Here is a 120,735-nt window from a genome sequence, read left to right as displayed (position 1 = left end):
CAAGGCAAGATTGGTGGTCAAAGGGTACAATCAAGATGCTGGGGTAGACTATTTTGAAAGCTTTTCTCCAGTAGCCAAGTTGGTTACTATCAGAATTTATATAGCTGTGGCAACTGCATTTTCTTGGCCAATTCACCAGCCGGATATAAATAACGCTTTCTTGCATGGATTTCTCACAGAAGAAGTTTATATGTGGCCTCTAGAAGGGTATAAAATGGCTAAAGAATGAGAAATTTGCAAGTTAAGGAGATCTCTTTATGGCCTTAAACAGGCTTCTAGAGAATGGAATTTAGAATTTTGCAAGAAATTGCAAACTTATGGTTTTCTGCAATCACAGCATGATCATTGCCTTTTTACTTTGAAATCTTCACCTATTTTCTAGCTCTACTTGTGTACGTGAATGATGTTTTAATTACAGGAACTTGTGAAGAGAAGATCTTAGTTGTGAAGAAGTTTTTGGATACTGAATTCACCATCAAAGATCTTGGTTTTGCAAGATACTTCTTGGGAATTGAGATTGCACGCAGTGATACTAGCACTTATATTAATTAGAGAAAGTATGCCTTAGATATTGTTACAGATGTTGGATTATTGGGTGCCAAGCCTACTACAAGTCCTCTACCTAAAGGCCATAAATTATCTTCTCAAGCAGGAGATCTTTTACTTGATCCTGACAAATATCGCAGATTGGTGGGAAGATTATTGTATTTGAATCTTACTCGACCAGATTTGACTTATGCATTTCAACAATTAAGTCAATTCATTAATTTACCCTGCAAAAGCCACCGGTAAGCAGCTCTACATGTTGTTAAATACTTAAAGGGCACACTCAGTAAGGGGCTTTATTTTTCTATACAGGATTCTTTCAAGTTACAAGCATTCAGTGATGCTGACTGGGCTTCCTGCATTGACACTCATCGTTCACTCACTGGATTCTGTATTTATCTTGGTCACTCTCTTATCTCATGGAAAACAAAAAAAATAAACCACAGTGTCACGTTCTTCAACAGAGGCTGAATACCGCAGCATGGCTTCCACAGTCTGTGAATTGCAATGAATAACTTATATTCTAAAAGATTTGCAAATTCCACTGCACTTTCCCATTCCTTTGTGGTGTGACAATCAGGTCACCCTTCATATCATTGCCAATCACGTTTTCCATGAGAGAACCAAACATTTGGAGATTGACTGCCACTTGGTTCGCAATCAATTCAAACAGGGATTTGTTCGTCCTCAGCACCTCTAGTAAACAGCAAGTGGCAGACATGTTTACCAAAGCTTTAGCTCCTCCTCAATTTCATTTGATGTTGTCCAAGTTGGGCATGATGGATTTCCATCACAATCCAACTTGAGGGGGGATGTACAATACCTGCATATTCAATGTCTCATTACAACTCATCCTTGACCATGACTATTTATAAAATTTTTTTTGGTAAAATCACGCATCCTTGACCATGACTATTATGGGTGGCTGTTTTTTCTTTTTGTGGCGTGTGTGGGTAGGCGCCAACCGATGACTCGGTCTCAGCACCACCCTCAATGCCTATCCACCCAAAAGAAAGACCATAAACTAAGGCTTTGTTTGGCATATTTTTTTATATAAGTTATTGGCTGCTTAGTAGCTCGATTTTTTATCTTTTCCCGTTTCATTACGAAAAGACGTGCATATTTTTTTATCTTTTATCTCTAAATGAAGTTTGACGTGTCTTAATCAAACTATTTTGCTAAAATCTTAAAACAAAAGTTCACACATTCTTATAATTATATTTTATTCTTATACATAAAGAAAATGAATTCAAATCTGGGGCGCCCCACAACATCTCACAGTATATCCTCATCATGTATTGGGAATATCTCCCGATATCATTTCCCAATAGAGGGGGCAGTGATGTTGTGGCAGCGCTGCAGCGAATATTAATCTTTACATCTAATATGTACGTCAATTGGATAATATGCAGCCGGCAGGAATCTGGATCTATCACGTCAATTGAAACACGTTCAAATCTGTACAATTAATCACGCGTGCGTGACTAAAATCATCGTAGAAGGAGGCTTCGCTGATCTCTGCGTCAGTTGAATGCTTCATATTTCCTATTCTTTGAATGAATGAAGCATCAGTTGAATGAATGAAGCATCTTTGAATGCTTCAAGGGACACAAGATGCTCTTATATCATCCACAATAATATTCTTATAATAACTGGGTGGGTTTGGAATAGATATCATATTTTTCATTAAGTTACGATTCTGATTTTTATTCATCATTCCAACTTTTAAATAAATTCTAGTTTTCAATCCGGTTTATTCCATCCCTATCAAGGTAATTTTTATCCCCAACCCAATGGGATCAAACAAGTAGAGTACCCAATAGGAATTGGGAAAATTGTTATTTTTTATTTTTAATTCAGATTCTTTAACTCAAACAAATGTTTTGACTATTTCAATTTGGCTCGTCAAAATAACTTATGGCTTCAGTTTGAGTTTGAATTCGATTCGAGCTAAAAATTTGAGCTCAAATTCAGCTCGACTCAAAAGTTCATATGTTTGAGTTTGTCTCAGTTCAAGCTCAACTACCAATCAAGCTTCCCATATAAAAAATAATATATATAAAAATAAAAATATTATATATATATATATATATAAATCTAATTAGACTCATGAGCCCCACAAGACAAGTTTAATTAGATTCAAATTTAGCTTGATTAATAAACGGGCCTATATATTAGATTTGAAATCAGTTTGAAGCTTGATTTAAACCAAGTCAAGCTCAAATAATTTATGAAAAGTTCAATTGGAATCCACCCCTTAAAACAGTAGCATATATAAAAAAATTAGGGGTTCTTTTGAGTCAACAATGTGATCAATTCTATTAAATGCTTTGAAAATAATTTAGTAACCCCTTGCGTTTTTTCGGTAGACAACAAAGACACTAACAACATCTAGGGGTAGTGCAGTTCCACGGATCATTGCATCTGTTTCTCTCGATCAAACTTCTGTTCGGGAAAATTGCATTTTCCACGCCGTTATTATGACCCAATTTAGCCAAGAGATCTGCTACCATATTGGTTTCCTTGAAAATATAGGGTCAATGCACCTGACTGTTACTAATGAGTCACCTTCGATTATTGCTTTCAGTAATTTATATTGCTAACTCAAATCTACTGTACATTGAAAGAAAATGTGTTAAAAGGTTATTGTGTGCAGTTTAAACGAAAATAATTACTTTTTGGTTGAGGAACTGTTAAAAGTTTAAGTTGTTACCTGAAATCCTTGAATTTGAATAGAGTTTTATTCTCTAAAGTTTAATCACAAGTTCTCTCATATCTTGCGCTGAAATTAATTATTATAAAATTAATAAGGATCAAACACTACACCATTTAATTAAAGAGGCTTCGATATCATTTTGAAGAATCATTCAACCTAAAACATTAAGCTGTTAGTAAGGTCATTCAATAGAAAAGCCCTTGCTTCTTGAAAGGAGGAAGCCATCCTTTTCACCATGGATAACAAGGCCACAACTCATTGTTTTAGATTTTTTTTTTTTTGAAATTTTGGATAAGATGGCTTTTAACCAATGTTTTAAAAATCAATCCGAAGGCCAAACCATTTTTTCCTCTGGGCTGCATTATGTCACCGGATTGAATGGGTCAAACCGTCTCATATGTATATATTGTGTGTGTGTGTGTAAATATATATTTTATCAATAAATAATTTATAATTATGTTTTAAATATGTGATGTGTATTTTTATATTTAATTTATGTTTTTTAATTCAGTTTAAAATTTTTTATTTATAAAAATATTAAAAATTGTAATTTAAGGCCAAAAAAGGGGTTTTTGTGAAAATAGCGGGGCAAGGTGCCTACAGCTCCTTGGGACACCTAGGTCTCGAGAAGTTACCCACAATAAAAAATTAAAAAAAAAAAAAAAGATCACTCCAATCGGACATCGAAGTACAAAGTTATGACCTCTGAAAATTTGTATGCATTGAATGTGCAACTCGCAACCCGATAACCTAGTTCCTTCAAAAATCTAATACTAGTAAAGTAAACCACATAGTTAGGCAACAACGAGTTATTGAACTTCTATCAAAAAAATCAAAGAGTCAGCTAGCGCCAATGTTATCTTCTGATCCTCACCTAGTGGCAAGAGTCCCACCCTTAAAAAGTCCCTTTTTTTCCTGCTTACTTTTTTGTTAGGCAGAAGAATCCTTCAGAATTTGTTCTTGTCCCACCACCTCATGTCTTTTTCTTTTCCCACCATTTCATTAGATTTTCCAACCCAGCCAACCTCTGTAATCTATGGTTACTGTATCATACTGCAATGCAGCAATTAATTTGTTTTGATATTTTGTTTTCAAATATCCAATTCTGAAAATGAGAGTAGTGGAAACACAAATGTTGAGATGGATAAATGAGAAAATTAGAAAGAATAGGAGAAAAAATGAAAACACAGGAGTGACTCTAACAAGTGATCAACGAGGAAAGTAGATTAAAATGGTTTGGGCACATGCAGAAAAGACTATCTATAAAACCACTAAGAGGTGATTTATTACAAGAGAGTTAGAAGAGCCAGGAATATGCCAGAAAGGACAGTGGTTGAAGTAATGAAAAAAGATTTAAGGGTCACCGATTTATGTACTGAACAAGGAGGGAATGGCAGAACAGAATTTATGTAGCTAACCTCGTATAGTTGGCACAAGGCTTAGATAACGATGATCTAAATACAACCTCTGAAGTCCAAGCACATAAAGTTCAAGCAAGCTAGCTGCCTCCATAGTCCATACTATGTAATGTAGCATGTAAAATATTATTGTCCTTTTGTACTTGTGATCAAATCTTCGACAGGCTCAGACAAGATAAATTCCTACTGAAGAAGTTACCAAAAATGCACTTGTTAGCCTTTCAAGGAAAAACGTTTTAAGTATTGCATGGATGGATCATTTTTTGTTGTGGTCCCACTTGGTAACATGACAGGGCGCTTGAAACAATAGTAATTCCAAACTTTAATTATGTAAGTTAATAGAAGACAAACTTGTAATGCACTTCACTTGGTAACATGAGAGGGCACTTGAAACAATAATAATTCCAAAACTGTAGTTACACAAGTTAATGGAAGACAAACGTGTAAGGTCAAAATCCGTATCTTTACACTACACAATACACAGACAGTAAAGGTCAAAATGCTAATCGAACATCCTTTTTCTGTTGTTTTAAATACTGTATTGCAATTAAAAATTCATATAACACAAACTTGTAATGTATTTCTCATTGTTAAAAGATATACAAAAGGAAGTATTAAAAAACACTCCATCGTTTTACACTGCAGAAACAAGTAAGTTAGGTGTCAGAGGCACCATCCCTTTTTACTCCAGCAGTAGGAACATAAATATGAGAAATATTAACCAATCACTGTGTGTGAGTTTGTTGAGGTAAGAATGTTCATTTCTATCAGAATAAATGCATGTAGAATCACGATCATGGTAATCTGGGAGCATTAACAACACATAGTGGAGAAATTTCAGAAAGCAATGTAAGGTAACAGACCATGTGACTATTTGCTAAAACGTTGGCAAGAAAGATGAACTTCAATTGAAGCATGTAAACCTCCACCCAGAAAAGACGTTCCTGTAATTGGAGCCATAAGACTTGCTTTAACAGGAGAATATTAAAAATTAAAATAAAAGAAAGAGAAGAAAATGCTACAAAATGACATATATCAAGTACCTTTTAGGTAGCTTATCTATAATACACATATATAACCAGATATATGCATAGGTCTACATATGCATGCATATGTAGATTTATATGTGTGAATGTAAGATACAGTAAGACAACATCAGAACATAAAATTTGGTTTAATGGACGAATTAAGGGTTAATGATTAGTAAAAATCAACTTGGGCAATTCAGATAGTTTCCTCAATTATTTTTACACTCAAATAAATGAAAACTATGTAAGAATTACAACAAAATGAGAACAAGGAGACACATTTCTTGGGAGATTATTTTACTCAAATAACAACTGATGAATCCCCACCAAAAGACAAAGTACAAAATTTATTAGATGAAGGTAGTGAGTGAACAAAAAAGCTCTTTGCCAAGTAGGGGATTCTAATCTTCTGTTGTCAACTACCAAATCAAGGTTGAAATAGAGTTTATTATCTCTCTTATTCAACATTTACTTATCCATTTTGGTTTTACAATCCAGAAAGGAGAGTTGCCTAACTGTTGCTAACACAATGTTGCCAATATGAACATAAATTTTTTTTTAACCTTATGTTCCTCTTGGTTCTTCTTCCAAGACTAAAACTAATCCCACAAGTCAGGCTTATGTCGCATAGGATACGCTGCATAAACTGTGGATGTGGATAGATGTCTTGTAGATCAAGCCTAGGGCCTCTTTTCCACATCTTATTTGCAATAAACAATTTGCTGCACAAGGTGGAAGCAATGTGATGATTAAACAAACAATTTTCAAAAGCACTATTTTCCCATTAACTTTTACAGGAAACTACTTCAAATGGTGTACTAGTGTGCTCAACTGAATGGTAGGAACATGGAGCTTAATAACAGGATAAAGGCATCAATTATGTGTATCACTCATTCATACAAGAAAGCCTTTTGTGATAATAGCATTTATCACAAACATGCCTAATTTTCAGTTAGAGACTTTCCAATTTAATCTGATTCCTATAGGGGTTTCAGGGATGCATTGCACGACAGCAAGAAGAGCATACCAGTTAGATTCACAAGGGTGGTTTGGGAATGTTTTAATATGTTGAATGGAGTGGTGACATAGGTCATAGTGTAGCCTGTTTCTCTTGTATCCAGTGGGAGAGTGCCAAGAAGGGGATTAGATCGCCTTGAGCCATGAATAGAAACATAACCACACTTTCCCTTTGATCCAGGGTTGATTGGAGAGAGAGAGAGAGATTTCTCCTCCTGTTGACTACAACTCCAGGCCTATAAAGATGTTCCCATTATCTCTGTAAGGGCAAAATGTTTTATAAAAGTGAAAAACAGAAGTAGGGGAAGGTCTGTTGGATCTTCCTTTGATAACCGCATGACACCAGCCAGAGTGCAACATTGCACCTGGTTAACAGCTTGAATTTTCTCAGGATATATACTCTGAGGTATCTACTGATGTATGTTACAGGTCAGTAAAGTAATATGTTTGAATCATATTTGGAACTTGTAAATCCTTACTAAGAACAACTAAAAGTGACTTCATGACCGTTCAGCCTTCTAGTTAAACATATTATGCTTGAGGCAACTTTAAATGCACATGAGATATTCTATAGAGATTGCATGAAATATGTGAAACATTACCTCTAAAAAAGCAAACTTTCTAGAGGTTTTAAGAAAATCAATATACTTACAAAAGTGAACATCCTTGTTGTGGTTTTCTTTTCTTCTCCTTCTGTTTTTGCGGTGGCTTAATAACTACCTTGATTGCAGCATCGAAAACTGCTTTTACATTCTGCACATCAGAATATTGTATAGAAATATTAGCCTACAGATGCAGATAGAATATCTCTCTGCAACTTTATCCATTGAAGAAGCTTAAAACGCATTTCTGATGAAACCACACACACACACACACACACACACACACACACACACACATATATATATATATATATATATCAAAATGCCAACAAAATGCCCACCTATTAAACAAAAAAACTACCAAATTGGACATTCTTAACCATCCTAAATAACTATTCTTTTTGACTTACATGAGAAGTATGGTAAACATTCCAAGGAGAAAAAGTCCAAATAATGGGGGCATCATCTCAAACTCAAGAGCCCTTTTCAAGATTATTCATAAGAATCAAAATTGGACATCTTAGGAAAAAGCATATGGGTATTGAGCCTTAACTCTGATGGATCTACTTGTAATCATGATCTGCAACCAAAGTAGTCAATTTTGGTTTGGATATAGGTTTTGGCCTCCTTCAAAATGATTTTTTTAAGAAAAAGAAACTGTAGGAATTTCAAAATTTCAGACAAGATGCAAGGAAAAAAAATCTGTTATATAAGAAAAGATTTTATATTCTTTCCTATTTTATCTATTTTTGTCCACATTTTTTCTCTCAATCAATTACTTCCTATTTCTTCCTTTCTAATCTAAATTTCTAAAACCTTTCCCATTTCTCTTAGATCTCTGTATATATTGAGTTGTATATCTCATTTCAATGGCAGTCAAAACCAGAATGAAATGTCAAAAGTTTGAAAGATTTCTATGAAACTGAAAACCTCTTTGTGCAACCAAAAATTGAATATGCCCCCTTTTATATCTCATCTCCTGAAAAGCTCCAATTTAGCTTCTGGAACTTAGGAGGATAAAAAAGATCCAAGGATTTTCTAGACCACAGTGTGGAGTGTAATATCATTGAATTTGACTTGTGATGCATAACTAAAGTTTTTTGAGCTCTCAGATTCCCTGTACTGAGACACCAAAAATCTCCAGGAAAACTACAAAGAAAAAGAAATGGGGATTCTCATTTCAGGGATCTTAGATAACAAAAAGCTGTTATATACTTTGGAATACCTTAGCCTTCCATTATGCTACAAATAATAAATATTTACCTTCATGTTTTGATTCATTTTTTAATGCACTACTTTTCCAGTAAATTCCATCTCGTCCAGACAAAAGAATAATGTTAAAGATTAGACAGTTACAAATATCTGATGTGGCTACATAGGGGTTCTCTCATGCTAGATCTGTCTATTGGTCCCCCCCATGGGAATTAATACTATGTTGCAATTCCATGATGTAGCTTGTCTTTATAATAACAGCAATATAAAATTAAGGAACAGATTAGGCTGCAAAAGTAAGAACTTGTTTTATCAGTACCTGCTGAGTTTTTGAGCTGCACTCAATGTAATAAGCAGCACCTATCTGTTTCCGGAGTTCCTCTCCCTGAGAATAACAACAATAAACTACAATTACCAAGAAAACATATTTCAATCTTCCAGAGCAAAGGACTAATATATAACAAGATGGCCATACTCTACATGGAAAGAAATTATACCTGTGCAGTGGTTATAGGCACCAATCCAGGATGATCAGCCAAATAGTGCCTGTCTTCACGAAGATCTGAGAATCCATTGTATACTGTAAGTCCATAGAAGACATAGGACAACAACATAAGTTTATCCTACACAGCACAGTGAGAAACAAGGGAAACATATCCAACACAGTACTTAACATATAAACATCATATAAGCTTCAGGATCTTATGTTCTACTACTATTATTTTCTTATACCATCCACCCAAAGATGCTATACACTGGATCAATCAGTTGCCTTGTTCAGTTACACAAAAGAACGGCATACTGCATACATTGGACAACCTCTATATTGCTCCTGCAGATATAGCCTAAAAGGAATTTACAATGCCAAAACTGTTTTTTGATGTTGACTGGTGTTGCAAATTTGTTCAGATCAGGCTAAATGAGTCTGAGAGTCAATTTTCAGACAACAACGATCTAGAGAATTTTAATTTGTATCAAATTCCAAACTGTGGGTATGATGATTATTGGAAGTTCTTATATTCTTGATCAAGGACTTACACAAGCATGTATGTATAGCAACAGAGATACAAGGGTGCATTATTGTTTTATTGGATGCAACCTTTATTACTCTTTAGTATCATCATCTAATCCTTGTCCTAACTAGGAGAGCAAGTCAGGCGGGCTGGGCCGGATTTGAGCTCAACCCAAGCCCAACCCTAAGAATTGAACGTAAGGCCCAAGACCGAGCTCACACCCAAACTGTCCAACCCAAGCCCAGCCTGTACTAAAATTTCATGCACTCAGGTTGAGCTCGGGCCTGGGTTGGGATTGGGTTGGTCAATCAGCCCACACTAAAAATTAACATAAATCTATGTGTATATGCATGCATGTATGCATATATGTTTGGTTTACCAAAAAAAGCATGTAAATATGCATGTATGAAGTCAGGTCAAGCCGGGCTCAGGACGGGTTTGGGTTGCCTAAAGGTTAGGCCCGAGCCTAGCACAAAAAATATAAGAGCCCGAACTTTTGGGGCCAGGCCCAGCCCAAGGACCGAAAATCCAAGCCCAACCCATGTAAAATTATGGGTTGGGTCGGTCCTGTCCAAGTTGCACACCCCTGGTCCTAACTATATGGGGTTGGCTACATGAATTCTATTTCGCCAATTCATTCGTCTTGGCAGCATGGATGTATTATTGTTTTATTGGATGCAACCTTTGTTGCTCTTTATATAGTTGCAAATGGTCATCATAAATAAGTTAGACAAGATGCAACCTAGTAGATAGTATCATGGCATATATAAATGTAATTTCAGAAACAGTTATAGAAAACCAAGGGAGATAATGCACCCAATGTCATCCTATGCATAAAGGAAATTGAAGATGCCTGAGTGGCCCATCCTGCCCCCTTTGTGGTGGGCATAGGTAAGTCGTTAGCTTTTGGGATGACTCTAATCCTCCACCTTACCGAAGGCTATGCTAGTTAATATGAGGTAGACTTTTGATAACATGGCAACCCAGCTGTAAGCAATAAGATGGCAGTGAAAAGGGTATACTGCCATTAGCTTCAGATGTATGGCTGCAATGATTAGTAGATCTTGAGTCTAATACAGATGGTTGTAGAATACAAAAATCTGAAAAAAAAAATATGGGTAAGTATTCTCTTCAATAGTGATGCTTTCCATTAATCCCTAGATCAAAGAAAAGAGGTTTAATCCAACAAAGCCTCTAGAACCTGGGTATTTTTTTCAAGAGACTGAACTAAAATTGGAACAATTATATCTATTAGAAAGGAAAAGGGAAAAAAGAACTGATGCATCACTAAATTGCTCTAATGATCAATGTACCAAAAATACTTCTATACTAAGGTTCCCTGATTATAAACATTCTGGCATGGAATCATTTTTTCTTTGAATCCTAATATTGATCATATTTGAATTCCTACAAAGCTGGAATGTTCTAATATGTATAAAAATGAAAAGAAGAATAATGCCCATTTCTATGCCCTAGCCATTCTGATTCCTAATGGAAAATTTCTATTCAATCTCATTTTTGCAAAGTTTATTAGGTGGTCATTGCATTTATTTAACAGTAAAGAATGATATGGATCATGGTGTTAATAATAATGAATAATAATAGCTGAGATCTAGCCAATTTGTGAAGATTTCAAATGACAACTCAACAATGTTAAGTTCCAGTTCATTATAGCAAACTCAATCCTTGCCAATGCTGATCAAGAAATAACAAGAAACTGCAGAAGGCACAAAGAGCAATCAAGTATAGCAGATAACCATGAAGTTAATCAGAAACCAGAGATGAAAAATATATAGACTTGTATAAGAGGGTGGTAAGAAACATTTGTAGTCCGCATATTTAAGTCCTATCTTACCCAATTTAGTGCCGGCAAGAACAACTGGAACTCCAGGAGCAAAATGTTGCAGTTCTGGGATCCACTGGCCAAGGAATCATCTCTCAGAAGAAGCTATATATATGAGAAAAGCTCATCTAATGATCTAAGTATCAAGGGATAGAAACATAGTTCTCGGGAATGTGCACCTTTTTGAGTACATTCTCATAGCTTGCACGGCTAACCAGAGAGAATGCTAAGACAAACACATCCGCTCCTCTGTAGCTCAAGGGCCTTAATCTATTATAATCCTCTTGCCCTGACAACAGAAGTGATATTTTCTTCATGAGCGCAAACCAAAAGCATTAAAATACATATGCATAACAATATAGAGATTAGATATACCCAATTAAGCAAGGCTTCAGGAAGTAAATCAAATTTGAAGCTTAAGAATAAATTGAAAATAAAAAACTTTGAAGCCAAAATTGTTCAAAATGTTGCCAGAATTTACCAGCAGTATCCCAGAGGCCCAAATTGACAGTAGTTCCTTCGATGACCACATTGGCGCTGAAATTATCGAAAACCGTTGGTATATAGTCCTATAGAAACCATCATTGTCAGAGAAATAGAACAAAACTGAGAAAAACACCTAGAAGAATTAATCACTTGGGAGAAAAGGAAAAAAAAAATGTACAAACATGATATACACAGCATAAAACAACAAAATACATAAATAATTGCAGTATGTGTCAGCCTAAATTAGTTAAAAGAATACATAACGGATCCAGAAAAACAAAAGCCTGTATAACCCAGATGGATTCTTGAGATAAAGAAGAGACTTACGGTAGGGAATTTGTTACTTGTGTAGCAGATAAGCATGCAGGTTTTCCCAACAGCCCCATCTCCAACTGTAACACATTTGATGAATCTTGATGCGCTTGATGCCATTGAAGAAAGGGAATTGCATGAAGAAAAGGAAAATATAGACGACAAAAGCAAACGGTGGGTGGGTTAGTTGGTTTCTTGCTTTTCAAGAAGGGAGGAAACAGAGGTAGATCACGTCACATGATACACACCCTCAATCTATGTCTGTAGTAGTACAATACATCTTCTTTTCTTTACAGTATGGGACATACATATTTAAGGTTTTACTTGTTTGAATTGAAGGGTGGACCTGCATTTAATAAAACCTGCTGAGAGTATCAGAGAGAGTGATGGGAGTTTTCTTTGGAGCAGTGGATATCAAAGCCCAATTGAGACTTGAAGAGTAGATAAATTAAATATAATTTTTTCTTTTTTCTTTTGGGTATTAGAGAGATGGGGGAGAGAGAGAGAGCAGATAAAATGTATCTAGACAACTATAATTGACCAGAACACTACTACAAATTTACAAATTACAATCCATTCGACGACTTTTTTATCTGCGAGTAAACGTTGCTGGCGATTACCAAAAAAAAAACGTTGCTGGTTACCCAATATGGACATGACACCTGTACCTAGTTCGTGTAACGATATTCACACGTGTAAGAGAAGACCGATTGGGAAGTTAGGAATAGGATTCTGTCCCATGTTGCTTACCCATTTCTTTGTGCGTTGTGCATCATCATCCTCCTTCATTGTAGCTCTGCAACTTCACCACCGAAGGGTTCCCTCCTTTGGAATGGCGATACCGTGGCCTAATATAAATAGAGAAATACAGGAAGGTTGGAGAAGAGGGATTCATCTTGCACCGCAACATGTCTTTTGTTAAGGCTCCTGGATGAAACCTGATCGATCTGTAAGAGAAAATGGCCCAAAACCAATACCAAATTTCAAGCAATCCACTGAATGAAATGCACAAACTTATTGAAGATCAAACGAATTAAATGGAGAAAATGTCAAGAACCAAATGCTGTTCAAGCAAAACACCCTGAGATTTATTATAGTTTCTCCGAAAAACAGTTTAATTCCACACGAATCTACTGTCTACAGCAAAGAAGAATCCTCCTCCCAGCCAGTGTCCAAATCCACTGAAAAGCAAATACTGTGAATCTTGAAGACTCGCATCGTTCCTAACGTATTCACCGGAAAGAAACCCCACATACTCTAGTCAATCGAGTTGTGAGTGGCGAAGATAATGAAAGAGAGGCAGACAAAGAAAGACGGTTTTTTCTTGCAAGAAAGGAAGAAGGGATGAAAGGGCAGTTGTGTCCTGAGACGAAAGAGGAATACATGAATACGGTACAGATGGCATGTCCGTATTGGGTATCCAGCAATGGACACACGCACACCCTAAGTCCCTAATGCCATTAGCAGATCCAGACTTAAGAAAAATAAAATAATACAAATCATATCATATTTGAACCCAAATCAATAATCCACTGAAACAATCAAATGGTTCAAACAGTTCAATCATGTGGGAGACAGGTTGTTGATATGGGGCCGTTTAGAGAGTCTTTTTGGGATGATGTTATGGTAGCTCTGACAGTTAAAAGATTCATTGAATGGTCTGAACCTAGTTGGGCTATCGCTCATCTTTCCATTCATCTTTCTGTACCTGAGAATAAACATGGAGTTTGGCGTGGGTGTTTTTTGGGGTCGATTTTTAAGAAAAAATGTATATGCTTTTAAGTTCCGTTTAAAAATATATATATATATATATATATATATATATATTTTTGTTATATAGGCAGTAAATAATATTATACTATTTGGTAATGAGATTTTTATCACCGTTTTGTATGTCTGTACTGATAGATAAGCACCACATAAGATATATATCAGTCAACCATTGAAAGAAACGGTTTACCGGTGCATGAAATTCATGTATTTGATACATTTAATTTTTTAATAATAAGCTGAACCAAACAGTGAGATACATTAAAAGCTTATATAGATCTAACATGGCACCGTTTTTTTAAAAAACAATCACAGTTCCAAAAACCCCCAAAATGAGAAAGACGTGAAAAGTTTTAATTGGAGCCATCGGAAATCAGTCTAAAATGGGTATATCGTATTTTTTCGGTGCACCAACTTTTGACAACTAGTATTAAAAGACCACAGTTTAGTTTGCCGACTTGTAAATAATTAAATGACTGCACGAAAAAACGTGCCAAACATGACCCAAATCAATGGTTTTGTATAACACAACATAGTGGGTTAAGTTGAGGTGGCCGACAAACCGGCCGAGTCAAGAATGGATTAAGGACACCGTCTTGTATACCATGATACCATGTACCTGGAACATTCTGCGTGGGAGGGATTTATTTTAGGTGCACGGAGCCCCGTTTTTTAACCCATTTTGAATGATACGTTGATTTTAGATGTTTGGTGTATGATGTATTTATACGACACGATATAAAAATGATATTATTATAGTAGTAGTAGTATTCACATGCACATACCTCACGAGTCACGAGTAGTAATCATGAGTACAATCTGTGTGAAATTATTAGATGGCTTTAGTGGGCCAACTATTACGGGAAGTAATATAATGAAAGTGAGAGAGAGAGAAACAAAGAGAGACATTAAGGATATATTTGGTTTGAAAGGAAAAGGTAGGGAAAAGGATGGAAAAGTGAGGAAATTTATACAAGATTTAAAGGGTTTTTTATTTTTCCCTTCGTTTTCTTACGTTTTCTTTCAAACCAAACACAGTAATGGATACTTCTATGGATGATCATATAACCAATTAATTATGGTATCCTCAGCCTATCAAGTTATTCATTTAAAATTGATTTTTTTATTCTTCTTTTCTTTATTTTCTTGTTTTTTATGTTGGTAGAAACACATTTGAATTGTTTGGTGAAATTCATAACTTGCATCTAATTTTTGGTTTTTAATATACTTTGTTTGTATTTGGTATTATTGCCATTTGTTCATGTCAGAGTCATACAGGCGTTTTATCCTTTAATCTATTTTTTTTTATTTGATTTAATGATTTTTAAGTATTTCCATACCATTTCAAGCAACACTCATACTTTGGGTTATGTAAAGGGTATATAGTCACAAAATAGTATAAATAAATTAGACTAAAAGGACCAAAAGGAACTCCAGAAGAAAATGTTTTGCAATGGACAAAATGTTTCCACTTTCCACCTTTTCGCTCGTGTGGCGCCTAATGAAACTTAACTGGTATTAAATAATATTAAAAAAAAAGTATGCATAGAATCCAAAGTACTTTATTGAATTCTAAGGTGCGGCAAACAAGACCTTTGTTGTAGCACAAAAGGCCCATGCATTTCCGTGTGATGAGTAATAAGCTATATATATATATATATATATATATATATATATATATATATATATATATATATCGAATTACTGTATGGATTGGAGGCACTAACACTCTAACAGGGATATGGCAGTAGTAGACCTCAACGCTCAATAGTTTCATTGCCCCAGAGTATCCAATGTCTTTGGGCAATTAAAACATGCATTAATTCGGGGTCGAGACTTGAGATTAATAATGGGAGAATAATTCCCTATAGACCGATGAGACTAATCTGTAATCTTTATTCTATGATCACCCTCTAACCAACCTACTTTTAGATAATTAAGACGACCCATAAGGATAGATGAGCAAAGTAGGAGGAGGAGTTGTGTTTGTGTTGATCCAAGTGTAAACTGGTTAGGATTAAGGGCTCTGCTCTTACATGCAGAAATACAGTCCTTGTTCATATATAAGAATGATGATGATGGTCTTAACCATTTTTATTTGGAAATGACAATAACATGATAAATCCATAATCCCCAAAAACCTAGGTGCAGGAAAATTTGATCCCAAGTCTCGACTATAACCAATAAGAGACCTTGCCAACCAACTGCTAATTTTAATTATATGGGATCGGCTAAAAACTATGCATGGATGGTCAAGTTAGAACCGGTTAAGGATGGATCGACCCAAACTGAGTTGATAGCTAGTAAATAATTGGGAGCCATTAGTCAACCTGAATGTTGTGAGTCACTGTGTCGACCACTTCGTTTAGTTCAACTTGCTTGGGGAAGAGGAGAAAACATAGTTAATTGTACACCCACCAAGCATTGTATTAGCTGCTGCAGCTTGTTATAAACTAAATGAAATGATGCTCATGCTTTTAAGGGAAAGAGTTTTCATAAAGGCTAGGTTGGCTCCTCACTTTATGTTGTAGGACTTGAGCAAAAGGTAGCTATAAAGCAAGCAATGGTGAGGAAAGTGAAATGATTGGAGACTGTGAGATGGTCCAAAGGCACAAGTAAAGACCAAGCAACATGAGAGCAACGTTACAGTTTCAGGCGAAAAAATAGCGAGGTCTGTGTGCTGGATTTCTAGAAAAAACTTGGAGAATTTCCGTTTATGCTACAGATTCAACAAATTAAACTTAGTTTTCATATTTTTAGAGATCGGAAAGGGCTCACTTGGCTAGATTCTTTAGGCAACGTCTGGTTTGATATAAAATAGATAAATAGAAAATAGTAAAGAGGTTAGAATTTAATAATGAATATAACACTAAATAAAATGAAATGGTAAAAAATTTTCATTATGTATGATAGAAATAGTAAGAGGTTAGAATTTAATAATGAATATAACACTAAATAAAATGAAATGATAAAGAATTTATGTAACTGACCCCATATAATTGAGACAAAGCTTGGATGATCGATGATATATAATTTTGGATAGCCGTAACAATGGCAAAATAACTGCAGTAGTTAGTGCTATGGTAGTAGCTATTGGGACTGGGGCCGTGGGGCGGGGCTAAACTTGGATTGGACCTGGATTGTGGGTCTTGGATTAGGTTGGGCTAGACCCATTGGGCGGAATGTGCAAGTGAAGCCCAAATATATCCTCCCAAATCCCTATTAATTTCTAGGGGGTTAGTTACTTAAAAGTATCCCTCAACTAATTGACAGTTAATTAGAGTACCCTAAAGTTTGAAACCCTACTTAAATACCCATTAACATCTGAAAATCCATTACGTGCCATATTAAATTAGGCAAAATACTATTTTGTCTCTTCAAAATTTCAAAATATCACTTACCACCCAACGGAAGCTCCTCCCAAGCCAAAACCATGAACTCTCAATTTTGAGGTGGTGGGTTTAAGCTTTAGGAGAAAAGACAAGAAGATGGTGGTTTTAGAGGAATCCACCTCATTGCCCAATGAGATACCAGTAGGTTCATATGCTTTTGTAGATAGAAGTTGTTTTCGTTTTTTATACCGGGCGGTTACTTTATGGAGAAATTTCAGAGTTCAGACCAAGAAATCTCATTTTCCTGCAACAAATTCATCATCCTATTTATCTGATATTTGCATGGAACCATTTCATTGTGACTTTTGAAATGGGTCTCTTGGGAAATTTTAGGGATAAACCTCTGGTATGGGTAAAATCTGTGGTAAGGGCAAAATTGGGTTTTCAAACAAATTAAAAATGTCATGTAATATCACATGTAAATGGAATGTGACGGACAGTTAACAGAATATTGGTAAAAGTAGTATATGCCATATTTTGAAAAGTGTAAGGGTAATTTAAATAGGATTTCAAATTTTAGAGATATCTTAAAGGAAAATTTATGATGCAGAGAGGATAAGGTATGGAAAGAGTTTTGATCAATCAAAACCCACCCATGAATTTTGATAAATAACACCTCATTTGTTATCACATTTATGATTCCAGTTGATTGGTTAAATGTTTTTGGATATCATTTCAGCAAAACCTCCCTTCAAGTTTGTGACCATTGTTGAAATCCCCCCTAATGTTTAGTAATTGTAATCACCTCCCCTGAACTTTTTAATATAGTTGCAAGTAGACCTCATGTGATAGAGTATTCAAAAAGAACAGGCGAGAAAATGTCTAAAATACCCATACATTTACTATTGAGACTAGTTTCTATTAAAAAAGCAATATAAACTTTATGAACAATAGAAAACAAGTTGCAGCTTTACCTTTGAGTGATTGATATGAAAGGCAACTTTGAAAAATAAATCAATAAAAGAGAGTGGAAGGGTTGAGGTAGTGATTCATATGAAGAGAAAAATTGGAAAATGAACATTCTTTGTCAAAAGTAATTGCATGGGTATTTTGGACATTTTATGCCTTTTAAAAAAATTCTACCAAAAGGGGTCTACTTGAAACTATGATAGAAAGTTCAGGAGAAGTGATTTCAGTTTAATTCAATGTTTTTAAAACCAACCTGGAATCGAATCCGTTTTGGCCACCGGTTTTCAAATCAGCAGTTCAATTGTTCGGTTCGAACGGATGGTCTGTTCGAGCAGATGATTCAATGGTTTTGACTAGGGACTTGATTTGGGGTAAAACAAAATCGGTTGCATGGACAATTCCCAAGACAAAACGGTCCAACCATTTGAGTAAATGGCAGTTCGAAAACATTAATTTAACTTCATAAGAAGTTTCAACAACAACTAAATACTGCAGGAGAGAATTCAACAATTCACCCTTAAGGCTTAGTTTGGAAGGAGTACAAATACAAATATGTAGAGTGCAAAATTATGTATTTTGTATATATTTGTATAATTGTCAAACAATTTAACAATACAAATAAAATAAAGAGATAATGATGGTTCAATCTAGGGCCAGAAATTTTAGACCCAAAGTACAGTTGAGGTAAGTGCCAGCTTGGAATTGATATCAATTCACGCCGGCATTAATGTACAGAGTAGGGGTTTTTGACATTTTAAATGTTTATAGGTCTGCAATGGAATTCAATAACATAGGCTATTGAGACAGTTTCTAGGCTGGGCACGTTCTGGGTAGTTCACCTATTCACACCCATGCTTTGGTTTTTAGTCAAAATAAATTAAGATGTAATTACTAATTTACCCATTCTCATGGTAACATGAAAATTCCAGAAATTTTCTCAACATCATAGGCTATTGGCCCCCAACAATTATAGTTTTTCAAAAGATAGATCTTCTGATCTTGCCCCCAAAGGAATACTATCGTAGACCTTGGTTCTCCCTTCTAGATCTAATTATCAGCGGCTTCTATTAACCCAATTGCCATGGTAGTGTAATTTGACAACTGTGGATGGAAGATTATCGAATTTTATGATGTTATGAAACATGTGGTTAGCATAATTTGGCTGTTGGCCGTAAGAAGTTTTGAGAGCATTTTTATGGTATATGTTTATGTTTTGCAAAAATGTTCTCAATAATAGAAACTGTTGGCCCCCAACGTCAAAGTTTTTCTACAGTATATGTATATGGTAATGTGATATTTCCAAAAATGTTCTCAATAATAGAGATTGTTCGTTTTTGCCTCTGTTCATTCTCACTGTTATTCTGTCGCCTTTTTCATTTTTATCATTCCTTTGTTATTTTTTCGCCTTTCACTGTTCTTTATCACCATTCGTTTGTTTTCTCATTGTTCTTTTTCTTTTTCTATGTTTTTATTTGTTCTCTCTTCTCTCTGTTCTATTTTGCCTCTTTTTTGTGCTTTCTTTTCTTTCTACAGGCATTTTGACATGGGGTTATTTCTCTTAGATCTTTTATTGAGTAATCGCCCCCAGTGGATGTTGCCATTCATGATTGAGTCAGTTCACGATTCTCCGGCGGATCCAGTTCGTGGCCAGTTCTGTTTGCAGTTCTCTGGCGAAGGCATTTATAGTCTTTGGTAGCGGTCGTAATGTGTGGGGCTTTGTTGTCTTTTGCGGATTTGAGATCTCACCTGTCAGTTACAATCTCTTTTGGAAACCTTTTTTGTTAGTTTCACTCACCATTTGTGGTGTATTGGAGATGTGCTTGTCTACTTCTGTTGGTGCTTTTAATTCACATTTGTTTGGTCATAGAAATTCTTTTAGTTCACCTTTATCCATTTCTATATTTTGTTCTTCATGAAAAATTGAATATGGATTTTTTGATTGGCTTTGTTGGCAATTCTATGTATCAATTTCTTGAATGAATGAAATATGCTTGAAGCCTTCAAAAAATGTTTTTCTACGGTATAGACTATTGAGAGCGTTTTTAGGTTAAACACGGTTAACCAAACCGAACTGAACCGAGAAAATCAAACCGCAAAATGCGATTAACCAAATTTGTAATTTTTGAAAAACCGAAGGATCAGTTCAGCTTTCGGTTAACCTACAAAAAAACCAGCGATTAACCAAAGCAGTCGGTATATATATTTATATGTATATTTTATATATATTTTTAATATATGTCACATATTTTCTATATATTATAATAAATATATATTCATTATATATAAATATATACTTATATTATATTTATAATAATCTATTTATAAATATATTATATATTTTTAAAATATTATATATCATTTATTATTTATAATATAATATTATACATATATTTATATAATATATATTATAAGTATAAAAAACTAAAAAACCGAAGAACCGAGCCGTAATAGCAGTTTGATTTCAGTTTGGAAAAATAGAAAAACTGATACCACAAAAACACGTCTACGTTCACCTATTGAGGGATTCACATCTACCCCCACAGAATGCGCCCCAAAAACACCCCCCATACACATCTCAATTTATTTGTTTTGGGAGAGAATGGAGATTATCAAGCTTTCTTCTTTTTAATGTCGATGATACATTTTGTCGTAATGATTGAACCAGTTGAAACTCCAAAATGACACATCTCGTCTCAAGAAGGTGTTCCCAATTCAAGATTGAAATGTGCTGTGGGAGTGGAACGTTTTTGGGGCGCATTCTATTCTGGTTGTCCGTCCTCCTCAGTCGTTGTTCCATCAAATTCAAGATTCACCATGATAACTTGGAATTCACATATGCGCCTCACAGCGCGCCCCACATCCACATCTCTCATATTTGTCAGTAAATGCTCCCATTGCACGGTATGGATGTATGTGGGTCGCGCTCAGTGAGGCGCAGATGCGAATTCAGAACTTGACAACTGAGTACGGATGATGTGACGAAAAAGTGCACCATTCGCGGCGTTGCCGCTGGATTAAATGGACACGTGGCAAATCAAGTGAGTCCCCCGACTTTGAATCCTCACCGAGTGGCGGAGGTCCTGATCGATCTTAGGCTATACGATTTTTCCACGTGGCAAATCGAGTGGATCCCCTGCCTTTTGCACCAACGCACGAGACATCAAACAGACATGTATATTCGATCTGTCCCGCCATGAGGGCGGGGCGTCGTGACCCCTCCCCCTCCCCCCTCCCCCTTGCTCTGTCTATTCTCTCCCTCCTTTCTATTGTCTCGTCAAAACCACAGAAAAGAATCGAGAGAAAATTGTAAGCTTCGTATGTTCGAGCGATCTTTTTAATAAATGAACTCGACTCGCTTTTAAATTGTAGTATGTTGATCAGACATCAGTTCCCATTTAGAGTTGGTTTTATGATCATTTCTTATTTAATTTCTTCTATTTGCCGCCTTCATTTTTCAATAATCTAACGCATCTCAATACATCTCCCCCAATCTCTCTCTCTACAAAACGTCCTCTCTGGCTTTCTTCATTTGAGTTTCACTTTTTCTGTTATAGAAAAAAACGTCGAAAGGGAAAAAGAGAAGAGAGACCCTGAGAGTTCTCTGTTGCAGAAGAACCAAAAAAAAAGCCCTAATATCAGATGGGAGACCAGAAGAGGAGACGGGGTCGAAAACCCAAGAACCCAGTGGCCGATACTATGGATTTCCAAATGAACAATACCGAGACCACTTCCTCGGCTGCCATTGACGACGTTTTCTCCGTCGGCAATGTTGAAATTGCTGAGGACGATTCCCCCGTTGCCTCTACGGGGCGTGGTCGACCTTGCAAGGTTGCAAAGCATGCCGATACCAGTGCCGTCGCTTCTCCGGTGCGAAACATTTCTCGGGTAGTCGAAAACAATGGAGAGTGCGTGCTTGCTGTATCCGTCGCCGGCGATATTGCGAGGCATAGTTCGGTTGTTGAGCCACCTCCAAGGTGGGAAAATGTAGTGAAGGTTGTGCCTTCCATGGATGCGGTTGTTAAGGTGTTTTGTGTTCACACGGAGCCCAATTTCTCATTGCCGTGGCAGCGGAAGAGACAGTATAGTTCGAGTAGTAGTGGGTTCATAATTGGTGGACGGAGGGTATTGACAAATGCACACTCTGTAGAGCATCATACCCAGGTGAAGCTTAAGAAACGTGGTTCTGATACCAAGTATTTGGCGACAGTGCTTGCTATCGGGACTGAGTGTGATATCGGTAATCATTATCGCTCATTCACGGTTTTACATGTTTTCCCTACTTAGGTTTTTTACAACTTCGTAAACATTATTTCTGGATTGAAGTCGAATAAAAATGAAAATATTCTGGGAACAGTGGTTTTTTTGATCAATGACAGAGAAATTTTATTAAATAAGAAATCGTTACGAGTTCGTTTCAGATTTAGGAAGGTAATTCCTAACTACTCTTTTAGTTACAGATTTATGCCAATTACAATTCAGCCCAAAACGTTTGTTGCCTATGATCCCCTTGCTTAGCCAAATAATCTGCCATCCCATTTGTAGTCTTCTTAATCCATTTAAAGGTAGCTTCCAATTGCTTATTTAAATAATCAATTTCCCTTAGAGCTCGCCCATATGCCCATATCAATTGAATTCTTACTTTTTGTCCAGGAAATGACTAACTTTGACACTCCCCCTCCCCCTCCACCTGTTGTAACCCTCGCTGCTTAGATATCCTTAGACCTTGTAGCAGTGCTCGTATTTCATCTTTGAAAGAAACACCAACACCAATTGGGCCTGAATACATTGTCACGGCCTTACCATCTGCATTCCTGAGGACATCCTCAATTCCTGCCGGGCCTCAATTACCTAGAGAGTTCCCAACAAATTTCAGCTTCACGCTATTGTTAACTGGAGGCTTCCACTCCTTCATTATACTTTCTACTATTTCCCATACTCTTAAGAACAGTATTTTTCATATCATATAATTACTAAATGTCCAAGCTCTTATCAAGTCATCCACCAAAAACACTTGAAAGGCTTCTATTGTTTTTACCCAATGTGCAATTTCAACTCCCATGCTTTCCACTATTTCCTACACTCTAAGAACAATATTATTATCATATAATTACTAATTGTCCAGTTGGCATTACTGATGCAAAGAGGAATGCCTTTTGATTTGATTTGATTTGATTTTTTTTATGATGAACTTCCTTAAGCTTGTTACAGCTATCAAAAAATAAGAAATGTTCTGTAGAACTTTTTGAGTAACCGATTTTACTTCTTTTGAATAAAGTGTTTTAATTAAGTGTTTGCTTTTCCATGAAGATCTCCTTCATTACTTTATTGTTCTGCAATGCTGCAGCGATGCTAACTGTTAATGATGATGAGTTCTGGGAGGGAGTTTCACCGGTAGAATTTGGTTCCTTGCCTGCACTCCAAGATGCTGTAACTGTTGTGGGCTACCCAATTGGCGGAGACACAATTTCTGTGACAAGTGGCGTGGTGTCACGCATGGAAATCCTGTCATATGTCCATGGGTCCACTGAGCTTCTGGGTTTACAGGTTATGAGTTGACCTTCTTCCTTTTCATTGTTAAAACCTAATTCCGCCTATTGGTACTTGGCTAGATGTCCTGATGCATCTCATCTCTGACTTTTGCAGATAGATGCAGCTATTAACTCGGGAAATTCTGGTGGTCCTGCTTTTAATGATAAAGGGAATTGTGTAGGAATTGCATTTCAGTCCCTTAAGCATGAAGATGTGGAGAATATAGGTTATGTCATACCTACACCTGTCATTATGCATTTCATTATAGACTATGAGAGGAACAAAGAATACACAGGTATTTTTTTTTTCAACATCCATATTATTTATCTGTCTGATTTATGTAAAGATTCTTATATACCTCAAGATTGTCTTGTTCTATTTCTACTCATTTGTTACAATCTTAAGGTGATAATGGACAAACACATTCTTTTGTTCCCTCTTCTTAAAACATTAGATTGTGTTCTACTTTCCAGGGTTCCCTACTCTTGGTGTTGAGTGGCAAAAGATGGAAAATCCAGATTTGCGCATGGCGATGGGCATGACATCTGATCAGAAGGGTGTTCGTATTAGAAGAGTTGAGCCCACTGCTCCAGAATCTCAAGTTCTGAAGCCATCTGACATTCTTCTCAGCTTTGATGGAATTGATATTGCTAATGATGGAACAGGTGACTATTCCTATGACTGTGTAAGGTTCATTTGTATTATTTATCTTCCAGTTTATTATCATTTTGCCATATACTGTTTCTTGTGTGTTGATTTGTGGTTTCATTACAGGTCCTCCCCCCACCCCACCCCACCCGCATTTCTCTTTCTTGCATAATGTGTACCAGCTTAGGTCGTTATAATATTATCTATTTAATGTTTTAGTTGTCAATAGTAGAAGTTTAGAACTAAGCTTTTTTTGATAGCCATATGCCTTAGTTATATAGTTGTTCCTTTTTGTCAATTGAATTTCATAAATCTGATTCTGGAAAGTGTGCCTTGAAAATTATAGGGTCTTGTGAGCATATTGAAGTTCTGTCATGCTTCTTTGTTGAGCTATATTTTCTTATGCATTATGCAGTGTTACCTTGGTACTTGGGAGTATATAGTTGTTCTTTTTTGTCAATTGAATGGCATAAATCTGATTCTGGAAAGTGTGCCTTGAAAATTATAGGGTCTTGTGAACATATTGAAGAACATATTGAAGTTCTGTCATGCTTCTTTGTTGAGCTATATTTTCTTGTGCATTATGCAGTGTTACCTTGGTACTTGGGAGTTGGAATTGGTGTGAAGTGTTCAGGTTTTCACAGGTTTCTAGCATGTCAACATTCAAAAATATGGCATGCAGACATGGTGGTAAACAATCATAAAAGTAAATAAATAATTAAAAACATAACAAAAATAAGAAAATCGTAGTGTGGAGTGAATGAATAATTTAAAAGCATAGTAAAAATAAGAAAAATCATAGTATGGAGTCCTTGTTTCTTGTTCTCTTTCTCATGGCATCTGGTTTTGAGTACTAAGTGCCATGGTTTTTTGCTGACTGCAGCTTGGAGTGTTATTCAGATGCTGCAAGATCTAGAAACTGGGAATTACAAGATTTTAGTTGATCTTTATTGTTTTTTAATCAGATTTCATAGTCTTGCAGTCTTATTGGTTGAAAATTGCACTCCATATATAGTTGCACAAAAATTCAGTTCTAACTTTATTGCTTGTGTAGAATTTCTTTTCTTAATTTTTGTGCATAAAATTTGTGAAATCCACCCTCTATCTTAAGGACTATTAGTTGGATTTATTGGCTTTGAGTTGAAAAGGACAATTCCTTTGGCTTTCTTTCATAACATTCTTGAAGGGTGACATGTCTTGAGGATTCAAGGTTGTTCTGTACCATCTATTGGGAGATACGAAATACATATGATATGAAGGAACTCAGTTAATGTGCTGTGTTGAAAGCTTATTGGCCACTGTGGACATTGACTCATTGCAAGGGATGTTGTTGAGATTTGTTTGCATTGAAGGGAGAGATGAAGCATTTATCATAAAAAGGAGGGTTGAAGCTTTCAAAGAGGACAATTTGTATCAGATTAAGAGGAACAACCAGTGGGAAGGCATGGATGATTCAGAGGAAAGGAGAGTTGAAGACAGGAAGTGACAAATCAAAATTAGATTATGGTTCAGCGAGTATAATCAGCAAGAATGGAATGGATAGCACTCAATCTTCTGCCCCTTTCACCCCGTCTCCCGTTTCATTTTTATGCACCTTTTCTTTTTTGCATTTCTAAAGACTCTAAAGTCAAAAGAACCATCCTGAGTGACATATTGACATACTAGGTTGCAATAGCCTGGTTTTCTCACTTTCGCAAAGTATGAAGCTTAGTTCCCCCAAGAAGAGGAAAAGATGTAATTAACGTTTACTTAGTTTTCTCTTCGCGAGCATTGACTCCCCATTTTCATTTTATACACATTTTATGAATTTCTTTTTCCCCTGGAGAACTATGGTTTATAAATGTAGTTTTCCTTTTATTGTTGCACTTAAACAAAAACAGATGGCACCCATGAGATTGCTTTTAGTAAACAACTGACTTTCTTTCATGGTGATTTTCAGTTCCATTCAGGCATGGAGAGCGTATTGGATTTAGTTACCTGGTTTCTCAAAAATATACCGGAGAGAATTCTGTAGTTAAAGTACTCCGCAATTCGGAGATTTTTGAATTCAACATAAAGCTAGCAACTTACAAACGGCTCATTCCGGCACATATCAAGGGCAGACCTCCATCATATTACATAATTGCTGGATTTGTCTTTACAACTGTATCTGTTCCATATCTTCGCTCTGAGGTGTGATTCTAGACTTTTTTTAATTGTGTTATTTTGAGTTCTATATTGCAATAATAGGTTGCTTCAGTACATGAAATGAGCTTTTCCCCATTTTATAAGCTGTTATATTTTATATCCAAAAACTTTCTGCTGGGGTTGAACTACTAAAATCAGCAGAAGTATGATATAGTGCCTTTTATTAGCAGAACTTATTTTTTATCCAATTTTGTCTTTTTTTTTGTAAAAGTGTCTCAATCTGACAGGTGTAACAATGTGGGTTAAAGTCTGAGTGGCCACTTTGTGCAATGTAGAAAAGAGAGAAAAGTTTGTTTTTGTACTGTTTGTGGGATGTTTATTCTTTTCCCTCATTGTTTATTATTTAGTTATGGGATTTCCTTTAATTGCCTTAATGGGCTGGCCTGTTTTTTATTTGTTTTTTCGTTATTATAACTACTGCCGCTTTATGAGGGGCAAATATAATCTTGTCTTTATATCTTAATGTATAAAAGAAGTTAGTGAATCTATTAAGCGCTACGATCTGTTCTTCCAATTCTTTTCTCTTCTCCCTTCTTTCTACTCTTCCCTCTTTTTTTTATGCTGAAATGTCTCCCTTTATTCAAAATGATTAAAAACACCTAGTTTGAACGTTCCTGTGATTTTTAACTTGCAAAAAGGAGGCCAAAGGTTAGGTCTTTTCCAGTCCACCCCTCTCAAGGCCCTAGATAGTTGGAACCAACATTGGGTAATGGCCCTTGTTGTCCCTTGTCCTTTTTTGTAAAAGTAATAGAGGAGGCCGAGGTGGGACCCTCGAGGGGTTTTCTGATGAGGAAGAATCATTTTTTCAAGATCTTGAAGATGTTTGACCCTTTTCAATAGAAGACATAAAAATTGGCAATGGGTGATTTCTTCCTCATTAGAAAACTCAAAAGATTCATAGACACTAGGGGTGGATTCGAGTCGAGCTGAGCCGAATAGTACGAGGCTCGAGCTTGGCTTGCCAATGTTGTACAAGGCTCGAGCTAGAACATTAAATGTTTATAAAAATAAAAAAATTATACCTAAAAATTATTTTTTATTTGATATTTAAAAAATTAAGAATTATAATATTATATATATTCGAGCTCGAGCAACTCATGACTAGCTCGGCTCGTGGCCACCCCTAATAGACACTTAGATATGTGATTTAAAAGGCACGCCCTAGGCATACAGGCAAGGCGCATTGCCCAGGTCCTAGGCGAAGAACTTTCAAAAGGTGCATGCTTAGTGCGCCTAGGCATGCGCTTGATGCACCTTGCACCTTGTGTCTTGGCCCGAGCATGCACCTTTTGAAAATTGTATGCTTTTTTGCTTTTTTTGAACCTAGCAATTAGGTTAGGTCAAGAATCCCCTGTTTGCTAATGTTGTTTATTCATTCATCTTAATAAAATATCTTCTTAAAAGGCAATTAAAATTATAAAATCATTATTTTTTGTGTGAGAGTTGAGAATTTAAGACCCTAGCATGGACTTGTTTGGGATTGCCTCGAGGGGCATGGCACAAAGGCGATTCATAGAATCAGGAATGTAATATGTTTTACATCACATTAGCTACTTGAAGTAATGTAATTGAGGAAAAAAAGAGATTATGGGCTTTACATGCTTGAAAATGTTTTATATGTTTGGTTTTATTTTTAAATTTTCATTTAAATATGCTTTACATGTTATGTTTATGTATTTTAATTTTAGATTATAGGTTTTTAAACCATTAATTTAAAAATTTAAGTTTATATTTCTTATTAATAATATGTTTAATATTTTTAATATTTTTACTTTTTTTTGATATTTTGTATTTTGCGCCTTGCTTCAGAAAGGCACGCACCTCGCCTTGTGCCTTGTGCATCGGGTGCAAATTGGCCCTTGCGCCTTTTTTGTGCCTTGCTCTTTTAAAACACTGACTTAGTCAGAGGAAGCTCCATAAGGGCAGAACTGATGGCAGTAGTTCAGGGATTGTGTTTGGCAAGGACTCTTAGTTTAAGGGGATTCAGGAATTATAGTGGGTTGGCTCAAAGAGAATGACAGGGGTTGGTGGCTTTAGTTGAACACATTTAAGGAGATAAGGGCTCTAAGGGGATGAGAATTGAATATACTTGGACATACAGATCAGCAAACTCGATGGGTGCACTATCCAAATAAAGAGTAAATAGGGGTGAGTGATTTTGGGAAGGGGTTGGGGTTTGGACTTTAGTGTTTGGTTTGGTGGTGGTAACTACCCACTTATGGGACTGCTTGGAAGCTTGTAAATAATTCATTATTTTTCACAATCAATAAAGTTACTGGTTAATTATTAAAAAATAAAAAATTAAAGCTCTTTTAGGATGACATATAGGAAACCCTTGACTTGCTTAGGATATGACATATAGGAAACCCTTGACTTGCTTAGGATATGGCATGACTGCCCCCTTTAGAGCTTTGGGAAATATTATGGCAGCCTCATGGCCCTCTACTTGTTGCTATTTTATGGGAATCTTGGGAGGAAAGAAATGGCTAGATATTCCTAATAAAAGTCACTACGAAGACTACTAGAGCTGATTAGTGTTAGGCATAATGCTAGATGCAATGGTTAGATGGTGGATTTTCATGATAAGATCTGCTTATTTTGGAGTTGAGATAGATAAGAAGTGAATATTTTCCACTCTTATTACCGTGATACTTAATTTGATGAGTGTTCAATGGGGAACCTTGTTCCCATTAGGAACTGGGCTGCATTTAGAAATGGTGATGGATGATTATCCTTATGTATTTTAGACCTGTAAGGTTGAAGGATTCATTGAGACTCATTGGTGAGGGACTCCAACTGTCAGTAAGTCCTCTTACAAAAAAAATGTCAATAAGTCCAGGATTTGACGTGCTCATTGGTGAAGGAGACTTCGATTGCCATCGATAGAATGGGGGCAAGATTCAAAGGACCCTGGAGATTTGGCTATCAGGTTAGACATCTGTCAAGATTTCTTAGTTGAATAGACAGTCACTGACAGCATAGGGTCAAATGATTAGAAATGTGTTTTTTTGAGGCCTAAAATGCCCAGCTTCTCTGTCTGTCTTCTTAGATGATTTACAGGGCTGCCCTCTGGTACATGTTTGATACTTTGAGGGCTTGTTCCAAGTATCTTTTTACCTGTAAATTTTTGTTGTCATCAAAAAATAAGAAATAAAGAAAAGAAATAGACATGATTTGATGACAGATCTCTTTTTGACAACCATGGGGCCCACCACAAACTTTCAAACTTGTCCTTGATATGGTTGCTTGAAATCTAGTCATTTTTTATTAATTTTCTGGTATAAATCTAGTCATTGGTTATAAAGGGCTAATATGGTGCCTATTCTGTAGGCTGCAAAAATGGGCTGGGCAAACCTATTACTGGCTGTGTTTGATGGGATTAAGCCACCTGAAGAGCAGCTGGTTGAAGGCCATTCACTCTACTTTTTTGATCCTTGCATAGTTACCAAGGATTAAAATATTGATATAATACTCCCAGTATCAGGCGTTATCATATCCATTTCGGTGCATCCAGATATGCATAGATACACTGATACATGCACATTTTAAAAGGTTTAAAACTTTGGGATGATAGATCCCATCCCCATAAATCTTATAAAATGAAAAAGTAAAAAAAAGCAAAAAGAAAAAACATGCAGTATCAGTCATATTGATACACACCAATACCCCCACCTTTGCTTATCAGGCATGTTGATATTTTAATACTTGATAGTATATTTGAGTTGCAACTGGGATATTGTAGTTTATTTGAGTTGTAATTCTGTACCTAGGCCCCTGATCTGGGTCTGTTGCTCCTGAAAAAGGCACATTGTAATCTGTCTCTTAATAAAATTACATTACCTTTTTCAAAACAAAAAATATTTTAGTACTTGATAGTTACTTCATGCCTCATAACATTTTCTTAACGGTTAAACAGCAATCATTTTTTTAACGTGTACGCATGATGAATTACTGAAGATTATTTTGTATCCTAGCTCATATTTCATATGGGCAAATGTTGCTGCACTATTATTGGTTTTTCCTGAATCTATTTAAAGTCCCAACTCTTTTTTGTTTTTTCTTTGAATACTCCTATCACCAGTATGGAAAGGATTATGAATATGATGCACCAGTCAAACTATTGGACAAGCATTTGCATGCAATGGCACAATCAGAAGATGAACAGCTTGTGGTGGTTTCTCAGGTTTGTCTGTTTTTGTGTATTATTTATTGATTTATTTATTTATCTGTTTTTTTGCAGTTGTTAATTGTTTTTTGTCCGTGACATGTAGTTGTGGAAGTAATTTGCTGATCCTGGATTACATAAAATGATTTTCCTTGACAAATATGTCGCAGGTGCTTGTAGCTGATATCAATATTGGTTACGAGGACATTGTCAATACTCAGGTCAGAATAGACATGTAGAAAATAGAGGTAATTTTGTGTAGCTTGTTACGTTTAATCCATCAGTTACCGAAGTCCCTGTTTTTTCTGCTCTCTAGGTTCTTGCTTTTAATGGCAAACCTGTCAAGAATCTGAAGAGCTTAGCAAGCATGGTTGAAAACTGTGATGATGAGTTTTTGAAGTTTGAACTGGAGTACCAACAGGTTGCTTCCTAGCCCCTACACATGTTTTTCATAATTAAGAGTTGTTGATGTCTGAATGCAGTTTACTTAAAATCTGTCGTGTCTGGCTGTAGCTAGTGGTTCTACAGACAAAGATTGCCAAGGCAGCAACACTAGATATTGTGACGACCCACTGCATACCTTCAGCAATGTCTGAAGATCTTAAGTGAGGAGGCAGAAACAAGGTGGAAATACATGGAATTACCATCTTGCTTACGGAGTATTGACAGTCGAAGTACCTATTATCCTTTTTGGTCAGAATCCCCAATGAGTGTAATGGTCTGCAGTTTTTTGTTGGTTAAATTGATCCCAAAAACAAACAAAAGGCAAGAGCCGCATATGGTATTTCTTTGTAGCTGTTATAGCAAGAAACCAATCTATACAGAGGGTGCTGTGGTATAGAATTTTTCTCCGCATCTGTTGGATGCAGGAGCGGAGTAAAGCATGAGGGGTGTGAAAGTGAAATTGGTAGTGATGCATGACATAGATGATAGATATATGCTTTTTGAGAAGTTAAAATTCTGCTGCATTGATGCTTCTGATATAAAGAAGATTGAAATGAAAAAAGAGTTGGGGTTTTTCTTTTGTATTTTGTGTTCGCTTACTGTTCGGATGTATATTCAATGCTAGAAGGAAAAGAAAATGATATGAAATTGTTCATGGATGGTCGATGGTGAGAAATCATGGGAAGAGGAGAAAGGCCGTAATATGAGGTTGGGTCGTCAGGTGGCAGGAAGGAGGAAGCTCTGCCTCTGTTGTATTTTTCTCCAGGTATTTTCCTGTTTTTAAAATGAAGTCCAGTCCAGGCTCCAGGGTTACGCTATTGCCGCCATTTTTCCTGAATACTTGACTTTTTGGTCGGTACTCGGTACTCGGTACTCGGTACTCGGTAGTAGCATTCTTCTATCAATTCAATTTTATTTAAAAGCCGTAGAACGGGCCCTTGTTATGTAGTTGTTACGGGGTTTACTCCATTTCGACACAGGCTCTCAACTCTCTCCACATGCAGCCATGCCTTTCAGGCTTCAGCACTATAATGATTGATGAAGTTTATATGGACTGACGTGGACAGCGCAGGACAAAGTAGAATAATAAATTGAATGGAGTCACAAAATACAAAAAGGTTAGTGGTTGGAGTTGGAGACGATCATCTCTGGGTTGTGACTTGTGAATTGCGTAGGGTGTAGGGTGGGGGAGAATTTGATGATGGTTGGTTGTTACCCGTTTCCCTTTGGTGTGTGCCTACTGCCTAGTGGTGGACTGGTGGGTTGAGAGGTGAATGGCATTGAAATGTATTATCTATTATGTGATCCTTTTCCAAAATTCCAATTCATACATGAGATGAGATGAGCTGTACTTGACAAGTCGCCGCTGTTTCTCCGCCACAGGCTCAACCAAGAACCAACTTCGTGGTGACTCTGTGTCACCGCCTACCGCCTCTATTCGTTTGTTCATCCAGTGTAGGTTATGTATTTCTGATCATTTTTATTTAGCATCCATTTTTTATTATTTAATTATGTTTTATTTCTATAGAGATGAATAACAATTATTTATTTATTTTTTATTTAACTATTCACACTTTTGAAAGAGTGGTTTGACACGTGGTTAAGCTTGAAGACTTTTAATCGGAAATAGAGTTAATCATTTTCAACATTTTTAGAGTGATTTGAATTGTATTTAAAAATGAGAACAAACCACTTTTGAAACTAAAAAATTAAACAGGAAGCCACTTTGTCACTTTTTTACTCATGATTGCTGATCATTTTTGTTTAACACCATTTTTATTATTTAATTTAAGAGATTAAATTGAGTTTTATTGTTATAGAAATGAGAAACAATTATTTAATTGTTTTTTATTTAACTACCCTCACTTTTGAAAGAGTGGTTTGACACGAGTCCACGTTGTGTGCATTGGACGAGTGCACCCACCAATCACGTTCCATGGCTTCTCAGAAACATTTCTCCCTTCTCCTTCTAGTAAGCCTGTTCTTTGTTTCTCATCTACCCATCCTTTCTCCATCTCTTTCTACTATATCAATCTCTGAAAACTGTAACTTCACCTTAATTTGTGTATTAGTGCCATGACAAAACAAAACAGCATTACCATTCCTTAATTGTACTAGTTTTCCTAGTGGAATTCTGATTACCCCAGCAAATCCCAGTTTTCCGATTTCTGATACCGCCACTGGAATTGTCTCTCGCTGCCAATGGCTTCATCGTTCACAGGGGGCGCCGGTGAGCTGCAACTGTTGGAGGTTCTAGGGTTCAAAATGAATATAGGGAGGGGGAGTTTGAACTCTTGTGAAATGAAAATAAAAATTTTTGTCATTTTGGCTCAATTTGAAAACAATACCACCAATACAAATATGTAGAATACAAATACATAAAAAGTAATACAAAATACAAGATTTTATATTCTACATATTTACATTTGTATTCCTTCCAAACTGAGCCTTTATCGTTTTGGGCCGCCCATCGGGCTACCTGGCCATGAATAGGTCTAAACATACCTAATACAAAGATGAATACATGATATAAGAAAAGCTTGGTTGTGTGTAACAAACAGTCTGCGCTGTTTTTGAAGCTTCTCTTACATGACACGTTAGCCCAATTAGTTTATTATTAATCTTTTTTAATTAAAAAAATATTGATTATAATTTACTCAATTACCCCACACCCATACTAACGTGTCATGCAGATAATGCTTCAAAACAGCCCACTCCAAATAGTTAAGCCTTTCCCTACGTGATATTATTACTTAAATAAAACAAAAAACAACCATCCAACCAAAATAACAACAAATGAGAAGAAAAAGAAGAAAGGAGGTGATACAAAGATGGGTGTTGTGGGGTGATCTGTTTATAATATTAATGTATGATTGAATTGAGATCCGAATCAACCAATATTACTATACACCATAAAGTCTGTTTATAATAACATATGCTTATTATCGAAAGTTCGGTTTAACTACTGAATTTGTACAATAAGTTTGAAGCTTTGAATATATATGATAAAATTATTTTATTAATAAAGTATAATATTCAGGTATTTTAATTTAATTTATTAGTGGCGAATGGCGATTAATGGGATCAAACTCGGATGGGATGCCACTATGCTGTAAAATGGTTTAGTAGGTCCCCTCTCACAAGGCACGGAGAAACTCTTATTCCACGTGGAAAGTTTATTATTATTATTATTATTATTATTAGGGGTTTAGATACAAAAATGAAGGCACGGACGCTGAGTCAATTAATCTTTTATAGTTTTATATAGTAGGACAAGACAAGCGACCGAAAGATGTTTCTTCGATACGACAATTCACTCCTCGTCATCTCCCATGCGGCGAGGTTTCCTCTCAGTGCCCCCACTTGCCACATGTCAAAAACTCAAACCAAGATTCTGTGGATCCCTCGTCCTTTCCAGTCTAGCATTAGCATAGTAGGAGTCAGGAGAGGAATTGGAAAATGACTCAAAACCCGAAATTGCAGTGACCGGGCCCAACCAGCAACCAGGGTATGGCCTAAGGGTCCAGCGGTCTAGTCAACCCAGTCCCATTCGGGCCCCATCTGGCGTCGAAGGTGGAACTGTAACCTTATCATTGGTTCCACTTCCACACCCCCGCTGAACGAACAGTAAAGCATTCAGCTAAACCTTGCTCTTGTGATTGTGTTTCGCCTTCGGCCTGCCATCGACATCAGCAACAGCAAGCATTTCTCACTCACTCATTTTCTCCCTTCCGTCAAGTTTCAGACCCTTTTTTTCCACCCGCTGACGTTAGAAAAGGTATTTGGAGGGAGGTGCGATCGGCGTAGAAAATTGTGGAGGTTTTGTCCATTTCCGAGTTCCAGGAAGCACCCTCCCCTGGTTCAATTGAAGCAGTAGTTTCCCCAGTAAAAAAAAAAAATTGTCTTTTTTCTTTTTCCTTTTTTCTCTGGTTATATATATATACATTTGCTGGTTCTTATGGACCAGACGGAGAGATGCGAGAGGAAACAGGGTCGAACACCATTAATACCATGGACTCCCAAGCTACCGAACCTGCAACAACCTTCTCGGCCACCGTGAACGACTATTCCAATATCAAGATGATCAACGCCGATTTGCTTGCTGAAGAAGCATGCGTCGGGACGCACCCCGATAAGGCCGATAAGGCTGTTGTCGCCTCTCCGGTGGGAAAGACTTCTCGGATGGTCCAAAACAACGGAGAGTATGCTGTTGTCGCGTCTCTCGCCGTTGATGCTGCTGCCAGGAATACTTTGGCAGCTGAGTCAACGCCCAGAGGCAGAGGAGAGGTGGATGGGGTTAAGGCCGTTTTGTCGATGGATGCCGTTGTAAGGGTGTTTTGCGTTCATACGAAACCCAATTTCTCTCTCCCTTGGCAGAGGAAGCGACAATTTAGTTCCAGTAGCTCTGGGTTCGTTATTGCCGGGCGGAGAATATTGACAAATGCCCATTCCGTGGATTACCATACCCAGGTTAAGCTCAAGAAGCGTGGTTCTGATACCAAGTACTTGGCCACTGTCTTAGCAATTGGCACGGAATGCGATATCGGTATGTCGGATATCTTTTTATTTAGTTTTTTATTAGAATTGCATTGTACTAGTGAAAAGCCTTATCAACAGTTGATTTTTTACTAAAATTCTGCTCATGAACTTCTTTTGTTGTTCTCTTATCGCCACGGCAGCGATGCTAACAGTTAAAGATGACGAGTTCTGGGAAGGCATTTCGCCAGTGGAGTTTGGGTCCTTGCCTGCACTCCAGGACGCAGTCACGGTAGTAGGATACCCAATTGGGGGAGACACAATATCAGTGACAAGTGGTATCGTCTCTCGCATAGAGATGTTGTCATATGTTCATGGGGCATCTGAGCTTCTGGGTTTGCAGGTTATGAAATTGGGTTCTCACTATTCTCCAATATTTCATCTTACCTGCCAATTTTAATGGCATATTACCTGGCAGGTTTCATTTTTGAACTGAATTTACAGACGGATGCAGCTATTAACTCGGGAAATTCTGGTGGACCTGCTTTCAACGATAAGGGACATTGCGTGGGTATTGCATTTCAATCTCTTAAACATGAAATTGCGGACAATATAGGTTATGTTATACCAACTCCGGTTGTTATGCACTTCATTCAAGATTATGAGAGGAATGGAGAATATACAGGTATGATGCTCGAATATGGCTCCAGATGCTATTTTTCTTAATTCAGTATCTGTACTTAAGGTTCAGTTTGGAAAGAGTACAAATACAAATATAGACAATACAAATAGATACAAAATACAAGGTTTTGCACTCTACATATTTGTATTTGTATTCCTTCCAAACTGAGCCTTAGTAGTCTCTTCTGGTTCTGATATTAGATCTCCTTCAATCTCAATGGTACATATATTAGGAGTTAAAGTAACTATTGTTTTTGGTTGAATGCTTGAAACTGGCGTTTCCTTTTTCTATCTGAAGTATTGGGACCATTCTCTACATGCCAGGGTTTCCAACTCTTGGAGTTGATTTACAGAAGATGGAAAATCCTGATTTGCGCATGGCAATGGGTATGGCATCAGACCAGAAGGGTGTTCGTGTTAGAAGGATTGAGCCTACATCTCCATTATCTCAGGTTCTGAAGCCATCTGATGTTATACTCAGCTTTGATGGAATTGATGTTGCTAATGATGAGACAGGTAGGGTATCTGTGCGGTTTATTTCCTTCATTAACTTCCTGCGCTTTACTTGATGTTAAATTGTGGTTCATGCTGGTCTTCTTTTGTTTCTTGTATTATGCTCATTCTTGGGTAGCTCTGCTATCCAATTAAACATTGAACCACCTACAGTATTGGTTTAGTGAGCATAGGACCATCAATTCCCAGATTGCTATATCATGGCCCTACTTTGTTGAACTACACTTTTCAATTCATTTTATTGTGAAAAACTATAAATTTAATCCTGTTACTTGTGAACTTCCATAAGAAATCCAATTAGCTGTAAATTATGTTACCTTGTAAGAAGAGAAAAGCATGCTACTTCTTTTAGTGTTTCTTTTATTTAGAGCACTGGATAAGCTATGCAAGACTTCTGGGGGAAGTTTGTGGGATTTTAGATTTAGTTTAGATTTAGGTTTGGAATGCAGGTAAAATAGGATGTACAATTACAATTAGGCACTGAAACTAGGGTTATTTGCATCTGAGAATTATGGGTTTCATGGCTGAGTGAAGTATTGCAAGTCTTACCCTTCTGTTAACTTGAGTATTTCAAATGCTGATTTTGTGTTGTTAAAGCAGGAAACTGACTTTCTTCATTGGTGATTTTCTAGTTCCATTCAGGCATGGAGAACGTATTGGGTTTAGTTACCTGGTGTCTCAAAAATATACCGGAGAGAATGCTGTGGTTAAAGTTCTTCGCGATTCAGAGATTCTTGAATTCAACATAAAACTTGCAACTTACAAACGGCTTATTCCAGCACATATCAAGGGCAGACCTCCATCATATTACATTATTGCTGGATTTGTCTTTACAATGGTATCTGTTCCATATCTCCGCTCTGAGGTGTGTAATAACTTCATAGCTTAAATACATTTTATTGTAAATAAATCTCATTTCCCGTGGTTTTGTGAATTCTATGTTACAATAATAGGGTATGTGAATACAGTGTTGTTAGCTGCTCTGCATTTTAAAACCATTTGTTTCTTAGTTCCAAAAAGCTTCAGCTTTATGGCTTTATGGCTTTATGGCTTTATGGAATTGGACTACTTATATAATCAAGAGTTTAATTTGACAATTATTTGGTACTTTTTCTATCACATTGTTAAAGTCATTTTTTTTATTCAAATAATTTGTAATAAGTGGGCTAGCTAGTCTACTAGCCAAATCATTAAAATTATAAAAAAGTATCCCGTATGGGAGTTCCCCCTCTTAAGTGGGGAGTTCTCTCTCTTTAAGTGGGGGATTCCCTCTCTTTAAGTGGGAGGGACAGGTGTCCTTCACCTAGGAGGAGGGGGTAGTTACATAACCACCCCACTCCCTATTTAAGCTCCTTAAGAGGAAGCTAGAGACACACAGAGAGATTCTTTGGAGAAAATTTTCACAAGAGATTCTTATGAAAAGCAAAGATAAGGAGAGAAGAAAAGAGAAGTGCTCAAGGGAAGGCAAAGAAGGAAAAGTATTACTAATACAGGTAGAGAAAAGGAAAGTCCTCTCTGCGAATACTTCCTATTTATGTCTTCTGCTATGTATCCTTCTTTCTCTCCCTTTTGTTATCACTTTTGATAAAGGAAAAAGAGGGAAATAAACCATCTACAACTAGGTGCCTTTACTTGGTTGATTATGGTCCCTCTTTCAAGACAAAGTTAGGGATTAAACCATCTAGAGTCTAATTCTCTTAGACTGATTATGGTTCCCTTCAAGTGAAAATGAAGAGTAAGGGGGAATAAACCATCTACAACCAGGTGCCTTTACTTGGTTGATTATGGTCCCTCTTTCAAGACAAAGTTAGGGATTAAACCATCTACAGTCTATCTCTAAGGCTGATTATGGTTCCCTTCAAATGAAAATGAAGAGTAGGGGGGAATAAACCATCTACAACCTGGTGCCTCTACTTGGTTGATTATGGTCCCTCTTTCAAGACAAAGTTAGGGAGTAAACTGTCTACAGTCTAAATCTCAAAGGCTGATTATGGCTCCCTTCAAATGAAAATGAAGAGCAAAAGGATGAAAATCGTCTACAATCAAATATTCAATTTGATTGACTACGGTTCCCTTTTTGTGTGCAAAATTCCAAGGAGTAAGGCTATCTACAATCAGAATTTCATCTGATTGACTACAACTTATTATGAAGAAAGGAGTGAGAAGGAAATTTTCTTTTGTATTAAAGAAAAGAGAAATGTATTGCTGTATAGTTTCTCAATTGTATTTTCTTTTTCTTTCCTCTCATTCTTGTACACCTGATGTAAAAAAAAAAGCAAATGAAAAGTTCTTTTTAAGTATCCTATTGTTCTTTTCTTTTGTTCTATGTGCTCATTTCTCCAAGTCAGAATCAAAAGGTGTTCTCTACTTTCTTGTGGGGATGTAATTAAGGGGAACAATCCGTATGATTCCCTGAATGGGCCTTACCCAAAATAATAAAAACTCAATCACTTGATTGAGTGAATTATGTTGCATGAGAGTTTATTAAAATTTTCACACCAACACACGTGGGAATTAATTTCCCTTTTTTGCCATTCTTTTTGTTTTTATTTATTTTTCTCATGAAAGTAATTGTGTCTAAACACGGATTGATATAAACTTCCATTATTTACGATTGTTGAAACATTTTTCATTGTATATCAGGGAAATTGATTCTTCAAATAGCACTGTTATTAACAACTTTTCATATGAATGGGGATAGAAAACTAGCAGTTGCTTGGTTATTAAATGTGATGTTTGTTTATTGCAATTTTTGTTGACCTAATGTCGAGATTTATACTCATGAAAAATATTTATATTTATGTTGATATTTTATTTTCTTCTTGCTCTAAAATTCAATTAATAGTTTTCTTTGTGAATTGATAAATAGTCGGCAAATAATCAACATAAAATTATGATTAATGATCATTTTAATACTACTCCTAACATAAATGAATTAGGAGTGTGTGGAGGAAATGAAAAGGTCTAGTAAGAGAGGATTCATTTGTAAATTGGATCTTGAAAAGGCCTATGATTTGGTGGACTGGAAGTTTCTATTGGAGGTTATGCAAAACTGTGGACTTGGGGACAAGTGGTGTAGTTGGATCTTTGGGTGTATCAGTACTTGTCACTACTCTATTCTAGTAAATGGTACGGTGAGAGACTTTTTTCCAGCTTGCAGGGGTGTCAGGCAAGGGGATCCACTTTCACCCTTCCTTTTTACCTTAGTAGCTGATGTGATTAGTAGGATCATTACTAAGGCTGACAGCGAAGATGCCATTAGGGGTTGGAGAATAGGGAGACACTAAGTCCCCGTCACCCACCTTCAGTTTGCAGATGACCTAATGATTTTTTGTGAAGGAGGTATTAGTGAAAAGGTAGCAAACCTAAAGGAGATAATAAAAGGATTTGAATGTGTCTCTAATTTGAGAATAAATCTGGAAAAGAGCTACATAGCGGGTATAAATTTGGAGGTAGGGGAGGTCGAGGCTATTGTGGAGTGTCTTGAGTGTTCCACCTCTGCTTGGCCTATGTCATATTTAGGGCTTCCTTTAGGGGCAAATCCTAGGGAGAGTAGATTTTGGACCCTAGTGATAGAAAAGTTTGAGAAGAGATTAGCCTCATGGAAGAGGAACTATATCTCTTTAGGAGGGAGAATCCTAATAAGAGCTACCTTGGCTAACTTACCTACCTATTATTTGTCTGTCTTTAGGATACCAGTTAGGGAAGCCAGGAAACTGGAGAAGTTGATGAGATACTTCTTATGGGAGCCGGGACAAGAAAAAAAGGATCACTTGGTTAATTGAAAAATTGTGTGCAGAAGTAAAGAAGGGGGGGGGGGGGGGGGCTTGGGAATTGGGAGGGTAATTAGAAAGAATCAAGCTCTGTTAGGGAAATGGTTGTGGAGATGGCCTTTGGAAAGAGAGAGATTGTGGCATGAGGTGGTGGGAAGCATTCATGGGAGGTAAGAGAATGGATGGGATGCTGGTGTATCGAGGCAAGCTAACCTAGCAGCACCGTGGAAGGCTATTCACAACACCCTTCCTCAATTCCTCAATTTTATCAGGTATGAAGTTTGTTCTGGCAACTCTGTTCTTTTTTGGGAGGATATTTGGGTAGGAGACTCACCGTTAAAGGACTTGTTCCCTTCGCTTTTTTCTATTTCTTTGTACAAAAAAGAGGTGGTCTCAAAATTTGTTTCACCTTTGGGAACACCCTTAGATCCTACTTGGGATTTTGGGTTTCGTAGAGGACTTAGGGATGCTGAAATTGAGTGTCTTTCTATTTTGCTTGGTTGTCTTAATCAGGTTTGTTTGGATCCCTCCAAGCCAGATAAGAGAGTTTGGACTCCTAGACCCATTGGAACCTTCTCTTGTGCTTCTTTCTTCAAGTCCATCTCTCAACTTTCTTCTCACCAACCCTTTCCGTCTAAAGAAATTTGGTGCAGGCCAGTCCCCCCAAAAATTATGGCTTTTTGTTGGGAAGTATTCCATGGGAAAGTAAACACTTTAAACAACCTACAAAAGAGAAGACCTTTTCTCTGTATTTCTCCTAATTGGTGTATCCTCTGTAGAGCTCACGGTGAGGATTGTTACCATCTACTAGTATCTTGTCCCTTTTCTGCAGACCTTTGGGCTTGGCTACTTTTGTTGTTTGGAGGTAGTTGGAGTCTACCAGCAGAAGTTCACATGCTCTTCAACCATTCTACCTTTTATTGGCCTACAAAAATAGGGAGAATTATGTGGAGATGTGCTCGTGCTGCTTTGACTTGGACTTTTTGGGAAGAAAGGAATCTCAGAATTTTTCAAGACAAGGAAAGGAACAGCCAAGATTTGAAAGACTATGTGTTAAACAGGGCAATACATTGGCTGAAGACCTTGGAAATCTTCCATCAATTCTCCTTTAATGACTTTTGGAGAAATTGGTCAGCAGTAGTAAGGTGCTCATCTTTAAAGGACAAATAAATTACAAGCTGGTCTCCTCCATCCGAAGGCTCAATAAAGTTGAACTTTGATGGAAGCAGCATGGGTAATCCAGGATTATTCGGAGTGGGGGGTGCTTTGAGAAATGAGAAGGGAGAGATTTTGTTGCTCTACTCAGGTCCCTTGGGAATTGGGAACTCCATCAGGGCAGAACTCTTAGCTGTTGTACAAGGGGTGCAATTTGCAAACCAGTTGGGGGTACAACACCTAATAATCGAGGGGGATTCCAAAGTGGTGGTGGGTTGGTTAAAAAATTCTGAAGAGGCTATGTGGCGATACAAGAATGAAATGAAGAAATTTAGTTGGCTGACAAGGAATATGTTGGTCACTGTACAGTGGGTGGGGAGATCAGCAAATACTTTGTCAGATGTGTTAGCTAAGCAAGGGGTAAATAGGGAAGAATTATTTTGGGATCAGTTGTGATCATTGTTTTTCTTTCCTAGTTTACTTGTAAGACTCAAGGAGGGGCTGCAGCTCGTGCCTCTCGTTGGGATGATGTATGAACTCACTCTAAAGTTGCTTCTGAATCAATAAACTTGTTATTATTCATAAAAAAAAACATAAATGAATTAGACAGATTTTTTTTTTTCAGTTTATTTTTTAAAAGATGAATGTTGAAAAATGGTAAAGGAAAGAAAAAGAATACATGCACAAAGTCCATGTAGGAATTACCTAGTTTGATGTTAAGATCCACAAATTTGTTCGTAGAAAAATTCTAACGTTATCCTATATTATCCTTGAGTCAAATTCTGTTTTGTGCACTTTCTTGATTTGTGCGTGTCATCCTTGCGCAGGGGCCATGCTAATCTTCTCTGTATCGTTCCAATTTTATCAGATGTCTCCGAAGAGATTCTGTTTTGTGCACTTTCAAATTAGTAAACATGCTACATTTTGAGTTTTTCTGAACTAGTGTCCAGCATCTTTTGTAAACTTCTTGATGCATCCATTTGTATTGCAGTATCATGTTAAATACAGGAAAGTTAGTATACTCCAATCCAATTCAGGGTCTGTTTGGCTTGCAGGAATAGGGATCCAGAATTAGAATCGGAATTGTCCATTACGATTCCAACTGTTTGGTTGGGCGAAATTGGAATCCTATTCCCATTCCTGGTGGATTGGCATTCCTTCATTTGAGGGAAGGGCCATTCCCTCCCCCTCCCTGGGAATGAGAATCCATTCCATCCAATTCTGATTTCAATTCTGTTTCCAGCCTGAACCAAACAGGTGAGGGGAATAGACCATTCTGATTCTTATTCCAAAGGATTCCGATTCCGACTGTGAACCAAATGGACCCTCAGTCTTCTCAACCCTTTGTCTAGCCAAATTACCTTCTCTATTTTCAGATGAAAAAGGGATTGAAGGATGTAGCACCATATGTAGATACAGGAATGACTGCCTCCTTCAACATTGCTATTTCTACTTGACTTTGCAAAATGAGACTTATAATCTGAAGTAGAACTCACTTTGTTCGTGGTCCCAAGTCAAAGTAACATCTGCAATTATAACTCTAAACAAGGGAAACAATGGTGTCTTAATGATACAATTAGTAGATGTTCAAGACTGCTATCAGTCTTGAACCCTAATAGATTTCAGGTTTGAAAAAAGTATAGAGGAGAGAGGAGAAAGAGTAGAGAGAGAGCAGTAGAACACAAGAATTGAAAGGAAGGACAGAATCAGAATGTTCTGCCGCCGCCGCCACTTTTATTTATTATTTATAGGTTATGCTAGTTACATGAAAGGACAAATCTGCCCTTGGTATTTACATAACACATAGAACAATATAAAACTGAAATATAAATAACAACTGGAATAACAGATATGACTAGGGCACATTCTACCCTACGGACAGAGTGGGACCACAGCTGTGGGGCCCACATCAGTGTTCTCTACACTCCCCCTCAAGTTGGGAATAAATGTTTATCATTTCCAACTTGGATAGATCCGCCTCTAGCTTCTTCCTTGATACAGCTTTAGTGAGGATATCTGCTAGTTGCATACTGGATGTGATGTAAGGGAGGCATACTTCTTGAGATGAGACCCTCTCTCGTACAAAATGTCGGTCAACTTCAATGTGTTTGGTTCTGTCATACTGCATTGGATTATGTGCTATATTAATAGCTGCTTGATTATCACAATACAACATCAGGGGCTTTTCATACTCAATACCCAACTTCTCAAGTAGAGATCTCAGTCATAGGATTTCAACCACTCCGTTAGCCATTGACCTGTATTCTGCTTCAGCACTAGATCGGGAGGCAACACTTTGTTTCTTACTTCTCCAAGAGACCAAATTACCTCCCACAAGAGCACAATATCCTAAGGTAGACCTTCTGTCATCAACACTCCCAGCCTAATCGGCATCCGTATAGACCTCCACCTTCATGTGGTTATTGTTCTTGAACAGTATACCTCTACCCGGGCATCTCTTCAAGTATGCTAATATCCTTTCTGCCGCAAGAAGATGTGTAGTTCTAGGAGAATGCATGTACTGGCTGACAACACTAACAGCATAAGTAATATATGGCCGAGTGAGGTAGAGATATAGGATCTTTCCTACCAATCATTGGAACATAACCTTGTCTTCAAGAGGATCCCCACTCTCTGCACTAATCCTGTGGTTCTGTTCAATGGGTGTATCCGCAGGCTTGACACCTAACTTTCCAGTTTCTGCCAGCAGATCTAGGACATATTTCCTCTGAGAGATAAAGATCCCCTGTTTGGATCTAGCAATCTCAATACCCAAAAAATACCGAAGTACACCAAGGTCTTTCACCTCAAATTCTTGATGAAGGAGTTGTTTAAGGGACTCAACCTCATGGCTATCATTCCCTGTCACCACAATATCATCAACATATACTGCAAGTAGTGTCAAGGAGGACTCTACCCTCTTGATGAATAGAGTATGATCTGATTGGGCCTGTACATAACCGAACTTCACAAGGGCTAGTTTGAACCTATCGAACCAAGCCCTAGGTGACTGCTTCAAACCACACAAAGCTTTGTTGAGCCAGCATACCTTCTTACCTGTTTCTGCATCATAGAATCCAGGAGACAAACGCATGTAAAACTCTTCCTGCAGATCTCCATTCAGAAATGCATTTTTCACGTCCATTTGGTATAAAGGCCAAGTGTGACTTGCTGCAAGGGATAATAGGACTCGAATGGTGGTCATCTTGGCTACCGGGGCAAAGGTCTCCCAAGTAATCTATACCATAAGTCTGGGTGAACCCTTTTGCAACTAACCGAGCTTTATACCTCTCAATGGATCCATTTGCATTGTGCTTCACGGTAAATACCTATCTGCTGCCAACTGGTTTCTTTCCTTTGGGCAGATCAACTAGCTCCCAGGTGTTATTTTTCAACAGGGCATCCATCTCAACCTACATTGCATCTTTCCATTCCGGGATGGATTGGGCTTCTTGCACTGTTCTTGGAATAGGGACATTGGCAACGGAACTAAGGTAGGACCTGTAGGTAGGAGATAGGCGATCATAGGATAAAAACTGGGAAATACAGTGGGTTGTAGATGTGGTACAACCCTCTGGCGATCTCCAAGAATCAGTCCACGAACTCCACTTTCTCAGCTTCCAGCCCTAGGGGATTCTCATGTGGTCGGCTGGACTAGACTCACATGAGAAACCCTAACCTTGCTCTGATACCAAGTAGATGTTCAAGACTGCTATCAGTCTTGAACCCTAATAGATTTCAGGTTCGAAAAAGGAGAAAAAAGTATAGAGGAGAGAGGAGAAAGAGTAGAGAGAGAGCAGTAGAACACAAGAATTGAAAGGAAGGACAGAATCAGAATGTTCTGCCGCCGCCACTTCTATTTATTATTTATAGGTTATGCTAGTTACATGAAAGGACAAATCTGCCCTTGGTATTTACATAACACATAGAATAATATAAAACTGAAATATAAATAACAACTGGAATAACAGATATGACCTTACGGACAGAGTGGGACCACAGCTGTGGGGCCCACATCAGTGTTCTCTACACAATTAATCCATAGAGATGAGAAAGGGAGGGATCACTGACAGAGTCTGCCAAGCAGTGGACTGATTAATTTTTTAGTGGTTTATTTCAAAGAATTTTAAGGTATAAGAACATCAAATGTATTTTCTCAGAAGTGATGGTCCTCATTTTCATTTGACCTTGAAGGAGTTTCTCTGATTAAAGAAAAGCTTTTTTATGGTTGAATTTGCATAGGTTGCTTGGTATTATTTTATGCTAACTCTTATAATTTTTCCTGTTTACTAGTATGGAAAGGATTATGAATGTGATGCACCAGTCAAACTGTTGGACAAACACTTGCATGCAATGGCACAATCAGACGATGAGGAACTTGTGGTTGTTTCTCAGGTCTCTCTCTCTCTCTCTCTCTAGCTGAAACCACCCACACATATGTACCTATATTTTTGTATGTCTCAGCGCCTCTATTTATTTTTGCTGTTCTTGTCATTAACTCCTGAGGTATAATTGGAAGTAACTCTGTGATTCTGGATTCCATGACAAGAGCTGTGGAAACTGTGGCAGGTTCTTGTGGCTGATATCAATATTGGGTATGAGAACATTGTCAATACTCAGGTCAGAACAAGCTCTTACAAATCAGATATGATTTTAATGGCTTACTCTTTAGTCTGTCATTTTCAATGATGTTCTCTTGTACATATTTTCTTCTAGGTTCTTGCCTTCAATGGGAAGCCTGTCAAGAATTTGAAGAGCTTGTGCAACATGGTTGAGAACTGTGATGATGAATTTTTGAAGTTTGAACTGGAGTATCAACAGGTCCTGCCCCATTCTCCCTTTCTTTCTCTCTCGTTTACATCTTTCCTACAAAACCTATTCTATTTTAGCCATGTGAGAAATTATGTGGCCAATCCTGACTGTTCATCAGTTAGAGGAAACTCTGGATTGAGTATTTGTTGAATCCTGCTGTCCAAATCAGTGCTATTCCAACCTTGGGTTGGAGCTTATTTGATTAATAACAGCCCTCTAATATTTTGATTTTAAAAAGTTGTCCACAAAGAGAGTTTATTTAGAATGTGGCAAGGTATTTTTCTAAAATTTTCCATGATTCTAGGATGTGGAGAGGCATTCAGGTAGTGAGCTTCCTTACATCATCATCGTCATCATCCAAGCCTTGTCCAAACTATATGGGGTTGGCTACATGAATCCTATTTTGCCATTATGTTTTATTTAACACCATATCCATTGTTAAATTATTGGCACATAAATCATTTCTTACTACTACCCATGTCCTTATTGGTCTGCCGCTAGCTCTTCTAGCCCCTTCAATTTGCAAGAAACCACTTTTTAACGGGATCTTGCGAGCTTCCTTACATAAACCAATCTATTTCTACCATGTGGAAGGATCTCGTGGCCAACCCAGACTGTCCATCAGATATGGGACCTACTGGATTGGCCACATGTTCAATCCCATACTCCATATCATCCACATGCCCCACATTGTATTAGTGTTTTTTTACAACTAATGCTAGTCGTTAAATAAATCAAAAGCTTTAACATTTTGGTATGAAACCTACCTATAAAGAATGACTTATTTTGAACATGTGCCAAACTGTTTGAATCTATTTTTTTCTCGTAAAGAGAAGGTGGGGAGAGGAATTTGGAGACTCCTTTTGAGCTCCAAACTATTCTGCCACATGAAAGATTCCCAGGTTGTTTAGGAAGTTCACTCAACGCCTGACTAGCAAACCAGCTCCTATATATACATGCTTACTGTTTATTTTCTCTCCAAATGCAGTTGGTGGTCCTTCAGACAAAGACTGCAAAGGCAGCAACTCCAGATATTCTCACAACGCACTGCATACCTTCGGCAATGTCTGGTGATCTCAAGACATGAGGTAAAATGGAGGTATATGGAAACTTTCTCATCCTCGCAATCACTTACAGAAGCTTCTCTACTTGCAGAACTCCCATCTACTGTGTGCAGATTTGGCAGTTCTAGTTGGTTGAATATACAAATCATTTAGAAAAGGAGAAAAAAGGGAGATGGAGTAGGATATGGTGCCACCCAACCTGTGTATGATTTATTCAGTTAGGCTATCTCCATTCAAAATAAAAAAGTTTTGTACGATAGTTGGAAGCATCTCAACGGGATTGGGATGGGATTTCTATTAAGGAGCCGTAGGCTTGGGGGATGTAAAAATTGGTTCTATATTATTTTTTAGGGAAGTGTGTTTGCTTTTGGTTCTATAATTGAAAAAGCAAAAGTTGTGAGAAAATCCACACCCTGGTTACTCGTGTTATTTTATTTCTCAGGTAAGCAAGATAATGACCATTTTAGCCATATTAATCCATTATTAAAAGGGGCCATTTTATCCCATTAAATTGTTGACAACTTTTCCCCCAAGTGGAAAGTTACTTGTCCACCTAGGAGATGGGCTCAGGGAAAAAAATTTATGTGGATTCCACATAAATCTGAAAAAAGAACATGAGTTTCTTGGTCAATTCTAATTCCAACCTTTGAGGATTTTTCTCCAACTTCCTTTTTTTTTTTTTTTAATGGTTGTATCTTCCTAATAAGCATTTGGTGGATCAATATCAACATTCAAAATTACCAAGGGTCTGTTTGGTCTATTCTAGTTTTGGTTGGGCGAAGTTAGAATTGGATTACCATTTCTAGTGTAGCATTTATCCATTTGAAGGAATGACCATTCTCTCCCCCTCCCTTGGGAATGAGTATTCATTGTAGCTTATTTCAAAATTTCAATTCTGATTCCAATTACAATTCTGACTACAGACCAAATGGGCCCTAATTTTTTGTTCTCTTTGGAAAATTCACAAGGTCAGATATTTCTTCAATGTAAATAGTGCTGAGGAATTTCAATGACCTCTAGGCTAAAATATTTTCTTAAGATTTTTATCGAGCCAAGTTTTGAAGGAAATAGACTCTTCTAGTTTCATGGAGAGGAATCCTACAACTAAGGTCCTTATGCTCCAGTACGGAAATAGGCCCACCCAGGAAATGTGGAGCCCTTATTAAGGCTGTCAAATTTTCAGCCGTTACTCATAACATTAAGGGCCTGTTCATTTCCTCTTAACTCTTACATTTGAGGAATCCTACAATTTTAAGAGGAAAATGGTTGGTCGTTCCCTCTTATCTCTTGTCTTTTAAAGGGGAGTCTTACATTGTTTTCTGTTTTCCAATGATACCCCCACAAAACACTTATCCTTCGTATAATGCAAGGGCCTTATAAGCAATAATAATAATTATTAAATATAATTAATAACTAATTAATACCTATTATAATAATTAACCATTATTAGTTATTAATTTATTATTCTTATAATAATAATAATCATAGTTATTACTAATTGAATAATAATTATTAATTATTATAATCATTATTATTAAATAGTAATCATTATAACAAATTTTAATATTATTTCTTTATTCAATTACATAAAGGTAATAATTAATAATTAATAATTACTATTAATTAATTAGAATGAATTATTAATTAATAATAATTATTAGTTCATAATTATTAATTATTATACTAATTAGCATTAGTTATAAATTAAATGTTAAATATTGGTTTTTAATTAATTATTAACTATCAATTAGTAATGAGCAATAATTAATAATAATTATATCATTATTACTAAATATTAATTAATTATTAATCATTATAACAATTTTTAATATTAATTTTTATTGAACTAGGAAAAATTAATAATTATTAGTACAAATTACTAATCATTAATTATGATTAATTAATTATATTTAATTATTAATAATTAATAATAATTATTATTATTATTATAAAGTCATAATTGTTAATATTTTATTATTAATGAATTATATAATAATTAATTCTTAATTACTAATAAAAAATAATTAGAAATTAATTAATAAAAATTATTATTAATTACTATTAATTAATTTCGATGAATTATTAATGAATAAGAGTTATTGCAATTAATTATTAACTATTATATTAATTAATAATTAATGATTATGAAATAATAATTATTATCAATTATTAAATAATAATTATTAATCATTATAATAATTTTCTACTATTTTTTATTGAATTACATGGACAAACAGAAATTCTCATATATGGGCTTAAGATGGACATTTGACAATTTTTAGAATTCAGGATTCTTGGTTCAAAACAAAATTCTCTGATCAGAGTTCAGAGGAAAGAAAAATTTATCAATACCTATATATCTCTTAATGTAATTGCACTTTTAGATGTCAAACGTCAAAGCAAATGGATGGACCCTAAGCTTCGGTTCCTTTTTTCATAGAATGATTGTTCCCAAAGAATATAGACTTGCAGAGTTAGATAAATATACAAATGTAGTGAGGGGAGTTGAGAAAATAGCACAAGTCAAAAGTCAGAATGTTGGTCATTGCAAAAGTAAATAAGAAAAGATGGAACAAATATTTATGTGTTGGTGTTGCTGCTTCTCAGAAGAGTTAAAGCTTAAAGATTGGGTTTTGGGTGTCTAATTGCCTAACAACTCTAAAACTAATCCACCAAAGCACATGCTACATATGACATACCATCATCATCATGCTCATTTTTTGTTATCGTGTATAGCATCTTTGTTTGGAGTCCATCCAATGATGGAATCTGATGCCACATCGCATTGTCAGTTATGATATGACTTATGAGGGCTCGTTTGTCATTTCCGGATTTGAGGGTATCTTCTTTGCGGATGCATAAGAAACGGAGAAATATTAAATGATCATATACAATCTGTCGGCGGCCTATTAGCTCAGTTGGTTAGAGCGTCGTGCTAATAACGCGAAGGTCGCAGGTTCGAGACCTGCATGGGCCAAATTGTTGACGATTTTACATTTTAATGGCTTGTTTTTTTTTCTGAATAAATTAAAATGAGTGAATGATCCTCTTGTACTATAGGGTCAGTGACATATACATACATATATATATATATATATATATATATATATATATATATATATATTTGCGAAAAAAATCCCCTAAACTTTTACATTGCCACAAATACCTCTTCGGCTCAAATCAAATTACGGAAACCACCAAATTACCAAAATATCTTATTAAACTTTCTCTATTTTTTTTTTTTTTTTTCATTTTCTCTTAAAACTCTCCAACATTGAATTCCACCTATAGGGCGTTGATCATGTCTGTCTCTCCGTTCCTCTCCACCACTACTAAGAACAGCTCCCTCCAAGCAAATCCATGCAGTTATTAATTTTCGAAAAATTAGTCATTCTTGGATTCCCCAGCTTGTATCTGCAATACCTAGTTGAGAAAACCATTCATTTTTGTTGCTAAAGCATCCACAACTAAATCTGACCATCGAAAGCAAATGTTGGAGGTGAAGGTTGAGATGCAGAAGAACAATACGAGGAGTTTGAGGTAGAACTCGAGCAGCCATATGGGTTGAAGTTTGCAAAAGGCCAGGACGGTGGAATTGGGATGTTCCACTGTCTGTCGGGGACAAAATACTTGCTACCAGGTTTTATTTGCTTGTGAATTGCATTTCCGACCAAAATCATGACGATTTTTCTTTTTTTATTCTTTACAAAATTTGGATAGATTCCACAATTAACTTGTTACTTTTACGCTGTGTTTGGTTTGAAAAAAAAAAGTAGGGAAAGGAAAGGAATGATAAGAAAACCTTTAGGCTGCGTTTGAAAGAAGTGTAAATTTCGGTTCAGTGCATTATTGCACTCCGGTCCAGAATTGCATGTGTTTTGGAAACAGTGTAAAAAAGCCTCTATTATCGATGGAAATTTGCGAACACCTGATGTACAAACCATCTGCTTCAAATAGGCGGTCAGCCATTTTCTGGTCTATCTACAAGCCATCTGCTTCAACGGAAAGCCATGTTTTTGGCTTTCGAGTTGTCATTTTGGGCTCTTGTGATGTATATTTTGTGGTCTAGGTTAGTTTACCTAGAAATTAGTCTTATGAACAGTTCAAAGTATATAAAAAGTTAAATGATTTTATAAATTAAAGAAAATGTAATTTGGGTATTTCAAAACTCAAAACAGTCGGATAGGATCTTTTTCAAAGTTAGCTAACGGAAAAAGATCTTTATCTAATGGGTAAAGTTCAAGGGAGTTTTTATTGTCACTGACCCTGACCCCATAGTACACGAATAAATGCATTTACCGACTTATCCGATTAAATGTATTTACCTAAGTAAATAAATAATTTTCTAAAAAACGAACGAAATTAGAAGCAGTGGTATTAGGGTCAAACTCAAATTTCCTCGTCCTCATTATTAGCCACTAGTAATTAACGAGTACAGTGGAAATGAATGTGTCGCTCAGGTCACTACTGTGGAATAGCTTGTATAAAACATGTCATAAGCTTTTATACATACCAAAAAAAAACATGTCACATACATGCTTCTATTATAGACCATTGCAAACCCCGTTGCTCTGCCCTGATACTAATATATCACACTGTTGATGAAAGAGTCCAGCCCGTTCCAACAGTCTTTACAGCTTTGTGTTAAAAATATCTTTGTAGTTATGTGATTTATTTTATAGAAGATATTCCCAATGTAAAATTGTAAGGGGCTAACTGTTCGAAGGGTGTGAACATCAATTTTCTTTGATACAAGTCAAATTTGAAAAAAATAATAATAAAAAATCGTGATCATTCACGCATGAACATACCAGTAATAAAAAGAAGAAGAGGAGCATTTTCTCTTTCTCTTAGGCACTAACATATTGGGTAGAGTCAAGACAAGAGTCAGTAGATGCATGATTTTACACTGATCAGAGAGATTGCACCCTAATTAAGACAAGAAAAAGAAAGATAACCTCTACAACTAACTAATTAATTAAGAAAAGCAACCAATCGCATTCTGATTTTTTGCTTTGACTTCTAATATTATATTATACCACCAGCTCTCTGTACGTCGACAAGAAAGGGGTTTGGTCTACTGAGTCTCCAAAGCCATCAACTTCCTTATCTTCACATTTTGTCTCTTCTTTAGATTGTCCCCATATCACACCATAAAACCCCACTGCAATTATAGCTGAACCCACCACACTGCATTCACATAACCACAATATAGAAATAATGAAATATCATCCCACATTAAGGATTTTGTTTGAATCTTAATAATCATAGCAACAATTAATAAACATTTTCCCAAATAATAGCCTTCTTTTTCGTGAGAAGTGGAAATATAAGAAAAAAAAAAAAAAACAAGAAAACAATAACAAATTCACGTTTCTCATCCACATATTTCTTTGAAACAATTAAAACCCACAGGCCACATGGCTAACTAACCCAACAAATTAAAGCTAGTCCCACTCACTTAATGTGTGTATCATTTTTAAATTTTTAGATAAAATGGGTCATAAATTACAAATTAAACTTTATTCATGAATAGTGGATTCCAAACAAAATTGTGGGTGTGATTGCCACATATCATTAATTAGAAATTTCAGCATATAAAAACCCCTTGCCACATGGCCAAGGCCAAAATAAGCGTAGGGTTATGACTTTGAAACTCATCAGAACGACTCAGAAAAAGCTTTAGGTCCTTAAAAACAAAGGACGGAACTGTGGACAACAAGGTGGCATGGCTCGATTACTTAATTACAACTACTTCGAAACTGAAATTAGAAGCTAAGGAAATCAATCAATATATCTACCTTCCGAGATGGAGCGTATCACTATCACCAAGGAATATGACACCCATTAATGCTGCAATAACGATTCCTAAGGGCGAGAATTGAACATGGCTGCAAATACTGGCCCTTTCTTTTCTATGCACCAGGTGATAACCAAAGGAGTTATTACACTTCCAAAAGCAGCCTAAACACAGAACAACAACAAAGTTGGAAAAAGAAAATAATTTCTCCACTGCTTTTCTATATATTTTCTCTTTCTTTTTGACTTTCTTCTAATAATAGGGGCAGCAGGGTTCGATCAAAAGAGTTATACAGTAGTTTTGGTGTTTGCTTACCGAGTAGACAACTGAGATGAGTTTTACACCTGGCTCTAGAGTCCAACCCACTGGGATCTCTTTCTGCAATCAAACAAAGTACTGCAGTTTGGATGGTCCCAAAAAATGTATAGGAGTCTAATGGTCATCTCGTCTGGGTACCCTCTAACAATCACTGTCTGTAAGATACAAGAGGAACAGTTATTAGGGTATGAGTCCGAACCAAGATTTTTATTTATTTATTATTTTCATTTTTTTTCTTGTACCTGAAAAGTGTTCCAAATAGAAGCCGATAAAGAAGCAACTGCGAAGAATAGTGCACCAAGGATTCAGTCAAGGATAGAGGAAGTGGTGGTGATGAAGATGGGGTGGTTCTTCCGAATCTGATGGATGGGCCCTCCTTGTACAGGGTAACTATCAGTATCAAAGCCCCTGAGATGGACACTAAAGTCCCCACGATTTTGACTTGGTCGCTTAAGTTTCTCAGATCTAGTTTTTCCAAGCTTCAGAAAAAAAAAAAAAAGAAGAAAACAAGAATTTAATTATAAAGCTTATTATATGAATTTCAAACTTATTCAACAACCAAAAGGAAATTATTCATTGGTGAAAATTTTTGTCTATTCATCCAAATCTAAGGCTGTGAACAAGCCGAGTAGAACTATGCTTTGCACAGTTGCAGGGGTGGAGCCTCGGCCTTCCTTGGGAATGAAATGCCATTCCAACTTATTCCTATTTTCATTTTGATTCCTGTCTGAATCAAACAGATTTTTGGTTTTCAACGATTCCAACTGCGAACCAAATGGAGATCTTAAAATAAAATACAATATATAAATTACAAATAAATATAAAAATAAATTTGTCATATATGATAATATTAAAAGATAAAATATATCAAATATGAGTTTACCTAATAATAAAATCATAATTTATTAATAAAAACTGGTATAAAAAATAATGAAAATGATCCAACGTTTAATAAACTAAATATAATATTACTTTGACATATTAAAAAGTATGGAACGAATGAAACTCGCTAATATTTATGAAAAATGAAGGAGAAATCCTTATTTAAAAAATAATAATTTATAGAAAATAAAATCAAAAGAAACGAAAATTAACTGTATGCAACATTGAACCATGCAATCATTCGAGTCCGCGTTCTGTGCACCGGATGCGTGAACCTGCGAATGAGAAAACAACACGTCGAACAGGCCAATGTTAATGTCCGTCTGAGCGTTAACGTGGTCTGGTCGGTTCAATCGGACGGTTTATGCGGACATGAACCAATTCGTGCGGACACGAATCGCTGTGGAACACGGACCGAAGGGCCTCATTTCTTCGATTTTGTTTCCCTTGGAGTGCTCCTTCCACCGAACCCTACCCTTTCTCCATCGGCGGCAACAGAGTTCCGACAATTGATCGACGGCGACTATGAGACCTCCAGCGGCAATGTGTTCTTCTCTCTTCTTCTTCTCCTCTTCTTTTCATCGTCTTCTCCGATGGTAGGCGGCAATGCCCAGCCTTTTAACTCTTCTCTTCTTCTTCTTCTTTTTTGTTTAATTTTATCTTTGGTTTTTTTGTTCTGATGCAAGCTTATTGATAAAACTCTGTAGTAAGATCTTTTTCGTTTTTGTTGTTTGCTGTTCCTATCTGTAGGAAATCTCAATTTGGAAAGATAAGAGTATAGAACATTTGGATGGATGGATGCAACCAATCATTTCAAAAAAATTCAACAAATTCGACAAATCCCTAATCTCTGAATGCTCTGTTTTCTGATGCTGTTAAACCCTAAAATTTCCTACGGATAAGCAATTGCTGCATCTACCATATGCCATATGATGCTTAGATATTCAGTCTGAAAACTCTGATTCTTCTTTTCTTTTTTTTTTTGTTGATATATAATCAGGTTTAGGACCGTATACTAGCACTGGATGTAATTCGCTCTTTCTGTTTCTGGAGTGGAATCTTCACTCACGCTCATCTATTACTGTGTTTCAGTACCAGTCCTATCTGTACATGTTCGTCCTTCAGATCGGACCTATCACCAGAGAAGACAAAGAAGAAGAGGAGAAGAAGAAAAATGATCGCCGGCCCTACCACCGGAGCTACTTGTCGAAGAAGAAGAATGGAGAGTAGAAGAAGAAGAGAAGAGGAGAAGAAGAATACGTCGCCGCCGGAGGTTTTTTTGTCGCCGTCGATGAACCGCTGGAACTCTATCGCCGCTGATGGAGGAAGGGTTTGGTGTATGGGTAGGATTCGGTGGAAGAAGCTCTCAGAAAACAGAATCGAAGAAATGAGGCCCTTTTGTCCCAGACCGATTCGTATCCACGTGAAACCATCCAATTAAGTCAACCAGACCACGTTAACGCTCAAACGGACGTTAATGTTGGCCTGATCGACGTGTCATTCTCCCAAGAGATAACACTCCAACGAACGCCACTTTTATTTTTGGGGAGACTAACGATAACGAAAAGAAAACGTTTTGTTTGGTAATTGGTAGATTGTACAGTGAAAAATTTTGGCTGCTGCCGACAGTGGACAGGAATTTTGGCTGTCCACTGTTGGTGTGGACCCTGTACAGCCGTGCGCTTATGTGCGTGAAGAAGGGGATAAGGCAACACCGGAAAATAACAGCAAGAATGAAGGTGCAGGCAGGGACCAAGTTGCCGATAAGTATTATCCTGCTTACAATTGATTCAACTACAATTTCATCAATCTCCCCATCCCATCATCTGTTCAGAAGCGATTACAGACCCGATAAGTGCGAGGAGGAAGAATTTACAGAGGAGAGACAAGGTTATAGGAAGTCTCTTCTTCCTGCAACTAAGGGAAAATAAAGATAGAGAGAGAGAGAGATATGGTGTTAGACCGAGTATTTGATAGATTTTACATTGGTTGATGAATAATAATTAGTCAGAAGAGGAAAGATGAAGAGAAGAAAAGGAGGAAAGAGAGACCATAGACCTGCGAAAGATGAAGGAAGAAGGAAGGAGGATGAGCGTGGCCAAGGCATTGAGTAGAGGACGAAGACAAAATGACTCATCCCCTTAGACAGGGCTGCTTTGCTCAGTGTTGTCATCCCTATATTCAAGCATTGCACCGCTATCATGACTGCAAATGGAACCAATTTCGCCCCCATCTCTCTCCCTCTTCGTCTCTGAGGAGCGTTGGGGGGAAGAGCGTTTCTAATTTACTTTTAGATGCAGCGTAAAATACGAAGCTATACTCATCTGAAATGAAATGGCTATTCCATTGTACGAAAGAATTAAATTCGTGGGCGCCAATCGGACTGGACTACAAGGCAACAGCAATCATCCGCTCCTCACAAATGGGCGCCTCACAGTGTTGTCTTCTTTATTACCTAGAACAGGGGACGGATCTCCCCCATTCCCTTCCCATCTACTACCAACAACCATAAAAATGAAAAATCCCTTTCAAATGGAGTTTGGATTTTCTGCACTTGGTTACATATCTGCTGGGGTGCACTCCCAATCAAATTGGGACACGTAAGAATTTGCATGGCTTCTCATCTCAGGCCACATGTGTAAGTCATTTAACCAGATTCAGTGGACCCTTAGATTCACGGGACGCGAGAACCCTTCAAGAGGAGGCATGCATGTGGACTCCTTTCAAATCTGGCAAATTAACGCATAGATGATTTTCTATATTTTGTCTTTTTGCGTTCGGTTCAACCAGATGGATAAAAGTTAACGCAAAAAAAAAATAAATAAGAAAATTGAAAACTAAAAATACTATTTTTCCTCTAATTCACCATTCAAGGGTAATTTGGTCATGATAATTGTTATTTATGCTAATATGAACACCTCTACTGAGAAGCATTAACGGTGCACTAACAGAAAGTGAGTTTTGGAAAATAAAAACTTACTGACATGGTGAGTTTTAAACATTTTGAAAAGTTGTGATGAATTCAATAGAAATGTTGAAAACTCATGGTGAGTTTTAGATAATTTCCCTTTCTTCAATATCTATTTCTTTTTTTTCAAATTAAAAAGTAAAAGAGAGTAAAATAGATACTTTGACCGCCGTTAAGTTCGAGAGATAGTAAAGGCTAAAGAGGAAAAATACAAAACACTGTTACAAACCAAACCCTTCCGTAGGGTGTATGCCATTAACAACGACTACGGGGGAAAAATTTCTGGTGTTGAAATGTTTATACTAAATTGCTAGCATAGCTCCTCCATACTAAACTTGCTTTCTCTAAGTCAAGGTTCTGTGTCTTTTATGCCGCAAATGAGAATAAAAGCAACAATATGCTATATCCAATTGATTGAGGTGAAGATTCAGAACTCATGAAGTTGAGATAAGTTCAAGAGCAAAATTTATAAACGTTAATTACTCTATAAAAAGGAAGCCATTAACGAATCCAATTCAAAATGAGCTGAGGTGTTTTGAAAAAAGCAGAGTACTCAAATGAAGAAGAAATGATGGGCACCTGAAACAATTACTTGCAAATGACTTCCACCCTTATTTGGCCTGCAATCTTTTGTTAATGCATCAGGTTAGAGGTGGCTTGGTTTGCAACAATTTTCTTTGTACTCATCAGTCAAGATTTCATATGCTTCACAAATTTCTTGAGAGTTTTCTATAACAATGTCTTCACCTGTGGAAATTGGCATTTATGGAGGTGTGAACTCCCCTCCCACCGGCACAGAAAAAAGGGAGTACATACACATGTCAACATCTCGTATGCTTGTAAATTAAAAGGTTGGTCTACACAATTTACGATTATTCCTTGTTTGCTTAAAAAAATCATGGTGTGGAATCAAATTCCACAACCAACACTTAAAAAAAAAATCGAAACGATAAACAATTTGCTTTTTGTGAGGTTTAAACCAAATACCAACAAACAAGTCCAGACCTCCTGCCCACGTTTATCATAGTCATACATAGAGGACATCTTATCCTCTGCATAGTATTATGCAGGGGGAGATGTTCTCAATTCACAGGGGATAGTGTGTTGCAGGTAGAAATGGGCAAAATTCTTGTGGGCAGGAGATTTGGAGTCCCATCAAACAAGAGGCTCTTCTTGTGCCTCACGTGCAACCCTGTTTTTATCACAACCCTAATCCCTGTTGATTTTTATTAGTAACTTAATATTTATTGTTTTTATTAATAAACATTATTTAATATTTTTATTATTTTTATTAAAATTTCCTAAATTTTTATTGTATTAATATTACTATTATGTTAATCGGATCGATTTTTTATTGGCAAAAGATTCCCTATAATTTTTTGATAGTTATTAACTTTGCTTAATAATTTCCACAAAAAAAAGAGTTGTTAATAAAGTTCTTAATAGCTTAATTATATTTTCAAAACATTGTCTAGCCAATACATCGACCTCATAAAGTTGCACTCTGTTCATTATTCCATAAAGCTATTAACAATACCGAAAAGTTAAGTTATTAGTTAATAAATTTTAATTTAGGTAATTAACTTTTTAGGATTAATTAAGCAATTAAGTTATTTCTTTAACTAATAATTAATAACTTAATGAGTAAATAATAATAATATTTAAGTTGTCAGATGGGTCTGGTTGACCCTAATGTTGGTCAATAACAAGGAAGACCCCACAAAAATCATCTTCTTTGCCCATTAATGAAAAAAGGAAAAGAATAGCAGATTTTTTTTTTAAGTTTTTCATTAAGGATAAATAAAACCTACACCAAGTAGAGATACCTTACCATCAATCTGTGGCCCCTGTGCTGTAATCACCAACCAATCATTTCTCTGTGTGTGGGAAACCGGCAAATATCATCAAGAAAACGACAAATACCTTAAGGTTATATTTGGTTTGACGGAAAAGGTAAGGAAAGGGAGAGAAAGATAGAAAACCAATACAAGAATTGTAAAGATTTTCTTACTTTTCCTTTTCTTTATCTACATTTTCCTTCAAACCAAACATAGCCTAAAAGCTAAGTCGCTAGATACACTTTATGAAAACTCCGACAAATACCTTAAGGTTATATTGTGTATTTTTTAGATAATTCTACAAAGTAAAATCATCACCAGAGAATCCTATCGTTAGAAAATTTGAATATGATATTTGCTGTCCATGTGAGAATGTCATCGTAGGGAGACGTTCCATTAATTGATGGAACTTTAATGGATAAACCCAAGTGCCTATTTTTGAAAGTTCAGGGTATTCAAGTATTGCAATTGAAACTTCAAGTACCTATTTGTTACTACCCCCAAAGTATAGGGTACCGATGTGTAATGTACCCTAAAAACAAAATCCACCGGAAGAAAAATTCATGAGTGAGTTTTGATTTGTCAAAACTCTTTCCATACCATATTTTTTCCATATCATAGATTTTTCCTTTAAAAATAGGAATCTTTTGTAGGAATAAGATCTTCACGTTATGTACCTTAAAAATAAGGGAAATTGTTTAAAACCCACCATGACCTTTCAGCATTTCTCTTAAGCTCACCATAACTTTTCAAAACGCTTAGGGAATCCCATGCCAATGATTTTTTGTTTTCCAAAACTCACCATCTGTTAGAGGACCATTAATGTTCATTGACAGAAGTTGTCCACATTAGCATTAATGTAATTTTTATGATCAAACTGCTCCTGAATGGCATGCCGGACCTATTAAACATACTTTTATGCCAGCCTATTTTTTATTCAATACACCTTTATTCCAACTGACATCTGATAGAAGTGGACATTGGATCCTACAAGCCATATGTCTACTTCTTGACCATAGATCTTTTCTTGGTCTCAGTTCCTTTTGCATGTGAAATTAAAAGGGATAAAGTGACAATTGTGTAGTGCAAGTAGATGTGGAGCGTCAGATGAATTTTTTATTCGAATCAGAAGTGTTCCTTTTTTTATTTGAAGCTCCCTTTTTACTTAAATATGTAAAATGGGCAGAAACTTTTTTTAGACTGAAATATTTGAGATATATTTTTGTTGTTTTTTCACCAAATATTTTCTTTATTTTACATTTACAATAGAACAAAGGGTAAAATAAATATCTATGAGATTGGTTGAGAGTAGACCTGTCCATGGGCCAGGTAGTCCAATGGGCCCGACCTTATCTAAGACGGGCTTGGACAGGATTTCAAGCCTATGAGCTTGGGCTTAGACCTAAAACATCGGGCATGACCTTTTTTCAAGCCAAGCTCGTGCTTTCTCAAAAAATACCAAGCTTGACTTGATAATGTATTATATAATAAAAATATATTTTGTATAATAAATAAAAATATATTTTTATTATATTATATATTTTCTTTATTATTCTTCTCTTTTTTCAAGTAATAGTGAGATCATTCATTATCATTTAGGTTTTGATGTCTTTTAAGATAAATAAGGCAGTTGTTTATTGAATAAATAAGAAAAAAATTATTTTTCTAATTTTTTGGCCGGGCTTGGACTTGGGCCAGGGGGCCTGAGTATATTTTATTAATACAAGGACTGGCCCATGAACAAGTCTAGTTGAGAGGAAAAAATGACAGAAAGGAGAGAGAGAGAGAGAGTAGGAAAGGGGGAAGGGAGAAACTAAGGTGAGCAAGGGTGGCATTCTTAATCTAGCAAAATTTAAGTGAAAGTGAAATAATTTTGTTTATCCATACAAAAAAAAGTCAAATTGAAATAGCAGTATTATGACATTCTTAATCTAGCCAAATTGGTTTGAATCCAGCTCAAGTTTTATTTAAGATTAAAAATATTATTATGAATTTTTTAAAATGGAAATGATGTTATATTTTACTATACAAATTGCTTGGGATAGGTTCTCTAGTTGGGTGTGTAGGAAGTTTTTAAGAACTCTAAACATTTTAAATTTGTATAAATCCTATAGGGAGTTTTTTTGGGTGGGGGGATAGGTTCCATAGTACTAATTATCCAAAACAGTTAAATGGAAGAATTTCTAATTATTTTTTCAAAAGGAAAATAAAAATTTTGACTACTCAAAATTAAATAAAACAATGTCTTTCTAAATTACAAAGAACTAATTGACATATGATTTAATATTTTTCTAACCGACTATATTTGTAACTACCAATAACTTAATTTTCTAAGTTGCTTTTATATTGTAATACATATACCAATTGTTATATTGATTTTTATATTAATTGTTATGACTTAAGTATATTTTAATAATCTAGGTTTTTATAGTAAATTGATATATTTATTTAATTTTTCTATAGACATCCAAAAATACTTATTTTTTCTTATTTCCTAGATACATTTTATGTTAATTAATTTCCAAAATTATACATAGGTTATTGCAGTGTTTTAAAAACCGACCCAAAGGCCGAACCGTTTTTGCCTCTTGGTCATGGGTCATCGGTTCGAATGTCCAGGTTGAACTGGTCAAACTGTGCCACATCAACTTGTGCGTGTGTATATATGTACAAATACATATTTTATCAATAAATAATGTATAATTATATTTTAGACATGATATAAGTTATATTTTATATTTAATTTATATTTTTAATTCAGTTCTAATTTTTATGTATAAAAACATTAAAAATTGCAATTTGAGGCCAAAAAAGGGTTTTTTTTCATGAAAATGTGGGGCAAGGCGTCTTGGGACGTATAGATCTTGTAAAGTTACCCAAAATCAAGAAAAATCACCTAAATTGGACATTAGAGTGCAAAGTTATGGCCTTTTGAAGTTTGCATACATAGTTAGTTTGCAACTTGCATCTCGGTGATCGGGTCAACAGTTTGATGGCTTAACCATTTGGATCAACGATTTTATTGACTTTTCAATAGTTTTTGGGGCAATGCCGGGTTTTATAAGAACTGGACCTAGAAAATCGATTGAGTGATAGTTCGAACGGTTCAACCATCTGGGTCAACGATGGGTTAAAAACAGTTATTGAATTGATATAAATTAAATTTGCAAGAGAATTAGTAGAAATTCCAGATAATATTTGTTTACTCTTTTAATTTAATATAATCTAATAAATAAAGTTTTTAATGTAATACATAGAATATTATATTATTATAAAAATAGATCAAATAGATCAAATTTTAATAATGGGTTAGGTTCGGTTTAGATATGAATAGGCCAAATTAATAAAATTAGTGATGGGTCTAGTTGGTGTTTGGTTTTAATAACAGCTCCGGTTCAAGTATATTCTATTAGATCAAATTTTAGGATCTAGGTAAATCTGCATGACCTTTCCTTCACCCGTTTTATGTTTTTGTCTCTACAAAACCCGAAATATCACCCTCAACAATAATAGGGTACTCTATAATATATGCCATATGTCACTTGAAGTAGATAGGTTATCATACAAAGCATTCAAATTGTTACTTTAATTATTATAACATAATAGGGAAACTTTAACATAGGTACTAGAACATTGGTAATATGTTATAATAATAGAATACTATAACATAGGTCTTAATAACGATAGTTTAGTAAAAGCACATCCGTTCAATTGCTATCTTGTCTTGTTAGGAGAAGTGAAATGGTAAGATGGAGTTAATTTCTGGGAGGTTTTTCCTTAATTTTTAAATAGGTACATTGAAATTTTATATTTTTTATTTTTTATCAACTAAAAATTTTGAAAATATTTTAAGAGATTTTTATTTTTGATGGGGTAGAAACTTCTTTTCAATCAAAAAGTGTTTAAGCATTAGCGCGTTAATAAAACATTTTCTATAAAGGGTAAATCGCAGATTAGTACCCCTATACTCTATTTTACTAGTCACTATTGTTCGCTTTATGTCCTAACTTTTCTGTGCTATATGGAAAAATGTTGTTGAAGAAGACAACGTTGTTGCTAGAGAAGAGGGATTGGAAAAGACAAGTAATTCTAGTCATTGCTGGGGAAGACAGTCAAGGTAAAATGGTCTTAAAAATATTAAAAGGGTAATTTTGGCATTTAAAAAATTAAGCTTCACATAGTCATGTGATACAAATAACTAACGGAATGATAACGACGGATACTAATATTAAAAGTTGACGGTTTTCGGGAGTTCATGTACTACAATGAAACGTTTTGAAGTTCAGATACTAATTAAAGTGATACTAGCCCCAGAGTAGGGGTACTAATCTGCAATTAACCCTTTCTATAAAAAACATTTACATTGGAAAATGTGAAATGCTTGCGAAGTTCCTCGCATCAACATCTTTTCAACATTTATAGAAAAAAAAAAAAACCAAGAAACATTTACATGAGAAGTTCTAAAAAGCCATTCACCAGGAAAGAAAAGAACAAGTGAAAGGCAAATTTGACCTTAATCTTTATAAAAGTAGTAGGAAAAAGATCCTAGTTTCAAGCACTAACACCATTAAAGCTTTGTCTGTTTTTGACGATTATGGCAATGTGGACTATCCTTTGATATCCAATGAAGAAAACCCTCTAAAACAGAAGCCATCACCGATGAAAGCCTATGGGGAAGAATTATTGCCCTATTCCTTCATATTTTGTGCCATAGCAGATTACATCACACCGAATCTCTCTTCCCGGCAAGTTTTTCTTCATCAAACCTTTTGTTGACAAAGGAGTAGATCTGCCATTAGAAAAGTATGAGTCGTTTAATCCGACCAAACACTATGACATCTCAGTACATCCTCTCCTAACGGCTCAAAACCCTTTGTTTTATCTCAACACTATTGAAATGCAAGTATGCAGCCCACACAGGGGGGCTCTTCATCTTGTACGTTTCGATCTTTCCACCTATTCCTTGTGCCTAAAGCTGAGTCCAGCAAAACAGATGCACAGCATCCATGAAATAAAAACGCAAGTAACCCATAAATTATAAGTAAAAGCAAAGACATACATTGTAAAAGTGAATAGCAGGTGAGAGTTGCCACAACCAGTAACAATATTTGTAGCAACAAAGCTACTATTGCCACCATGGAGCTCCAGCGACATCTTGAGTTTAACTGAAGTTGGAGTTCATAGAAATGAGATGATCTATCCAGTGCTTCCTACCTTTTGCCAAGCGATTGAGATCTCTCCAAATAAGGGAAGAAAACCTTACTAGCACTTGTCAAGAAAACAGTAAATGGAAGAAAGAAGGGAAGAATTGTGGCGGTTGGGATGTATCTCTAAGGATGACTACTCGATCTGAAAGGGAACGAAAGAATGGAAGGGAAGAAGGCTGTTTTGAGAAGGATAACTTGGAGGTAGGGACTAGGGGAGAATGGAAGGGGAAGGATGCTTTGTCATCGCAACGGGATGCTCCAGTCATGGCAGATGGAGTTCTGATGACATCTTGAGTTATTGGGAATGTTTTGTTCCATTGGTGTTTATTGAAGAAGTGCTATCACATCAGAGCCACATGGCTATTTGTGTTATTGAGACTGTTTGCTTTCTCTATTTATCAAATAAACACTAAAAAGCAGACGCCTGGAAACATTAAATTCTTATTTTCCCCAACGCTCAGATGTTTCTTGGAATGAAATGCTTATGTGGCATATTTTATGGGGTGCTAATTTGAGCTGTAAAGTAAAAAACATTTAAAGTTATGCTCAACCAAATAATAAAAACAAGAAACGTTTAAAGTACTTGTTAAAATAAACACTTGAAACAATAAATACCCAAGAATAAATGTCCACGAAACCAAACATATACATTATAAAGATTGAGAGCTCCGAAACGAGAAGATTCTGAAGACCCTCTCATACAGAAGAACTTGTCCCAGCTCTCTTCGTGTCACCAAGGTCTTGAATTGCTTCATCTCGATCTCTCCCCCTCCCCATTCTTTCTCGCCATGGAAAGTTGCACAACCAAGAGAGCTTTGGGAATTTAAAACATCACCACACAGAAGACATCCCTCATGCAATAGCACCAGATAAGGAAGGTACACTAGGCTATGTTTGATTTGAAGGAAAATGTAGGGAAAGGAAGGAAAAGGTAGAGAAACCTTTACAAACCTTTCCTTTCCCTACCTTTTCCTTCAAACCAAACATAGCCACGGTAGCTTGAAAACCAGAGAGGCTTCCTAATGTGTTGTAGAAATTATGGAGAGAAAGATTTTAAGTAATTGAGAAATGTACCAGTAACAAAAGGGATGTAGGATTTCCCATTAGTCATAAGGGCTTACATATAGGATAGAGTAAAGAGTCAGTAGATGCATCATTCTGAATTTTGGCTTGCTTTCCATTATTAGTATTATTATACCACCACCTCTCCCTGGCTTGACAAGAAGGGGATTTTGTCCACGGAGGCCCCAAAACCATCAACTTTATCATCTTCTCTATTTTTCTCTTCCTTGGACTGTCCCCATATCACACCATAAAACCCCGCTGCAATTATAATTGCGCCCACCACACTGCATCCACAATTAACACATATCGACATCTCACTTTATTACCTTTGGCGTAATATTTTGTTCCAGTTTAAATGTGTAATAACGGCAACAATAATATTAAAATAATAATTTGTAAGAACAGGAAAATATAAGACAATACAAGGAAGAACCAAAAAAGAAAAACATTAATCCAAATTAAAATATTTATATTAATTGATAAAATCAGTAGTTTTTGGCTCAAGCCCAGCGGTAGGGTTTATATTCTAGGGAGAATGACAGTTCAACCTAGGGTCAGATTTTTAGGCCCAAAGTACAGTTAGGGTAGGTGCCAGCTTGAAATTTATGCCAATTTACAGGCAGACATTAATGTATAGAGTGGGATTTTTGACATTTTAAATGTTTATAGGTCTGCATAGAATTCAGAAATCTGCATTAAGCCTATCCGTATTGGTTTGACAACCGGACTAGACATCAATCCAGAAAGTGCCTTGGCTCTAGGCTTATACTGATTTAACGGGCTATTCTATATCAACCTGAAAATATTCTGGTTATTACGATTTTCATTGTACAATCCGGTTAAGTCTTCAAAAATCAAAACACAAATTCAGGATGAATTCAGCCCCACTTGGACTCTAATATTCCATGCTTAATTTTTTTTTCTTTGTAAAGCTGTAAATGGGTTAAATTTGAAAAAACAAAAGAAAAAAAAAAAGAAACTTGTAGCAAGCCAATAGTCCTAAACGATCCCAGAATCTTTCATGTTTCTACATAGTTTGAGGGAGTCTGGATCTGCTGGTAACAAAACAAAGCTGCCCAAATAACACATTCACAGTTTTGTGCGGCACATAACTGTGCATTGAGGCCCAGAAATCCCTAATTCTTCTATTCACTGATGAAATTGTCAGTCCAAACCCCTTGCCACATGGCCAAAATAAACCTATTTACAGGATTATCAGTTTATATCACTTTGAAACTCAGCGACTTTGTGTTTGGTATCAATTAACGCTAATCAATGCTATTTCTTCAAGGTGTTTTTTAAGTATCAGTGCTATATAAGTATTTTTTTTTCGAAACCCAGACTTTTATTCACTTTCTCTACCTGCGCCTTTTCCAAGAGCTCACAATACAAGATGGCAATTTGTGGTTGCAATTCATGGATTCATGGTGGATAGGGTGTGGGTGTGTGGCTGCAATTCATGGTGTATAGGGTGTGGGTAGAGAGTAATGGGCAGCAAATCCCGCTTGATTTTTTTTGCTCTTTACTTTTTCTTATTTGCTTGAGTGGCTTTGAAGTATTTTTCAAACAATGTCAACTTTAAAAGTACCACTCATAACTTGGGTTCTGTACAAACAATTTATTGAAAAAATGTCAAATTGATGTTTCTTGTAACAGAGAAAACATTTTCTCATTTTAAGCTTATGTGGTGGCTAACTAGTAACGAATAACATTAAAAAAATGTGTATAGAGAGTGGAATACTTTATTGAATTCTAAGGTGGTGTGTTGTTGCCTGAGAAAACTAATTGATACCAAACATGGTTATATATATATATATATATATATATATATAGCTCCTAGAAGGCTAATTAATTAGAATCGCTTCAAATCAAAGGAACTGAAAATAGAAACTATAAGTAAAGATTTCTACCTTCCGAGATGGAGCGTATCACCGAGGAATATGACACCCATTAATGCTGCAATAGCGATTCCTAAGGGCCTGAACATGGCTACAAATACAGGCCCCTTCTTTTCTATGCACCATGTACTAACCCAAGGAGTTATCACGCTTCCGAAAACAGCCTGAGGAGAAAATAACAAGTTATTAGGAAAATAATTTCTCAATTGCTATCCTATTATTTTTCTTTCTTTCGTTTTGCTTTTCCTTTTTAAGGGGGCGAGGGTGCGATCAGAACAATTGACAGTAGTTTTGCTGTTTGCTTACTGAGTAGACAACTGAAATGAGTTTTACATCTAGCTCTAGACTCCAACCATTGGGGTCTCTCTCTGCAATCAACGAAATCACTGCAGTTTGGATGGTCCCAAACAAGCAATAGAAGGAGACTATGGTCGTCTCATCTGGGTACCCTCTAACAATCGCTGCCTGTAAGGTACAAGAAGCACAGTTATTAGAGTATGAGTGTGGAGTTTGAAGTAAGATCTTAACTTATTGTTTTAATTTTTTTCTATACCTGAAGAGTGTTCCATATAGAAAGTGATAGAGAAGCAACTGCAAAGAATACTCCTCCAAGGATCCAATTATTTCCGGTCAAGGAGTTGGATGGAGAGGATGAAAATCTCTTGTCTGGAAGTTGTGATGAAGAAAGAGTGGTTCCGATGGACGGACCCTTGTACAGGGTAACTACCAAGGCCCCCGAGATGGATACTAAAGTGCCCATGATTTTGACTTGGCTGCTCCAACTTCTCAGATCTAGTTTTTCCATCCTACCGAAACCAAAGAAGAATTTATAAAGCTTGTCAGTTTTCAAACTTGTTCAACGAAAAGGAGAGATTATCTATTCTCAGTTTTTACCCCCTTTTCTCCCACTGGTAGTGGCAAAGTGTTCCTCTTGAAATTTTTCATACATTGGTCAACTTTTTTATTTATTATTCATCCACATGTAAGGCTGTGATCTGTGAACAATCCGAACACAACCAAGCTTTGCACAACTAGAATTGGGCTGATGATCTCTATTATAAATTTGGCCCCTAGACATGCTACTACAAAAATTTATTAGGCCGACTACTCTCTCCAAATGATTTCTCTACTTACACCTCACACCAACATGAGGCATTTTAAGCTGTGCATGGTGAACATTTCCTGTACTTGCATTCATGGGAAAATGTTCTCGATGCATGCCTTTGTATCGTGAGGTTGGTGTGAGATGCAATTTTATAAGGAACAAATCCGATTTCCCTTTAATCTACAATAAAAGCACTAAGAAAAGTATCGTAATTTTTTTGAGTTCTTTTTCTATAAGCAAAAAACAGAAGTCGAAAAAGCTGATAGCTTATTAATCAATATTCATCCAATTGAAACCTATCAACTGCTATTAGACTATTCAAGCAGAGCCAAATATTAGACTATTCAAGCTCACTCAACTCAGTAATAAAACATAAGGTCTGTGTTTCAAGCTTAAACCAATTCTAAATAGAAATACTAGCTCGAATTCAATCGGTTCAAACTCAATTAGCAATCAAACCAGGCTCAAAGAGCCTGAACAGTAACGCAATTGAATAAATAGAAAATGATGTCTTAACGCCTTACGGTTTAATCAGAAGTCAGAACTGCGATATGCTCACGACAGAAAAAAATAGTATTTTTTTCAACAAGTTACACCGTGATCTGTGTGTATCATCTTACCATGATATGAGATGTGCGGAGATAGAATGTGTTAAATTTGTTGTAAAGCATTTTGTCGTGAACAGATTTACCCCCTCCACCGTAACAATCCCAAGGGCTATTAACTCGGGCCAACCCGACTTGGCACCCCTCCCCATCTCAACCGTGCATTTGGAGCATTGTACGTAAGATGTGATGTAGGGGCACGTGGTATGCACTAATGGGAGCCCATACAATCTACTCTACATGTCCTGATCTTACCATTCAATATCTGACGAGTGTTACAAAAGATGTTATGTGGGCCCATGTGCATACGTCTTTTCGCACGTAGTACAAAGGCTATAAATCCACTAAAAAATAAGCACGCCAACGATCGAGAATGTCAATAGACACGTGTGGTGACCGGTGAAGAAGGGGAAAAGGCAAAACCTGAAAATAACAGCAAGAATGAAGGTGCAGGCAGGGACCAAGTTGCCGATGGCGGATCCAAGAGTGGGAGAACTGTAGCTTATACCCGTATATACACAGCTCTGCATCACTGTTATCCTGCATTACAATTGATTCAACTACAATTTCATCAATCTCCCTATCCCATCTTGTTTCTTCCATTCCTTTTTTCTAGTTTCTTTTGGCATTCAGAAGAAAGAATAACAAAACCTAATTCAAAATTCAACGACTACAGCTGTCCAGAAGCAATTACAGACCCGACAAGTGCGAGGAGGAAGAATTTACAGAGGAGAGGCAAGGTTAAAGGAAGTCTCTTCTTCCTGCAATTAAGGGAAAAATGAAGAGAGAGAGAGAGAGAGAGAGAGTCAGTATTTGATAGATTTACAAGTAGCCGATGAAATAAAAGTAATTAGATGAGGGGAAATGGAGAGAAGAAAATGAGGAGAAATTATAGAGCAGACCTGAGAAAGATGTAAGAAGAAAGGAGGATGAGAGTGGCCAGGGCATTTGAGTAGACGACGAAGACGAAATGACTCATCCCCTTAGACAAAGCCGCTTTGCTCAGTGTTGTCATCCCTACATCCAAGCACTCCAGCGCTATCATGGCTGCAAATGGCAGCAATGCCCCCACAGACGATCTCAGCCTCATCTCTTCCTCTAACCTCTTTTCCCTCTCCCTCCGCGGTTCTTCTTCGTCTCCGAGGAGTGTCGTGTCGGGGAAGAGTGTATCTAATTTACTTTTAGATGCAGAAAGTACAAATAAACAAAAAAAGAAAAGTACAAATAAGCTACCCTAACGGCTTCCGTCAGTTAAATCAATTAGAAACACTATTTATCTGTCACTACCCCAAATTACAGGGTATCTGTCTCTCTCTGTATTTATTAAAAAAAAAAAAAAAAACTATCCAAACGAACAAACATGACTGATGATGGTCATCCGGAATCATTTGGGCACATCCTATTAATCTAACAGTGATACCGTGATAGTCATTGGTCATCGAACGATCCAATTGGAATATACGGACGTGCCTTATAAATGTGTTAGCCAAACAAAAACAACAACCTGGTGCGCTTACCTATAAATTAAAGGGTCTGTTTCCGCCGTTTGCACGGTTTTTTATTTTTATTTTATTTTATTTATTTATTTTTTGTTACAGTAGGATTGTTCGTTGCTCAAAGTGGTTGATGATTAAGTGGGTGTAGAATTATTTTTTAGAAGTATTTATTTTAATAATCACTTAAGACTATTTGATGATTTATTTGTTAAATCATTTATTACGTTTTTAAGTATTTATTTGGACGGAGATATTTTATAAACTACTTTTCTCATAAATACTTATATTCCCTCACTTCATTCGTACATATAAACAAGGTCAAAGGAAGGTATCCATTTATGGTCTCTCTCAAGGAAAGTATGCCACAGGTATGCTTGACCCTGTTCAAGTGAGGAAGAAGGGGATTTAAAGAGAGATGAAGGTATTCTGGGTATTTAAAAATATAAGCAAAGACTTTTTAGTCTCAAAATTTTCACAGGCCCACTTATTAAAAAGTACTTAAAAAAAAGCAACTCTCATGAGCCTTTAAATTGACTTTATCGTGTTCACTGATGCAGGAAAGATCTCAGATTCGTTATATACTTTTGGCAAGCATCATCATTTTATTGAAAAATTTTTCTTATATAAAGATTTTAGGAGGTCATACTTCTGAAGTTCAGTCAGTGTTTCAAGCTGAAATAATATTTGCTGTTTTTGAGGCACTCAAAGATCTTCAAAGTTGGGCTTTTGATGAAGTATATGTTTGTGCTGACTCCCAAAGTCTGATAAGCGCGTTCAATGATCATAAGAGCTATCCGTGGGCAATCTTTTTTGTTACTTCAGAACTTGAACTCTGTTAAACTTATGTACATAAGTAGGCGCTATAACTCTGCTGCCCATGAGGTATCCCAGCTGGCTAAAAATCATCCATCTTCTTTTTTGTTAGTAACAATTACCTACAAGGGATACCACGGTAGATGATTGTATATCAATATCTTTCTGTTAATATATTATATTTAGAATTCTCAACGTGTAGGAGAATCCACTGGCCATGTGAAAAGCTACATGTTGATGGAGTATCTTAATGATATCATCCCTGTGAACACACTACAATACACACCAATTATAGTTTTTGTTATATGTTATTATTTATTTTCTAGTAAAAATAAATTTGTTTTCTATAAACTGTTTTTGACTTGTCCACATGGTGGTTATTGGGTCTAAGTTGGACCCATTTCAGCCTTTGACTAAATCAACAAGAGGATGTTTGGCTTAGAATGGGCTGAGTGATCATGTGGTTTAAAACCATGATTATTGAGACACTTCTCTCAATCCGAAAGGGTAGAACAAGATTAATGTTTGTGAGTTTATCTTTGGTAACGGCTCTTATTTCCTCTTTCATAGGAGAGACGTTGTGACAATCACTTATAAAAGGGAATGTGTAGAAGTCACAAGAACACCGACTGAATATCCTCTTTATTGGAAGGCTATCAAAACTTCCAAGAAGTTCTGCCCAATTCAGATTGTATTATCAGCTTTGTGAAGTCCAAGGTTGTGTTCAAGTGTTGTTGGATCCATCAAGAAAAGTAGAGTTACTCTTTGTTTGCAAAATCTTATTTGCATTTTGTTTTGTCACTATTTTATTATTGTTTTTCATTTTTAATAAATATTTCTTTATCAAATAGGTATTTTTTTTTACCAAACACGTACAAATGCTTATTTTCTATTTAATGTGGTCACAAGACTCCCAACACTTTATTAAGTACATACAAAAAAATAGTACTTATTCGAAGTGAAATCAAGCAAGCACGTAATAATATAGTCATGGTTTCATAGAACGTTGGTTCAAAAGTTTTATTTCTATTGCGAATAAATTTATATATGCTGCGAGTTTGGATCTGCTCCTCTCTCACCCCACACCGACCTCATAGGCACATCCCACCAGATCAGAAATATCTCTTCTAATTGGGTTAATATTTTCAATGCACGGAATATACATGTAAGGTCAGGTCAGTGTGAGATGTGATCTGTGAGGAGCATATTCCAATTCATATGTGAGAAAAAACATGATAACCAATCAGAACCCTATCCAGTCTCCACTCTGAATTTGATAATTAAGGTTTAACATGTTATATATGCAAAGTGCGTGGAAGAGGCAATTTTAAAGATGCATGAGTATGATTCGGACAAAAATTATATATTAATAATAATAGATACAGGTATCACATGACTATAAATAAGTTATTAAAACATTTATTTTAATGATGCAGCTTTTCCAAGATGGTGTAGCTTGGAAGTATTAGATGGATGCCAGAAGGGGTGAGGGAAAATACAGTTGTTAAATGGTTAACAAACTGTATTCAGCAGTTGAACCTGATGGAAGATGCAGAGGTTTTAATATTGCAGTCTCAGGCTCTAGTGTTGTGGACGATTTGATTAGCCAGGAAGGGTGTTTTGTGATCAGCCTGAATAATTAATAAAATAAGAAGATCTGGAATGGAGTTAATGAGCCTGCAAGCACACCCAAATGATGGGTTATAGGTTCAACATGTAGAAAAAAGTGATATTAGCTTACATTTTGATGCATGGTTTTTAAAACTGATCTGACGATCGAATCAGTCAGGGGTTCGGTTACTAGGTCGAATGGTCCAACTGTTCGATTTAAACGATTGATCTGTTTCAATAAAAAATAAAAAAAAAAATGAAAAACGATCAAAATCATTTGAACAATTTGAATAATTAACTAATTGGTTCAGCGATTTATTAACCAAAATCAATGATTTAAAAAATAATAATTTTAGGAAAAAATGAAATTGATCAAGTGACCGATTTCTAGTTTTTCCGGTTGAATTCGGTTTTAAAAACTATGTTTTGATGTGATTATTTTTATGATTTGTATAAAGATGAAAAGGGAATAGCGACTTGAGTTACGGCCGATGCTGAAGGTCGATTTATTATGGCCAAATCATGCTTAGTGCTGGGAAGAGATCCAAAGATGGTGAAGATGAAGGAGATGCTCTTAGCTGTGAAAGATGGCTGATCAGCTTCGATGGGGAAAAAATATGCTTATTCAGGCAGATTGTCCATCTGTCGTCCATCTTATTAAATCAAAAGATTCAATTGCTCCATGGCAATGGAGACATTGCCAGCACTAAGCATGATTTGGCCATGCTTCTGGAATACACTTCGTTTCTTTTCCTCTCACGTTAAGAGAAAATTTAATGTATTAATTCATGTATTGGTTGTATGGTGTTACGTGCCAAATCTCGTAGATGAATGGATTTGACCCCACGGCTTTGTATCCAAGAAATTAAAGTCAGTTTTTGAAGAAAAAAATAAGAAATCATATTTTAATGATTTATATAAGGGAAAGTTTCCGATAAGTATCTGTACTTTGGGTCTAGTGTCACTTTGGTTCCGAACTTTAAAATTCCACAATTTCGTACCAGAACTTTCAAAACATGACAATTCAGTCCTTCTAGAGGCAGTCTCTTTTGCAGATGGTTTGAATCTTTCAGACTTATGGTTTGAATCGGATTGTGAATTTCTTGTTAAAATGATCAATGATTCAGAAGGTTATGAAGATCCGAATATCCTCTTCTGTTGTAAGGATATTCAAACAATCATCAACAAAAGGAAAGTACAAGATTCAGTTCTGTCCGAGAGAAGTAAATCAAGCAGCTCATATGGCGGCCAAATGTGGTTATTCTGGTAGTTTTAAATCAAATTATGCAGGTCCTCTTTGTCTTTCTAATATAGTAAACATGGACTTGGCCTTCTGTAATCGGCCTTAGTAGAATAGTTTGTTTTTATCTTTCAGTTTTTCTTTTCTTTGTTTGGTTGTCTGTTAGTTCCGTAGCCTGTTTATTTGGTGTTTGTCTTTGTTGTATGTTTCCTTCTGCTTTGTTTGGAATATGATCAGTATTTTCACCAAAAGAAAAAGACAATCTAGTACCTGCTATTAACTAGTTGTTAATCAACAGTTAAGTGGCAATTGAAAAGACACAAATGCCCTTCGAGTGTCATCTAATTTTCTTTATCAACCATCCAAACATTGACAAAAAAATAGCAGCCTCAAATCCTTGCCTCTTCTATTCAAGAAAGTTGGGGTCACTAGAATGCCCACTAAAACGTGACTCTAACTTTCTTGAATGGAAAAGGCAAGGATTTGGGACAACTAATTTTTTGTCAATGTTTAGATGGTTGACAAGGAAAATTGAATAACACTAGAAGGGCATTTGTGTCTTTTTCAAATGCCACTTAATGGCTGGTTAACAGCTTGTTAACTGTAGGTACTAGATTGTCACGTTTTAAAAGTTTGGGTACTAAATTGTCGCATTTTAAAGTTCGGGGACCAATGTAGCACTAAGCCCAAAGTATAGGGTACTAATTGGGAATTTCCTATGAGATATTAAGGCCCCATTTCCGTTATGGGCTGACTGGGCAGTTCAATGCTCGTGTCGTTTCCGTTATGAGTCGATAGACACGTTTCGTCTTCTTGAGGTGTATGCACATGCAAAGTGTAGTAGAAGTCCTACGTCGTTGATCTGGATTGATCTGAACCATTGACTACCTTCATATGAACGGAGATGGCGAGCCATTTCCCTTTGTCATTTTGGGTGAAAGTGATCAAAAGATCTCGATGAGTGTTAGTCCTCGACTGGTGTTTCAAGTGTTTCGCGGTGTTAATCATCGGTAAGATGTCTTTATCTTCCTTCTCGTCTTCTTGTTCTTCCTCTTCTTCGTCCTACTCTTGTTTGTCGGGTAGTGAGTCCAAGATGGGGTCTCACCCCGAGGCCACCATGCTCGTAGTCTGCGAGACTGACGTCCATGGGGCCGAGGTTGAGGGGATTAAGCGCGAGGGTACAACAGTGAAGGAGGTTGAGGTCCTTCGGGAGGCTGAAGTTGGGGAAACCGACGAGGCCAAGGTAGACGTAGAGGTGGTGTCCAAAGAGGGGATCAGCGCCTCTGCACGGTTCGGCAGACGCTTCACTTCTTCTCCATGTAGGTTAACACCTCAAGACTTCACCTGTATTAGAGCCCTTTATTGTATCCCTAAAGAGTACGAGTTGAGGTGTCCTGACATAGGTGAAAGGGCCGATAGCTGGGGTGAACTTTGTATTTATGAGCATAGGCTGATAGTTGAGCTGAGGTTCCCTTTGAGTATGAGCATTGCGATGGTGTTGAGGTGGTACTGCATCCAGCCAATCCAGCTTATGCCCAACTCCTTTAGGTACCTAGTCGGCCTTCTCTGCTACTGCACAGTTCACAATGTGGACATTACCCTGCCGATATTCACATACTTTCTCCACCTGAAGAAGCATCAGCAAGGCTACTATTATTTCTTGGCTCAGTAGAACAATAAGGTACTCGTTGGTAGGGGTGAGCAAAAAAAACCGAAAAACCAAACCAATTGAAAAAACCGACCGAAACTGAACCAAAAAATTGTTTAACCGAACCGATCGGTTCGGTGTTTTTAAAAAACTGAAGGTATTGGTTCGATTTCGATTAACCAATATAGAAAACCGATAGTTAACCGAACCGACCAGTATACATATATTTTTATATATTTTATATATACTTATGTATATTATATATTTTGTATATTATATGCACTATATATAAACATATATTTATAATATATGATATATTATTATTTAAAATATAATACTATATATTTTTATACTATATTATTCTAAAAATTAAAAAACCGAAAAACCAACGAACTGAATTGGTCAACCGGTTAACCGATAGGTTTCGCTTACCGGTTTTCCAAAAACAAGTATTACCAGTTCGATTACAAAAAATGCCCCACGGTTCGGTTAATCGAACCGTAAACACCCCTACTCGTTGGAGCCCCCTCCTCGATGAAACACTAGAAGGAGGGGTTCTTCTTCGTGCACTACTCGGGGGGTTGGTCGTTCCCTGCCAAGCTGTCAATCTCGAAGACTAAGGTGAGGGTGCCAACCAAGGCCAAGCTATCTAGGGAGTTGGCGGCCATAAGGCGAATAGTAAGGGTGGATGTATAGGAGTACACCACATATGCAATGTTGATTCGTGTTGGGCTAATGGAGCCCCATATTGTTCTATCCTTGCTTTGTACTTCTTTTTTGCCTCATCTCTTTAGTCTTGACAAACTATTCTTTCTTTGGCAGATATTGTTGTGGTCGACAAGGAAGAGAGGGCGAGGTGCATGCAAGCCCTGCGTAGAGGAAGGTGGTAGCCCAAGCAGAGGTGGCTATTTAGCAGCGCCGCTCCGATGTCACAACTCCTTAGGTACATAAGAGGCTGAGGCCAATTGAGGGTGATGTGGTTGACGTTGGCTCTGGTTGGTCCCGCCCTCTTTGAATCTGAAGGAAGGAGGGGCTAAGGTGTATAGAGTTCGATGGAGGGGTCAAGGGGCCAAGGTGTCGTGGTGTTCTGACTGTCGGTCATCGGGGTGCACGGAGTTCGATGGTCGTCCTCTTACCGTTGTGGCGGGCATGTCGTTCCTGTAATGCCCATTGAGGGCTTGTTCTGGTCTTGACCATTTACGGTCAGTCGGGTCTCTCGTGTGGTGATTGCCAAGCCTTGGTCGTTTGAGGTCAATCAGATATTTGACGAGTTGTATGCGACACCATATTCGGTCAACGGCCTCGGCCGAGCTAGCGCACGTGTGTAGTGGATTGGTGTTCCCTGGCCATTTAGAATTTATGTTCTTTGATGTCAATGAACCCATGGAGGCATCTGCGCCAGACGAGGTCTTTCAGGTGGTGGCGGAGGTCGTGGTAGCTTTCGGTTTTGTGGGTGTGGTCCTAGTGGAATTCATAGTACTTGTCCCAATCTCTCTTGTTGCCTTGGGTTTTCATCCTTTCAGGGCACCTAACGAAGCTACGGTCATGGATTTGCGTCAATATCTTGGCCTGCAGTGCATTGATTAGAATTTGTATCGAGTTGGATTCAACTATTGAGAGCAGGGACGGGTGTATGCACTGGCCAAGCCATTCTTTTCGCCTGGACCTTGCTGCTGGAGTGGTGGGATCTGTTGTGGGCGTTGTGGGTGCAGGACCGGGCTTGGGAATTAGACTTCCGCAATGATGACTAAGCTCTCTTTCGGTTCGCACGGTGCCTTTTGGGGTCCTTGGTTCGAGGATCAACCGTTGTAGGCACTTGCGCGATGGGGCAAGGAGTTAGGGGAGCCTGAGTTGATTGTCCTAGTGTCTCCATCATGGCTAGGATACAATCAACCTTCAGCTGCATGGCCTTGTACTAGGCGAGATCGACCATGGCCTGACGTTGAGGTTCTCAAGGTGGAGATGTATGGAATGAGCGGGATCCCCGAGACGAGGAGCGGGTTGCAAAGTGGTCATATGCGTACTTTTGCATGATTGCATTTGGTGCACGATTAGGAGGTTAGGAAAGCAGCTTTTTGTATAGATCCCACATACAACACCAATCTGATGTTGTGTGATCCAAGGTGTTTTGAACCGAGGCTACAGTTAGATAGTCTTGCCAACTAGATGAAGCTGAGGTGGAAAGACGAAGCCACACACTGAAGTCTACAATCACAAGAAGAGTTAGAAGCCTAAGAAGTTATTCCCCGTGTAGGCACTCCAATGCTCAAGTTAGTGAGTGGTAAAGAGGTCGGTTAAGACTAAGCGAGGTATGTGGGTTGGTCAAGACCGAGGTGAATGTAAGACGGGTGCTTGATTGAGTTTTGAATCCAAAAGTCCCTTACCTTAAGCGTGTTGTACCAATTTATAGCTAAAGGTCTGTGTTCTGATCGGATTGGGCATTCAGGGTTGTTGGGATGAAGTTGTCTACTGAGGTCTTTAGGAGGCTCCCTCTTCCCCGGTGGAGTCTGATTCCTTGTCCATGTGGGATACTCTTTCCTAGTTGTGCTCTCCCATTATGTAACGGATGCTAACGCGGCTCGAAGAGAGCGGCCATGGAGTCTGTCACGTAGCGCCCTTAGGCTAACTTGGCAATCACCCAAACAAGTTAACTCAAAAGAAGTTGAAAGATTTGTAAGTAGGAGATGGGGGCTCGTGTGACTATATAGGGGTTTCTCCTTAAATGGGAGGATCCCAAGATAGACAGAGTAAGAGGAGGGGCTCGTGTGATTGCATAGAAGTTTCTCCTTTATTGTGTTGAATTATGAACATTAAGGATGTAGATTTGTATATGTTAATGGCCATACAAGGAGAAGAAGAAGAAGAAGAAGAAGAAGAAGAAGAAGAAGGGAAAAAAAGAATGGAAGCTTGGTAGTTTAACTATCCACTATATTGCTTGGTGAGTGCTAGACTAGCGTGGTGTTCGGAACCTGGTCATCTCATGGATGGTCCATTTTAGTTTACACCATGGGATGGCCACAAAGTTCGGTTGGCTATTGACAAGATTGGTCCATAATATATCGTGGACCGTCCCGGTCCACAACCCAAAATCTTGTCAACACATATATCTCGTGGATGTGGTTGGTCCATAACATTTCCACACTCTATTTTGATACAATACTCTACATACTTTTCTTTATTTTTAATTTTTAAATCTTAAAATAATAATTTTTAATGTTAATTTTTTAATATTTTTATCAATAAAATAATAATTTTTATGTTAATTCTAGCACAAGCCTAGCGGTGCTCCTCCACTCTTTTTTCATTCATTTAAATATTATTTTTTAATGTTTTTATAAATAAACAATAATTTTTATTTTTAATTATTTTACTATGTTTTTTCATTGAAATTAATATTTATTGGTTAATAATAATTTATCGATGCTTTTTCAGTTTATTTATCATATAAAATGCAAAAATTAAACATTAATGTTCGATTGTATATATCACTTCATAAACTATATATGAGATACATAGAATAACGCCACTCTGAATGTGGACTGGTCCAATCTACACAGTTTGTCTACAATTCAGAACAACTGTAGAATATGATGTCTAGTGTGATATAGATTGGTCCCTGCCACAATGGTTCTCATCCATACTAAAGAACACCCCCTAAAGTGACACCTTTCAATATTTTGGGTACTAAATTGAGATCAGCTCCAAATATAGGGTACTAGAATGCAATTAACGATTTTTGAGAAATACAGTTGCATGTTGTTTTAGTGTAAAGAAAGGCACAATGATTCCTTACTTCTAATCGTTAGCATTTTCAAATGAAGGGGTATGGGGAGGGGTGTTGTAGCGTTACCACAACTTTGTTTGATTCTTTGGAATACAGGTGGTATCCATAGAAATCAACTATTGAGAACATATACAAGATAATTGCTTGTAGGTGTAGTTGGTGAACCCATGTCTCATATTCTCATTATGTTTCAAACTTTTCTCAATAAACCCTGAAGGTCATGGTCATATTTATGATGTTGGAGCACCAGATGATACCTGACATTAAACAGTGCATAGACTTTCCTGTCTGCAGGACCTTACAGACTTATCCTCTACGTTTCTTCCAGCTTGTTGTTACCTTGCAAAAGAGGGGCACTGGCTCCGCTGTCTACCAATTCCTCTTCTTGGGCCTTTCCCCAGATCACAGCATAGAACCCCAGAGCTATTATAATTGATCCAATCACACTGCACGGAAAAGATCAAAATTTTTCTTATCATTTCAAACAGGGGAGGGGAGGGGAGGGAGAGAGATATATGGTAAAACTTGAGCAAACATTCTTTAATTTCAGAAGGTTGAGCTGAAGTAGAGTGTAAATTCAAATTATAAGTATGGCCTACAATTGAATATTTTGCGGTCTGAAGAGAGAAAAAGAAAACAGGAAACCACACAAACCTGCCAGTGTGGAGAGTTTCGCCAAGGAAGATGACACCCAACATGACTGCAATTACTATCCTCAAAGGTATAATAAACATGGAAATATAGAAAGGCCCCTTGTTGCGCACGCACCACACTAAAACAGCCCCAGCTAACGTATACCCAAAAACTGCCTACACGACACGAGACACATTGGTTTGCATCACTTTCCAGTCGCCCAAGTAGAGGAAAATTAGTAAAAGCGTTTGCGATTCACCATATTATATTCTTCATCTTTTCTTTTCGCCGATGGGTATGGGTATGGGTAGATAGATTTTTTTTGGTTCACAGTTAGAATCAGAATCGAAATAGACCATTCTCACAAGACCTAAACCAAATTATTATTATTCTTATAAAGATAGATGGAATCAAAGCTAATGACAGAGTTTGTTATTCCCTTACTGAGTATACAATAGCAATCATCTCCAAATCAGGCCGTAATCTCCATGCACTTGGGTCTCTTACTGCAATTAGACAGATTAGTGCGGATTGAATGGTTGTAATTATGGAACCCAGAAAAACCAGGCCAAGCACATGAGGGTACTGCTTAACAATTGGTGCCTGCAAATGCAAATTCATATCTTTTGTTTGTTTCGTTTATTTCTCGAGGGCGAGGGGGCGAGGGGCCGAGGGGCGTGAGAAAAGTCTGCAGCAGTTTCGGACTCTACCTGGATGATATACCAACATGCAGTCATCAGACAATCAGCTGAAAAGAAAACACCTCCAATGACCCAGTTTGATTGTGATGAGAAAAGATGCGAGTCAGGTATGTTAGAAGGTGAAGGATTCTCAATAATTGGCGGGCCCTTGTATAGAATCACCCCCCCCCCCTTGTATAGAATCACCACCCATTGTCATGGGTGGGTCAGTTGTCATTTGATTCAAAATCATAACATTACTCTGAATTCAGAAAACCTTTCTCTTAGGGCTAGGTTTGGGAAGAGTACAGATACAAATGTACAGTGCACAACTTTATATATGTAAACCTTCTTCTTACATTATACATATTTGAATTTCTATTCTTGGTTGTCCTTTGAAAAATCTGCCATTGACCAAACAAGTCCTACAAAAATCTTTCTATAAATATAACTTAAATAAAAAATGCATATATTATATCTTATAATAATATAATATATATAAAATAAAATTATAGACAAAATATGCTAACAATTGTATAAAATATATTAAATTGTTTCTGATTCAGACATTACAGCTATTTTCCAAGCTTTCTTCTTTTTACTTTTTCTTTTCAGACATCAGGGTTCATATCTACCAGAAACGCACTCGGGATCTGCTACCTTCAAGTTGTTCCCACATCCCTACTCACATTGCATCACCACCTTGTATTAGGAACATCTTCCCACCATGAATGACAAGGAAGATATTCCCAATACGCAGATGTAATATCTCGTGAGTAGAGAGATGTGGGAGCAGCTCGTGGGTAGCAGATCCGATCCCCCAGAAACCACCTAAAAAATCAAACCAATCAGGAATTTTTGCTGTTGGAAGCGAACAGCCTGGGCTATTGGAATCGATTTTGGGCATGACACAAATTCATTCAGTCGAATCTAGATATGTGGCTGCAGGTATTGTGAGGAGCAAATCCAATCTCCATTTATACCCTATTTGTTTTTATGGTTAAAAAGAATATTGAGGGTAATTACTCCTTTACACCCCAAACTATGGTAAGGCGTTATGCCAAAAATGTTTTCAACTCAGCCGAAGTTTTTCCTATCATGCAACCCATGGCGGTGTTTTCAAAACCGGACTGAACCGGACAGTCGGGCTGAAAAAACCAAGAATCGGTTCTGTTTTCCTCCAAAACCGTTTTTCTCTCAAAATCGTTGATTTTGATCAATAAACCGCTGAACTGGCCGGTTAATCGTTCAAATTGTTCGAATGGTTTTGACCGTTCTCCAAAATTTTAATTTTTTTAAAATTTTTTATTTTTTTTGGTCGATATATGCCAGCCATTTGGATCGAACAGTCGGACATTTCGAACCGATAACCGGACCCCTGACCCGTTCGGTCACCAGTTGGTTTTTAAAAACCATGACGCATGGTTAGAGACACAGACCTCCATTCAACAAAAAAGAAAAAGAACCATAAGAGATTGGCAAAAGTTTCGGTGCCGGTTCCAACCTAACACAACCCTTCTATATCCCGGTTTGGGACCGGCAGTATAAGACATGCTCACACTTTAATAGTTAGGACTTGGGAATACATATATAATATAAAAATAGAAAAGGTTCCATGTAACTTTATTTAAAAAAGAAAAATATGATAAAAATTCTGTCAAAAAAATACATGGAAAAAGGTTAAAAGTTAGACAATGGTGACGTTTGGTTCTGCAGATTTTATTGAAAAAATGTTGTCATCAGTGCCATATAGGTATTGGCATTTATTGTATATGAAACTATTATGATTTCACCATTTATCAAATAAATACCAAAAAACTAAATCATTTTGATTTTTATGCATGGAGTATTTGGGGAAATGTCAAATTTTTATTTTCCCCAACGCCCTAGCATTTTTTGAAACGAAATTCTTATGTAGCACACTTTTGTGCATGTTAATCTGAGGTGAAAAGCAAAAAATGTTTCAAGTAATGTCCAACCAAACAGCAAAAGCAAGAAGCGTTTAAATTGAAAAACATTTAAATAAATGGTGAACAAAAACCAAACATATAGAAGGTCGGTTTTGTTTACAAAAACAAAAATACTATCAACAAAAGCAATACGATTTTGTTGATGTTGGCAGTTGTCTTTAAAAAGAAAAACTAACATGTTGTTGAACACCACCCTAGTAGGTAAAAAGGTACAATTAAATTAAATTTTCAGTATTAATTCTTTATCCTGTAACTTTGATATCAATATTCAAAGCAGAACCTGAAAATGATGGCAAGTATGAAGGTAAAAGCTGGCAAAACATTGCTCATAGCAGAGTTAAGCATGGGAGAGCTGTAGTTGAGACCAGTATATGAGAAGATCTGCACAAGGATACTGCAAAAGATAAACTAAAAACCTCAGTTTTGCTTGGATTTCATCAGGGTTAACATCTGTTACACTAAAATTAATATGCAAACACATCTGTATAATTCAAAGCAGTGTATGTTTGTACCCAATTAGGCCAAGAAGAAACAGTTTACAGAGATGGGAGAAGGTGACCGGAGGAAGTGTGGCTCTGCAAAGGAGAAGATAAAAGACGTTAGACTGTGGGGTGTTGGCTTGGGAAAGCAAAATCGGAAGATGGCCTGTTTGGAGGGCCGTCGAAATTATGCTTTCGAAGCGGTTTTCTTTTACAGTTTGTCAAATAACTGGAAACCAGTAAAAATATAATCTAATTCAAGTGAAGGAAGGGAAAATAGAAGGCAAACCTGTGGAAGAAGAAAAAAGGGAGGAGGAAGAGTGTGCAGAGAGCAGAGGAATACATGATGAAGATGAAATTACTCATCCCCCTTAGCATGGCTGCTTTGCAAAGCATGATTAGGATTACTGTTATGAATTCCACCACCACCATGCCTGCAAACGGCACTGCACTCCACCAGCCTGACCTCATTGCAGATTTCCAGTTAATCCTCTCTACGTCTCACTCAGTTAAGAAATTTTATTTGTGTAAGTCATCGCACACATACACACAGAGAGAGAGAGGGAGGACGGGGAAAGAAGAATCATAATCATCTAATATGTATTAAATCAGAATAATTTTAATAAACCACATCCTGCCCATGAATTTAGCATCAATTCACGGTGATGAAGCACTTCTCCTGTACTTTGGGGCTATAAAACTCTGATCTGGGCTGATTGGTCATTCTCCCTTTATTTTATTCGGTTAATAATCCGGTTGGTGACGGGATCTATTCCTCACAAATGGGCGCCTCACAGCCGCATCCATTGTGCATTGGCAACATCTCCCGGGAATAATAACAAATAAGTACAGGAGATGTTCCTAATACACGATGTGCGTGGGAAGCGCCTGTGAAACGCCAGGTGTGAGGAGCAGATCCGGTCTCATCCGGTTGCTGGGTTGATACATCGATCATACACCAATCCTTTTTTGTTGAATTGTCTTGTCGATGGGGATACTTTGATTTGATTGGGTGACTGGGGTCTACCATGATGCTGGGAAAAAGATGTGAAGAGAGTTTTTTTTTTTTTTTTGGCAAACGTCAAAATATCGGGGAGATTTAAAACTAAATTAAAAGAAATTTTCTGTTAGCTATTATTTGCATAAGAGGAGAATAAAAAAATAAAAACAAAAATTTTGAATATTTTAGCAATTATGTTTTTTAATAGCAATTTACTGTTAATTGAAGAAAAAAAGAAAAAATCTACTAATTTAATATCAAATTAGCAAATAAACTATAGTAAAAATTAAAATTCTGTCATTTAATTACTGTGGAATAAAATAACAAAAAATAGGAAAAAATCTACAAAATTGATACCAAATTAACAAAAAAAACTTAAATTAAAGTTTCGTTAATTAATTATTGTTAACAATGAATTAACAAAAAACAGTACAGGAAAAGTTCTACTAAATTAACACCAAATTAATATATATATATATATATACTAAAATTTAATTTTCTTTTAATTAATTACTGTTAACACTAAATGAAGAAAAAAATATAAAAAAAAATCCTACTGAAAATTAAATTTCTGTTAATTAATATTCATATTAATGTTGTTAATTTCTGTTTGCAACTAACAGAAAATCAAAATTAAAAACTGGAATTTTGAATATTTTAATTATTATTGATTAATTTATTCTTAATGTATACCAATTTACTTTCAACTAATAAAAATTCAATACATAAATCCAATAAAAACCTGACCCCCGATTAATTAGACAACTAAAAGCTCTTCTTTTTACAGTAATGACTATGTATAAAACTCATTTATAGAATTTGGAAGAAGTATAAATGCAAATTTATAGAATGTAAATACATACAAAATAATACAAAATACAAAATTTTATGCCTTACGAATTTGCATTTATACTCTTCCAAAATGAGCCTTAAGAAGAAAAGGATACCAAAGTCATTAGACCAAATCAATGGTCGGTAACCAGTAACCACTTACAACAAATAAATGTAAAAGACTAATGGTGGGACCTTTCTACAATACATGATTAGTATGGGTCAAAATCGGGTCGTTTAATAAGGAAATAGCACGTGTAAGGTGTTACGGGTTTTCGAAAACAGGTCTCATTTGATCCATTTTACATCATAGCGTGTTCACTCACAACCTATATATGGGTTTTTTTGCAACCCAACGATGCTTTTGAGTCAGTATTTGTGCCAACGATGCTTTTGAAGCATATCCTGATCATTTTTTAAAATGCAAACTAGCATGTGAAAGGCAAAAAAACAAGTTTATGTATTTATTATTTGCAGTAGGTTAAAAGGAAAGGAGAAGAGGAGGGTGGGTGATGTTGACAACTTGCATTCCCTTTCATTAGATCTTATGTTTAAGCCATTAATTTTTATTTTCTCTCATTAAATTTTATATCTAAATCATTTTTTTCATCAATAAATTCTACTAATTAGATCTAAATTCATTACTTTTAATATTATTCATATTTTAAAGTAATTGACCTTTTACCAAAAAATTGGCCGAGGAATACAACCATTCTTCCATCTAGGTGGTGCATAATAAATTCAAACATCGAGGTCAAATGGATCAACCCATTATGTCAGTTAAAGAACAATTTTTTTTAAATAAAAATAAAACAAACAAACATTGTAAAGATAACAAATCTATAGAAAATTTTGGGCACATCTTTAATATTTTCTATTAATTGTGTTAAAGAAAAATAATTATAATGAATAAGACTTGTTTTTCTTAATGATGAAAATGAGATACAAAATTAAAACTGACCTAACAATAAAATTATTTTCTTGTTTAGTAATAAATCAACAATTTAACCTTTTGGATCAAATGCATTAACAATTGATATCATAATTAAATAATAAAAAGCAAAAATATAAAAATACAAAACGAGCAACCCATGAATTTTGATGAATAGCATATGATTAGTTGCCTCTTTTATGATGCAGGCTGATTAGCTATAAGTTTTTTTTATATGCCTTTTCGGTATGATACATATATATATACATACACATTCATATATACACACATCCAACAATACTTTAACTTCGTTTAGCTCCACGTCCCTATTTCATTTTTTCATGGCCCCAGTTGAGAATACAGCATCCATAAAAACAAGAAGAAAAAGAAAGGAAAAAGAAATCTCATTTGCCTCTCTTCTTTATTTTTCTTATTCCTCTTGTGTGTGTTGCCCAATAGTGGTACAAGATTCAATACTCTCATCTTGTTTTATAACAAAGGGACCCTTTCGGTGGTTGACATCAAGCTATACTCTTCAATATCCTTGGCAATTTTCCACTCTTTTGCTTTCCCCCACATCACAGCATAAAATCCAACGGAGATTATAGCTGATCCCACCACACTGCACAGAATTCCAATTATATTATAAATATCACTACTTTCTCCTAGACACAACAACAAAACAAACACTCTAAAGCTCTGTTTGGCTTATAAGAGAACAGTGCAGCACAGATCCAGAAGGAAGGTGCCCCTTTCCATTGTTTCGCCCCTGAACTCTTTTTCTTTTCATTCCACTTTTCCACACCCGACTAGGGGTGATCATATGCCTGGATAGGCTGGCCAGGCTTTGCACTTATGATAAGGGCTATAGTTTAGGCCCGGGCCCGGCCCAGCCCACAGTTCTGGGCCTAAAACATAAGTCCTATCCCAGGTTTATATGGGCTCAGGCCGGGCCTGATTCTGGGGCAATATCTTTCATATATAAAACATTAAATATTTATAATATTTTATATTAAATAATATAACATGTATATAAACTTATTTTGTACATTATCTAATATAAAATATTACATATAATATAGATTATACATGTCACGGTATAATATTTATATATAAAATATATAATATAATGTAAAATAACATGTATACATATGTATACATTATACAGAAAATGTAGAAGTTTAAATATATACAGGGCCAGGCTTTAAGTATTAACCCTAATCCCAACCCTAAAATTTACGGGCCGGATGTGACCCGGGCCCGCACAAAACCCAGGCCCAAGCACAGAATTTCAGGGCTGGGCTGAAATGATCACCCCTACATCTGACTAACTCAAACACAAGTAGAGAGAGAATATATATATAAATATGTACCTCCCAAGATAGAGACTGTCTCGAAGGAAGGTGCTACTCGTTACAACTGCAATAACAATTCCAAAGGGCTTGAACATTGCCACATAGACGGGCCCATTCTTTCCTAAGCACCACAAGTTAACAAGGGAACGAATTGCACATCCAAAAATTGCCTGCACCAAATTCACATCACTGCACGTACTTAAACAACCAGTTTCTATGAATTCAAAAAAAGCAGGTTGGTCTCAATGAATAATGATCCATCTACCCTGTGAAACAAAACAGGCCCACTATATGCCTAGGTTTCGTCTTCATCTAATTAAAGGCCCAACCCATAAGGATGGGCTTCAGCTTAACCATAATTCTGATGGTGTGGGCGATATTCTACAGGTTTAATGCGAAGAAACCATATATAGATTGCTTACCGCATAGATAATAGCGATCAACTCCAGATTAGGCCTTAATCTCCAAGCACTTGGATCTCTTTCTGCAACCAGAGAGATGAGTGTTGTTTGGATGGAGGCAAAGAAACAATAAAAGAAGGCTATCGGAAATTCTGCTTGGTAGTCGTTAACGATTGAGGCCTGCCAATACCCAATATAAAAAGGAAACCAGATGGATTCAGACATTATCTCCAACTATCTATATGCTGGGTTTGGGTGGAACTTAATTACCTGAATAATATGCAAAAATGCAACAACCAAAGTATGAAGTGAAAGGAGAAAACCACCGAAGACCCAGCTGGATTTTGGAAAGAGTAGAAGTTGCTGATGATGATGATGATCGGACGAGTTGGAAGTTGATGAAGTGCGGATGATTGATGGGCCTCTATAAAAAGTCACTACAAAGGCCCCTGTGACTGATACCAAGGTACCCAAGAGTTTAGCCTGACCATATGAGCTTTTCAAAGAGAGACGCTCCATCCTGAAGACAAACTATCGTCAGGTCAGGTGTCTAATCAACAATGCATCAATTGGACATTGAAGAGATCCTGGGTTTCACTTCACTTTGAAGATGAACTGGGCCAAATTTGTCTTTAAGATCTCTTTCAAAATTTATATTTTTATAACACCCTTTGGACAGTGATAAGTATTTCTATTTAAATTCACTGAAGGCTCTACACAAAACACAAATAAGTTTTTTTTCCTTTTAATCCGACCACACTGAAAGCCTTTTCTTACATGATAGACATATCAAGTGATGAGTTGGGGCCATTATCCAAGTATCACAACCTATCTTTCAAAATACATTCAGTTGGTCGTCACTTGGCACCCCTCCCTTTGAGGAGGTCTTAATTGGTTCACACTTCAACTCTGTGAATGGTAGAAAATTTTTAAGGGAGAATGACGGTTCAGCCCAGGGTCAGAATTTTTAGGCCTAAAGTATAGTTGGTATAGGTGCCAGCTCGGAATTGATATCAATTCATAGGCGAGCAAGAGCATTAGTGTATAGAATGGGGGGTTTTTGACAATTTGAATATTTACAAGTCTATAGTGAAATTCAGAAATCTGCATTGGATCTGTTTGTACTTTTTCGAATTTCTTTTAGTGGCTGCTTGGGAGATTCCTGTGCATGACACATCCCATTTATGTTAAACTCATACTTAAATGGCTGCTGGGGAGATTCCTGGAAACATCAAAGCTAAGGATTTCCATGTTTTTACAGTGTGTGAATAGTTTTTGCTTGGAGGGACTCGCATGGCTGTGTACTCTACCACTACTAACACAATAACCCTGTTAACTGGGTCCAGGATACAGCACCCCCACCCCTGTGGCCTGCGGAGGCATCAAATGTACCATAGAAAAGAAACAATGGGAGCATCTCTGCACATCCCCTATATATGTGTATGATCTGCAACATAATTTTTTGCAAGAAAAAACTCTCTACATATTCTGCAAGCATGAGAATCCATCTACAGGAACATCTCTCCATAAATTTAACATACCACAGGAGATGATCCTGGAGCTGTAAAGTGCACCGTGCCACCAATGGGCTGGCACAATATAGGCTGTGCCACGGTCCAGTTCAGTCACTATAGCAATTGGGTCGTGCCACCCGCTATAATATAGATGGCCTGTAACCACAATCAATGTTTTAAACACCGACCTGGAGGTCAAACCATTTTAGCCTCTGGGTCAGATTGTGCCACACAAGCAAATCTATAAACATAAAATAATATTTGTATGCATATATTACATCTACAAAATAAGTATACATTTTTATTGATAAAATACATGTTTATACACACCTACACAATATATATATTAAACCACTTGGGTTAGACGATTTTTTACCAGGTCCATATTTTTTGACCAAATGGTGAATTTCAATAGATTCAGACCCAAAATCAAGACCGAATGATAATTTAACAGTTCAACCTGTTAGGTCAAGAGCGGGTTGAAAACATTGCCCACATTACACCTCTAGATGTTCCTAATGTGCAGCTCGATTCTATGTGCAGAGTTATTGTAAGAGATCAGGGTTCTATAAAATCACTATATGTGACACGATATTTTTCATAGAAATTTATGTTTATATTACCTATAAAAGTGTGAATAAGGTATTGGCTTCTGGAATTTTTCTTTACTAAAATACCCCTTCTCTTAAATTTGATTCACTCTATTGTAAGGGCAGAAAATGTAAACAAAATAATACTATTAAATACATTCAATTACCTCTCATTAAGTCTCACATTTAAGTCATTAAATAAATAAGATCCTTTCTCATTGAATCCAACACTAATACTTTTGTTTCTCATATTAAATTCTACTAATAAATCTATACACAATAATTATTAATACAATGAAATTTTGATATTTTTAAAATAAACCTAGAAATGAAATCACATTTTTCCATCTAGGTGGTGGGTAAGTAGTTCAACCATTTGGGTCAAATGGATAATTCCATGATGTCATAAATAAATAATAAAAACTTAGAAATACAAAAAATACGAAAATATAGAAAATAAAGAAATTTTGAAAAAAATTGGACACAATTATATTATTATACATTTGTCACATTAAAAAAATAAGTATGATAGGATAGGCATAGTTTTATTAATGATTGACACTGAATATACCACTTAAAACTGACGGGAAATGAAACAATTTTCCTATCTAGAGGTGGGTTAGTGGTTCAACTTTTTAGGTCAAATGGATTAACTCATGATGTATAATTAAAAATAAAATTTTTAAAATAGAATAATACAAAAAATACAAAACAATTTTGGGCACATCTATTATAGGGGTGAGCATAATTCGGTTAAAACCGAACTGAAAATTTTGGTTTGTTTTTTTTAGAGTTTCTGTTAATTCAGTTTTTAGAATTAGAAATTCGTTTAACCAAATAAACTGAACTTTTGTATATCATATGCAATATATAATATATAATATAATGAAATTTGCTTTCATAATATATATTATATATTATATGTTATAATATATATAGTATAGCATATACATTATTAAAATTTGGTTTTAATCAAAATAACTAAAAGTCGAATAAAAAAATTTTGGTTTTTCAATTATTCGGTTTCGATTTGGTTTTAAAAATTTTCAATTTATTTGGATCGGTTTTTAATTGAATAAACCGAATGCTCACCCCTACATCTATAATATTATATCTTAATCACATAAACAAAAAAATAAGTATAATGAATAATAATTATTTTATAAGTGATATAAATTAAATGAAAATTTTAAAATCAGATTGAAAATGAAACCATTTTCATATCTAGATGGTTGGTCAACAATCTAATCTTTCAAGTAAAATGGGTCAATTTATGATGTCATAACTAAGTAATAAATATTAAAAAAATATATAGAAACTCAAAGAAAAATATAAGCTTTGTATGAAGCATTTTGCTACAGTTCTAATGTTACATATTCATAATATTAAATATGAAAATAAGAATGACTTTTATTAATGATGAAAATGGAATAAAAGATTTAAGTAGAAAATGCAATTAAAATAATAATATCAAGTGTATTTAATTATTACCTCTCATCAAGTCTCACATTTAAATCATTAAATAAATCACATTCTCTCTCTCTCTCTCACATTCAATCCAATATTTATACTTTTGTTTCTCAGCATTAAATTCCACTAATAAATCAATACACAATAGTTATGAATATAATGAAATTTTACATTTTTAAAATAAACCTAGAAATAAAATCATATTTTTCCATCTAGGTGGTGATTAAGTAGTTCAACCATTTGGGTCAAATGGATAATTCCATGATGTCATAAATAAATAATAAATAGAAATATAAAAATATAGAAAATAATGAAATTTTGAAAATTTTGGACACATTTCTATTATTATATATTTGTCATATTAAAAAATATATATGATTAAATAGACATAATTTTATTAATGATGGACAAGGAATATAGAACTTAAAACCAATGGGAAATGAAACAATTTTCCTATATAGGGGGCGTATTAGTGGTTCAACCTTTCAGATCAAATTGGTTAACTCATGATGTATAATTAAAAATAAAATTTTTAAAAAATAATAATACAAAAAAAATACAAAACAATTTTGGGCACATCTATAATATTATATATTAATCATATAAATAAAAATAAGTATCATAAATAATAATTATTTTATTAGTAATATAAATTAAATGCAAAAATTAAAACCAGTTTGAAAATGAAACCAATTCCATATCTAGATGGTAAGTTAACATTCTAATCTTCTAGGTCAAATGGATCAATCTATAATATTATAACTAAGAAATAAATATTAAAAAAATATATATAAGCTTTGTATAAAGCATTTTGATACAATTATAATGTTATATATTGCATAATATTAAACAAAAATAAATATGAAAATAAGAATTACTTTTATTAATGATAAAAATGAAATACAATATTTAAAATCAACCAAAAAAGCAAAATGTTTTTTCCATCCAAGTGGTGGATTAGTGGTTCAACTGTCCATATCAAATGGATCAACAAATGATGTTATAATTAAATAATAAAATACACAAAATTATAGAAAAATGTAGATAAATTTATTTAGGTACATTCTATGTTATTATATATTCATCATATAAAAAAAGTGATAAATGAGAATTATTTTCATTAATGATAGAAATGGGATAAAAATTAGGAAAAAAAAGCATTAATGTCTAACACATGACTCCACTAACTATGTCAAATGGTTCCATGATTTAGTTAGCTAGGCCACCGTAGGCAAGTGGTTTGGTGGTAAATGAACCTACAATCTTGAATTGGGTGGCGGGCTAATCAATCTAATAAATTAATTTGACCCCAATATTAAAAACCAATATCAAACAAGATATTGGAATTGCATTTCCTCTTGTTAAATAAGTAATTTTTATTATGTCATAAATTAAATAATAAAAAATATAAATATAATTTTTTTTATAAATTTTATGGAAAAAAATTGAACATGTATTAATATTATATATTCTTCATCATGGTTTTTAAAAACGAAGCGGTGATTGAACCGGTCAGGGGTCCGGTTATCGGTTCGAATGGTTCGACCGTTCTGACAAAAAAAATAAAAATAATTAAAATTTTAAAAAACGGTCAAAACCGTTCGAACAGTTCAAATGGTTAACCGGCTGGTTCAGTGGTTTGCTGACCAAAATCAACGGTTTTGGGGGAAAAAGCGGTTTTGGAGGAAAACGGAACCGGTCAGGTGACCGGTTCCTGGTTTTTCCAGTCCGACTGTCCGGTCCGATTTTGAAAATAGTGTTCTTCATATTAAACAAAAATATATTTGAAAATGAGAATTATTGTTTGTAAAAATAGAAATAGCTAAAATACAAAAAAAAACAAATTAATGTATTAACCATAACCCATTTTCCTAGTTAAATAGGTTAGTGGTTCTACCGGTAAGAACACATTTGGTTCTTGACCAACATGGTGTTTGGAAGCGTGGGCGCGTTTTGTGACCGATTTTTAAGAAAAAACGTCCATATCCATTTTTCATATATGTGCTGATAGGTAAGCACTATCATTTTTCAATTGGCATTTCATGCATCGGTGGGGTCCCAATTTTCGAGACATGTCCGATTTTTTAATAATCGGCTGAACCAAACAATGAGATACATGGATGTTTGTTGAAACGCCTATGTGGATCCGACGTGGCACCGTTTTTCTGAAAAACGGCCATGATTCCAAACATCCCCAAATCTTTTTTTTTTGCAATAAATTGGTTTAAATTAAAACATAATAAAAAATATGTCCAATTGACAAATTAATAAATTCTAACTCTATAATTGTTGAAAAATTTAATGAGCATTTAAAGTTTTTTTTGTAGAATAAGAACATTTGAAGTTAATCACATCCAACGAATAGAGAGAGAGAACAAAAGGCGGAACCTGACCTGAAGATTAAAGCAAGGATGAAGACAAAAGCTGGAAGAGTGTTGTCTACTGCTGAGCTAAGAGTGGGAGAGCTGCTTCGAATACCTTCGAATTGAAGTATCTGTGCAGTGCAACTGCAAGGAACACATGCCATCTATCTATATTTAAAATAATAGAAACAGGAAAAAGATCGGATCTATCCTTGTTACTAGTTTCATTAATTAACTTCATCTACTTGAAGTTTGGTAAAAGAAGATGAAGAAGAAAAAGCTGTAAAGTGAAATGTTAAAACGAGGTACATCAGTACGGTAATCAAGAATACGAAACCATACCCCGCTAGCCCCAAGAGGAAAATTTTACAGAGGATGGAGAAAGTGAGTGGCGCGGCGTGCGTCGCTCTGCAAAACGAGATTCTATAAAGTTTGTGTTTGTTGTGTAGCCTCAACGAGCATGCAAGCTAAGAGCAGTAGGATGAAGGCTTTAATGGAGAAAAAATGGACCTGTGGCGGCAGATGACGAAGACAGAAGGCAGCAGCAGGAGGAGAGTGGCGAGAATATAGGAATACAAGATGAAGACAAAATTACTCATCCCTCTTCTCATGGCCGCTTTGCTCAGTGTGCTCAGCCCTATCATCGCACACTCCACCGTCACCATTGCCGCAAACGGCATCGCACTCCATAAACTTGATTTCAGCCCCATCTCCGCCTTTCTCTCCTCTCTCGCATACATACACAAATAGGAGCAAGTGTTCCTGTTTGTTTATCAATTATCACTTTATTGCACACTGGAATCGCATTTCTATCGACACTGGTGGAGGGTTCCTCTACCAAATCTCGTAAAGATGACCCAACCACTGTCGGTGTGTCTGGATCAAATCGTAAGGCAACAGTGGTTTTGAATGGGAAATTTCGTTTCAAACACGTGGGTCTCCTACATCAACTCAGATCCAGAGTGTTCTAATCACGGTAGTGAGTAATTGGCCTTCTACAAAAATCAGGGAAAATTCCATAAACTTTGGAGGTAGTAGTCTTAAGTTAGTATCCCAACTTTCAAATCTATCATTGTAGCAATTAAACTTTAAAAAAGTATCAAGTTGGCTTTGTAAATCTACCATCAATTATCTATTGAAAATGTCAAAACTACCTTTTTAAAAAAGACACTTCATTCTCTTCTACCTTAAAATCAAACTGGTTATCTTCAAAGAAAGAGAGAAAAAACATAAAATATGATAGAAAGAAATAATAACTGAAAACAAGTAAAATAGTTAGACAAGAATGTATTTCAGATTTAAAAGTAGAAGACAATAATGAAATATGATAGACAAGAATGTATTTCATTAGCCTAGAATCTCAAACACCTCAACCAGTTCAATCTTAAAGTATAAGACAATTAATTTTGTCTTCTTTTGAAAGATAATTTTATCATTTTTAACAAATAACTAACTTTACACTTTTAAAAGTTAAAGATATTAAAGTGGAATATGCTACTTGCCATATCACATCACATCACATTGCCCCAAATGATTTACACGCTTGTCCACCCTCTAATCCTCCAAAATACACCATTAAAATAAATGTCTCTGATTCCGCAATTATTTGGTATTACAGCCCCATGAGTGAATTTTAAGTGGAGAGAAGTGGGGGCAAGATAGTAATTCTACTCTTGTCTCATTTTCTTATTTTCAAAAGGAAAGAATAGAAAATCAGCCAACCAAATAGCAAATTCATCAAGGAGACAAGAGTGAAATTAACTTTGAAAATAATAAATTCTAGTATCACTTTAGTACCTAAACTTCATTAAGAAGCCAAGAGTGAACTTACTTTTAAATATAACACATGTTATGGTTTTTAAAATGACCAAATCGATCAGGGGTCCGATTACCGGTTCGAACAGTCTGACTGTTCGAATAATTAATTGGTCGGTTCAGCGGTTTGTTGACCAAAATCAACAGTTTTGGAGGAAAAGCGGTTTTCGAGGAAAACAGAACCGGTCAAGTGATCGGTTCCCGGTTTTTCCGATCCAATCGTCCGGTCTGATCCAATTTTGAAAACAGTGCTTAAAACTTTAAAAATGCCATAACTATCCTTCAAATATTTTTTGATGAAACAAAAACTTTGGAAAAATTAGGGTTCTCCCTGTTTATCTCGTTCAAGCTTGTTCCTTTGAATGACTGAAGAAGTTTTTGAACGATCAATTCCTGGATCAATATTCAACAAGCACTTAGTGGAAAAACCATCCATTGCTAGACACACACACACCATCATTTTCACCATCTTTACATTCCATTACTTGCCAAACATGCACAACACAACCTTCACCCAAGGTTTTTAAAACCGACCCGAAGAACGAACCAATCAGGGGCCCGGTTCCTGGGTTGAATAGTCCGACCATTCGAATCGAACAATTGGCCCGTTCTGACAAAAAAATTAAAGAAAAATAAAAAATAGTCAAAACCGTTTGAATGGTTAACCACATAGGTCAGCGGTTTGTGGACCAAAATCAACGGTTTCTGGCAAAAATCCAATTTTGGGGAAAAATAGAAATGGTCACCTAACCGGTTCTCAGTTTTTCTAGTCCAACCGTCCGGTCCGGTCTGATTTTGAAAACCATGCCTTCACCATTCATTGCGAGAAACCATCCATCAAGACAATAAAATTGGTGTGATGATTCTCATACTATTGCAAACAAACAGTTATAGTTTCATGAAAAAATCTATATATATATAAAACAAAAGCGGTCAAGAAATTTTCTCCTTTTTTTGAATTTTTTGTTTATTTTTGAAACAACCAATGAGATGCACTTTCCCAATAACCTAAATAATCTCTTCTCCAAAAATTTATCCTAAACTATCTCCCTCACTTACCCAGAGTTATCTCTAATTCCTATTTATCTTCTAAATTATCTCTAATTCCTATTTATCTCCACAATTATCTCTAATTTAGTAGAGAGTTTCTCTCCTAAATTATCTCTAATTCCTATTTATCCTCTCCCCTACTTTTTATCTATATCTATCTAAAGAAAGTTTAGATTAAAAAATTTAATCCAAATATTTAAATTATTATGTACTAACAATTTAAATCATATTTTTCCATACTATCAATTTAAATGCTTTTCAAATATTTAATAAAATGTAATAGTTTAAAATAAATAAAATTCAAATTACAAAAAGTTAAATATTTTATAGATTATTTAAATATTTAAATAACTAAATATTTATCATAACTATATTTTAAATAGTTAAAATAACGAAATTATCTAATAAATAATCTTATATTTTTACAAAATATATCACAAAATTATGTACAAATAATTTAAATTATTTTTTTCCAGATCATCGATTTAAATGTTTGAAATAGATTTAAATAAATAAAATTCAAATAAGAAAAAAATTTAAATATTTTATAGATTTTTTAAATATTTAAATAACTAGATATTTATCATAACTAGATTATAAATAGTTAAAATAACAAAATTATGTAAAGCAGAAAAACAATTATAACATAATATTGAAATTAATAATAATATAATATATTACAAAATTAATAATGAAATTATGTAATAATAGTATAAATTATGATTTTACAGATAATTAAATTCCTTAAATAACTAATATTTTACATATTATTTAAGTATTTAAATAACTTGGTATTTTAAACAACTGAATATTTAACATAACTAGATTTTCAATAGTTAAAATAATCAAATTATGTAACAAATTTAAAAAAAAAAATCTGAAAAGTAGAAAAATAATTATAACACAATATTGAAATTAATAATAATTTAATATTTTTACATAATATTGTAAATAACTAATTTTACTTATATCAAGTAAAAATTTGAGAAAATAACTTTCAAAAAAATAATATTTATTAATAATAATTTTAAACTCTTAATCTATATTTATTATATAATTATATATACTAAAATTAATATTTATTATATTTCAGTGATTATTTATTGCTTTTGTGATAAATGTATTTTCAATGATTATGTATAAATTTATTTTGTTTTGTTATTTAATAAAAAACTTTCAATAATTATCGGAGATTAAACTACTATTAGTGAAAATTTTAGATTTAATTTATTGTACTTATTGTATTTTTGTTATAACTTACTGAATAATGTTTATTAGATATTAAACTATTAGTTGAGAGTATACTATTTATTGACTAAGTTAATATATTTTTAGTACTTACTATATTTTTGTAATTATTGAATTTTTTGTTTATCAATAGTTGTGTATTTTTGCTATAAATTTTCAATAATTATTGGATATTAAACTATTGTTATTTATCAAAGATGAGACTATTAATTTAGCTGAAATTACGAGTGTTCATGAGTTGGTTCAGTTCGGTTGTAGGCTATTTGGCCAACCAAATTGATTTGGTCAGTTTGGAGAGTTGGTCATATGAAACCGACTGACCTTTTGTGAAAATAGACCCACTCAAGTTGTATTGGTTTGGGTCAATTTTTTTGTTTAGTCAGTTGGTTCAAATGATTTAAATTTAAAATTTTAATTTAATTTTTAAAATAATAGTGCAATTATTAAAAAATATATTTAAAAATTAGATTTATGATATAAAACATTTTTTACTAAAATATATGGAAAATTTTCCACTTTTCCACCTTAAAAATTATATTTAAAATATAAAATATTAATATATACTCATGGTTAGGTCGTTCGATTTTGGTTGGTTTACAAATGGCCAAAGTGAAATTGATCCAACTTGGTTGAATTGGAAAAATTTTTAACCAAAGCCAACCTAAAATACTAGAAAACCAACCAACTTGGGTCGAGTTGACCGGGTTGATCGGTTTCATCAATTTGATGAATAAACCTAACTAAAACTAATTATTGTTACTTTTTGTATTATAAAAAATTATTAAAAGTAGTATACAAAATATGAATAATTATTAATTATTTAAAAAGTTGAAAATATAAAACAATTGTATACTCTCATGTAGGGTGGCCACGAGCCGAGCTTTTCACAAGCTGCTCTTGCTCAAGCCCAATTTTCAAGCTTGATTAATAAACGAGCTGAGCTCAAGCCTAATAGAGCTCAGCTCATAAGGCTCGTGAGCCGAGCTTGAATATATATATCAAATAAAATTGTAGAAAACAATATATAATAAAAATATTATAATTTTTAATTATTATAATTCTTAATTTTTTAAATATCAAATAAAAATATTTTCATATATAATTTTTTATTTTTATAAAACATTTCTTTCTGAAATTGAGACTCAAGCCGAACTCGAGCTCAATGTTCTAACTCGAACCGAGCTCGAGCCTCGTACTATTCGGTTCGGCTTGGCTCGAATCCACCCCTGCTCTCGTGTGATTCTATTAGGGTCATTTACTAGAACACATCTTTTAATTTTACATATTTACTTAAACCTACCTTATAGTTTTCATTTTATGAAAACATCCCATATATTTTACAACTTATTTACTTAATCAATCTTTCATTAAGGGGTGTTTGTTTTGCCATTAAGCCTATGATTTTTTATTCCAAAAATACCCTTAACACTTTTTTTGTATAGAAAACAAAATTAACCAAATATAGCCAATAGAGTGGTTGCCCATGTCTTACAAAGGGTAAAAATGGTATTTTTATTTTTATTTTCTTTTGATTGAATTTATTTAAATGAACATTAAGGTCAACAGTATCATTTTCCACTGTCATTTAATAGAAGATTGATTAAACCCATTGCAAATTATAAGTGGTGTTTTAGTAAAATTTTAACTATAGGGTAGATTTTTAGTAAATCCATGAAACTATAAGAGGCCCACTAGTAAGGAAATTAAAATAAACAGGATTATGATATTATACGAAAAAGTGGGTGCAGGTGTAACATGACAAGCTCAATTACCTAAACATAATTTGATAGTTCTTTAGATATTTCTTTGTTTATTTACGAGTGATAGAGAGTGGTTCTATCAATCAAAGAAGCTATTGCTTTACAAGGGTAAAGCTTGGCTGTTTTTGGATTGTGTAGGAGCCTCTTGTGTTATTATTGGTGAAGGATAAAAACTAGAGTATTTGCAACCAATGTTCAAAATATCAATACGCTCGATAGGTCGGTAGGGGCATATCGGGTGATATCGAGACTGTTTTTTTTTTTACTTTTTTTCTATTTTTTAAAACCTATTCAGGGGGTCGGTTTAAGGCTCTTCCACCCCCTGAACCGGTCAGAACTCCGATACACCCACTGTAGGGACGTATCGGAAAGGCCCTGGAACAATACATATCGACCGATATTTTGAACCTTTTTTGCAACCAATGTTCTTTTAAATTAAAAAAAAAAAAAAGAAAAAAACCAAGCAAGGAGCTAAGTAGGTAATGTGTCTACATTTAACACTGATGGCCAACCAAAAAGTGGTTGTGTTCATTTTTTAGATGATGTGACTAATATGGATTAAAAATTACTTTAGGCTGTGTTCGGTTTTTAGAAAACCACTGAAATTGGAAAGGCTAAATAAAATTTCTTGAGGCCTTTTACGAAATTCAATAACTGTTTAAATTTCACAAACTATGCCCCCCAAAAAAAACAAAGTGGGCTTATCACACACAAATGAATCATAAAAAAAACAAATATGGGATGCCTGTGAAGAATTTAAAATCAAGTTAGTTTAGGAAATTTTTAGATTAAACCAAATTGTTTTGGTATAGAAATCAAACCGTTTTATTATGGTTTGGTGTGGTTTTTAATACGATTTTTGGACAATAAAGTATATTAACAATTATGATCTAAACAATTTTGAAAATAGGAACATTTGAACAAAGAACAATAGAATATATTTTATATACAAATCTGTTAATAAAATTAAATCAGTTTATTGTTGAAAATTTAAATATATACAATGCATAACAAAACCAAAAAACTTAAGAACAATGTAAAATTGATAATAAATCTGAACATTAATATAAAACATCTACATTCTAATGCTAAAAACATGCATATATTGATAAATATATAATTAAAAATTAAATAGATCCTATTTTTTGTCCAAAACTCTAAAATTATTTGATATTTTTTCTCCCTAGCCCAAATTCGAATTTTGTTCTTGTATTTCTAGAGTTTCAATTCTAGTTATTCTCCTGGCTGTTCAAAGTTGAACATATGTCACTGCATCAGAGAAGAAATAAAGGGGGTAGGCCATTAGGGTTTTTCTTTTTCAAATAATAGAATAGACTAAAGAGGAGATGAAAAGATGACAGAGATTGCATAGCCAGCCAGAGTCGCCAAACTAGGGCGGATAAAGTTCGGTTGAACAGAGGAAGAGGGTTTCCTAGCCTCCTTGGTTAGGGCGTTTTGTTAGGGTTGGAAGAGAGATGACATCAAGAGAGGGAGACAAGAGCAGCGACAGTGGTGGAGTAGCCAGCGATGAGTCGGTGAAAATGGTGGGTCGGCAAGAATGGTTATGGCTTCATTGTATCAGGTAATGAGAGAGAGAGAGCATTTACCTGACGGCGAAGGTATGACTGGCGATACTAACCAGCAACAGCGGCAAGCCGGCAACATTAAATCGTTGATGGCTCGGTGTTGTTTGAGAAGAAAACTTCACTTCCTCCATTAGGCGTTTGGTGTTCTCTTTCTTTAAGAACAAAACCAAAAGGGAAACAAAAGGTTAGCTGGGTAGGTATCAACAAGAGGAGAGAGAAAGTTATAATTACAAATTAAAATTTAATACTTAATATTTAATATTAATATATTAAATTATATTATTCAATATATATTATATTACATATTTATATTAATATGGTTTATGATTTATGGTTTACGGTTTAATTTGGTTCATAAAATTTAATAAACCAAACCATAAACCGTATTTTCTAAATTCATGAAACTGAACCAAATTGTTATAAATTTAGACTTAAACCAAATCACAAATTTGATTTGATTCCATTCGGTTTTACAGTTTGAACCGTATAATGAACACTCCTAGATATGGTGGCTTAGTAAGTTATTTTACCGATTATAAATCAAATCCCATTGCCACCAGGTTCGGGGGTCATGGGTTATAGAGAAGGGATTCCCCGAGTTGTGTAGGCCAGTACTGTAGCCCCATGAAGCAAATAGATGGTGATTCGGTATCCTGCATTATTGAAGTCTCTGTTTAGGTCAGTGGACTTTACATTCAGCCTACTGGGCCTGCTCTGTTTTGACACCTGAATCCCATTTTAAATGTAAATTATATAATTACAAAAATATCCAAGATAATGGTTTTATTATCAAAGTCCTGCTCTATATCTATCTTGTACCTTGTATGGGACACTTAATTACATATATGATCCGTGTTAGGGTTTCGTCCATGCCCTATTGTATATTGTTATTACCAATCTGTCATTGGTTCCCCAATGAGTCCTAATTTTAGGGGGTGTTTTTATTTTTTTGGATTTTGAGAGAGGAAAAAGTTAGTTAATGGGATTTTGGTTTTTATTGATTAAGAATCTTATATTCTTTTTTCAGATATATGTGTAAAAGGGAAAGTTTATTTTCTTGTGTATCACTTACCTGGCTCATCTCCTATATGGATAAATAACTTTCTCCTTTATTAACACTTGAATGGAATAAAAATATATTTTTTAATAATGGATTTTTATGACTAAAATGGTCATTGTCTTATTAAATGAGAAATAAAAGAAACATGAAATGTACTTACCTGCATAAGTGTTTCCCCAAAAAAAAAAAAAACCATAACTGCATTTACCCAGGTAAGTAATTTACCAAAAAGCGAATATGGCCTTAGTATGAATCACCTTACATTTATTATATTACAAAAACTGTTGAATTGATTAAAGATCCATTAATGAACGATTGACATGATCCCATTCAACGTATTGTTATTTTTAGAAATTTATTGTATTGGGACCATTGAGCATACAATGACTTAAAAATTCAAATTTTCTATTGAGGCGTTGGTAGAATGTTGTCAATTGCTGAGTTAAGAGTTGGAGAACTGCTATGCAACTACAAGAAACCTATCTATGTTTAGTTTACTTTTTTCTGTAACTAGAACGGCAACGAGGAAAAGTCTAGATGGAGAAGGTGAATGGGGCGTGTGTCGCTGTGCAAGATTATTAAGTTTGTGATTGTTGGTGACCTCAAGAAACCCTACATTTGAACCAGAAGCGTCGTGTAAGAGTAGTATTTCAATTGAGAAAATGGACCTCAAGAAAAAAAGCAGTAGGAGAAAAATCCGGCTTCGGTCAGGGCAAAGCCCATTCCAACAGCCTTTACGATCTCTCCCTACTTATTTGATTTATATTTCATGGAAAATTAAAATATTCCCAATCCAAGGTTGCAAAGGGCTGTTCAAACTTATCCTGACAGAAGTCGAACTCGTTGGAGAAGAGGAGCGACAATATAAGATGATTAGATGAAAGTGCTCATCCCTGCTGCTTTGCTCAGTGTGCTCTGCTCCATTCTCGCACTCTCCACCGTCGCCATAATGGCTTCGAACTCCACAAACTTCACTTCAAAGCTCAAACCCATCTTTGTCTTTTTCTCTTCTCTTTTTCAGCGACAGAGGGACTGTACAGTGGAATTGCATTTTCTAATTCTACGCAAATCAACAATGCAGGAGCGGAGGCCGGATCGTCGGTCCCCAGGGTATAGAAAATTTTTTGTCCCACCCAATAGAATTTGAGCACGTCCCTCGTTGGCTGGAAGTCAAAGAGTTAACGGAGCCCAGGTTTTAACGTAAAAAAATAAATAAATCTCGTTTGTTGTTCAAAACTTCTAATATCTTGCCTTCCCCGCCCATATTCATTTCATCTCAAAACTCTCTCTCTCTCTTCTTTCTTTCTCCGGTCACCTCTAATTCCGCCCTTGCTATCGACCACCAGAGACCACTGCTAGCAACCGATGGAGGTTGTTTTCTGATGAGGACGGATTTGTCCCTTCAATGACATTATGACACCTGTCACATCATGACAACTAGGTGCAGCTTCCTGACAAATAGGTAGCTCACCATAGGAAGCTCACCATCATGTAACCTGGCAACTTAGACAACTCGGCACTACACAGGCAGTTCGCCACTAGGAAGCTCGCCACCAGGCAACTTGCCACTTATGGGCAGCTCGCCTTTTACTCAGACCGACCACCGCATGACAATCCTGAGGAGCTCACCACCGTACCCCGCATTTTACGGGATTGTGACTTGTAACGGCTGTATTAGCTCACCCACTCCCCAATTTAGGCGGAAATTGGCAACCTCACCAGTTGGTGGCATTGTCCCCACCTAACACAAAAATAGGTCCCATCACAGTGGGAATCCAGGAACTGCTCCACCAAACCCACGAGGACTCCAGTATATAAAGACCTCACCCCCTAGAGGAGAAGGGGGGAGGAAAAAGAAGAAAAATGGGAGAGGAAAACGAAGAAGAAATGGGAGAAAAAATGAAGGGTGATCCCTGCTCTCTAGCTCTCTCATTCTCTAATATCATTTTCAGCTCACTATTAAGTGTTGACTTAGCCATCGGAGTGTCCCTTCCGAGTAAGCCACTCCGGGTTCTTTGATCCAGTTATTGCAGGTTCCTCAGTTCCCGCCATCTACAAAGATGAGCAGATCATCTCTTGCAGGGAGTAGCCGGGTTGCGCTACACTAGGGAGATCCATTTCAGCCCCTGAGTCATCGGCCACCTGGGAGCAGACGAGATGACGAGGTACTTAGCCAAGAAAAATGATACGTGACCAGAAACCGTTAAATCAATTGGCGCCGTCTGTGAGAATCGCTACAAAAAGCTAAGTTCTCATTCTACAAAAGCTAAGTTCTCATTCTACAAAAGCTAAGTTCTCATCCTACAAAAAGCTAAGTCCTCTTCTCCCAAAAAATAAAACCTCATCAGTCCTCTTCGCGAGGTCCCCTCTACAAAGATGAGCTCTTCATGGCTTCCGTGGAAATTGGCGACCAACAGAATACATGGGCGCCCTTGCTGGTCGAGTCTTCCAAGGCTCCCGTGCGAGCTGGCGACCTAAAGTCAATAGTGCTGCCCCCGTTTGTCGAGCTCCTAGTAGCTTCTTGTAGGAGTGGGTGACCGGCACCACGAACCTGATGCAGTGCAATCATAGCACCAATGCGCCCACCTAGCGACCTACGCGCGGCCTGGCACAGGCACCGACCTGGCAACCTGGCCCAAGCGCGACCTGGCGCGGCCTGGCAGAGGTGCGACCTGGCACATGCGCCGACCTGGCGAGTGATTTTTAGCCAGAAACAAGTAAGCAAGTTCTAGCTCTCAGACTTTGTGATTTTTAGCTCGCAGTCTACTATGAGAGTACTTACTTAAGCACCAGAGCGACCTCACTGGGTTAACCACCCCGGGTCCTCTGACATTTGATTCCTTGCAGGTCTCTAAAGAGCAATGAAGCTCATCAATTTAGCTCGCCACCAGGTAGCTCGGCACCTGGTCAGCCCGGCACCTCACAGGCAGCTCGGCACCTGGCCAGCCCAACACCTCACAGGCAGCTCGGCACCTGGTCAGCCCAACACCTCACAGGCAGCTCAGCACCTGGTCAGCCCAGCACCTCACAGGCGGCTCGGCACCTAGTCAGCCTGGCACCTCATAGGCAGCTCGACACCTGGTCAGCCCAACACCTCACAGGCAGCTCGGCACTTGGTCAGCCCAGCACCTCACAGGCAGCTCAGCACCTGGTCAGCCCAACACCTCACAGGCAGCTCGGCACCTGGTCAGCCCAGCACCTCACAAGCAGCTCGACACCTAGTCAGCCCGGCACCTTAGAGGTGGCTCGGCACCTAGTCAGCCCGACACCTCCTGGGTAGCTCGGTACCTCACAGGCGGCTCGGCACCTGATCAACCCAACACCTCATAGGCAGCTTGACACCTGATCAGCCCAGCACCTAACAGACAACTCGGCACCTGGTCAGCCCGGCACCTCACAGGCAGCTCGGCACCTGGTCAGCCCAGCACATCACAGGCAGCTCGGCACCTGGTCAACCCGGCACCTCACAGGTGGCTCGACACCTGGTTAGCCCGGCACCTCATAGGCAGTTCGACACCTAGTCAGCCCAGCACCTCACAGGCAGCTCGACACCTGGTCAGCCTGGCACCTCACAGGTGGCTCGGCACCTGGTCAACCCAGCACCTCACGGACAGCTCGGCACCTGGCCAGTCCAGCACCTCACAGGAAGCTCAACACTTCATAAATCCCAGTCTCTCTTCGGCATGGGCAAAGTTCAAGAGTGGACTACGAGTCGCTCCCAAAGCCTAAGGGCCACAATACTGCTTAAGACCCAGTCGCCTCTTCGGCATGGGCAGAATCTAGGAGTGGACTACGAGTCGCTCCCAAAGCCTAAATGCTACAATACTGCTCAAGACCCAGTCGCCTCTTCGGCATGGGCAAAGTCCAGGAGTGAACTACAAGTTGCTCTTAGAGCCTAAAGGCTACAGTACTAGACTGACAGAGACCTCTACATCTTACGAGCAGCTCGCTTCCAAGCAGCTCCCAGAGCCTAAGAAACTGAAATAGTGCTTACGAGCTCGTCGAATTATGGGCCAAAAGGAGAAATCTACTCCCTTCGCCGAGTTACTTTCAGCTTGGGAGTGGGGGGCAAATGATGAGGGCGGATTTGGCCCTCCAATGACATTATGACACCTGGCACCTCATGACAAGTAGGTGCAGCCTCCTGAAAAACAGGCAGCTCGCCACAGGAAGCTCACCATCATGTAGCCTGGCAACTTAGACAACTCGGCACTGCACAAGCAGCTCGCCACCAGGCAACTCGCCACTTACGGGCAGCTCGCCTCCTAGTCAAACCGACCACCGCATGACAACCCCGATGAGCTCACCACTGTACCCCACATTTTACGGGATTGTGACTTGTAACGGCTGTATTAACTCACCCACTCCCCGATTTAGGCGGAAATTGGCAACCTCACCAGTTGGTGGCATTATCCCCACCTAACACGAAAACAGGTCCCATCACAACGGGAATCCAAGAACTGCTCCACCAAACCCGCGAGGACTCCAGCATATAAAGACCTCACCCCCCAGAGGAGAAGGGGGGAGGAAAAAGAAGAAGAAATGGGAGAGGAAAAAGAAGAAGAAATGGGAGAAAAAATGAAGGGTGATCTCTGCTCTCTAGCTCTCTCATTCTCTAATATCATTTTCAGCTCACTATTAAGTGTTGACTTAGCCATCGGAGTGTCCCCGCCGGGTAAGCCACCCCGGGTTCTCTAATCTAGTTCTTGCAGGTTCCTCAGTTCCCGTCGTCTACAAAGATGAGCACATCATCTCCTGCATGGAGCAGCTGGGTTGTGCTACACTAGGGAGCTCCACTTCAGCCCTGAGTCATCAGCCACTTGGGAGCAGACAAGATGACGAGGTACTTAGCTAAGAAAAGTGATACGTGACCAAAAACCATTACATCAATTAGCCCAAGGGTACTGACCTAAGGGTATGCTAAAGACTAAGTTATCGGGGAGACGATAGCGGGACACTAAGTACATCAGTCTGTTTGAAGACAGTTTGGAAGGCCCGAAGTCATCGGGGTTCCGACCTTGGGAAGAAGTTGGGGGCCCCGACTTGGAGGATGGACCCTCTTCCTAGGCTTCGGTCTCCCTGAGCCGAGATGGCTCAACTTCAGGGTCAGAGGTTCCCTCTAAAGACCGGTGAGGGGAGGCACCCTGCCGTGGGCTGACTTCCCCAACAGGAACAACAACGCCCTCCACCTCGCTAACACTATCTACAAGCCTATCTACGCTAGAACTCAACATAATCGGAATGCAGGAAAAAGCTAAGGAATGGGGACTCACCGGAAACAAAGAACGAAGTGGAAAACGGAAAGAAAATCGAGTTGGAAGACTTCGATGCGACCTCGGGAGAGCTCAATCGCAGAATTTGTGACGAGAAAAATGAGTCGCGGACCCTCTTATTTATGGCCGCTATGTCCGAGAACTAACGGTCGATATCGAAGCAATCCAACGGCTCCTAGGAAAACCGTTTGCATGACCCCCGAGGGTGAAATTGGTTTAGCGCATTTTTTGACGTCCACAGAGTTTATAAATCGTGTGACGTCCATGCATAAGCAAGACGCGACCTGGGTTTTCCTGGTTGAGCCGGGTGAGCGAACAAGTCCAACCCATGATTCATCTGACTAGCTAACCGAACCTCAGAGCAAATCTACTTGGCTCGTCATGAACTCCCCGCACTAGGTCAGGACCCCTGGCTCGGGGAGTGGGGGCAATTGATGTAAGGTGATTTGGCCCGACCTAATAATAGGGGGACACGTGGACACGACCTAACTGACAGGACGACAACTCATCCCGACGTACCCAAGTTTGCGACGGACTGAGCTCGGATTACCGAGCCACCTCGGGGCAAGTCCACTTCTAGACACGATTGCATCAAGATCACCTCGGTTATAAGGCACCTCGGCATTCGTACCAGGACGAATGCAAGGGGCACTAGTTCAAGTAATATTGACCGACCTCTGCATGATAACCCCGAAGATCTCGCCACCAGATTCCATGTTTTACGGGATTACGCTTCATAACAGCTAATCTTATCTCCTCCAACCGATTCGGACGGCAGCGATATGCCTTATCAGCTAACGACGTTATCTCCTATTAATACGGTAACGGGCCTCATCACGGCAAGAATCCCGGAACCACTCCAAAAAATCCGCAAGGACTCCAGTATATAAAGATCCCAACCCTTCGGGGACAGAGGTACGCGTAATCAATGCTCATTAGCTCTCTTGCTTTCTAAACTACATTTAGCTCGCAAACTACTAACTAAGCATCGGAGCGACCTCACCGGATAAGCACCCCCAGGTTCTCTAATTCTCTCTGTGTAGATCAACCAACTCCATCGTCCACTAGAAACCAAATCATCTCCAACTAGAAACAGCCGGATTGCGTCGCATCACTTTCAACTACTCGACCCTCTCTCTCAAAATTCTTTCTTCTTCCTGGCTACAACTGCTGGAAGAGAATAATTCATAGTATTTTCTCGTTTCTTGATATTTCTTTTCATCTTTGAATATTTTAAGGGATGGCCTTTCCCACTTGAAAATGGAAGCCCTCACAGGCCAGCCTCCTCTCCTTTTCCCACTCTCCTTTTTCTTTTCATTTTTTCCCGTTATGGTCACAATCAATTGTGCAAGGTAAAAGTCACAGTCGAACTTGACACTTCGGTGATTTCTGCTACTTTCTCTGAGTGACAAACAAAGCAAGTGTTATGCACCAACTCACTGAAGATGGTCGTGGCTGAGTGGCTTCTCCTTTTGGGTTTCAGCCTTCACATCATCATCAATCATGTATTTTCAATCTATGGATCATCTTCCTTCCTTTTTTTAATTCCGGCCACATGTTTGGATAAATAAAATTTTCCAAATGGGTATTTTATTTGCCATGTGATGACTGATGAGCCTCATTCACCAACCGCATAGATAAAATGCTTGTCATCAAGTTTCAACTTCTAATTATTGCTTAAAACGAGTTAATTAAAGATAGTTAAGATGTTGTTGACTCCAGTGAAGAAGAAAACTGGTTAAAACTTGCCGAGTAATTGACTATTTCGAATTCATCTCTTTACTCTGATAAGTTGACTTGATTCCCACTCAACTGGATCAATTTTGCTGGTTTCTTACATTCAGCTATGTCGTTTTTCTGCAGAGAAAGGCCGCCATCCACGACTGAACTTGGGGTAGATACCACTTGTTTTGTAATTTGTTTTCACATGCATCGCCAACAGGACTCAGTTGTGCTCTGGAGTAGGTGGTTCATTGTGGGAGAGAGCTTGCACAGGGTATAAGGCTGAGTGAGAGATATAAAAAAGCCAAAAAACAGAACCACCGCCAAAGACTTTGGTCGGAGTAGACAACTCATTTGTTCTGAAAATAAACTTCTAGAAAAATCTCGTGGGACCTCAAACTGCTTTGTTCAATTACGACTCAGCTCCAAGGAAGCAATCCCACGACTAAAAAGAATGTTTGAAATGCCGGGGACGAGAGATGAGAGGGAAGAATAAAGAAGCAAAGTTTCTCCAGGGAAGAATAAAGAAGCAAAGTTTCTGGAGAGAGAGAGAGAGAGAGAGAGGGGAAGGAAAAAGAGGAACAGAGAGAGGGGGGCTTGAGATGGGGAATGAACGGCACTTGAGACTTGAGAGCCGGCTATAGCGGCAGACAAATGTACCGCGGTTGGGGGGCGCGGAAGAGGAAGGAGATGTATTTTTTGAATTTCAAATTTGAGCGGATTAACAAAATTTGATAAATTTTGAGTTCCGATTGCCATTAAATACTTGACTCCGTTAATTTTGAATTTGGAATGAAGTGGTGTCGTGGCAGGGACAGACAGTTTCTGTCCCTAGGGGACAGAGGATGCGGGCTCCAGCGTTGCTTTACTGAATGCCAATTATTATGATCCCACCGTCTGTATCAAATCTTATATATAAAAAATTAAATCAAGGTCTTCGATGTATTGCAGCCATGAATATAGGCATCTTTTTAACACCAGTTCCATCACACGGTCTCTTTATAAGGAGGAAAAAAAGAACAATTGCACTTTGAAAATAGTATTTCTTCATTATCATGATTCTGATTGTCATCACTATCGATCCTTTAGTTACAGCAAAAAAAAAAAAAAAAGGAAAAATCCAATTGAATGGTTATTATCAAAGCCCTAGGTCTTGTTATTTCTTTTACATATGAGAAGGCAACATTATTGACTTGTTTAAGAAAGAATGTTTTAATATCAACAAATGCAATTTTCCATTCGATAAAAACAGAAAAATAATTTAACTGCAATTTACTTTGAAATGGCCCCAACCTCAAAAGTATTTCAACTTACAGCTTCGGTACTATAATACATAAAATTTCAACTGAATTCAAGCAAAGGACTACAATAATTGTTTGAAATAGTTGGATTTTTTTTTTTTTTGAGTTTTTCACACCAACCATTCGCTCCACTTTCCTGTTCATTCTTTTTTTTTTTATGGCCCCAGTTTCTATAGCTTTTCTAATTCTGAAGGTTTCTAATTGCTTACCTCTTCTTTATTCTTGTTTTGTTTTTTTGTCCAACACTAGTATATGTTTCTATATTCCCATCTTGTTTTGCAACAAAGGGACCCTTTCGGTGGATGACATCAAGCTCCACTCTTCATTGTCCTTGGCAATTTTCCTTTCTTTTGCTTTCCCCCACATCACAGCATAGAATCCAAGGGAAATTATAGCTGACCCCACCACACTGCACAGAATTCCAATTCTAAATATCACTACTTTCTCCTACATACAACACACTAAAAGCTCTGTCTGGATTTGGGGAGAATTAGATAACAAGATATGATAGTTTCTTCCTGGTTGCACAACTTGGCTTCTAAGATGGAGTGCAGCAGAATCCAGAGAGTGCAAGTCTATTGTTCGGTCCCCAAATTTTTTTTTTCAGAGAGAAAGTATATACCTTCCAAGATAGAGACTGTCCCCAAGGAAGGCGATATATATATATTAAGAGAGAAAGTATATACCTTCCAAGATAGAGACTGTCCCCAAGGAAGGCGATACCCATTACAACTGCAATAACAATCCCAAAGGGCTTGAACATTGCCACATAGACGGGCCCATTCTTTCCTAAGCACCACAAATGAACAAGGGAGCGAATTGCACATGCAAAAACTGCCTACACCAAATTCACATCACTGCATGTTAATTTCCAGTTTCTTTAAAGGAAATTCAAAAGTAGGTCTTAATGAATAATGACTCATCTACCTGTGAAACTAAACAGACCCATTACAGCCCAGATTTAGGGGAAATTTGACAAGTCTTTTCTGTGTATTATTTTGGGTTTTTTTAAGCTTGGAAGACTAAAGTTGGTCTTTCTCTGTTTAACAATGAAAGACGGGAAGATAGAAAGACCTATGCCAAAGTTCATGGAAGCTTAAACTGGTCAAAATTCTGGAAGCTTCAAATAAAACTTTTTGTCTTTTTGTACCTAAAATCTTTCGTTTAATAGTTAGTAGACCATAGTAGATTAGGATACTTACCACACGGTCTTTAAAGACAATACCCTAAAAGCTCATTATGCCTTATGACTATATGGGCTGTCAGAAAATCTTTCTAAAAAGATTTACCAAACAACATTTTAGTCTTCATCTAAGTCCCATAAGGATTGACTTCAGTTTAATCATAGCCCAATTGGACCTCACAAATTAAAAATTGCTTACCGAGTAGATAATAGCAATTAACTCCAGATTAGGCCTTAATATCCAAGCACTTGGATCTTTTTCAGCAATCACAGAGATGAATGCTGTTGGGATGGAGCCAAAGAAACAATAAAAGAAGGTTATCGAAAATTCTGCTTGGTAGTCCTTAACGATTGAGGCCTGCCAATATAAAAGAATCCAGATGGGCTCAGATATTATCTCTAATTTGCATCCACTCTGTAAATCCTGGATTATAAAATGGGTTTTGGGTTGAACTTACCTGAATGATAAACAAAAACGCAAGCGCCAGAATATGAAGTGAAAGGAGAAAGCCTCCGAAGACCCAGTTTGATTTTGGTGAGAGTAAGAATCGTTGGTGGGCCAAGTTGGAAGCTGATGAATTGCTGATGAATATTGATGGGCCTTTATAGAGAGTCACTACAAAAGCCCCTGTGATTGATACCAAGGTGCCCAGGAGTTTAGCCCGACCATATGAACTTTTCAAAGCCAGAGGCTCCATCCTGAACAAACCATTGTCAAATACATTCATTGAAGAGAATAAAAAAAATGCTTTTGCGTGACATCATTTTCTCATGAACTAGGTTCCCTGGGTTTCACTTTGAAGATTAACTGGACCAAAAATCTCCCTAGGTTCAGTTTGGAAGAAGTATAAATACAAATATGTAGAGTGTAAATCTGTGGGTTTTGTATTATTTTGCCTGTATTTGCACCATACACTTTTGTATTTGTATTCTTTCCAAACTGAGCCTTAAGATCTCATCCAAAATGTATAGGTTGCAGTATAATTTTATTTGCACTAGTACAAATGTACAGAAGTGAAAATGAAAAATGTAAATTTTGGTTTAATTTTATTTTGGGTTTTACTTTATTCTACTTTGGGTCTTATTTTTAATTCATTTTTTGCAATCAAATAAAATAAGGTAAAATTTTAAACAAAAATAAATCAAAACTTGCACCCAAATCATTTGCACTACTATAATTTTGCATCAATGCAAATGAATTTACATTACAATCAAACACAGCCATATATGTTTTGAGAATTAAGGCAAATATTTGTTTTGTTAAGCAGCGACAGTGATAATGAGTTCAACAGTTCTACTGAAATTCACTAAAATCTCTACATGAATAAGATCTCGCTACGACATCCAATCATGCTATAAGTCTTCTCTCGCATCGTACCCCACTTTATTATTTATATATAAATTAGTCAAGCCCCACGCAATACACGGATTTTATTAAAAAAATTATGACAAAATGGGCTCTTATCATATACTTGATTGGGCCAAGCCAAATTGAGCTCACTCTATCTTACTAATTAATTTAAATGCATATGATTCTTGTTGTAATTTTAGTTAGATTAAAAAATTAATTAATTTAATTTAGTTATTTTAACTTAATATTTAAATAATATGAAATTATTTTAACTAAACACATATGTTTTAATATGTATATAGATATTATAAAATGATACATATAATATATTATATAAATTATATCATATATTTTATAAAATTTAATGAGTGCCTTAGGCCCAAAGCCGAAGCCTGGGCCTAGGTTATATGGCCTTTATCATAGGTGCTGAGTCCGTCCTTATCACTTGTAAATAAAACCTTCTAGGCTTTGACCTTTACCGTCCATATTAGGATGTTGGAGAAAAGTTTCTTCCCTTGAGGTGTGTTTTGTTCCCTCTTATTTACTATTAAACCAAATAAAAGTAGTGTGCTAAGTTGGGCGGGTTGGGCCAAGTTTTAGCTCAACCCAGGCCCAATCTTAAGAATCGGGCTTAAAACCTGAGTCTGAAATCAAGCTAGAATTATTCAATCCGATCCTATAACACACTTAAAATTTGATGCATTCAACTTTTGGGCCCCAGCCTAGTTTAATGACCAAAAATCTAAAGCCAACCCATTGTAGGCTAAATTGATTTTTACCCCTTATGCTGAATTGGAATGATTTGTTATAATAAATAAAGAATCCAGATTTACTCCTCACACAGATGTTCCTAATGCACGGCTAAGGAGTAAATCCAAACTTCCAAACTCGTATATAAATACTATGCATATGATATGAGATTACACATGTAATGAGACATGTATAACAGATTGAGTGGAAGTGCATGACAAAGACGACAGATCCAAACAAACCACGAAGATGTGTTTGTCAAATTCGAATATGGTCCCAAAACACATCGTAGCTGTACATCGGGAAGATCTTCCTTGCCCTCTCAATGTACGGCTGTGATGGCTGTTGGCACCCGTGAATTGGGATGGGATCCGGACTCGTGTTTGTGCGTCACTCCAGATCTGCTACAAACTAAGCGAGTACCGTACGTAATCAACAGGAGAAACATCAGTTGTGATCCGTACAATGGGCGTATTTACTTATCCCATTCTTGAGTCTTCACAAAACACACCTTTGTTTGTAGCAGATCAGGCGTAATCCAAAAAATAAATAAATAAATAAAAATAAGAAGGAGTACTGGGATAGATAGAGAGAGCAGAACCTGAAGATGATAGCAAGGATGAAGATAAAAGCTGGAAGAATGTTATCTGTTGCTGAATTAAGAATTGGAGAGCTGCTTCGAATGCCTTCGTATTGAAGGATCTGAGAAATGCAACTGCAAGGGACGTATTTATGTTTTAGAAAGGAAAAAAAAAAAAAAAAAAAGGATCCATCCCGTAGTTGTTACTCATTTCTATCGAGCGGAACAGCTTTTCTTCTTTCTTTTTATTCGTTAGGAAAAGAAGATGGAAGAGAAAGCTGTTGAATCTTAAAAGGAAGCACATTCACATTCATACAATCATACCGTTACTCAGAGAATTAATACAGAAGCATACCTCACTATGCCAAGTAAGAAAAGTCTACAGAGAATGGAGAAGGTGAGTGGGGGGTGTTTCGCTCTGCAAGTAGATTGTGTAAGTTTGGGATGATTTGCCTTGTCGATAACCTCAATGACCCCCAAATTAATTAATCAGTAAATACGTTTGAACTAGAACCAGAAGCATGCAAGCAAACAAGCTAAAAGAGTAGGTTTAATTTGAATTTGAATATATACCATACCTGCGGCAGATGAAGAGAAAAGGCAGCAGGAGCAGAGTGGCGAGAATATATGAATACAAGATGAAGACGAAGTTGCTCATCCCTCTTCTCATGGCTGCTTTGCTCAGTGTTGTCAGCCCTATACTCCCACACTCTACCATCACCATTGCCGCAAACGGCATCGCACTCCACAGACTTGATTTCAGTCCCATCTCTCTCTAAGACAAAGAGACGCAAGCTCTAGTGTTTATGGGCACCGGAATTGCATTTTCTACGCAATCAACAATGGAGAGATGGAGGAGGGGGTTCCAGTCCTTCACTAAATGCCAAAATTATTGAGGTTTACCTCTTCCATAAGATGACTCCCGGCCCTATGGTCTGGATATATATAATCGTAAGGCAAACAATTGTTTTGATTTTTGAACGCTGTTGATCGGGAATTTGGTGTGGGAATAAACGCTATATAGGCCCCAGACGAGGTCCATGGTGTCTTCTAATAAAACCATTTCCCATGTGATTTTGGCCCAAATGGTATACACATATTAATGGTTCGCAAGTTTCCTATATATAAATTAAAATATTTGATTTCCGATAGCTTATTGCAATAGACAATTAATAGTTATCTTGTCCGCTCCGCCTGTTCCCAATTTGGCCTATTCAATTATGAGTTCCATCTATCAATTATCATTGGTCATAATATATATATTTCTTAGCAAAATTCATTACTTCTTTATCCCACACCAAAACAGCCGAAGCTGATTTTTTTTTTTACCCAAACAGACAAACTTTTTCCCTGACATGACTATGCACCTTTTGATGTGAGAAGTGATACTTGCGGCCCTGGAGGTGAAGAAAAACATACATGATGTCTAAGTCTCGCTCCTTTTCGTCATTTCGATCTTTCCCATTCTTAATCAACGATAAGGCTTCTCCACCCCCATTTCGTTTTGTTGCTTTCTTCACGTCTATCCTTGTCAATGTTCTTTGCTTCTATTCCTTCCTCTTTCCTCCGCTATCCCAACAACCAATAAAAGCATTCCACTCAACTGTTCGCAAGAGTGATTACAAATGAATCGACTGAAATCATTTTATATGCGATGCTTCTCTTGCAAAATAAAAATACAAAAAAAAAGTATAAATAAAATCATTTATCTAATATATAAATGATGGATCGAATAAATAAGGGAATACCTTTTTAAGTCCTCATCGCGTATAACTACGTACTTGTGTGAATTGTGTCCATTACCTACCACGATTTTGATGAAAAATCGTGATAGCTAAACACAATAACTGTTAAGTAAAGTAGGCTGTGAAATCAATAACAATACTCTACACTAATCATAAAATATATGGGACTCAACTATTTGGTAAAATATCATCTGTTGATTGTAAACCCCTCACTATGGGGTTTCATGTGTTTTATCACCGGTGTGGGGCATTGTCATGGTGCTACAGCCCGCTGCATACATAAAGTGATCAGCTAATCCAAATTACTCTTTTAATAGTCATATTAATTATGGGTCAAAGATAAGGAAACGCACAAAGAATCATCCGTTGATTGTAAACGGTGATCACATCTGCTGTGGACTCCAATGTTTTAAAACTGATCCGGAAATGTAAATGGTTTCATCCTCCGAGTCACAGAATCAACCTATGACATCATAAATAAGATAGTAAGTATAATATTTTTATAAATATACGTAAAATAGTTGTGGAGCGTTGAGTTATATTAAAATAGTTGTGTTGTAATTTTTGGTGTTGGTTCCCATAAATTGATGAGAACTGTTTTGAAATTTGGACTGGACCCGATGGTTGGACCGTTTGACTCAGGAACTGGTCAATTATCTAGTTTTAGTTTATTCTTGATTAGAAGATTTTCAGAAAAAACCATTGATTTGATCAATAAACCACTGATCTGGATGCTTGAACCGCTAAATCTTTCAACCTAGTAAATATTTTTTAGGTCATTTGATTATTTTAATTATTTTTTCATTTTTTATTTTCTAAACACCATCGGCCAATCCGTTCAAACCAGATGATTGAACCACTGACCTAAAAACTGGTGGCCAAAGTGGTTCTTCTACAAGTCTGTTTTTAAAAACTTGTGTGCCCGCAGTCTTTTACAGCCGTGCATTGGGAATCTCTATGCTTATATGTTTTTTTTTCATGAAAAAATATTTCCAATGCAAGGCTGCAAGGGACTCTGAGAATAGTATGAGCACAGTCTTGTGAGTACTAAATCCGATTTTGTACTGTATTATGTCAAATTGTCAGTCTTTCAAATTTCAAAAACATATAAAAGATTTATTATTGTGAACCTGCGAATTGTTGTGGTTGACTGTTCAATGGTTCAATCGTCTACATTGATGGTTTTTTTTACCAAATGAACGTTTTTCTTTGGCAAAAAGGCGGGTTGGATGATAAATTGAACGAGGAACATGACTGATTCCCAAATCAAACGGACCAAACATCTAGATCAATGACAGTTTTAAATCCTTGATCCATTCCCGTTGCCACCAAGAGGAAGGTTAGGGGATCGGATGGCTATCCCTGTTGTGTAGGCCTCTTCAAAAAATATAAAATAAAAGAATAATAATTTGATAGCTCTATTTACCTGTGATGGGGATTAGCTCTATCAACTAAGGAGAAGCTATCCCTCTAGAGTCATAGATTCAACAACAAAGCAGGCCAATCAGCCATTCTCAACCTGGCACTACGGCAGAAATAATTTTCATCATCCAAGGTGAAGTGGGGCCAAGTTAGAAATTATTTTGGGGGCGTTGTACAGCGTGAATTGTTTTTCTTGTTGTTGGTTTTAAAAATAAATCAAAACCGTATGATTTGAAAATAGATTGTTTCTCAAAACAAAAACACAAAAAACATGTTTTGATTATGTGTTTGTTTTCTGTTTTTAAAACTGAAACTAAAAACACATGTTTCTGAATCTGGTTTTTAAAACATGTTTGCATCTTATTATTCAACTTCATGTTCCATAAATTATCTAATTTCTATACTAAAAATTTTGTTTTAGTTTTAAAAAACAATATTTTGTTGGTTCTAAAAATATGTACTATTTTTTTAAACAAAACCAATCTGTTTTTTCCTTTTGAAAACAAGAACAGAGTCGAAGAACATGTTTTTGTTTTGAGATCACATCCGCCCCACAACGTCCCACAGATGTGAACTATTTTGTTTCTTTGCTGATGTGGCGATTTGAAAAACAAAAATATTCATATTGTAAAACGCCACTAGACTAGTTTGGTTTTTTGAGAAAACCATTATTATTGAGAAAAATTATAAGAAAGCCCTATTATAAACTTCCTTCCAATCAAATGCAGACCTTTTATTTTTATTTTTTGAGAAGCCCGTAGACAGATTCATTGCATCAGATCATCTATAAGTAATTAAGTACAAGCCTTAAAGAAGTCCAAAGGAATGGCCGGGCCAAGAGACAGGCCTAAGAACAGTACATTCAAATTTAACAAGTTATATGAGCCGCTCTACTGCTTATGAAGGATACATTCTAAAGTAATGAATGAAATTTTAGTTGTTTAGGAAAAAAAAAAAACGTATGTAGGAGAAAAGAAAAGTGACGAAAATTGCATAAAAATCTCTACAATCAGCCGCCCAGGAACCCCTAGGTGAGGGTCCAACAGGATGCGAACAATATGGAATCCAAACTGAAAGCACCAGCCATTTAATGACTCTCTAAACAGCTAGGGTTTCCTACTCACAGGAACTCTACTCACTTTACCCAAATACAGGGCGGAGTTAGGCAGACTCAGGGGAGCCATGGCCCCCTTTATGGTCCAGAAATCCGCACACTGAATACATCTTTCTATGTAAGTTTTCACCTTCTTTTCACTTTTCACCCAATGATTACCTCCCCTCATGGTCCATCCATAAGTTTTGGCTTCCTCATAAAAAAATTCCTGACTCCGCCCCCTGCCCACATGACATTGCAGTCACACATAGACATAAGGATATGGAACATCTCCGGTGCTTGGTACTTATTATGAATGGGGAGATGTCCTCAATGCACGGCTATAGTATTCTGTTGATAAGTGTGGGTAGAATTCTTGTGAATAGGAAATCCAAAATAAAAAGGATTTAGCTTCATTAACTTCAGTCTCATCTAGCTTAGTGCTCTGTTCCCAGTTCATCCAAATAGGGACTCTCCTTGGCATTTGTTGAAGAGTTGGTTATATTGGGAATCCAAGGCATGGATCACCATAAATATTGCAGTTTCCATCCATTATAAATCAATGCAAATACGCTGAATCTTTCATGAGATCATCTCTTGAGTCAAGAATGCAGTGCCAAATAACCTCCAACTCCAAATTCCTTCCAACTATGAGAATGCCATCAGTAAATAATAAATTATTTAATTTAGGGCAAATTTAAAGCCACATAAAGATTCATTCTCCATCTTGGAAGTGAGAAGACAAGAAAGAATATCCACATAGAGGATGAAAAGATAAGGGTGGATACAATTTGGTGGAGTACCCCTCTGGATTGAACATTTATATTATATGTATCAGTAAATATAATAACAAAAAACTTTGATAATTTTTTATTAATTTGTCTATGCTATTCAATTTCGAATATAAATCAATACAAAATTTGGATAATGCCGGTATCTGATTCGATTTGATCTACTTGCAGCTCTTAGATAGGTGACAACATCATTCACTTGTTTAAAAATAAAAGTTAAAAGTCTTAGAGGACAATTTTATGGTACCAAAAAAGATAAGATGAGCCACTTACAGCAATCCGATATTCAGAATTCTAGTTGAATTTCATTGATTGGTGGTCTACCGTGTATTGAAAACATCTCCCAATGGGTAAATTTCTTAAATTGTTTTTATTTTTATAGTTTAGTTAATTGATTAAGTATATCTTTATTGTTTGTTTATTGTCTAATGCTATCTCTATCATTTCTGATAATTGAGTAACTTTACTCTTACCATTAACATCTATTCCTTCAAAATTTGTATATATGTAATGGATTGGGGTGGGCCAGATTTTGCCTGCCCCTTACCCGATCCCAAATTCAAATTCCCTGCCCTATACCTGCCCCGATCCCCAATGAGGCTAAAAATCCTAACCCCATCCCCGTTCCCGAGGTAATGGGGATCCCAAACTTTGCCCCGCCCCGCCCCGGTCATTCTTACTTGTATACTTATTAACTTTTTTTTTGAAATATATCCAAAACTATTATATATTATGTAATATAATATATATTAGCATATAATAATTATATATATTATGTTATATAATATAGTCAGGCGGG

General features: G+C 36.4%; 6 protein-coding genes, 1 long non-coding RNA gene, 2 other non-coding genes and 1 pseudogene across 23 annotated transcripts; 4 read left to right on the top strand and 6 right to left on the bottom strand.

Moving 5' to 3' along the window:
* Positions 1-5,240: 5,240 nt before the first annotated feature.
* LOC104595399 (rac-like GTP-binding protein 3) lies at positions 5,241-13,665 on the bottom strand. Of its 9 annotated transcripts, none has more exons than XM_088902193.1 (10): positions 12,944-12,959; positions 12,209-12,555; positions 11,877-11,964; positions 11,575-11,684; positions 11,408-11,471; positions 9,037-9,119; positions 8,859-8,924; positions 7,378-7,478; positions 5,544-5,624; positions 5,241-5,319 (listed from the first exon to the last, which is right to left on the bottom strand). In XM_088902193.1, the coding sequence occupies exons 2-9, from the start codon at positions 12,311-12,313 to the stop codon at positions 5,585-5,587; spliced, it is 657 nt and encodes a 218-aa protein (XP_088758319.1). In that variant the 5' UTR covers positions 12,314-12,555; positions 12,944-12,959; the 3' UTR covers positions 5,241-5,319; positions 5,544-5,584. The 9 variants fall into 9 exon arrangements, with proteins under 9 accessions (XP_088758319.1, XP_088758320.1, XP_010254444.1 ...); XM_088902188.1 differs by lacking the exons at positions 5,241-5,319; positions 5,544-5,624 and adding exons at positions 5,657-6,430; positions 13,274-13,648 and having other exon boundaries at positions 12,944-13,140; XM_088902194.1 differs by lacking the exon at positions 5,544-5,624 and having other exon boundaries at positions 12,944-13,633.
* A 7,796-nt stretch (positions 13,666-21,461) lies between these two features.
* Positions 21,462-31,817, top strand: LOC104595384 (protease Do-like 9). 3 transcript variants are annotated; one of them, XM_088900919.1, is made up of 10 exons: positions 21,495-21,629; positions 21,819-22,501; positions 23,609-23,808; positions 23,908-24,088; positions 24,267-24,458; positions 26,381-26,613; positions 30,710-30,811; positions 30,964-31,014; positions 31,110-31,214; positions 31,307-31,817. In XM_088900919.1, the coding sequence occupies exons 2-10, from the start codon at positions 21,904-21,906 to the stop codon at positions 31,400-31,402; spliced, it is 1,758 nt and encodes a 585-aa protein (XP_088757045.1). In that variant the 5' UTR covers positions 21,495-21,629; positions 21,819-21,903; the 3' UTR covers positions 31,403-31,817. The 3 variants fall into 3 exon arrangements, with proteins under 3 accessions (XP_010254417.1, XP_088757046.1, XP_088757045.1); XM_010256115.3 differs by having other exon boundaries at positions 21,462-22,501; positions 31,311-31,493; XM_088900920.1 differs by lacking the exons at positions 31,110-31,214; positions 31,307-31,817 and having other exon boundaries at positions 21,462-22,501; positions 30,900-31,013.
* Positions 31,818-34,854: 3,037 nt separating this feature from the next.
* Positions 34,855-48,116, top strand: LOC104595376 (protease Do-like 9). Its single transcript, XM_088900921.1, has 10 exons — positions 34,855-35,783; positions 35,917-36,116; positions 36,218-36,398; positions 36,719-36,910; positions 37,540-37,772; positions 46,129-46,230; positions 46,405-46,455; positions 46,552-46,656; positions 47,636-47,735; positions 47,803-48,116. Exons 1-9 carry the CDS (start codon positions 35,213-35,215, stop codon positions 47,732-47,734), a joined length of 1,734 nt encoding a protein of 577 aa, XP_088757047.1. The 5' UTR covers positions 34,855-35,212; the 3' UTR covers position 47,735; positions 47,803-48,116.
* On the bottom strand, positions 42,617-42,719 carry LOC148800950 (U6 spliceosomal RNA). Its single transcript, XR_016084823.1, has one exon. It is a non-coding gene; the product is annotated as a U6 spliceosomal RNA (small nuclear RNA).
* A 2,498-nt stretch (positions 48,117-50,614) lies between the features above and the next one.
* On the top strand, positions 50,615-50,688 carry TRNAI-AAU (transfer RNA isoleucine (anticodon AAU)). Its single transcript has one exon. It is a non-coding gene; the product is annotated as a tRNA-Ile (tRNA).
* A 1,831-nt stretch (positions 50,689-52,519) lies between these two features.
* Positions 52,520-64,671, bottom strand: LOC104595370 (WAT1-related protein At5g40230-like; annotated as a pseudogene). The gene is made up of 6 exons (XR_016083488.1): positions 64,577-64,671; positions 56,427-56,486; positions 54,072-54,308; positions 53,827-53,984; positions 53,513-53,675; positions 52,520-52,901 (listed from the first exon to the last, which is right to left on the bottom strand). The product of XR_016083488.1 is annotated as a WAT1-related protein At5g40230-like (transcript).
* Positions 64,672-65,749: 1,078 nt separating this feature from the next.
* LOC104602740 (WAT1-related protein At5g40240-like) lies at positions 65,750-70,646 on the bottom strand. The gene is made up of 7 exons (XM_019197560.2): positions 70,300-70,646; positions 70,096-70,158; positions 69,821-69,937; positions 68,241-68,493; positions 67,994-68,152; positions 67,700-67,851; positions 65,750-66,073 (listed from the first exon to the last, which is right to left on the bottom strand). The coding sequence occupies exons 1-7, from the start codon at positions 70,485-70,487 to the stop codon at positions 65,917-65,919; spliced, it is 1,089 nt and encodes a 362-aa protein (XP_019053105.1). The 5' UTR covers positions 70,488-70,646; the 3' UTR covers positions 65,750-65,916.
* A 9,114-nt stretch (positions 70,647-79,760) lies between these two features.
* LOC104595352 (WAT1-related protein At5g40210-like) lies at positions 79,761-84,904 on the bottom strand. 4 transcript variants are annotated; one of them, XM_088900916.1, is made up of 4 exons: positions 83,553-83,666; positions 81,067-81,332; positions 80,644-80,798; positions 79,761-80,435 (listed from the first exon to the last, which is right to left on the bottom strand). In XM_088900916.1, exons 2-4 carry the CDS (start codon positions 81,241-81,243, stop codon positions 80,303-80,305), a joined length of 465 nt encoding a protein of 154 aa, XP_088757042.1. In that variant the 5' UTR covers positions 81,244-81,332; positions 83,553-83,666; the 3' UTR covers positions 79,761-80,302. The 4 variants fall into 4 exon arrangements, with proteins under 4 accessions (XP_088757042.1, XP_010254359.1, XP_088757043.1 ...); XM_010256057.3 differs by lacking the exons at positions 80,644-80,798; positions 81,067-81,332 and adding exons at positions 83,785-83,847; positions 84,041-84,899 and having other exon boundaries at positions 79,797-80,435; XM_088900917.1 differs by lacking the exons at positions 79,761-80,435; positions 81,067-81,332 and adding exons at positions 83,785-83,847; positions 84,041-84,904 and having other exon boundaries at positions 80,671-80,798.
* A 1,910-nt stretch (positions 84,905-86,814) lies between these two features.
* On the bottom strand, positions 86,815-115,797 carry LOC104595345 (WAT1-related protein At1g60050-like). Its single transcript, XM_010256049.3, has 14 exons — positions 115,789-115,797; positions 115,464-115,682; positions 115,241-115,350; positions 114,907-115,020; positions 112,663-112,903; positions 112,404-112,562; positions 101,687-101,817; positions 94,717-94,968; positions 94,549-94,614; positions 94,237-94,350; positions 88,540-88,789; positions 88,291-88,449; positions 87,887-88,038; positions 86,815-87,135 (listed from the first exon to the last, which is right to left on the bottom strand). Exons 1-14 carry the CDS (start codon positions 115,795-115,797, stop codon positions 87,003-87,005), a joined length of 2,109 nt encoding a protein of 702 aa, XP_010254351.2. The 3' UTR covers positions 86,815-87,002.
* LOC148800949 (uncharacterized) lies at positions 108,558-111,300 on the top strand. The gene is made up of 2 exons (XR_016083975.1): positions 108,558-109,503; positions 109,862-111,300. It is a non-coding gene; the product is annotated as an uncharacterized LOC148800949 (long non-coding RNA).
* Positions 115,798-120,735: the final 4,938 nt, after the last annotated feature.

The sequence above is a fragment of the Nelumbo nucifera genome, chromosome 3 (genome assembly GCF_055504915.1).
Source record: "Nelumbo nucifera cultivar China Antique chromosome 3, China Antique-T2T, whole genome shotgun sequence".
Taxonomy (NCBI): domain Eukaryota; kingdom Viridiplantae; phylum Streptophyta; class Magnoliopsida; order Proteales; family Nelumbonaceae; genus Nelumbo; species Nelumbo nucifera.
This window is presented reverse-complemented; position numbering and strand designations above follow the sequence as displayed.

Coding starts and splice junctions, on each gene's coding strand:
- LOC104595399 (XM_088902187.1), bottom strand. CDS start 12,313: ATGGCATCAAGCGCATCAAGATTCATCAAATGTGTTACAGTTGGAGAT. Junction 11,685..11,876: donor GGGCCTCTGGGATACTGCTG/GTAAATTCTGGC, acceptor TTCTGTTGTCAG/GGCAAGAGGATTATAATAGA. Junction 7,479..8,858: donor GCAGCTCAAAAACTCAGCAG/GTACTGATAAAA, acceptor TCTGATGTGCAG/AATGTAAAAGCAGTTTTCGA.
- LOC104595384 (XM_088900919.1), top strand. CDS start 21,904: ATGGGAGACCAGAAGAGGAGACGGGGTCGAAAACCCAAGAACCCAGTG. Junction 24,089..24,266: donor GAGGAACAAAGAATACACAG/GTATTTTTTTTT, acceptor TCTACTTTCCAG/GGTTCCCTACTCTTGGTGTT. Junction 31,015..31,109: donor AGGACATTGTCAATACTCAG/GTCAGAATAGAC, acceptor TCTGCTCTCTAG/GTTCTTGCTTTTAATGGCAA.
- LOC104595376 (XM_088900921.1), top strand. CDS start 35,213: ATGCGAGAGGAAACAGGGTCGAACACCATTAATACCATGGACTCCCAA. Junction 36,399..36,718: donor GAGGAATGGAGAATATACAG/GTATGATGCTCG, acceptor TCTACATGCCAG/GGTTTCCAACTCTTGGAGTT. Junction 46,456..46,551: donor AGAACATTGTCAATACTCAG/GTCAGAACAAGC, acceptor ATTTTCTTCTAG/GTTCTTGCCTTCAATGGGAA.
- LOC104602740 (XM_019197560.2), bottom strand. CDS start 70,487: ATGAGGCTGAGATCGTCTGTGGGGGCATTGCTGCCATTTGCAGCCATG. Junction 69,938..70,095: donor TTCCTCCTCGCACTTGTCGG/GTCTGTAATTGC, acceptor ATTGTAATGCAG/GATAACAGTGATGCAGAGCT. Junction 66,074..67,699: donor GATACGCTCCATCTCGGAAG/GTAGAAATCTTT, acceptor TTGTGGATGCAG/TGTGGTGGGCGCAATTATAA.
- LOC104595352 (XM_010256057.3), bottom strand. CDS start 84,222: ATGAGGTCAGGCTGGTGGAGTGCAGTGCCGTTTGCAGGCATGGTGGTG. Junction 83,848..84,040: donor CCTTTTTTCTTCTTCCACAG/GTTTGCCTTCTA, acceptor TCTCCTTTGCAG/AGCCACACTTCCTCCGGTCA. Junction 80,436..83,552: donor ATACTTGCCATCATTTTCAG/GTTCTGCTTTGA, acceptor TTTTCCGTGCAG/TGTGATTGGATCAATTATAA.
- LOC104595345 (XM_010256049.3), bottom strand. Junction 88,039..88,290: donor TGATCGCTATTATCTATGCG/GTAAGCAATCTA, acceptor AATTTGGTGCAG/GCAATTTTTGGATGTGCAAT. Junction 87,136..87,886: donor GACAGTCTCTATCTTGGGAG/GTACATATTTAT, acceptor AATTCTGTGCAG/TGTGGTGGGATCAGCTATAA.